Source organism: Callithrix jacchus, chromosome 10, assembly GCF_049354715.1.
Source record: "Callithrix jacchus isolate 240 chromosome 10, calJac240_pri, whole genome shotgun sequence".
Lineage (NCBI taxonomy): Eukaryota > Metazoa > Chordata > Mammalia > Primates > Cebidae > Callithrix > Callithrix jacchus.
The window spans coordinates 125,555,809-125,697,675 of NC_133511.1; the positions used below are offsets into that span (position 1 = coordinate 125,555,809).

A 141,867-nucleotide genomic window follows, 5' to 3' on the forward strand; every position below is an offset into this window, starting at 1 on the left:
AATCTCTCCCGCAGGGTGAGAGGGGCTCTGTCTTTCCGGGGGGTCTCTCCGCGGATTAGGGGGAGCCTCCCGCGGGATGAGGGGACTTCGCCGCCGCCCCCGCCTGTGATGGCCCAGAGGACCCGGGCTCCGGTCGCTCCCGCCCCCCGCCGCGGCTGGGCGAGGGCGGGGGGGGCGGACGGGTGCTGAGTCCGTGACGCGGCTCCAGGCGGCTGCGGGGCGAGCCGCATAAATAGCAGCCGCGGCGGTGCCGGTGGCCACTCGGAGCCGCGGACACGTCGAGGGACCCGCCCGCGCCTCCCGCCCCCGCCGCCGGCCGTGCCATGCAGTGAGCGCCCCGGAGGAGCCAGAGATCGCCCGCCCCGGCCCGCCGTCCGGACCCGCCGCCGTCCCCGGACCCCGACGCCCGGCCCCGGGCGCAGCTGCAGCTCAAGGTACCCGCGCCCCAGGAGGCCTCCCCTAGGCTCTCCTCGGCCCGGGACGATCCCGCCAGGGGCCCGGGACCGGCCGCCGCCGCTGCTCTTCCCCGCAGCCCCGGGCACCCACGCCTCGGGCGCAACCCACGCCGAGGTCCCACCCGCCAGCCCTGCCCTTCCCTTCCAGATGGCCCGAGGCAGCGCCCTCCTGCTCGCCTCCCTCCTCCTCGCCGTCGCCTTTTCTGCCTCTGCGGGGTTCTGGTCGCCGGTAAGTGCGGGGCGGGCGCGGAGGGCTTTCTGGAGGAGGTGACCTCCGCCCTGCCCGCAGGGACGGCGGTGGAAAGGCTCGTGCGGGCGCTGTTCTGGCGGCGGGCGTCTCGGGAAGGGTCCGGGACTCCCTGGGAATCCCCCGCGTGCTTCTCCGAGCGCATCAGCAGCCCCGGGCTAGAACCAGTCGTCGGGAGAGCGCCGCGCTTCGGGTCAGCGCCTCGGGAAAGCGAGCGGTTCCTCCTTTCCGCAGCGCTCCGTTAGAACAGAGGGCGAGGAGCCACCGGCAGGGCCTCAGCGTCACTTAGAGCAGGTGCAACGCGCTGAGAGCGCACGGGCTCCGGCCCAGAAGTGCAGTCGTTTGGAAATCAAGTGGGCCCATGTTCATGTCAAATATAGCCCACTTAGGGGCAAACCCGGAATTCCGAGAGGCTTCCGAAAGGACCTGCATTGCTCTAAGTCCTATGTCCTGCCGGGAAAGCCTGGGGGTACCCATTTAGTACCGGCTCCAGGCACAGCCCTGGCATCTGACCCCCTTTTCTCCCGCTCAAGGCCAAAGAAAAACGAGGCTGGACCCTGAACAGCGCGGGCTACCTGCTGGGCCCACGTAAGTGACTGAGAGCATGGCCTCCTGTACTCTGGACCCCACCTGCCCCCTCGCTTTGAACCCTGGCTCCTGTCCCTCCCCCTGCAGCGGGGCAGACCCTCCAGCCTCCCTCTTGACCTCACCGCCCGTCTCTCTTGTTCTGCACACTTGATCTGTGCACCGTTCTTTCCAGAAGCTTCTCCTGCCCCAGCTCTGCGCCCTGCCCGAGCTGAGATCCCCACTCTGGCCTTTGCTCAAGCTCTCCTGGGCTTTCCTGCCTTGCAGCCCTCAAAGACCCCGTCCTGCGCCTCTCCGCAGGCCCCGGGTATCCCCGAGCACTCAGCTCCGCGGCTTACAGAGCACCCTTTCCGACCCCGAGTTCTGTCTCCTTCTTCTCTTTCTCCAAGCTCCACAGGGAATTCCCAGACGGCCTGAGGGTAACCCAGACAGGCTCTCCTCAAAACCAGGTTCAGGTGGCCCCTGGGTCTCTCCCTGTCCCTCCTCCCCTCTCCCTGTCCTGTTGGCATCACCCGTGTCAGCTGCGGCCCCTGCTGCCTGAGGGGAGCCCTAGCCCTAGACGGGATGCTGCAGGCTGACCCCTCCCGTGTCTGCCCCACCCCAGGCCTCTGCTTCCTCCTTCTGTGTGGCAATGCCTCCAGGCTTTCCTCTAAAGGCGGGGATGAGAGGGCACCTTGGCTCCCTCCTCTAACCCACCTTCCCCTCCACACCTCATCATCCACCTTAGAAACCTCCCAGACGACTGCCTTCTGCCCATTGAAGAAGGTGAACAGCCCACAGGGCCTGTTCCAGCCCCGCGGGAGCAGCAACTGGGGACAGTGGTGCTCTTGGAAATGCCCAGGAAAGCTGCCTTAGTTCTCAGCCCCAGAGTCTGACACAGCTTCCTCCTCCTGCAGACGCTTATTCATTGGGGTCACTCGGAGGACCCCCGAGTCGGGCTTTAAGAAACAGACACAGGAGGCTGGGCACGGTGGCTCACACATGTAATCCCAGCACTTTGGGAGGCTGAGGCGGGGGGATCACGAGGTCAGGAGTTCGAGACCAGCTGACCAACATGGTGAAATCCTGTCTGTACTAAAAATACAAAAATTAGCTGGGCATAGTGGTGGGCACCTGTAATCACAGCGATTCAGGAGGCTGAGGCAGTAGAACTGCTTGAACCGGGGGGCAGAGATTGCAGTGAGCCAAGATAGCGCCACCGCACTCCAGCCTGGGCGACAGAGCAAGACTCCATCTTAAAAGACAAGAAACAGACACGGGGATGACAGAGCCGCCTAATGCCGCGTGTGGGGCCGACCAGGTGGTCCCCCGCAGGGCCTGCTGCTCTCTCTGCGTCCTCTCGCGTCCTCTCCCTGCCCCTGGAGTGGCCTGACCTGCCTGAGGGCCGGCTGGTCTCAGCCCTTTGCAACCCTGAGCTCTGCCACTCAGAGGGCACCTCATCGTTGTGTGCTGTGCGCCCAGAACAGGAACTAGCAGCTGGAACGTGGACGCGTGTTGCTTTGGAATATTGAAAACCTATTTGTCAGGGAGTTTGAGCCCTAATCAGAAAACAAACTCATTTTCGCCCCAAGTTTCCGTCCCTGTTCAGCTGTAGCTAGACGAGCATGTTTGTCAGACGACTGTTTGTCACCAGTGTGCCTTGGTTTCTAGGGTCAGCTAGAAAATGCCACAGAAACAGGGTGTTTGCACCAGCTCCTGCTGAATGCAGTGTGGCCGTGGCTGAGGGCACAGCAGCGAGATGAGACGAGCTGTGATTCATCCATAAATGTAGCGCTGAGGGCGGGGTCTTTGGAAATAGAAATAAATTTTCTTTGGCCTGGCCTTGTAGATGGCACAGTCCACCCAGGCCGACCAGCTGGAGACGCAGAGGCGTCCTCACCCTCGCCCGTACCGCCCCTCTCCATCTCCTTTCCTGCACCCCAAATCCAGCCCTCTCACCCCATGCCTCTGGGTTTACGGGCCTTGTGGATTCTTTCCTGGACTTCCGGGATCTCTTTGCTTGCAGTCACAGTACCCCATTTCACACCACACACACACACACACACACACACGAACACACAGTCCCATGGCTCCTCTGCCTCCCTCTCGTCCTCCCTCTCTCCCTCTGTGACTGTCTTGCCCCCTCTGTCTCTCTGTCTCTTCCTCTGTGACCGTCTCGCCCCCTCTGTCTCTCCCTCTCTTCCTGTGTGACCCTCTCGTCCCCTCTGTCTCTCCATCTCTCTCCCTGGCTCCCATCCATCTTGCACACAGCTGTCAGAGTGAAAATAAAATCGGATTCAGTCACAGCTTAAACTCTTCAGTTGGCCCCCATGCTTTCTGAGACATGAGGACGCAGCCCCTGTTGCCTGCTGGCTACAGGCATCCCTGTGTCTTCTTTGGGTGTGGGGAGGGCGTGTGCGACAGTCACACCCAGAGGCTTCCCTCTCTGATCTGTAAACAGATGCCGTTGGCAACCACAGGTCATTCAGCGACAAGCTGGGCCTCACCAGCAAGCGGGAGATGCAGCCTGAAGATGAGGTGAAACCAGGTGAGACGACTCTCATCCCGGGCCTGGGGTCGCCTCATTCACCAACTCCCAGGTGTGTACAGGGGGTAGCAGAGGGTGCGGGGGCACCTGCCTCCCACCTGTCCACAGCTGCAGCCCAAACCTGGCCATGACTTAACTAAGATGATGTGGCCTCATCACACCTGCCAGCAGCTGCAAACAGAACCTGCAAACCTGACACTGCAAGGCGTCCTTCTAGACCGGGAGGCGGTCCAGGCACCAGGGCCTCCAGGAGCAGGGTCTTAGGGCGCGGTGGCTCACACCTGTAATGCCAGCACTTTGGGAGGCCGAGGCGGGTGGATCACCTGAGGTTGGGAGTTCAAGACCAGCCTGGCCAAGACAGCAAAACCCTGACTCTACTAAAAATATAAAAATGAACTGGGTGTGGTGGTGGGTGCCTGTAATCCCAGCTACTCAGGAGGCTGAGGCACGAGAATCACTTGAACCGGGAGGTGGAGGTTGTAGTGAGCCGAGATTGCAACACTGAACTCCAGGCTGGGCGACAGAGCGAGACTCTGTCTCAACAACAGGAGAAGGAAGAGCAAGGCCTTGAACTGGCTCTCTCTCCTCTTCCTCAGATTGATCAAGGGCTTTGGAAAGCACAGCCGGGCCTCGGGCTGTTGGGATCACAGCATTGACCTTGGGCCCCCAGCTCCTCTGTAGCGAGGGGACGTCCTGAGGCACAGAAGACCCCGAACGAGTCGTGAGCGTCGGTCTTTTCTCTTTTCTAGGCAGCTTTGATTGGTCCACGGCTGAGAGCAACGTTGTGCGCACGATCGTTGAGTTCCTGTCTTTCCTGCATCTCAAAGGTATGTGAAATATCAGGGACATTCACCTCTCAGCACGCTGGGGGCATAAAAGGCCCCTCCAGAAGCCAGCCATGGAGTCCCACCGGCAAGTAGCCAATGACCCATCTAGAATCCACGTCTTGTCTGGCTGTGTGTCAGGATGACAGAGCGTGTGACACTAGAGCTAGCTCCAGGGGCCTGCGAGGGCGGCACAGGCGTGTCACCGTCCCTGAGGGCCATCAGGCCAGTGAAGAGAGTGGGCCTTAGGATGCAGCTCCCTCTGCTGGAACCGTATCTATTCACATGGTGACAAACCTGTTAGGGCACAGGTGTACTACAGGGCAGGCTCTTTGTGAGCCATTTTAAACCTTTCTTTTTCTCTTTTCTTTTCCTTTCTTTCCTCCCTTCCTCTCTCTCTCTCCTTTTTCTCTTTCTCTCTTTTGTTCTTTCTTTCATTCCCTCTCTCCTCTCCTTCCTCCTTCCTCCTTCCTTCCTCCTTCCTTCCTTCCTTTCTCCTTCCTTCCTTCCTCCTTCCTTCCTTCTTTCCTTCCTTCCTTCTTTGTTTTTTTTCCTTTCCTTTTTTAGTCCCACTCTGTGGCCCAGGCTGGAGTGTGGAGGTTCCATCTCGGCTCACTGCAACCTCTGCCTCCTGGGCGCCAGTGATTCTCCTGCCTCAGTCTCCTGAGTAGCTGGGACAACAGGCACGCACCGCCATGCCCGGCTAATTTTTGTATTTTTAGTAGGGGTGGGGTTTCATCATGTTGGCCAGGCTGATCTTGAACTCCTGGCCTCAAGTGATCTGCCATCCTCAGCCTCCCAAAGTGCTGGGATTACAGGCCTGAGCCACTGTGCCCGTCCCTAAACCATATTTTGTAAGCACGGGAAATTACTGGGAGCCCGTATCTTAGACTGCAGTGTTTCTCTATGCAGCCCTCCTGCCAGCAGGCTGCCTTGAAATCTGACTGGAAAGGCTCTGATCCTGGCTTCCAGTGTCTTTGGCAAACCCTGGGGATGAGGAGGCCTCGTACACACTGTGCTTGGCATTCATTCCATGGTGGGCATCTGGCCTTGATCAGATATTGCACTGCAGCAGAGGGAGCCAGGAGCGGCCGGTGCTCTGAGAGTTAACAGGGAGGCGGGGGTGGGGAGGAGGGGTGGACTGCTCTGCTTTTTCTCTCCAGCTGAGACCTGCTGGAGCTCTGAGTGTTGTTGGAGAGGCGGGTGGGAAGGAGGGGTGGACCACTCTTTCTCTCCATTGGAAACCTTCCGCTGAACAATACAGCTTTGTCCAGTTTGGAAAATCAGGGCTGATTCTTGGGTTCGTTTTGGATCAGGATGCTTTTCATTCGCAGTGTTATGGGCTCCATAGGTGGTGATGGGACGAGCGGGGGAGATGGGAGAGGCGTGAGGCGAGGGCAGGGAGACTCACAGAGAAGGTCTTAGAAAAGTCAGTGTTCATTAGAAATCCCAAAACTGGGTCGCCAGGTCCCCTCTGTTGGAGCCTCCGGGAGAAAGCTGGGATGACTTCCTGCAAGCGGCAGGCAGACTCTGCCAGATTTTTGTTTGCTTTTAGTTTTGTAACATGGAAATTATTACCTTAGGAGACACCAACTTTCATTATTCAGATGGGAATTATACCTCTTTAAAGCCTGAATGTAAACGTCTGACAGGTTTAGCTGCTTGCTAAGTGTGGGAGTTAAATCATCACAGAGTGGGAAGTGCAGAACGCCGTCCCCAGTTCTGGGTTTGATCCCGCAGTATGCGTCATGGCCGTCATTCTCTCGCGTGCGCATTCACAACTGGCTGCTCAAGGGTGGCTCTTTCCTTTGCAGAGGCCGGGGCCCTCGACGGCCTCCCGGATGTCCGCGCCGCAGCCTCCCTGGATGACACCGAGCGTTCCTGAGAGCCTCCTGGGCGTGTCTGTGGGTTGTAATCTCAAGTCAAACCTTAAGATGATGGATGATAATCTTAGCCCAATTTATGCAGAGTCAGCTCTTCTGTTCTCTTTCCCCTGATGCTGGGTTGTTATCACTTAAGATTTTCTTTTGGTGTTGTTTTGAGTGGCAAAATAAAGCATAGCAATTACTTGCCCTTGTCTTCTTCCTCCTGCGCCACCCACACTCTGTCTCTTCACCTGCGCCACTCACGGGTTTTACAAGATAAAGCTTGATCATAAGGGCCGGGCGCGGTGGCTCACGCCTGTAATCCCAGGACTCTGGGAGGCTGAGGCAGGTGGATCACGAGGTCAAGAGATCGAGACCATCCTGGTCAACATGGTGAAACCCCATCTCTACTAAAAATACAAAAATTAGCTGGACATGGTGGTGCGTGCCTGTAATCCCAGCTACTCAGGAGGCTGAGGCAGGAGAATTGCCTGAACCCAGGAGGCGGAGGTTGCGGTGAGCCGAGATGGCACCATTGCACTCCAGCCTGGGTAACAAGGGCGAAACTCCGTCTCAAAAAAAAAAAAAAAAAAAAAAAAAAGCATGTGGATTAGACATGAATTTTAAACCCAAATTCTACCATCAGGACTGTCCAAGACACCACCTCTCATTGCATGTCCAGGGGCATAAAGTTATCTCAATGTTAGGTCAAGTCCAATGTCATGATGAAGGGAAGTGTGTTACTGAGAGGAGCAAAACCACGAAACAGACAGAACTGAGCTCGTGGCGCTGATCTTTCAGGGAGATGAGAACGAAACATGACGACCGCCTTAAGCAGATGGGCGGGTTTTGTGGAGCTCGTGGAGGTGATCAGCGCTGAGAACAGACGTGTCGGCAGGGAGGGAGGGCCAGGATCAAGGGCCAGGAGCGAGGTAGGAGAGGAGAGACGGGCAAGCAGGTGAAGAGACAAGGGCAGGAGGTGTGCGCCAAGACAGCGCTGAGTGAAGGAGGGCGTGCGGGAACCATCTCCTGATGTGACACAGACTGCGTCTTTTTTTTTTTTTTATTGGATTTTAGGTTTTGGGGTACATGAGCAGAGCATGCAAGACAGTTGCGTAGGTACACACATGGCAGTGTGCTTTGCTTTTCTTCTCCCCTTCACCCAGATTGCGTCTTTTGAGCAGAAATAAAAAGATCACTCCAGAAGATCCAGAAAGAAGGCAGGCGGCCAGGCGCGCCATGGCTCACACCTGTGATCCCAGTGGATGGATCACTGGAGGTCAGGAGTTCGAGACCAGCCTGGGCAACATGGTGAAACCCCATCTCTATTAAAAATGCAAAAATCTTCTGGGGGTGGTGGTGCATGCCTGTAATCCCTCATCAGCGTGCCTGTCACTCTGGAGGCTGAGGTAGGAGAATTGTTTGATTCTGGGAAGTGGAGGTTGCGGGGAGCAGAGATCGCACTGCTGTACTCCGGCCTGAGAAACAGAGTGAGATTCTGTCTCAAAAAAAAAGAAAAGAAAAAAAAAGAGACATTTGTGTTAACATAAGAGGTGGTGTGCAGACCTTTTGGATTCACCGGGGCCAGCTGTGCATTGGGGGTGGGAGCTGGCTTCCCAGTTTCCCCCATTGGCAGTTTGCTACCTAAGACCTGTTTCAAGGGGCACAGAGCCCTGGTGGCCCTCTCCTGCTCGGTGACCACCCCCCTTGGCTGTGCCTCAGCTTGGCCCCCCAGCTCCACCCAGCTCCACCCAGCTTCCCCCTGCACCTGCAGGCTCCACTCTAGCACTCAGTGGCTGTGGGTCTCCTATGCTTCAGACTGCTCCCAGCCCGGAGGTAGAGACGCCACCCACCTGGTGGGTGAAATGCCTGGGCCCACCCTCACTCCCTGTTCACCATCCGTGTTTATCCTCTTCCATGTTTTAAAAAATCTCTTTAGGTCCAGGCACAGTGGCTCACACCTGTAATCCCAGCATTTTGGGAGGCCAAGGCAGGCAGATCACCTGAGATCAGGAGTTTGAGACCAGCCTGGCCAATATGGAGAAACCCCATCTCTACTAAAAATACAAATTAGCCAGGTGTGGTAGCGCACGCTTGTAACCACAGCTCTTCAGGAGGCTGAGGCAGGAGAATCACTTGAGCCTGGGAGGCGGAGTTTGCGGTGAGCCAAGATTGAGCCATTGCATAAAACTGGGTCATAAAAAAAAAAAAAAAAAAATCTTTAGTTCTCCAACTTGAGCAGGCATCAGGATTCCCGAGGCCCTGTCAGAAGGCGGTGGCCAGGCCCCTCCCCAGGGCATCGGAGCGGGAAGGGCTGGGGGTGCTGGAGCTGGGCCCCCAGTGAGCTTCCTGCCGCTGCGCTGCTCGCTGGAGGCCTGTGCACACATCCCTCCCAAGGCGGAGGGAGCTCCTGGCACGGAGGAGGCAGGCGAGTGGGTGTGCCTGGGGACCACACCTCGCAGGTGTGCCTGCACACCACCTTGTACGTTAACAGAAATGTCTGGGCTCCAGCCCCACGTGGGCAGCCTGTTCTGTCTGGTCTTCCTGCAGCCTTTGCCTGCAAATCCAGCAGCCATGGACACCTCTGCCTCAGCCCACCCCATAGCCTCCTGCACCCAGTCCTGGAGACCCCACAATTGCAGCCCGGTCTGGCTCACCTAAGGCCTTCGCACGGGTCCCTCCCCAGGCCTGGGGAACCCCTACACATCCCACAGGGTCCGCTCCAGGGTCACCTTGCCCAGAGTGCCCTTCCTGCTCCTTCGCCCCAGCATGTGCGGTGCCGCCCTCATCAGCGTGCCTGTCACTCTAATCCTGGTTTCAGACGTGTCTCTCCCCAATGCACCATGACAAAGAAGTGCCTGAAGGAACAGAGATTAGTGATGCTGTGCTGAAGGCTGGGCTCTCCACACCACACGTGGCTTGCAGGAGTCACCTGAACAAGGTTTACCAACGGCCAAGGAGCCCAGACTTTGTGCAGGGGTGTGGCCTTAGTGTAGGGGTGTGGCCTCTGTGCAGGGATTCAGCCTCCATGTGTAGGTGTGCAGCCCGCCCTGCAGGGGTGTGGCCTGGGTGTGGGGATTCAGCCTCCATGTGTAGGTGTGCAGCCCGCCCTGCAGGGGTGTGGCCTCTGTGGGGGGATTCAGCCTCCATGTGTAGGTGTGCAGCCCGCCCTGCAGGGGTGTGACCTAGGTGTGGGGATTCGGCCTCCATGAGTAGGTGTGCAGCCCGCCCTGCAGGGGTATGACCTGGGTGTGGGGATTCAGCCTCCATGAGTAGGTGTGCAGCCCGCCCTGCAGGGGTGAGGCCTGAGTGTGGGGATTCAGCCTCCATGTGTAGGTGTGCAGCCCACCCTGCAGGGGTGTGGCCTCTGTGGGGGGATTCAGCCTCCATGTGTAGGTGTGCAGCCCGCCCTGCAGGGGTGTGGCCTCTGTGGGGGGATTCAGCCTCCATGTGTAGGTGTGCAGCCCGCCCTGCAGGGGTGTGACCTAGGTGTGGGGATTCGGCCTCCATGAGTAGGTGTGCAGCCCGCCCTGCAGGGGTGTGACCTGGGTGTGGGGATTCAGCCTCCATGAGTAGGTGTGCAGCCCGCCCTGCAGGGGTGTGGCCTCTGTGGGGGGATTCAGCCTCCATGTGTAGGTGTGCAGCCCGCCCTGCAGGGGTGTGGCCTCTGTGGGGGGATTCAGCCTCCACGTGTAGGTGTGCAGCCTGCCCTGCAGGGGTGCGGCCTGAGTGTGGGGATTCAGCCTCCATGTGTAGGTGTGCAGCCCGCCCTGCAGGGGTGTGGCCTCTGTGGGGGGATTCAGCCTCCATGTGTAGGTGTGCAGCCCGCCCTGCAGGGGTGTGACCTAGGTGTGGGGATTCGGCCTCCATGAGTAGGTGTGCAGCCCGCCCTGCAGGGGTATGACCTGGGTGTGGGGATTCAGCCTCCATGAGTAGGTGTGCAGCCCGCCCTGCAGGGGTGCAGCCTGAGTGTGGGGATTCAGCCTCCATGTGTAGGTGTGCAGCCCGCCCTGCAGGGGTGTGGCCTCTGTGGGGGGATTCAGCCTCCATGTGTAGGTGTGCAGCCCGCCCTGCAGGGGTGTGGCCTCTGTGGGGGGATTCAGCCTCCATGTGTAGGTGTGCAGCCCGCCCTGCAGGGGTGTGGCCTCTGTGGGGGGATTCAGCCTCCATGTGTAGGTGTGCAGCCCGCCCTGCAGGGGTATGACCTGGGTGTGGGGATTCAGCCTCCATGTGTAGGTGTGCAGCCCGCCCTGCAGGGGTATGACCTGGGTGTGGGGATTCAGCCTCCATGAGTAGGTGTGCCCGCCCTGCAGGGGTGCGGCCTCGGTGCAGGGCTGCTGGCCCCAGGGTCAGCAATACACAGCTGTCAGACTCGCCCCCTGCGGCATCACCCGCCTCCTTCTCTAAACCTTGTCTTCTTTTTAGCTATAAATGGTGTGGGGCAGGTGGCAGCTGGAAGATGAGGGAAAGGAAGTGAGGGGCCGGGAGGAGCTGCGGTGCCGTTTGCTGTGATGGACAAGGCTACAGAGGTGATGTCTTTACTTCCCGGAGAGAACGTGGTTGGAGCTGGCTGCAGCAGTCTTTTCAAGGGTAAGTCTTCTTCAGCCACCTGGGGAAGTGCAGAGTTTTCGGCCAGGCTTGAGAACCACCGAGATGCCTGACGGAGAGGTGGAGAGTGTGGAGGTTGAGCATGTTGGGGGAGGTGGCTGTCTCCATCACCAAAACTGGTCAACATGAAAGCCCGTCCACCTCTCACTCGCCCTGTCTCACCAAGAGCAGAGCAGATGCCAGGGTGACGCTGCCTGAGGGCCTGGCATGGTGGAGGCAGGTGAGTGGTAGGCCAGTCTGAGGAAGAGGCCTGCACTCAGGAGGTCCCTGGAGGAAGGAGGAAAGTGCTGTTTAAGAAGACGGGAGACGGGTGGGTGCGTGTCTCACGCCTGTAATCCCAGCACTTTGGGAAGCCAGCCTGGGCAACATGGTGAGACCCTGTCTATACAAAAAGTAATTTAAAACATTTTTTTTAAATTAAAAAAAAGGCTGGGTGCAGTGTCTCACACCTGTAATCCCAGCACTTTGAGAGGCTGAGGTGGGCAGATCACCAGGTCAGGAGATCAATATCATCCTGGCCAATATGGTGAAACCCCATCTCTACTAAAAATACAAAAATTAGCTGGGCATGGTGGCGCGTGCCTGTAATCCCAGCTACTTGTGAGGCTGAGGCAGGAGAATCGCTTGAACCTGGGAGGCGGAGGTTGCGGTGAGCCCAGATTGCTCCACTGCACTCCAGCCTAGCAACCGAGCAAGACTCCACATCAAAAAAAAAAAAAAAAAAAAAAATGAGAAGAGAGAGAGTCTTGCGGGCATAAGGAGATCCTAAGAGCAAAGATACAAAGAATTTATAGCTGATCATCTGTCATATGGCCTGGGAAACTCTTCTTTCAATGCAAGAAAAGGGATTCTTACACATTTTGGGGTCAGGATTGTAAACCTACAATGAAATTCTAAGCTCCCTGACCAACTAAGCGATCCCTCTCATGGGCAAAGGGACCCCAAAGAAGCCTCAAAACCTAGGTTGGGTCACGACGGGAAGGGAGGGGTCAGACACGCTCATTACGCCTCTTCCTTTGGGGTTTGGACACAGCTGACCAGGGACCAGCATTCACATGACAACAGCTCTCAAGATGGACAGATCAGCCTCTCTTTGGTAATAAGGTACAGAATTGCAGCCTGACTCCGGCATAGCCTCACACGGCAGATAACAAGCCCGAAGGAAATGAAAGCTTTTTGTCCCTACGTTTATTTCCTTGACATATTCTTAAATGGCTCTGCAAAGCTGGCTCTTGTGGGGGAAATTGCATCCTGTGGAGAATCTCCTTCCCTTACTAGTCTGACACCTTTCTAAAGTCTGCTAAGAGACATTCTATTCTTAATGTCTGTTCTCTGAATCCTGCTACCTGGAGGCTTGCCTTCCACAGCCGCCTGCACCCACCTCCGTCTACCTTACCTTCATTCAAGCCAACTTCAACTCTTCAGAAGGGCTTAACTCTTTCAACCAATCGCCAATCAGGACACCTTTGAATCCACCTGTGACCTATAAGCTCCCCACCCTACCCCACTCATTGAGATGTTCCCCCTTTCTGGGCCAAACCAATGTATACCTTACGTGTATTGATTTGTGTCTCTTTCTGTAACTTCTGTCTCCACAGAATGTGTAAAACCAAGCTGTAACTCGGCCACCTTGGGCAGATATTCTTAGGACCTCCTGAGGCTGGGTCACAAGCATCGTGCTTCACTTTAGCAAAATAAACCTCTAACTTGGGGGAGATCTCTCCCGAGACTTTCTGATTTAGAGGATTTTATCCTGTTTTATCCATGATAAAAACTAAGAAGTCTCCAGAAACCAGAAAGCTTGACAGTCTCTGATACAACTTTTAAAAAAAGGGTCAGTGATTTCTGCTTCCAGGAGACGGAGCAGAGGTAGAATTTTCCTTTGTTCTTTTGCTAAGTACTTAAAAATCCTGGACATCACATGTAAAGGAGACATAAGAAGACTCTGAAAGCCGAAGCAGTGGACAGACCAGCTGGGGGCTTCAGCCGGTGAGGGAGAACTGTGGGGATCGCTCCCATGTGAGGCCCCTGGGAAATGGGCCTCGCCATACGGTGAGCTTGAGCCCGGACACAGATCCCCGGTTAGGGGAGTCGAGCTGAGGGAAAGCAGGAACTGAGAGAGGGACTATGTTATTCAAAATAATTAACAGACATTACTATATGGATATGAGGACTTGGGAGGAGTTGTGTCCACTTTGGGTTCCTTATGGTTTATTGCTTCATTGTGTTCATTTTTGGATCCTTGCTACATTCGTTGCAAAATATTAACTTCAGTATTTACAATTGTTAAGTATTTACGGGGAGTAACTTACTTACCTTGTGACTTAAGTATTTACAATTGTTAAGTATTTACTGGGCGTAACTTACTTACCTCGTGCTGTTCCTTTTACTAGTTCCCCAGAATTGTTTTCTGTTTCTTTTGTTATTTGAGAAATGCTTTGATCTGACGTAAACAACATTAAGTAGAAAAGGATATAATGGAACCTGCTGCACAAATAAAATTGCTGCTTGGGCATAGCTCATCCAGTCCTCCAGACCCCGCTCTTTTCCTTCTCCTTTTTTTCCCGCGCACGCTCTCTTCCAGGTTTGGGACCCTCTCGCTGGACGAGATTCCCGGGCTCGCGTTCAGTTCACAACAAGCCGGTGGTGAGCTCCCTGGGTTTTCTTTCTGCCTCACACGTCCTTGACCGGGGCAGAAGGAGCCGGCGTCCTAGAAATGCCAGCAGGCAGAGACCACAAAAGCCCCAACCAAAGCTGCCCCCTCTAGATGAAGGAGCAGGAAAGGGAAGCCCTTCTGCAGACACTGACCTCTCTACTCCAGCAAAACCGCAGCAAACGCAGTGGCTTCACCAGGCCAGCCAACGCTCGGGGGAGCCCAGACTTCCTCTTTTTTTTTTTTTTTTTGAGACGGAGTTTCGCTCTTGTTACCCAGGCTGGAGTGCAATGGTGCGATCTCGGCTCACCGCAACCTCCACCTCCTGGGTTCAGGCAGTTCTCCTGCCTCAGCCTCCCATGTAGCTGGGAGTACAGGCACACGCCACCACGCCCAGCTAATTTTTTTGTATTTTTAGTAGAGACGGGGTTTCACCATGTTGACCAGGATGGTCTCGATCTCTTGACCTCGTGATCCACCCGCCTTGGCCTCCCAAAGTGCTGGGATTACAGGCTTGAGCCACCACACCCGGCCCAGACTTCCTCTTAAGGCTGCAACGAGGTGGCCCAAACCCCAACCAGGGGAGGCTGTAGAGTGCCAGGTAAAGAACCAAAGCAGGAGTGGCCACGAGAAACACACCTCTCGGACACCGAACTAGGAAGGGGGAGGTGATTTATTTGGCCGGGAGGGAGGCGACATGTTTATCTAACAGCCAAGCTCGTCTGACTAAGAGAACCTCCTTTATACAGGCTTACAGCTCTAGATATTGCACATGAAAAGGTCTTGGGTTTACAGCCTTAGAAATTACATGTGAAAGGGGCTTGGCTGATGGAGGAGGAGTGGGGTGGGGGTTTGATCTTGTTTAAGTGAAAACGGTGCCTTCTGCTGAGGCTCCCCATCCCGTGCGTGCCATCGACAGGAAGGCGATTTAGGCGGTGCCAGTCGGCCAGCCTTTTCTTCCGTCGCAATGCAGCGTGGAAGGGGGAGGCGATCTTAGCTGCTTGGGTCTCTTTGTCAGAACCAGGACTTCATCCCCGACAACCACCCACTCCTTCTAGTAACAAGACCCCCCACTACAATGTCAGCAGAGACCACCTGGGAGCCTGGACTTCCGTGCCCCTCCTCCCCCATAGAAAAGGCGTACCTCTCTCCCTGCATTTGGGTGGTGTCAGAGGAAGGCTAGTGGAGAATCAGGACTCTCACCACCTCCCAGTAGTGACAAGGCCACCCCCTTCTGTGGTGTCAGTAAAGACCATGTGGGGTGCAGCAAGAAGGTACTCCTACCCCTCCCAGCCGGGAGGTATAGTCCAGAGCCGAACTCCCGCCCACTCCCACCCAGCAGTAATGAGGAGCAGCCTATTCATGCCCATGGGTCAGTGGAAACTGAGTGGGAAGCCTGGACTTCTGTCCCCATCTGGCAGAAGAAATGAGGTGGCAACTGTTAAAATGGCGCTTTGAATGAAGAGACCCCCCCCAAACAGGCTTTGTGTGAGCAACATGGATGTTAATTCACCTGGGTGTAGGTGGGCTGAGGCTGAAAAGGGTGTCAGTGAAGGGCGGTGGGATAGGAGTTGGTTTTACAGGCTTGGGGCAAATCTTTTGGGGAGGGGGAAGTGGAAAGTTACAGAGTAAGATCAGTTACAGTGGTGGGGGTAGGGGCAAGGAGTATCATTACCATAAGTTCAGTTACAATGGCAGGTGGGGTGAGGCGTAAGAGCAGTTAATATGGCAGGTGAGGTGAGGCGTAAGAGCAGTTAATATGGCAGGTGAGGTGGAGGCACACTCACAGAGCAAGAACAGTTAAGATGGCAGGTGGGGTGAGAGGCTTAACGTCCAGGGGAAGCGCCGCTGGGCCATCAGGGATAATGGGGAACGCAAGCAGGGGTGGGGGGTGATCAGCAGAAGCAGGCAGGACTTCAGACTTTCTGGATCCGAGCTTGCACATGGAGGACTGACAGCAACCCCAACCTTTTCCCTGCTAGGGCAACGTCAAAGCTGGGTACAACACAAGGTTCAGACAGAACCCAGAGTTTCGTACCATGGTATCCAAAAAGTCAGGTTTCAGTTAAAGATCACTTGTACCGAGAATCAAGGTCTCAAACCGGGTGACAGCAGACCATGGATAGAGGTCAACAGTGATCTGCCGGGTACTAGAGTTGTCTGATAAAGATTTTAAAGTAGCCATTATAAAAAATGCTTCAACGAACTATTTCAAACATACTTTAAACAAATAGAAATACAAAGTTTCAGCAAAGAAACTATAAAAAAGAATCAAATGGAACTTTTCGAACTAAAAAATACAATAACCAAAATAAAAATTCCAGCGGATGAAAAAGCAGAATGTAGACGGCAGAGGAAAAAACCCATGCCCTTGACTTTTTTTTTGCTTTGAGATAGAGTCTTGCTCCACTGCCCAGGCTGGAGTGCACTGGCGTGATCTCGGCTCACTGCAACCTCTGCCACCCGGGTTCAAGTGATTCTCAGCCTCAGCCTCCTGAGTAGCTGGGATTACAGGCAACCACCACCATGCCTGGTTAATTTTTTCAATTTTTAGTAGAGATGGGTTTTCACCATTTTGGCTAGCCTGGTCTCAAACTCCTGACTTCAGGTGATCCACCTGCCTCGGCCTCCCAAAGTGCTGGGATTACAGGCGTGAGGCACTGCGCCCAGCTGTGAACTTGGAATAGAATAAAAATTACCCAATCTGGGCTGCCTGCAGTGGCTCATGCCTGTAATCCCAGCACTTTGGGAGGCTTAGGCAAGAGGACTGCTAGAACCCAGCAGAAGCTAGAGATCAGCCTGAGCAACACAGTGAGATTTTTGTCTCTACAAAATATTTAAAACTTATCTGAGTGTTGTGGCATGTGCCTGCAGTGTTAGCTACTCAGAAGGCTGAGGCGGTAGGATCACTTGAGCCTAGGAGATGGAGATTGCAGTGAGCTGAGATCACACTGAGGAAGGAGACCCTTAATCACCCCTAAGCATCTAAGTACACCTCCCCCTTGACGTCCACGCTGCATTTCAATAGGAGAAATAAAGTCTGGCAGACCGGGCGCCACCTTTAATCCCCTCCCATGGATCGCAGTCATGGAGTGGAGGAGTCTTTCTGGAAGGCATTGCTTTTACTTAAACACGTTCAGACCCCCACCTAAGTCCCCACCACGCCTACTCCATGGACCCTTTCCCATGTAATTTCTAGAGCTATAAGCCCAAGACCCTTTCATATGTAATTTCTAGAGTTGTAAGCCTTTATAAGGGCAGGGATTTTCTTTGTTGGTGGGGGGGCTCGGCTATTTGGGGCATTCAGACCCGCCAAAGCTCCTGGCCGAATAAAGCACCACTTCCTTCCCGGTTCGGTGTTGGAGAGGTTTGTTTCTCAGCATTTCCTGCTTCAACACCACTGTACTCCAGCGTGGGTGACAGAGTGAGACCCTGTCTCGAAAAAATAAAAACAAAAAAAAGGAGGGAGCCTCAGAAATCTGTGGGGCTAGAAAGAAGATGGCATTTATGACATCAGGATCCTGGAAGGGAGAAAGATGACAGAGCTGAAAGAGGCCTAGAAGAAGCAAAGACTGAAAACTTCCCAAATTTGGCAAAAGGCATAAACTTACAGAATCAAGAAGCGGAGTGAACCCCAAACAGGATAGACCTAAAGGAATCTAAGACATATAGGCCAGGCGCGGTGGCTCAGGCCTGTAATCCCAGCACTTCGGGAGGCCGAGGCTGGCGGATCACGAGGTCAAGAGATCGAGACCATCCTGGTTAACAAGGTGAAACCCCGTCTCTACTAAAAATACAAAAATGGGCGTGGTGGCGCGTGCCTGTAATCCCAGCTACTCAGGAGGCTGAGGCAGGAGAATTGCCTGAACCCAGGAGGCGGAGGAGGTTGTGGTGAGCCGAGATCGCGCCATTGCACTCCAGCCTGGGTAACAAGAGCGAAACTCCGTCTCAAAAAAAAAAAAAAAAAGAAATCTAAGACACATCATAACCAAACTTCTGAAAGCTACAGACACAGAAACTCTTGAAAGCAGCAAAATGAAAGCAACATTTTATTTACAGAGAAAAAGCATTTCACCTCCTGGAACTAATAAGCAATTATAGCAAAGTTGCAGGATGCAAGGTTAATAAACAAAAGTCAATAGCTTTCCTATATACCAGCGACGAACAAGTAAAATTTGAAATTAAAATTACAATGCTGGCCGGGCACGGTGGCTCACGCCTGTAATCCCAGCACTTTGGGAGGCAAAGGCAGGAGGATCACTTGAGCCTGGGAGGTCAGTGCTGCAGTGAGCCATGATCACACACCACAGCACTGCAACCTGGGCAACATAATGAGAGCTTGTCTCCAGAAAAAAACCAAAAAACCAAAAAAACCTGAAGCAAAAGACCCAGAATAGACACACACACACACACACAAAGAACAAAGTTGGAAGCCTACCGTAAAACTACAGCAATCAAGATGGTGTGTCATTAGTAAAAGATCAGTGGAACGGAACAGAGGGCCCAGACTCACACACATAGAGCCAACTGATCTCTGACAAAGGGATGAAGGCAGCACCATGGAGAAAAGACAGCCTTTTTGACAGATGGTGCTGGAACAACTGGACGTTCACATGCAAAAAAAAAAAAAAAAAAAAATGACTCTAGATAAAGCCTCTTATCCCTCTCACAAAAATTAACTCGAAGTAGATCATAGACCTAAATATAAATGGTAAACTATAAAATTTCTAGAAGATTGGCCAGGTGCTGTGGCTCACCCATGTAATCCTAGCACACTGGGGGACCAAGATGGGAGGATCGCTTGAGGTCAGGAGTTTGAGACCAGCCTGGTCAACATGGTGAAACCCCATCTCTACTAAAAATAAAAAAATTAGCCGGGCGTGGTAGCAGGTGCCTCTCATCCCAGCTGCTTGGGAAGCTGAGGTAGGAGAGTCACTTTAACCCAGGAGGCGAGGGTTGCAGTGAGCTGAGATTGCCCCACTGCACTCCAGCCTGGGGGACAGAGTGAGACTCCATCACAAAAATAAAATAAAATGAAATCCCTAGAAGTTGACACAGGAGAAAATATGGATGGTCTGGATATGGGGATGACTTTTTAGACACTACGACAAAGGCATGATCCACACACACAAAAATAACTGATGAGCTGGACTTGATTAAAAACTTCTGCTCTGCAAAATACACTGTCGGGAATGAGAAGACAAGTTACAGACTGGAAGAAAGTATTTGCAAAGGATGAATCTATTAAAAGACTGTTATCCGGCCGGGCGTGGTGGCTCACGCCTGTATTCCTAGCACTTTGGGAGGCCAAGGTGGGTGGATCACCTGAGGTCAGGAGTTCAAGATCAGCCTGGCCATCATGGTGAAACCCCAACTTAAAAAAACAAATTAGGGCCGGGCGCGGTGGCTCAAGCCTGTAATCCCAGCACTTTGGGAGGCCGAGGCGGGTGGATCACGAGGTCAACAGATCGAGACCATCCTGGTCAACATGGTGAAACCCCGTCTCTACTAAAAATTACAAAAAATTAGCTGGGCACGGTGGTGCGTGCCTGTAATCCCAGCTACTCAGGAGGCTGAGGCAGGAGAATTGCCTGAACCCAGGGGGCGGAGGTTGCGGTGAGCCGAGATTGCGCCATTGCACTCCAGCCTGGGTAACAAGAGCGAAACTCCGTCTCAAAAAAAAAAAAAAAAAACAAATTAAAAAGACTGTTATCCAAAATATACAAAAAATTCTTAAAACCCAACAATAGAAACAACGCAATTAAACAATAAGCAAAAGACCTCAAGTGACATCTCACCCAAGAAGAAATGCAGATGGCAAGTAGGCATATGGAAATAAGTTCTGCATCGCCTGTCACTGGGGAAGTGCAGATTAAAATAGCAATGAGATACCACTACATACCTGTTAGAACGGGCAACATCCCAAACCCGACAACACTAAGTGCTGGCGAGGGGTGGAACCATGGGAACTCTCATTCACTGCTGGTGGGAATGCTGAATGATGTAGCGACTTTGGCAGACAGCTGGGTGGTTTCGTGCAAAACTAAATACATTCTTATTATGTGATCCAGAAGTCATGCTCTTTGCCATTTACCCAAGCGAGATAAAAACTTGTGTCCATACAGAAACCTGTGCACGGATGTTTACGGCAGCTGTATTCGGAGTTGCCCAAACTTGGACGCAACTCGGACACTCTCCAGGAGGTGAAGGGATGACCTGCGGTGCCCACGGACAATGGAGTATGATTCAGAGCGAAAACGAGATGAGCTATCAAGCCATGAAAAGGTACAGGGGACAGAGATGCAGATCACTAAGTGAAAGAAGCCAGGCTGAAGAGGCTGCTGACGGTATGACCCCACCCAGCTGACGTTCTGGGAAAAGTGAAACTGTGGAGGGAGGAAAAATGGCTGCCGGGGTTGTGGGGAGGGATGAACAGGCAGAGCACACGGGTGTGTAGGGCGGTGAGACTGTTCTGTGTGCTGTAATCTTGGGTAGGTGCCACTGTACCCATGGTGTGTGGAATAATACCAAGAGGGAATCTTAGCGTCACTGTGGGCTTTGGGTGATGATGGTGTGTCACTGTGGGTTCATCAGCTCCAACAAAGGGACAGCTCTGGTGAGGAATGTTGGTAGCGGGGAGGCTGCCGTGTTGGGGGGCATGGATTATATGGGAAATTTCTGCACTTTCTGCTCAATTTTGCCCTGAACTCAAAACTACTCTAAAAACTACTCTAGTAAAAAAAGAGAGAGAAGGAGAGAGACCCAGCATGGTGGCTCACGCCTGTAATCTTGGTGCTTCAGGAGGTCAGGGAGAGAAGATCATTTGAGGCTAGGAGTTTGAGGCCTGGGCAACATAGCAAGACCCTGTTCATTAAAAAAAAACAAAAACAAAAACAAAAATGTAGCTGAGTATGGTGGTGTGAGGCTGTAGTCCTAACTCCCTGGGAGGATTGCCTGAGACCAGGAGTTTGAGGCTGCAGTGATTTATGATCGCACCGCAGCACTCCAGCATAGGCAACGAGTGAGACTCTGCCTCTATTAAAATACGTATATTTCTAGGGAATCATCAACAAAGGTTGTCACTGCAGAATGTGTCTTCGTAATACGGTAAAATGTTTCTATAGTCTATTTCCAACAAAGATATGACATAGTTTACAGTAAAAGATACATATAATAGTATGAATAAAAAGCATATTTTAAAAAGTAAAACTATATGGAAAAAAGAGACGGTTAATCCTAAATCTGGGCTAACGTAATTTCTGGTATTGAATAGATCGACTTCTCAATTTCCTGAAAGTCAAGGCAACACCTAAAATATCAAACATTAAAGTTTTTATTAAAGTTTGTTGTTGAAAAAAACAAAGCAAACCCACTACCATTTGTAGGAGACTCAAACGTTTTCCTGATAACCATTTTTAAATATCTGAAGAACATCCACGCAATCACAGTCTTCAATTCCAGTTTTATCGGTGGCTGCGGCCGGGCGGTGCTCCCGGCTTGCTCTCCAGCCTCTGCTGGGGGCGGGGTTGGGCGCAGGATGGAGGCAGGGCTGGGGGGAAGATGCCGCTCGCTCCTGACGCCCTCCTCCGGTGCTTGCTCCCCCCTGAGGCTAAGGACTCCCGGGAAGAGTGCAGCAGGGAGAGCGCACAGTCCGCCCCTGGCGCGAAGCTCAGCTAGCTCAGCTGCACTGGGGCCGGCCGTGCCCGGGCGCCTTCCCAAAGAGCGCGCCGCCTGCAGAAGGGGCTGCTTCCTCCCTGCTTCATCTTCTGCCCCCACCTGCTCTCTGGATCCTCTGACTGTTCTATCGTTTTATCTTGGATGAGGGTTCGACCTTCCATTCTCTAAGACAGTATTTTAACGGACTCCAGACGATAACTGCGCCCCCACTGAAAGGCGACCAGTACTGGCAGAGTACTGGCGAGAGGTCTGTAAAGGGACAATAGGAGCATCCAAGCAGGGAGGGTAAACACCGAGGCTTCCGCCGACGTTCCGCCGCCGACAGCGCCTTCTCTCCTAAGGGTGCTCCCGGGCCGCCAGGCTTCCTGTGCCGGGTGCAGCCTGTGTTCACTGCGAGGAAAGAGCGATGTCTAAACAAGGATTTATTCTCCATGTCTATGAAAAATCGGAGGGTTTTTTTTTTCCTGGATAAACAAAAAACCGAAACGTAACCTTCATCACAAAGGTGGCCCGAGTTATTTAATAGGTACAGAAGAGAAAGCTGTGGTTAAATTTGCACAGCTACACTCTCAGATGAGAACCTCACATGCTAATCTGGGTACCGTTGTAAAATAGCGCGGGCTCTCCGCGGGACACAGAAGAGATGTGACTCTGTCTTCTCGGTCACCCTCCATGCCGCCTCTGGTCAGCACAGTGGCTTTAGCCACGCCTGTACCTGGGCTTTCACTTCTCAGGTGGGCTCCTCTGCGAGCGGCACTGACTTAGCCAGCTTCTCTCTGCTGCTGGGAGACCCTGCAGCGCTCACGCCTGCCCGGTGGCGCTTCCTTCACCTCCAGGCATTAGTTAGCTCAGTACACCTGGCCACCATCAGCGCATCCTCGGCTGGCTCACACTTCCTCAGGGCTCCCGGGTGGGCCAACCTGGTTCAGGACCTCCCTAGGCAGCCCTTCCTCAGAAGAATGCTTCAGGCTCCTGTTCCCCATTCCTCCCTCCACTCCGTGTCCCAGGGCTGTGCTGAGGCGCCCCACCCTTAAGGTGTGGCTGGGGCCAGCTGAGACCTGCTGTGAGAAGACATTGCATTTCAAACACTGGGTACACACAGAGGAATGTGAAATCTCTCCATCGTTTTCATTTTGATTACACATTGAAATGATAGTGTTTTGGATATATTGGGATAAATAAAAGGTTACTAAAACAAATTTTACGTGTTCGTTTTCATGTTTTTACACGTAGCTACTAGAAACCTGAAAATTACCCATGTGGCCAGCAGATCTTGCTGTTGGCAGTGCTGCCAAGAGGGATGGCAGGAGGGAGGCAGCCCCCCAGGAGGCAGCTTCCAAAGCCCCCATTTCCAGGTCACCTTCCAGCCCCCACGGGTGAGAGGGGCCAGGTGGCTCCTGCAACAGTGTGCATCCCTGCTCGCCCGATGCTGACAGGACCAAAAGCACACACAGCAGGTGGGGCGTGCCACCAGCTGAGGGTTCCCCGCCTCACAATGCGTGTCTTTACCTCTGGCTTTCTGCTACAGACTCTGGACCCCAAGGGTCCAAAGGGAATTGCAAAGGGGAAGAATTCGTTCTTCCTTTTCTCCTCCGTGGCTGCCTGTCGCTGTGTTTGCAACTAGACTATTCCAGACTCAGCTCCAGAAAAGACTGCTTCCTCCCTGGATGCTTGCTCACCGACTGCCCGGTGCCTGGTCCTGGCGGCCAGACTCTGCCTCGGCTGCACGTGTCCTTGAGGTCCCTAAACACCCTCTGAATAACCAGCACTGTTCATGAAGCAGAAACATGAAAGTACATTCCCGAAATATATTTCAGGGTGGGTACTCAGCAGATGAACGCAGTTTCAGTTGCTAATTAATGACAACAATTGAAGACATCGAAAATTTTTATTCAACTTTGCTTTATAACAGAACCAAAAGCATCAACTTACTAATTCATTTTACCTGCTGGTTTCTGCAAGCTAGTTATGTGAACCATATTTTACAAACAATAATATTACAACAATAATTATGGAGAAGTTAATTGGATAATAGAGCTTTTTCACAATTCAAGTCGAAACACAGAAGAAACTAGATAATTTTAAGCCCCTTAAACCAAGACAGGCTGACGCAAGCCGGGCCCCATGGCCCCATGGCCTGCGTCTCCCGGGGCCATGGGAAAGACTGACAGTTTGTGTGCCTCTGGGGGAATGTCTACACTACAGACAATCTTTGGGTGTTCAGTAGTTCTCTAGAGATTTTAAGTGGTAGCATAACAGCCCATCTGGAGAATTTATTTCTAAATAATTTGAAAAGCAAACAAGACACCATTAGGGTTTTTATGCAGAGCAGCCTCAGGAGGAACATTCTCCAAGAGGATGTGTCAACAGGAGTGAGCTCTCCCAGGGCGGGCCCTGCCCTCCCCTGCCCTGTAGACACTTTCCCAGGACTAGGGGAACCCAAGTGCTCCCTCTGGGCTAGACCTCCTCAGAAAAGGGGGCGTGGGTTGCCACATCTTCAGAGAGCTCTGAGTAAGCTCCCGGGCCCAGGGGTGCAGGGTAGTCAGGCTGTTGCTGTAGAGCCGGCCTCCTGTTCCCCGAAACAACGTTTCTAAACTAGCCATTTCTAGACTAAGACAGACTCAACATGCATTCACCCGTTACTCTACTCCATTTTCAACCCCTTGGATTTAAACTCAACGTGGAGAATCTGGGATAAGCACCTTCCAAATTCCTCTAGGATCATCTGCTCCGCCAGGCACTGGGAGTAGTGCTCTTTCTCAGCCTCTTCGCCCTGAGCCAGCAGGCAGGCACACGTGGCCTCCACCACCTCCCAGGAGATGCACGAGGAAGGCCGCCTGTCAGAAACATCAGGTAAAGTCCACTCAGCTGCCACTGTTTCCACATACAGTACCATTCACATTGAACAGAACACTGCTTGTCCCTGCTGTTTTGAACAACATTGTCTTCCTCATACAGGAAACTACTAGGCCATGCCCAGTGGCCTGTAATCCCAGCACCTTGGGAGGCCAAGGCAGGAGGATGGTCTGAAGCTGGGAGTTTAAGACTAGCTTGGGCAACAAATCAAGACCCTGTCTCGGAAAGGAAAGGAAAGGGAAGGGAAGGAAAGGAAAGGAAAGGAAAGAAGGGAAGGGGAGGGGAGGGGAGGGGAGGGGAGGGGAGGGGAGAGGGGGAGGGGAGGGGAGAGGGGGATGGGAGGGGAAGGGGGGAAGGGGAGGGAAGGGAAGGATTAACTGCTTTTAGAAGAATAACACGGAAGACAAGTAAATCTGTCTTTTGACATCCATCTCATGGCAGTTTCAAATTTTCCTCAAAATTGGATCCACTGACAAACCCAGAGGATCCTGGGCTACGGGGTCAAGCACGTGGGCCAGGCAGGGAACTGCAGAAGCAGGACTCTTAGCTGAGGCAGGGCATAGGGGACAAGCCAGGCAGCTTTGCTCTGAGTCCTGTGCCACACTGGGTGTCTCCTCTCCTCCCCACAGGGCCATGTGCAGCTAGAGAAGGCTGAGCGTTCTGAGACTCGCCCGTCAAGCCTTCAGGTGGCACAGTCAGGATGGCCCTTTCCTTTTATGCCCCCTGGAGCTGTGAAAGAGGTTCTGAGAGGCAAGTTGTACTGTATCACATAGGACCAGCCATTCTCCCCACTGAGCTCAGGGAGCAACTGTGGCTTAGCTAGATAGTGGCCCAAGTAGTACTAAGCTGAAACAATTTCAGGAAACCTTTATAAACGATTAAAAAGTGTTGGTTTATAAACGTAGAGAAAAATGTTGGGTTAAAGTCTCTCTATGAAGACAGTACACGATGACTTTGCTTAAAGAGGAAAAGACAGGGCTGCCCTTGGGAAAAGAAGGGCCGTAACACCGTAAGACCAGGCTCCAGTGTACAGGCCCTGCTGGACTCCAGGGAACACACATCCTGCTGCAGACCATGACATTTTCACACAACACTTCACAGCCAATGAGGCCAGGTTTTGGTAAATTTTTACTGATAAAGACCTCTGTGAGTCAGCTGGGTGTGCTGCCTCACGCCTGTAATCTCAGCACTTTGGGAGGCAGAGGTGGGAGGATCACAGTTCAGGAGTTCGAGACCAACATGGCGAGACCCCATCTCTACAAAAAGTAGAAAAATCAGCCGCATATGGTGGCACGTGCCTGTAGTCACAGCTACTTGAGAGGCTGAGGTGGGAGGATCACCTGAACCTGGGGATGTTGAGGCTGCATGAGCTGTGATCACACCATTGCATTCCAGCCGGGGCCACTGAATGAAAACCCTGGTCTCAAAAGAAAAAGACCTCTGCAGGTCACAGTCATGAGTATTTCTGATATCTCTCTAACCAAATAAGCACGAGTTTGGCTCTGCAAAAATGATACTAACTAACGACATATGGTACTTTATCTTGATATGACCATGACATGGAACTCAAAGTTTTTTGAAATGAATGAATGGAATCTAATAGTAAAATTGTGACTCAACCTTTGAGACCTACTAGGGTTACAATGCGGCTTCGAAACTGATAAATGCGAAATTATCCAACGAGGCTGGATCCACAATCACTTAGGAAGGAGAGCAGTGTGGACCCAGCACAGCTCTTTGCTGCCACTTCCCGAGATAAAGGACTGGGAGGTGCACACTGTCTTTGCTGCCCGGGGCCAGCGTGGCTCTGTTAACGCAAAGGCAGCGTCAGAACTCTGCTGGCCCTGCTGGTGATGCTGGCAGTGGGGCCCTTTTGTCTGGTACAAAATGAGAGTAACTCAGTGAGGATGAAAAGAGGACAAAACAGGTTTCGGCAGCAGGGCATCTAAGGAAACACGGCCACCACCCAGGATTACCCATGGAGGGAGGAACGCTTCCCTCCCGGCCACCTCCTCCCACACGCCGGCCCCTGCAGGCTCCCACGTTTTTCCAGTGTATAAATTGCCCTTTATTCTCCTCTCAAATTACCCTCTACTCCCTCTATTAGCGGAGGTTAATTCAAAGTACGTACCTATCTTTACTGGATTTTGGAAGTCCGGGAAATTTAGTTGGTGACAAATGATGGCTGCCTTCCAAACCAGTCTGCGCACAGTTTGGCATGCTCATTAGTGTCTTTCGTTCTGGGCTTTCTTCATAATTTTTGCAACCAATGCATTTACAAATAGAAGAACACATAATTTTGGCCTGGTAATATAAAATTCTTCAATAAAATTAGGTTGTCCCACAAGTCATCAAAAACAGACAGATTTTATTTGGACCTTAAATAATTATTTGCATATATTTGCCTATATGAGTGACAGAGAGTGTGTGTGTGTGTTGTGTGAATGTGTAGGTGAGTGTGTGTTGAGCACTGAGTGTATGTGTGTTGAGTATGTGTGTGTATGAGTGTATATAGGCTGTGGGTATGAGTGTAAGTGTGCACATGTGTGTGAATGTGGGACTGTGCCTGTTTGAGTGTATTTCAGTGTGAGTGTATATGATTGTATGTGGGGGGTGAGTGTGTGCGTGTATATGGGGTGTGTGTGCATGTGTGAGTGTGAATGTGTGTGTATGATTGTATGTGTGTGGGGTGAGTGTGAGTATATGGGGTGAGTGTGCATGTGTGAATGTGACTGCATGTGTATGTGTGTGGGGTGTGTGAGTATATGGGGTGTGTGAGTGTGCATGTGTGTGAGTGTGAATGTGTGACTGTGTGTGTATAATTGTAAGTATGTGGGGTGTGTATATGGGGTGTGTGTATATATGTGTGAGTGTGAATGTGTGTGACTGTATGATTGTGTGTGTGTGGGGTGTGTGAGTATATGGTGTATGTGAGTGTGCATATGTATGAGTGAATGTGTGTGACTGTGGTATGATTGTGAGGATGTGTGGGGTGTGTGTGTATATGGGGTGAGTGTGCATGTGTGTGAGTGTGAATGTGTGTGACTATATGTATGTGTGTGAGGTGTGTGAGTATATGGGGTGTGTGAGTGTGCATATGTGTGAGTGAATGTGTGTGACTGTGGTATGATTGTGAGGATGTGTGGGGTGTGTGTGTATATGGGGTGAGTGTGCATGTGTGTAAATGTGTGTGACTAGTATGATTGTATGTGTGCGGAGTGTGTGTCTATGGGGTGAGTGTGTGACTGTGTGTGTGATCTGCAGTTTTCATCACGCACTGCTGTTACGGAGGCGCAGTGGTCCTGCTGCTGATGGAGCAGAGGCCGGGCGTGTGGGTGAGTGCCAAGCAGAGAGAGGGTGTTGCTCTCCCTTCACCAGGGAGCCAGCAGGCTGCTTCGTGTGACTCTTATTTAAAAGAAAGCCTGCTTTAGCTGATTATTAAACTGTACCTTATGGTTCTCTTTCAGCACGCGAGGCTATTAAGCCGGTTCTATGGGTGCAGAGAATGCACAGTGAGTAGAACCTGAAGCTGTCCAAGAGCAGGCCTGTGGTTGGGAGCTTCAGGGGAGCCTCTCCTGCTGCCTTGGGGATGGATTCTGTTTCAAGTCTTTCCTTGCAATATGGTGCTCAGGGGGCTGGCGTGTTCCAGCTGTACCCAGCAAGCCCCGCCTTTCCCCCTCATGCCAAATTCTTGTTCGTGCGGGCCCCAGGGGCTGACCGAGAACTGACAGTGTCAATCACTATGGATTTTGAATTTCTCTTTCCTTCAGCCCCCCAGGGAGTTCCCTGTGTTCTTTCCAGCTGGGAGACGCATCTTCAGGGGTTTGCATTCTGCTTCATCTGCACCTCTGGGTGTTTTGAAGCAGGAGGCTTTCCACTTTCTAGTCTACACTAACGCCACAGACTAAACAACAGTGCTGTCCCTTTCTTCTGAACCTGCACATTCTGTGGGCTGTGCCTGGCATAGGCCTGGCCTTGGGAAAGTAGGCTGAGCCACTGTTTTGTGGCAGCTGGTGAGGGCACTTTACGGGACAGAGAGGAGATGCCGTGAGTCCGGCTGGAAGTGGTTCCACTGGGGGGTGTCGCTCACGTGTGCACTGCGCGTCCCTGTCTCTGTTGTGTTCTGACTGCACTTTCCAAATCCTAGCTGGGGATTGCGGGGTCTGCCTTCTCAGGTCTTTCCATGCATGTCTCCAGAGTCAGGAGCACTGTTCTCAAGCCTGACCCACTATGACAGACAGCCTTTTAAAAGTATAATTCACAGGACCCCCAAAAGACCTCAGGTAAACCAAAACAGAGGTTTGTAAGGAGGGTGTGCTCGGCTGCTCCCGATAGGGCCTAAGCTCAGCTGATATTTGGGAAATCAATTCAGATTAGTATGAGTGCCCTTCTAGAAACTCTGGAAGAAAAAAATAATGATATTTATCTTTTTTAATTACTGTGAAGTTTTTTAACCACAAGAGTTACTCAAAATATGTAACTGTCCTTTGTGTGAGTGGCTTAGCTCGGGAGATGCACCCACCTCCTGGCACTCACAGTAGTTCCTCAGGCAGCCCAACCTCCTGCAGTTGCACCCTTTGCTGTGCCGGGGTCTGACTTCACCCAATTGGCCCTTCCCAATTTGGGGCTGGAAAGCTTCTGGATCTCTACCGAGACATGCCTAGGGTGGAACAGGAAGCTCCGTCAGGATGGATCTTATCACTCAAAAACTCAGGGTCAGTGAAGGGCGCCTCATTTGGTTGTTGTGAAAGGTGCCACAGGAAGCAGTGAGTCTCTTTACAGAGTTCAGAAGGTGAAGCCCCTTCTTGTTTCATTTTAATTAGTTTCCACACAAAAAAGGTGATATTATAGCTATGGTTTCTTCATGTTTTATTTTTTGAGTTTCCAAGTCATACATATTTACTGCAAAAAATAATGGATGGTAAAGATGCAAAGAAAATCATTGTTTCCGTGTGGACACATTTCCATCCAGCATTTCTGGGGCCCTCTTTCCTAAGATGGTTGAGGTTGTGGACTATCCTAACCGCTCACACTGCCTGAACACGACTCAACAGACCACGTGCCAGGCGCCTTTCCATGGGATTCATATACACGCCCTCTCATTTAATCCTTGGCGACCTTGGGAAGTAAAATCTACTACTGTATGATTGCTTCATATATGGAGAAACTGAGGCACCGAGAGGTTAAATAACAGCTGGTGAGTGGCGGGATCCTGATTCAAGGTCCCCATGCCAACTTCAGCGCCGGTCTCAACCGCTGGGCCATACCTTTCTCACACTTGTTATCAGGGTCTGTGTGTTGTCACCTTTTAATCTCTCTACACACACATACATACATATCTTTACATACAAAATGATTCAGTGCTCTTTGTAAAGATTCAAATAATACAGCAACCACAGTGGAAGTCCGCGGCCTCCCTTCCCCTTCCTGGGGTTGACATTGGAATCGGTGCTGCCCAGCAGCACAGCCCCAAGCACAAGGCCATCAGTGAGAACGTGCTGCGGGACAGCCCCAGCCTGAAGTGTGCGGCTTTAGGTGTTTTCACAGATCATTGAAGTGTGACAGGCAGCGGATGCACACATCTGCAGCTGTGGTATGATGATCTTGTGCACGTGTGCACACCCGTGTACCTGTGCACAACGGGGAGCCACTATTCTGACTTAGAGAGCTTTAGGTTTGCCTGTGCTGGTGCTTCAGGTAAGTGGAAGCCCACAGCTTGCACTCCCGCGTCTGCTGCTTCCCTCAGGTAACGTCTGAGAGATCCATCCGTACTGCTGCGCTTAGCTGCAGCTCCTGCTTTTCAACGATGTGTGGACGCATCCATTCTACCACGGATGGACATTTGGGCTGCTCTGCATGGAGCTGCTACCACGTTCCCGTGCAAGTCTTCTGGCAGACATCTGCCCTCGTTTCTGCTGGCTGTACTTTTAGGAATGAAGCGGCTGGACCGTGGCATACACAAAAGTTTCGTTTTAGTAGCTGTTATCAAACCGCTTCCCAAAGTGGTTGTGCCAATTTATATTCCTATCAGCAATGTATAAGGATTCCAAGACTTTCTGTTTTTACAGTTTTAATTGTAGATAGTACTCTTCATCCCTAAATAAAATGTGGCTGAAGTTTAGATCCATGACAATATTCTTCTGTCCTATGGATGTGGCTATATCAAAATTGGTAAGATATTTCAAGTCGCTCATCCATAATTCAAGAGGGGAATGAAATTATTTCAGAAAACAATGCAGAGAGCAGCCATGCCCTTATAATTGTGTTGTATTTGCACAGGACAGTCTCGGGTCCACGGTCGATGGCTCTCGACTTCCCTTCATGAATGAGTGGGCACCGGAAGTGTCTCCCTGGAGCAGGTTGACAGCCCTGAGCCTAACTGTCCCTCCCTTCTCCCTGATTATCTTTTGTGCCCACAGGAAGGGATCAAAGCTGCAAGCTCCTGTGTTTAGCCTTCAGCAGAGTGGCCATCGGGGCCATCGAAGTCACCTTTTGCGTCTCTGGGAAAACCTAGATTCTTCTTCTCTTCTTCTAGAAGCCAAGAGGTCAATTTTATAATTTAAAATATAGGATGCCCGAGCACTTTCACCCAGCCTCCTCAGGCAGCGGACTGTCTACGCCTTTGCAGACTACAGGGCTCCAGCTCATGCTTATCTGCTATAGAAGATGACCCCAAATGTCCAAACTCCAAGACAAAGCAGATGTTCACATGTTCCTGAATCGGAACCTTCCTAGGCTGCTGCACCTCTGAAGCCTTCCCACATCATAAAGAGAAAAAGGCCTTTCTCTGCCTACCACTTTTACAAGAGCCCCTTGTCATGGCTCAATACCCCCACCAGCAGGAATCAAGTCATATTCAATGTATATATTCTTCAAAACTGTGGGGGTTTTCCAATGAGGAATCTCACTGGAGATCATTTTATGAGCATCTCAAATAGTTTGAAGTGTTTTTAAAATGCATGCATTTAATGAACATCTATTACCTTAATGGCTTTAAACCGTTCAATTTCATGATGCAAGTTGTTGCAACAATTATTACAATTGCAGTTGTTGCCAAAGTCCCCACTGGCGAAGCAGTCACAGTGCCTGTGAAGGAAAGGACAGAGTGAGTGGCAGGCACAGATGGCACAGTCAGTAGTGAAAAGAGCACACGCGTGTAAGAAAGGAGCCGTAACGTGCTGCAGTCAGAACGTTGGACACCAGAACACTAAACACTAGAAACTAGACTTCTAGACGACTGAGCCCTTTTTTTACAAGAGCTAGATCAGCTAGGATGATGCTCCCCAGTGACTAACACAGAAGAGAATAAAACTAGTTACAACCATTTGTTTCATCAAAAAGGATTTTGCAAAGCAAAACAATTTCCTGGCAAACCCATTGCCATCCATCAGTCCTCCCTGGCCCCTAATTGCCCTCTGCCATTTTCCCAGGAGCACAGTAAGTTTGGTGGGCAAAAACATCGAGAAATGAAGAAGTGTCTTCCCTCAACTGCTCCAATCCATCCACCATGACTGAAGGTGTGTTCACTTCTTCCCCCGACCTTGACTTTGAGTGAAAATTAATGGGACCCAGAGGTGGAACCTGGCCTAGGCCATATCTCACTTTCATTCTGTGAGGGGAAGTGAAAGGAGAGGAAGTGAATGGATGAGGCAGCTGCCGTCACACCTCTTGGTTGTAAGGCGAGGGTTGCTCAGGAATCCCGAGTCTAGAGAAGCCCTTGGAGTGCCCTGTGACTACTGGGCCACACAGGTGGATGGCAGTGCTGCGGACTGGCTCTGAGGGTGCCCTGGGAGAGCCACTGGTGCTGGCAGCCAGTCCTCTTCCCCACACTCTTGAAAGTCACCTGCTCCTGCACTGTAAGGCAGAGAGGTATTTACAGACCTGCCCTTTACCCTTCCCAGGAGGGGCAGGAACGATGCTTCCTTAACTCATGTGAGAATGTAGCATCAAGGCTGGGATCCTCCTGTGCCGCCTACGACCCACTCCCAGAGAGCCTGTGAGGAGCTTGTCAGCCACTCCATGGCTTCCACCTGTGAGCAGAGAAGACCCCCGTTGCTCTCTTCTGTGAGCATGGTTCTCTTCCTCGAAAAGAACTTCCAACTCATTTTCTACATTGGCTCTGCTGCCTTCTCCCATGCACCAGTCAGCTTTGCAAGCTGTGGAGTGGGAATTGTGGTGCTCAGCCTCCCAGTCCCAAAGTGCTGCTGAGGGAAACTTCCCGTGGTGCTGCAGGAATGTGGCGAAGGCCATGCAGTGGACCAGATGTCTGCAGAAACCTCTCTGGGACAGAATTCCCAAACACAATTCTTTTAATAAGTATTATTTTCATATTTTAAAATAATATTTTTAAATGCATGTCAAGTCATCAGGAGAGTGAAAAGGATCACCAGAGGCCAAAAAGCCAAGAAATTGTGAAACCAGAGAGGTGAGTTCTGTAGCAGCTAAGTGTTGTCCTGGGGCATCTGCCAGTCCCTGGGGACCTGGAGTTTGGGTTCCAATGTGCTGCTCATGCAGGAGACAGGAGACAAAGTCTGGGCTACAAAAGTGAGCATGAGACCAGAGCATGAGGAGACCCCTGAAAGGTGAACTCCTCAAAGAGTGAATTATTAAATAGACACAACTCCACTCCACAACAGGGGAGAGGAGAGACGCATCCCCTCTGGGAGAAAGGGGAACTGTAAAGGTCTCTCCTGAGCCTACAAGCCATGAGGATGGAGAGAAGGGAAAGGGGACAGCAACAGAAGGTTTGGACACCCAATAGCAGAGGGTCGAGAGAACTGGCGTGGCAGACTCAAGAACACTGACCCTGAAGCCAGCAGGAAAGAGCTGGGAGGAGCTGTGGAAGCCTCTGGAATCAGCAGCACCAGGTTCTTCCAAGGGAGACAAAGCCAGGTGAGATCAGAGAAAGGGGGCTGTGAGGTGGTTTCTCTGCAGGAAGGCACGAGTCCCCAGGCTCCTCCTCTGTCCTAGCAGCTGGGACCCCCCCGCCCCCCCGCTGGCCCACCACCACCATGGCAGAGTTTAGAAGTAACTCTCCTGGAGCAAAACCATTGAGGCATGGATATGATGATAATGAACAAATGCAAGAAAAGTGAGCGTTGAGAGAGACCCCCTAAATTTCTTCTACTCAGCTTCTAGCAAGCATTCTAGCCGGAGACTGGAAAAGCCTTTGCTGAGGACTCTGACCAGCCCAGGAGAAAATATCTAGTCTGACATTGAGTTTTCCCAATAAAATAGCCGAGTGACCACCCTGCAGTGAAGCTACAGTGAGCAAGCCCTCAGCAGTGCACCTGCAGCCCCCGTCACCCCACTCCTCTGCTACAGCCTCCTGGTCAGCCCACTGTTGCTTTCTCCTATGATTAGTTCTAGTTTTTGTAACTTCTAGGTCTTTATAACTGTGATTACTTTTTTGCTTCCTAAAATATCTTTTTTCATATCCTGAGGTTTTTTATAAGAATCATCTTCCTGTTTCATAGATCAATAACTTTTCTTAGTCTTTCTAAGACTGACGATACCACCTTCCTCCTGGTTTTCTTTTCCATGCACGGCCCATTTCTGTGGGCCTCTGTCTTTCATACTCTGGAAGATTTCCTAACGCATCTGCGGATCCCTGGGTGTCACTCTGCTCATACTTAAGAGTGAGATGTGGGCTGACCGGAAGCTGTAGTGGAGGAGTGGGGTGATGGGGGCTGCAGGTGAGGCATGGGCTGACCAGGGGCCTACAGGTAAGGCGTGGGCTGACTGGGGGCTGCAGGTGAGGCGTGGGCTGACTGGGGGCTGAGATGGAGTTTCACTGTTGTTATCCAGACTGGAGTGCAATGGCACGATCTCGGCTCACCACAACCTCCACCTTCTGGGTTCAGGCAGTTCTTCTGCCTCAGCCTCCCGAGTAGCTGGGATTACAGGCACATGCCACCATGCCCAGCTGATTTTTGTATTTTTAGTAGAGACGGGGTTTCACTTCGTTGACCAGGATGGTCTCCATCTCTTGACCTCGTGATCCACCCACCTCGGCCTCCCAAAGTGCTGAGATTATAGGCGTGAGCCACTGTGCCCGGCCTATTTATTTACTTTTAAGATGGGGTTTCATCATGTTGGTCAGGCTAGTCTTGAACTCCACCCACCTTGATCTCCAAAGTGCTTGGATTACAGGTCTGAGCCACCACGCCCGGCCCAGCCTCCAAAATTTGAAGAAAAACTATTTCCAACCTGAAGTTCTCCTCCCAATCTGAATTATCATCTAAGCATGAGGATAGACTAAGACATTTTTAGACACGTAAGGTCTGAAAAAATTACATTCCATGTACTGTTCCTCATGGAAGCTACTGAAGAAGGCACTGTGCCAAAATAAGGCCGTGAATATCACAAGGAAGTTGCAGGCTCCAGGAGCCAGGGGCCCAAACATGAGAAAGAAGCCAGTGAACCCCCTGGCATCATGGTAGAGGGGAGTCCAAGACAGGAGTTGCATGCAGGCCTGGAACCAGACCCTCCAGAGCAGGCCAGGCCAGGCAGCTTGGGAAAAGCCTTCATGACAGGACTGACAGTGCCCCATGTCTGGCATGCTGAGAAGACCTTTATACAACCAGAGGAGAGGTTAGGGTTACCTTAGTGTTGTATGCACAGAAGACTAAGTACTGGGTATGAACAGGAAGGGAAAGGTACAGAAGTTCAGGAAAGAATAATTCATGAAGGCTCAGCAGGGACTAGAGTTTTCATAGTCATAAAATGTAAAGACTCAATGCTAATATAACCAAGTATATCTGACATCTGGATGTGGGAAATGTGCGTGTTGGGAGCAGTTGTTGTGTGAGTGGGAGAGGAAACAAAGCTAAATCCACATTTCCCATGGTACAAAAACAATAAATCACATCAAACTGAAAAGCCAAGAAGGACTAATCCATACGTTATTTAGACGTACGGATACAAATATTAAAAGATTCAATTAAAACAGTTGAAGTTTCCTGGGAGACATAAAATAAGGAACAATTGTCAGGGGAATACTATTTTTTTGTCATGAGCCTGGTATAATTATGTGGCTGTCTACACTATATGTGTGTGTGATTTGGATAAAAATAATAAACTGAGAGAAAGAATGAAAGATAAATTAGTCCAGATGCAGCACAAAAAGACAGATTACAAATATACAAGAGAGGTTAAGAGAAACAGTCAAGAGTTAGAGGGGCTAACATGTCTGGTGAGCATTACGGAAGGAGAGAGGAGAGAAAATGGGGGAGGGGCATCTTTGGAGTGAGGATATCCACGAGTTTTCCAGAACTGACGAAAGCTGGGGATGCTCAGATTTAAGAAACATAATGAACTCTAAGAAAGACAAACAAAAAGAAAAACCAAAGACAAAAAGAAAATCTCAAATGCACCAGAGAAGAAAGATACATTACCTAGACTCACAGTCGACTTATTGTTAGAAATAACGGAAAACAGCAGACTATCTTCAAAGCATTAGCAGAAAAAAACTGACAACCTAGAATTTTATACCCAGCAAAAGTGTGTTAACTCACCAAAGTCCAGGCTAGGCACATTTTTTTTTTCACTGTACAGTCTTTTGTTGAGTCATTTTATTAACTCTTTCCCTTTTAATCTTTTGAAGATTTTTAAATCTGTTTTCATCACACCCATTCTCTCTCCCACACTCCAGACCCTAAAATCCTTATTTTCTTCTTTCCCAAACATCATGAAAGGGTGGACTGTCCACATGTGCTATCATTCCTTAGCTCCCATTCATTCTTTAACCTACTGCATTTGGATTTCCTCCTCCTGCCCACAAACTCTCAAAGGCAATCAACCAGCGCCTTATTGGAAAGCCCAGGCCTCTCTCCTTGAGTGCTTTGGACCCTTCTGTGTTCCAGAACCATATCCCAGCTTCTGATCAGAAATCTGTATCTTCAGTTCAGCATGTCAACCCCTCCACCCATGGTCTTCATCTGCACCCCTCCCGCTGTTCCAGCCACTCTCTCCTCCTATGCCTATTCTCCATCCATGGTGTCGCCCAGTAACACAGCCCCTGTGTCAGTACTGACAACTACCTTGCTCTCTTTCCCCACATCCAAGGGTTGCAAAATTTACTGATTCTGGCTCAGAAATGTCTTTTATTAATTTTATTTTTCATAAATGTAAATAATACTTATTGTAGAATTTTTTAAAATATAAAGAAGTAAAAAGAAACAAATTACATCTAATATGAATCTCATTTCCTAGCGATGATCATTTGGTGAATATATTTCCGATTTTTCTGTAAAACTAAACATACTGAAATAAGTATATGTTGTTTGGTTATAGATTATATGTAAATAAAAATAAGATCATACTCTACAGACTGTTTCAGTGTGCTTTTATTACTTATCAACATAAGTAATAAAGATAACATTTTGCTTTTATTACTCATCAGTATGTTATGTGCTTTATTACTTATCAATTATGTTATGAAGGGGAGCCTTCCCTGACTGCCATGCTTGCTCAACATGTCGCATCCCCTCAGCCCATTACTGCCTCCTTTGCCACATTTTCTATGGTTCCACTCCGACCTTTAATTATGTGATGATTCATACAAGAATAATCACTTTAGACCTTGAGTGCTGGGAGGGCAGGGACCATAACTCTCTTGCTCACTGCTGTCTTCCCTGCTCCTGAGATCATAGGCATTTGAAAATATTTATGGAATGAATGAATAAATGAGTGAAAAATGATACAATGCATATGTTGGAAATGACCCTGGAACCTGTGTTTTATCCTTCATTGTTACCACCCCTGCCTCCTACAATGGCCTCCTAATTAACTTCACTTTCAACTTCCTCTACTTTGCCATTAGTATTAATTTTCCAAAACCATAAATCAGGCAAAAAGAATCAGAGAAAGGCCGGGTACAGTGGCTCAAGCCTGTAATCCCAGCACTTTGGGAGGCTGAGGCGGGCGGATCACGAGGTCAAGAGATCAAGATCATCCTGGCCAACATAGTGAAACCCCATCTCTACCAAAAACATTCTTTAAAAAATAGCTGGGCGTGGTGGCGTGCACCTGTAGTCCCAGCTACCCTGGAGGCTGAGGCAGGAGAATTGCTTGAACCTGGGGGGTAGAGGTTGCAGTGAGCTGAGATCGCCCCACTGCATTCCAGCCTGGCACCTGGCGACAGAGTAAGACTCTGTCTCAAAAAAAAAAAGAATCAGAGAAAAAGCAGCAATCAGAAAACACAAAATAAGGAAAGAAATGGCGGTTCCTCAGAAAGTAACTATATGATCCAACAATTCCACTTCTGGGTATGTACACAAAGGAAGTGAAAGCAGGGACTCAACCAGATACTTGCTACATCAATGTCCATTGCAGCACTAGGGTGAACAAAACGTGGTCCATCCATACAATGGAATATTACGCAGTCTTAGGAGGAGAGGACGTTCTGACACATGCTACATACACGCGCGGCACTGCAGAAACAGTATGCTAAGTGAACTAAGCCAGACACAAAGGGACAAATATTGCATGAGTCCATTTATGTGAAGGACTTAGAATAGTCCAAAGAAGGAAAGTAAAATAGGGGTTACCAGAGACTGGGGACAGAGGGTGACGGAGAGTTTAATGGGTGCAGAATTCCTGTTAGGGATGATGAAAAGGTTCTGGGAAAAGACAGTGGTGGTGGTTGTACAACACTGAATGTACTTCATGCCACTGAATTGTATTCTTTAAAAGCTTTAAAACAGTAAATTTTATGTTATGCATATTTTGTCACAATTGTAAAAGACGAGGCACAGAGCAGAGTATGGAATGCTGCCATCTGAATGGGAAAACGAAACTGAAATAAAATTTAAAACTTAAAAAAAATAAGGTGGTACAAATAAGTCCCTGTGTGTCAATAATCAGACAAACAATGCAAATGGATAAAAGAATGCTATTGAACATAGATTATTAGAGTTGCTTTTTGAAAGATTCAGTTATATTTAGCTTACAGAAGACACATCTAAAACAAAACTGCCACACAGGAAGTGCAAAAACAAAGGAATAGTATAAAGCATGCCTTGCTAGTACTGTACTAGTCAGAGAAGACATGGCGCAGCATTACTGTCAGACGGAAAAGGAATTTAAGGCACAGAGGTCTAATCATTAACAACTGATGGAATAATTAACCAAAAAGATGTAACAATCATGAGTTCATATGACCTTCATACTATAGATTTGAAATATATAAACCAAAATAAAATTATAAGGAAAAAAGAGACAAATTCACAATCTTAAGTGAGGGATCTCAACACATTTGTATCAAAAATATAAAAAGCACACAAAATTGAATCAGCAATTAGCAGATTTAAACAACAAAATAAGCCAATGCATGGATGTATAACTGCCCCAACAAACAGAGAATATCCATGTTTTTCAAATTAATATCGAATATTTTCAAAATTGATGGCATTAGGTCATAAAGGAAGTCTTCATTCATTTCAAAGAATTGATACACAGACTACATTATCTGACTACAGAGTAATTAAATGAAAAAATTTAACAATTAAAATATGATTTAAAACATATACACATACACACAGACATATATATATATATACCTACAATACAGACATCGACGCTATGAAATGTGCATCTAAATAACTCATGAGGTAAAGAGAGTATCACAATAAAAATGACAAGATATTTTAAGTGGATGACAGTGAAAGTACCGCCTATCAGTTCTTATAGGATGCAGTAAAGTAGTACATATGAGTAATTTATAGCTTTAAATACATTTCCTAAAAATTTTTTTAAGATTGAAAATAATAAGGTAAGCAGTTAATACAAAAAGCTAGCAAAACTAGGAACAAACAATAAAGTCAGCAGTAAAGAGCAGAAATTAATGTATTTCCTGAAACAGGAAACAGAACCACAACCAAGAAATAACAGAGGATTGGGTGAATTTTATTGAGTGCCTTTTTATGCATTTGTTGAAATGACCAGATTGTTTTCCTCCTTTAATCTCATAATATATCTATGGCAACAACCTTTCCGACGTGAATCCGCCCTTGCACCCCAGGGATTAAACCCGATTTCGTTGTGATGTGCTAATATTATCTTTTGCACGCACTGCAAGATTTAGCTCACTGGGATTTTTGCATCTTTGTTCACGAGTGAGATAGAGCCGTAATTTTTCTTCCTCATATATTCTTTCACTTTGGTATCAGTATTGTATTACCTAATAAAATGCGTTAGTTCAGCTTCCCCATCCCCACTCCACTGGCTTCCTGCTTTTTCTCTGGCCTCTAGAAAAGTTTGAGTAAGGTAGGATGTATTTGTTCATTGAACATTTGATAAAACCTGTCTGAAAACTGTCTTGGTCTGGTGTCTATCAGGGTTGAGGTGGCAAAGGTGATATTCAGTCACTTTCTTTTGTAGTTGATGTTTTCTTTTTTATGTTTCTTCTTGAGTCAATTTTGGTGTTTTATTTTTCTTAAAAGGTATTAAATCTCAAAAGTTTCAAATGTGTTCATATATTCCTATTCATATATTCCAGTTTTTTGGGAGACGAGGTCTCACTACGTTGCCCGGGCTGGTCTCGAACTCCTTGGTTCAAACAATCCTCCTGCTTCAGCCTCCCAAAGTGCTGGGACTACAGGTGTGAGCTACCATGAGCAGCTCAATGACATATATTCTAAACTCATTCTCAATTCATTGACCATCCTGACAAACTGCTTGCTATAAAACACTCAATAATATTGAATTAAATATTTAAAACCTTTTAGATGACTATTTGAGCTGGTAAAAATTAAGGAAACCCAACAGAGGCCAAAAATGAAAAGGGAAGCAAAATTCAGAGGACCGAGTTAAAACTGCAGCCTGAAGGGAACTTTTGGCATCTGCTGATTCCAGTAACCAAAGGCATTGGTTTTAACCGCTCCGCAGAGGAGAAAAGGGGGACTACAACAGCCCTAACAATGGCTAACACTTGGAAGGACCTGTGCCATCTGCCTGCTGGGCTGTGCTTTAGGTGCTTTACGTATATGAACCCCAGTCGAAGCCGCGCTTGGGGAGGTCTGCTGCAGGATCCACACACACATGGACAGAACAGCCAAGGGCTCTACCCTGGAAACAAATGCCCTGAAAACAAATGGCAGGGAAATGTGTGTGTGGTGCTAGCTGGTGGGAGGGGAGGAGGCTCACTTCAGGTTGAAATCTGAATTTATACTGTGCAGCCTGAAAAAAAACAATTAGCCAAAAATTGTAGGTCATCCAAGTTGGAAGTGCCACTGAGCTCCAGGCGGAAGCAAACAAACCTTCTCTGAGGGAGCGCTTTCTCCAGGTTTAGCATATGTGTTGCCAAAGTGAGCACAATCTCAAAACAAGCCTTGAAGACCTACCACACGGAAAGCCCCAGTGATTATAACTCGCAGTTAAAAAAAGTCACAAAATACATGAGATCCCCAACCATAAGGAGAAAAATTCAAGAGACAAACACAGTATCAGAGACTTTATAGCTATGAGCTACAGAGAAGATACTTATTTCATATTTTTAAATATAAAAGAAGAAATCAAAAGGGTAAGCAACAAGAGACTGCCAAGAAAATGACCCTCCAGATTGGACCTTCTATTCCAGAAAATTCTGGTGGCAATATTTAATCTAGTTAATCAGAGACAAAGGCCATGTGAAGAAACAGTATCACAGACTGCACAATCTGTGACTGAAATCTTAGGGTTTGGGCTGGGCACAGTGACTCACACCTGTAATCCCAGCACTTTGGGATGCTGAGGTGGGAGGATCCCTTGAGCTCAGGAATTTGAGACCAGCCTGGGCAACACAATGAGAACCCAATTCTAAAAGAAAAAAAAAAATTAGCTGGCCCGTGATCTCAGGGGGATTGCTGGAGTCCAGGAGGTCAACGGTGCAGTGAGCTATGATCACACCACCCATGCACTCCAGCCGGGGTAACAGAGTGAGATCCTGTCTCAAAAAAAACAAAATGAAACTGGGTCTAGATTTTCTTAGTCAATCAATCTGCTCCTGGGGAAGATGCTGTGAACACTGCTGAAATGACAACACAGGATTTAGAATATTCCATAAACGGAGTGGACAAAGCAGTGCAGGGCTTGAGAGGACTGACTCCAGTTTTGAAAGAAGTTCTACTGCGGGTAAAATGCTATCAAACGGCATCACATATTACAGAGAAATCTTTCCTGAAAGGGAGATTCAACTGATGTGCCAGACTGCATTGTTGTCTTATTTTCAGAAACTTCGGCCCCCACCACCCTCCTCAGTCAATAGCCATGACATTAAGGCAAGATCCTCCACCAGCTAGATGACAACTCGCTCAAGGTTCAGGAGATTGTTAGCATTTTCTAGAAACAAAGTGGCTTTTTGTTGTTGTTGTTGTTGTTGTTTTTTGAGATAGAGTTTTGCTCTTGCCCAGGCTGGAGTGCAGTGGTACAATCTCAGCTCACTGCAACCTCTGCCTCCCTGGTTCAAGTGATTCTTCTGCCTCAGCTTCCCAGGTAGCTGGGATTACAGGTGAGCACCACCACACCCAGCTAATTTTTGTATTTTTAGTAGAGACGCTTTCACCATGTTGGCCAGGCTGGTCTGGAACTCCTGACCTCAAATGATCCACTGGCCTCCGCCTCCCAAAGTGGAAGTAAAGTGTTTTTAAATTAAGGTGTATACTTTCTAGATAGAATGCTATTGCACATTGAATCAACTACAGTATGTTTATAGTTATATAAGCATAACTTCTGTATGCATTGGGAAATCAAAAAACTCATGTGACTTCCTTTATTGTGATTTGCTCTGTTGTAGCTGTGGAACTGAAGCTGTAGTAACTCCAAGGTGTGCCTGTATGTTGCTGCCTATATTGAAAAAGGCTTTTAAAAATGTTTTCATATTTTATATTTTACATTTATTTTTTATGTTAAATGTTTAAATTTTGTATTTTACAGTTGCTTTAAAAACTATTTATGTAGCAAATCAATGTTTAAAATATATAAAAATGAGGCCAGGCACAGTGGCTCATGCCTGTAATCCCAGCACTTTTGGAGGCCAAGGCAGGAGGATCACCTGAGGTTGGGAGTTCAAGACCAGCCTGACCAACATGGAAAAACCATATCTACTAAAAATACAAAATTAGCTGGGCATGGTGGCACATGCCTGTAGCTAGCACATCCTAGCTACTTGGGAGGCTGAGGCAGAGAATCTCTTGAATTCGGGAGGCAGGCGTTGCAGTGAGCCGGGATTGTGCCATTGATTCTAGCCTGGGCAACCAGGGTGAAAATCTGTCTCAAAAAAAAAGTGTATAAACACACACACACACACACACACACACACACACACACACACACACACAAATAGTTAAGAAAGATATTCGTAACAGTGATGGAAAGGCAAATGTTAACTACTTAAAAAATCTTCAAATTATTTTAGTAATCAGTAAGTTCCCAATAAAATAATCAGAAAAGATTTAACTACCTCTTCAGTTTGCATCAACTCCATTTTAATCATGCAGATTAATTTATCATTTAAGAGTAATTCCCAACTTTTTATGGCTAATGAAAGAACAACAAAAGGTTGAAGTATATTGTTTCAAGTTTTAAGGGTAAGGAACTAAGAGAGGAACTAAGAAGGGTAGCTGCGCTCTATTTGGAGCAGGAAAGAGGAAGATGAGTGAGTAAACCCTTTGTCTGCCTCAGCAAGAGGGCAGGAGACAATCTTCACAGGCGGAGGTTCCCCAGGAAACCTGAAAGCAGAAGTTGCTAACAGTGAAAGCTTCTAGGAGGGAGACAGACTCTGGGGAGAAGTTGAGCAGGGTACTATCCCTTTCTTCTGGAGCCTTGACTGTGGTAATCGATTTTTACTCATGCCATCTCTAGAAAAAAAAAATACAAAAAATAGCTAGGCATGGGGGCACATGCCTGTAGGTCCAGCTACTTTGGAGGCTGAGGAGGGAGGATCACCTGAGTCCAGGGGGTTGAGGCTATAGTAAGCCATGAGTGTGCCACTGCACACCAGCCTGGGCAACACAGTGAGACCCTGTCTGAAAAGAAATTATAAAATAAAATAAAAAATAAGATAGTGTGTTTTTCTCTCTATTGAAGGGCTATTATAATAGTAATAATCCCTCGTGACCTGTACACAGCAGAGACTGCCATGAGAGTAGGACTAACATGCTCTAGGAAAATTACGCTCCTTGCCTTGTGTTCATGACTTAGCTGTGGGGAGCAAAAAGGTAAAGGAAATGGAAAGCTGTCGATGGTAACTATGCCACGAGTGCAAGTGAAGCAAGTGACGGAGAATCCCTCCTTAGGTTCCTTCACCTGAGCCGAGTGTCTCCACACTGGGACAGGTGGCATGCATGGAGAGATACCAGCATGAGGTCAGAGGTCTGCCACCAAGAGACCTCACTGCTTGGGTGAATTTACCTATTCCTTCCTTTGCCAAAAACAGAACACAGTCTTGATGAGTATTTCCAGAGATAACTAGTTTCTCAGTGATGGATTGATTCCATCCAAACCACAATGCATGATCAGAATGCCATGTGTCAATTTATGATGGAAACAACATCCTTTTCCAGTGCCAAAAATGTTCACGTTCTCCATCAAAGGCCTCTCATTTCTCAGTATGAAACCACTAGGAAGCTAAGTCAATGGCCAGACAGTTGCATGCTGAGCACAGAATTCGAGGTATGTAGTCATCGAGTAGATTGGGAGGGCTCTAAGTCTTTTGCCCACCGCACACAGCACTTCCCTGGAGAAGGCAGCACTGCGTCCTTTACAGACAGTGCCTCTGTCGCCTGCCAGCACTGGACATACTCTGGGCCTCCCTTCCTCTGTTCCAGTGCTGACCGGGCCCCTAATGATGGTAAGTTCTTTCTTACGTGTGTCGGTCACCGATTAGGCCAGGAAGCTGCTTCTAGACAAGAAGCTGTTTCTTTGGCCTTCCATTCTGACATAATTCAAGTGAATTCTTAGTCATCTCTTTTCCAAGTCCTTAGGAGTTATCTCACTTTGTCTCCAGTTATAGTCTGCATCCTGCTGCAGGCTTCATAGTCATTTCACCTGCTTGGTCTCCACACCCAGCCAGCAGCTGAGCAGCCCCCGTCCTCAGGAGCCCACCACCCTGCACAGCTCTGTCCTCTAGACACCACCACCTGGTCCTCCTCTGCATCCAACATCTCCATTGGGGCAGGTTGCTCTGGCTTGACAGGTGTCACAGAGTCCAGGTTTTCTCCCTCTGTCCTTCTTCCTCCTTACCCAGAGCTGAATCTCTAGGTTCCTCATCAGTCGTCTCATGACATTTCCAATGTTCAGAGAAGTATATGTCCTCATAGACTAAACCAATGATAGCTCAGATATTTTCAGTCAACCCTAGATTGCCTGAAATTACTTGTTTTTTTTTCCTTGAGACAAAGTCTCACTCTGTCACCCAGGCTGGAGTACAGCGGCGTGATCTTGGCTCACTGTAACCTCCACCTCCTGGGTTCAAGTGATTCTCCTGCCTCCACCTGCTGAGTAGCTGGGATTACAGACATGTACCACCATGTCCAGCTACATTTATATTTTTAGTAGAGATGGGGTTTCACCATGTTGGCCAAGCTGGTCTTGAACTCCTGACCTTGTGATCCACCTGCCTTGGCCTCCCAAAGTGCCGGGATTACAGGCATGTAATCCCATGCCTGGCCTTGAAATTACTTTTTAAAAATCAATTTGTTTTTCCACTTTGGTTTTGTGAACTATGTTTCAGGAACTTCTGGATTTCTACCCACTGGTGCACCCCCACATCATTGCCCCATCACTGGGGCTCTCAGTGACTTCAGCAGGAGCTCTGCAATGGAAACATCAGGTGGAGACTGTGGTTAGGGTTGGTAGACATTGGGACTAGGACGTGTTCTCCCTTTTTAGCATGTAACTTAAGGCTGGACAGACATAAGAGCAGAAAGCAAGTAGGGCAGACAGCACAAACACCAGACACTAACCTCAGCAGGGTGGCCGAGGAAACCGATGCTCGCTGTGCTGCCAAGCATGGCATGAGGTCCGCCTCCTACCTCAGCCACATTGTCTACGTCCAGCCCCCGACTCCATGTGACCATGTGACAATCGGCCCTACTGCCCCTTGACCATGCCTTCTGGCTGGGGGAGAACTTTTCTGAGGAAATTCCAATGTAGAATAAAGCAATCCATCAAACTTTTTAAGAATAGGATGTGGAGATGTTACCGTTAATACTCAAAAATGACATGGTTAGCACTTGTCTGAGGGGCTGGAGGATGCAGACCAAAACCCAAGAAAAATCGCGCCCCTTCAAGTGTGAGCCACCAGTGTCTTGACTAACTTAGTTGACCAAGATAATACCAAAAAATCCACACCAGGTTCATGCAAAAGTGGCTGCTTCTTGCTGCTCTGGTTGACAACGAGCGTTAGGACAAGGTTGTTGAGAAGGAACTGTAACATGTGCGCTGCTAGCCATTCTGGTTTGTCCAGACTATTCTCCACTCGCTGACTTCTAAGCAACCTTATTTCATATTTAAGAATGAAGGATTTGTGATTACTCACAATTTCAGACACTGGGATTTGATACAGTTACATGGCTTTTTAGACTTTGTGTCCCATGAACTAAGAGCTACTCTATAAAGATTAAAAAAGAAAGTGTATTCAGATGGTTACTCCTTATGCAGAGAATCAGCTAAGTATCTGGTGTTTTTCAACAAATACTGAGACTCTCAACACCAGAGAGTTATAGGTATTATTGCTAGATGTCTAGTCGTGAACTGGGAGTTTCCAGTGTGATGGAACTAGCACCACCAAATGCAGCCAGACCTGCCCAGGGAGTCAGTGGTATGGGCGGAGCAGGGCTGTTCACAGTTTCCAAGGCGTCTTCCTGGAGTTCTTCTCCCCCTGATCTGTTTAAACCTCTGTTTTCTGTGCTCCTCTCCCCACCAAACCGCTCTTTCCCCCCAAAACTCTGAGTGCTAGTGGGAAGCATAAATGAAAGAACAATGGATAAAGCATCGTTCGTCCTCGGATATGCCAGTGCTAAAGCACTACATGCTGTAACGTTACTAAGAATATGAAAGCATGTTTGTAATCACTGAAGTGTGCCGCGTACTTCTGGGGACTTTCCTCATTTTAGGAAGGGATTATTACAACTCCCTCCTAATTCCATGTGGGGATTAGCTCAGAAGTCTTCTTCAGGCCGGGCGCGGTGGCTCAAGCCTGTAATCCCAGCACTTTGGGAGGCCGAGGTGGGTGGATCATGAGGTCAAGAGATCGAGACCATCTTGGTCAACATGGTGAAACCCTGTCTCTACTAAAAATACAAAAAATTAGCTGGGCACGGTGGTGCGCGCCTGTAATCCCAGCTACGCAGGAGGCTGAGGCAGGAGAATTGCCTGAGCCCAGGAGGCGGAGGTTGCCGTGAGCCGAGATCGCGCCATTGCACTCCAGCCTAGGTAACAAGAGCGAAACTCCGTCTCAAAAAAAAAAAAAAAAAAGAAGTCTTCTTCAGGGGCATTAGAGAAGAAACAATCTCCACCTCTATTGTGTCTCTGGAGTTGCTAAAGGTGAGGGTGGCTGCACATTAAGCCATTGGGAGAAGTTCCCAAGCATTGCTCAGAAGAGACACTCACTGAGGAGCTCAGAACATTTGTAATGGAAGAGGTTCAATAGGCTGTGATGACAAGAAGGGGCACGTGCACAAAACACCGTGTGACCAAAAAAATAATCTAGATGAGTTCTACATGAATATAGCATTTAATTTAGAATTCTATGACAGGGCTGTCCCTGTGCCTGGTGCAGACGTGTGTCTGTCTCAGTGTGGCCTCCAGGTCACACACATAGGCCTCATCTCTGCAATGCACTAGCCACTTCTGAGCAAGGTCGCATCTTAGTCTTGGGTTTCCTACAGGAGCTAGAAGAGCACCTGGCACACAGTCCATGCTTGCTGACAGCCTCGCGCCATCACACGGAGCATAGGGGTTGGTAACTAATATGAACACCTTAAAGAGGGGCAAAGCCTTTGCCCCGTCCTCTGTGCTCCAAGCACCTGCACGCTTAGCTCTCTAGGCTGGTTGTCAGTGGCGAGGTCAAATCCCACTCCCTCAGCTGCCCTCGCCTTGCTGCTCTGGGGTGCGTGATTGGCTGGTCATCTGCCCCCATTCTCACCACCCCTATCTCTGCTTAGTGATCCATCTGCCCCTCAGTGAGAAATAGCTCATGGCACCTGACATGGGGGCAAGCTGCTAACTGTGGCTTCTTCTGGAGAGAGCTCCCATTTTAAAGGCGATGTCCCCAGATGACGTTGCTGAATGCTGTATTAATTGAGAATTCATCTAGTTTGGTTTTTCCTTTAGAGATAGAAGAATTACAGCTTTCCGCCCTCGTGGGTGCCTGGAGGTGGCAGGTCTAGTTATCCTGCTGCTGGCCTGTCCTCCTGTGGGTCAGACCTGGGCCTGTTCAGAGTGGGGCTCTAACATCGACTTCATTGCTCTTGCCCTTGGCCCTCTCAGACCTGACCTGAGCTGGGGCACAGGGTGACCTGGCACTCCCTGTCCAGAGAAACCAAAATTCTTCCCTTGAGTAAGCGGGATGGGGCTCATGGGGGCAGTCCAGTGGGGATGGTAACTGTGGAGGGAGGGTGACGGGCCCACGAGTATCTATGGAGCCAGGAGGAGGCCAGCAGGCATTTACTATGAATCATTGCGTGGCCAGGACTGTGGTCAGTGCTTCAGGGGACACCAAGAATAACTATCTGTTTAAAATACAGTGCCTGTCCTAGAGGATCCACCAGGTAAGCAGGGACGTGAGACATAGACATTGGAAACATTAGCGCACAAAAGAGAATAATCAGCCAGCAACTGTGTGATCCTAATGGTAAACACCGCAGAAGCTCAGAACAGTCAACCAGCACGCTCTTACACTGACTCTAAATGCCACAGAAACTCAGAGACAGCAGAGTTAAATATAGATGGAAGAAGTTAAAACCAAATGCTCTCGAAGGAGCTAGAACTCGACATCAACTTTTAAGGTTGTGAGGTTTCTTCAGTATTGCTCAACAGGACATCTCAGCTGAAATAACAGCAAAGACACGCATCAGGAATGAGCGTGGAGGGCAGGGGCAGTGAGGGCCACTGACTGCTGTGGACATCAAGTGGAAAATCACTTTCACGTCCAAATGGACTACTCTCTCAGTGCCAATCTAAAAGTTAAAGAGTTAGAAGAGATCCAGACAACTCTGCCTCAGAAAAGCATTAAAAACAGACTACGCCGCAATAAGATAACCTCATCTTTAGGAAAAACATTCCCAGAGAAGCAGACTCTGGAATATTCTTCATTAATATGTTCATTATGTTACTAAAAACAGTGGCATCAACAATGTGTCAGAATTCACATTTGTTACCAGATTGATTATGTGATCATTAAACCTACAGAGTGTCAGGACATGGATTTTTATTAAAGGGGTTTCGTTAATATGGTAAGCTAGTTAATAAGCTAGCCAGTTCACCCCTCACTAACCCTAACGAATGACCAGCGGGTCAGTTCGCACACTCAGCCTGCTGGCCTCCAGCCTGAGCTGAACTGCTTCAGTGGCATCTACTAGGTTGGATATGTTCGAATCACATTGGGCTGACAGAGTTTCTTCTATGATAAGAAAAGGGAAAAGTCTTGGTTGGGAACTTATATAGAATGAAACAATCAGCAAACAATTCTCTGACTGCTTCCTTACCAACAATAAACTGGTAGAGATTCCAGTATATCATCAGTACTGTGGATGTTGAGATAAAAATCGTCAGGGCTGATTGAGTGGAGAGGCATCGGATCTAGTAATTATGTGCATAAAAAATTCAAACACAAAACTTAGGTTGCTCCTGGCACATTGTTTACAATAGAGAAATATTTCGTAACCTGCATAATCACTTCAAAATAAAGAAAAACGTGACTAATTGAAAAAAGTCTAGTATAGACAGGAAAGGAGGAAAAGGAGAGAGGAAGAAGAGCAGGGGGAGGAGAAAAAAGAGGAGAAGGAGGGGAAGAGAGGAGGAAGGAAGAGAAGGAGAATGGGGAGCAGGGGGAGTGGGAAAGGGGCAAAAAGAGAAACAGCTGCAATGAAAACTCTCATAACTGCTCCGCTGTGCCGATGGCCAATGGCTGTACCACGTGGAAGCTCAGATAGCACTGCAACTGGGAGAGCATGCTATTAAAGTGTGAGAAGTATCAAATGTCCTTGAATGTTCTAGACCCAAAAAAGTGCAGAGTGAGTCAATACTATTGACCAGATGCCCCCAGGTTACAAGAAAGGTAGAGTGAGGATCTTCAGGACCGTACAGCCTTTTAGATCGTCCTGTGTAACGAAGATGAAACGCTGTCAGCAGAATCTGGAAGTTGTTTAAGTAGTTTTTGTTTGGTCCCGAAATGTTAACAGCTGTGATGAGGTGACCAGTAATGATCATACCAGCTGAACCCTCCCCGATCCATCACACCCAGGAAGTGAATCAAGGAGCATGGCCCACAGTCTTACTCCATCCAACTCAGTGAAAGTTGGCAACAGCCTGGGCATAGAATTACAGCAGCTGAAAGAGCCACTGCAGAAACTGAAGCAGCAATGCCCTGGAGCAACCAACGCCCTTCAGCAACCATGAGAACTGAATGTTGATCAGTTCCAGTGTGTCTCCAGATTCACAGCCTTTCATTCCAGCCCCAAACCACTCTCCTCACACTTACCAAGGCCATCACAAAGTGGTGCCTGATGGCAGAACTCTGCAGGAGCCTGGAAAGCACTAGAGGCTGTGGGCTATATCCTGTAAGGTGTTTGACTGCTGTCTCTCAGGCCCCAGGCTGTGTGCTTGCCTTAGACCATGGGTCAGAAGAACTCCTGCAAGCAGGCCAGGCGCGGTGGCTCACACTTGTAATCCCAGCACTTTGGGAGGCCGAAGCAGGTGGATCACCTGAGGTCAGGAGTTCAAGACCAGCCTGGCCAACATGGCGAAACCCTGTCTCTACTAAAAAACACAAAAATTTGCCAGGCGTGGTGGCATGTGCCTGGGGTCCCAGCTACTCAGAAAGCTGAGTCAGGAGAATTGCTTCAACCCAGGAGACAAAGGTTGCAGTGTGTGGAGATCAAGCCACCTTACTCCAGCCTGGGTGACAGAGTGAGAGTCTGTCTCAAAAAAAAAAAAACACTCCTGGAGGCATGAATATGCTGATCTCCATAATCAACTACAGGACTCAATGAAACGTGAGGGTTGCCCAAACCATTGTTAATACATAAATGTTAACCTGACGAAGAATATCAACCAGCTGGTTAGTTTAATTAGTAACATTATAAACACAAGACAAGGCAAGAAATAACAAGGTGAGGTCCCAGATGAGTGCAGCCTGTGACCACCTGGAGATGTGAAGACAGATCATGCATTAGCACCTGCGGTAGAGCTCAAGCCAACTCCAAGTAGAAGGCCGCGGGCAGAGGCAGCGGGTGGAGGCAGCCAGAGGGCACTCTGCAGCCACCACCACCCACACTCATGCTACATGGCTGCCATGTCATTACTTGTGCAGATGACAGCAAACAAGAGAACAGCACAGTCTGAATCAATGTGGACTCAAGACAGAGCTCTAAATGGCAATAAGCCTCAAGAAATGCTGACACAGGACAACCGACGGGAGGACAGGGACAGATGCAGGTTATGAGCCAGCCTTTCTAGCAGCAACGAAACCAGGCACAGACAGCAACATTGCTTACGGTCAAAAACGTTTTTCAGAAGTCATGAAGGTGTGCAGTATAGCTCATTTTATAGTATAGAAGAAAATTGTAAATGTATCCAAAAGTCTCTTAAATTCTTACATTGGAGTAAGTGACAATTTATTGCTTCTAATCCTTACCCAGCCAAAGTTGTTTTTGGTGGTCCTGGAAGAGCTGATCCCAAGGGGAAAGCAGACCCGTTGGCTACCGATGATAAGGCTCCCTTATCAAGCTGTTCAAAGTCAAAGGCAAGGATATTTTGAATTAGTAAGGATTTTAAAAGTTCTGGTCAGCCAGCCCCTAGATAAAAATGCCTCTTTTTTGTTCTAAAGGTTTACATCACGATCCCTTTATAACCATGCCTGGGCCTTATTACCACAAGGAGTCCGCTGTCATTGGGCAGGCTCTTGCGCCGAGGGTGTGTCACAGGCCTGCCTGGAAGTCTGCAAGGATGCAGGGCTGGCCTCCAGGGGCCCGGAGAGGCTGCCCAAAGCTGTCACTTGGATGGCCAGGGGTACTGTCAGATAACTCCTCTTCATTTTTATAAACTCTCAATTGTGAAATAAATTTAATGATCAATTTTCATAAACTAGAAAGGTTCTTACATTATGATTATATTCTTAGTATAACATAAGAGGTCTTGACATTTGAAGTTTTGTGGGCAACCATGATTTTTCATGTATTCAAAAAAAATATTTTGTAACCAGTTTTAACAAATTCAAAAGCCATGCTACCATCTCTGCATCATCTGTGTTCTTTGCTTTCCCAGGCCTCATCTTTCTTTTTATTACTCATTAGCATGGCCTGCGGAGGCTGTCCACAGGGCAGGAACAGTCAGCGAAGCCATCACTAGCTTACTTCTCTTCTAAACAGTAGCTTGAAAACATTTAAAGTATTAGATACAATTAGGTTTTCAGATTATCTGCATATATCACAGTTAAACACATATCCTTGTCCCCTCCCCTCTCCAAAAAATGGAAATTGTCTTTAAGTAAATTTATTTTTAAAGCTTTAGGAAGTATAGTCTTTTTTTTTTTTTGAGTCAGAGTCTCACTCTACCGCCAGGCGTCAGGCTGGAGTGCAGTGGTGCAATCTCGGCTCACAGCAACCTCTGCCTCCTGGGTTCAAGCAATTCTTCTGCCTCAGCCTCCCGAGTAGCTAGGACTACAGGCACACACCACCATGCCCAGCTAATTTTTGTATTTTAGTGGAGATGGTGTTTCACTATGTTGGCCAGGATGGTCTCAATCTCTTGACCTTGTGATCCACCTGCCTCAGCCTCCCGAAGTGCTGGGATTACAGGCATGAGCCACCCCTCCCAGCCTAGTAAGTGCAATCTTAGAAAAAAACACACATTGTATTCATCCTCTGCACTTCCTCTCGTCTATGCCCTATTTCACCTGTGTGTAATCACCATCCGTCAGGGCTGGAAGACACTGAGAAAGCCCCCTGAGTCCGACTGCCTAATTTACAGTCAGTCTTGAGTCCCCTGGGCTTCTCCCCACAGGACCCCCCTTACTGCTCTCCTCTTACTGGTGCACTGAAGAGAGTGCTCACAAGGCCCTGAGACTAGTGTCTCTTTTGCCCTCACCTGGACACCTAATTGTGAGGCCCATGCCTTCAAATGCCAGTCTGAAGAGTTTTGCATTCTTTTGGAGAAGGATGTCATAATTCTCAGGATTGAGGCAATTACTCCCATAAACTGGGTAAAATTACTTTTTTCTCCCTTTGCTTATTTAGCCCAAAGTAAAGCAGAGACATCTCTTAGGTACTCCATAGATTGTCAGTCAAGGGCAACTTAATGCTGGAATCCATGAGTTTCTTCAGCAATGTTTGGTCCCCTTGGAATGAAGGAAGTCAACCAGAGGCAGAGCTTCTCAGACTCTGCTGTGTGCACAAGAGTCTTATGAACGACTCTGGGGCCCTTATGAAAATGCAAATCTGATTCAGGGGGTCTGAATCTCAGGTCTGGGGTGGAACCTGAGGTTCTGCACTTCTTAACAAGCTCCCAGGTGATGCCAACAATTCTGGCCCACACACCACACTTCAGGTGGTAACACTCCAAAGAATATACAGAACTGAGGTCTGTCGAGGAAGCAAAGGATTCTAGGGAAGCAGCAAAGTCATTGCTAAAAGAAATGTCCCTGAGGTCCATGCCGGATAAGAGGACAAAATGGGGATGATAATAAACACAGTCAAGGAAAGATGGGGGAGGGGAAGGTGGGGAGACTGCAAGTGGTGGTGAAACAGGTGTTTCTCATGCAAAACCTTAGAGGTGAAAGAGCAAGTGCAGTCTGCCTCCTGGGCTGGTGGCTGAAACAGCAGAGAAAGGAAGGCCAGCAGTGTGGAGGGGCCTGAAAGTAGGAGGGTTCTATGCAGTTCCAGCACAGACTCCACCTGCGTGCTTGCCAGATCCCAGCTTACACTCACCTGCTGCACTGATAACACTCTCTTTACTCTTGACCAATATATCACTGGAGAAGTATTTACTCACTCATTCAACAAATATCTAACTCAACTTATACCCATTCCCTTTGAGATCTCATCTATTCACATGGCTTTCAACACCATCTACACACTAGGACTCCCAATCTCACCCCTTCCTCACTCTAACTCCTACGCAACATCTTCTGAGGCATCCCAATTTTAATATGTCCAGATAGAACTCCTAGACTGCCCTGAGAAACTTGTACCATCTCATCTCTGTTGATGGAAATGCCAACTCTCCATTCATCCAGGCTGAAAATCTTGGGGCATCCTTGACTCCTCTCTCTCACATCCCACACCCAATCCATCAGCAAATCCTGTTGGCTCAACCTTCAAAGTATCCCTAGAAGCTATTTCTTGCCACCTCCCCTGCCACCACCTGATCTGAGCCATCGTCTCTCCCCGAGATTATTGCCATAACAGGTTCACCTTTCTCCTTAACCCCTCCTCCCCTCCTTCCCCTCTTTAGAGTGGAAGCCACAATTCTTCCAATGTCTTGACTTCCTCCCTGACCCCTCCCCTAGCTCGCACTGTCCCAGCCCCAGTGGCCTCCCTATCCAAGGCCCCCCTGCGATGTTCCACAGCTTGCTTCACACGGCTCATTCCCTCATCTCTTTAAAGACTGCGCAAATGTCACCTTCAAAACGGAGGCATGATCACTCTTTTTAAACCTGTAACTGGTTTTTTTCTCCATCAAACCCCCATCCCCCAATCTCCTTTCTCTGTTCTCCTACCATACAATGTAATTGGCTTCTTGACTAGATTTGCTAATTGTCTCTCTCCTGCACTAAAAGGTAAGCTGCAGGAGGGCAGAGTTGTGTGTTTTGTTTCCTGGGGTTCACTTAGCTCAGAGATCAGTGCCCACCCTTATTGAAGGGTGAGTGGGTGCCCTACATGGGCCAGGCTTCGTTCTGATTCTCAGTTTACAGCGATGGATGAGACATACATGGCCTCTGGCCTCATGGAGCCTGCGTTCTCATGGCTGGATGCAGACAGACCAAGCAACCACAAAGCGCAAGACAGCGAGAGTGCCGTGCAGAGCAGGAGACAGCGAGAGTGCCGTGCAGAGCAGGAGACAGTGCTGTGACCGTGATTGGTGGTAGGGAGTTAGGGATGGTTCTTCCGGGGAGGTGATGCTTCATAGCAAGACTGGAGAAAAAGAGCATATTTGACCTCTACTTATCTGTAATACACGCATATCATGGTGTAGTCATAAAAGCAAACTTTAGAAAAGTATTTCCATAGCACTGAGGAAGGTGAGGAGTGTTCTGGACCGAGGAGGTGGTGTATGCTGCTGGCGGGACCACAGAGGGCAAGTTACAAGTATGGCGGGATGCCAGTCTGGAGGCTGTAGGAAAGGGCAAAAGGGCTTCATCAAGTTGGTGAAGAATCATTGTGTTGAGACTGTCTCCAGCCCAATGTCTGATGCAGGAGCAGAGACTGAATACTTGGTGTTTCACTGTTGATTTTAAAACGGAAAATAAATTCTATTTCCTGAGTAATTCCAACTGTAACAATCAAAATTTTAAGAGACAATAATGCCCAATTGTATTTTTTAAATTAAAATAATGACTCACTTGTTGTGTAATGAGATTTAATTTTGCTGGTACTGGCAAAAATCTTCCCACTAAAGCAGTCATTGTTTTCGGGGCATCTGTAAGGGAGACAATGAAAAATTAATTGTAGTATATATCGTTCCTCTTCCACTTACACAGGGAAAGGGAAGAAAGTACCGACGTCTATTATGAACGTATCCTGTGCAAAGTTATTTAAACTTATCTTTTTTTTTTTTTTTTTTGAGACGGAGCTTCACTCTCGTTACCCGGGCTGGAGTGCAATGGCGCGATCTCGGCTCACCGCAACCTCTGCCTCCTGGGTTCAGGTAATTCTCCTGCCTCAGCCTCCCGAGTAGCTGGGATTACAGGCATGCGCCACCGCGCCCGGCTATTTAAACTTATCTTGATCCTAGTTATGTTTTTATTCTCTGAAACCTTTTGAGTCAGTGAATTTTTATTTTACTTAATACACCCATGTTTCTTTTCTTTTTTTGTGGAGGAGGGTCATAAAGCTACTTGATCTGAGCGTCCATGGATAGTCCTACTGTACTAAAACAATGTTGTTAGTGCTGTGGTTCCCAGGCCGTGTGCCAAAGTGCCCCAGATGCCACAGCAAACTCACAAGGGCAGCACTGGATTAAACATTTTTTTTGATACAGGGTCTTGCTATGTTGTCCAGGCTGTCTTCATATTCCTAGGCTCAAGCAGTCCTGCTGCCTCAGCCTCCCAAGTAGCTGGGCCAATAGCCACACCCAGCTTCTACTGGATGTTTTGTTTTTGCTTTTTTGAGATAGGGTCTTGCTCTGTTGCCCAGGCTGGAGTATAGTGGCACTACCACGACTCCCTGCAGCCTTGACCTCCTAGGCTCAAGTATCCTCCTTCCTCAGTCTTCCAAGTAGCTGAGACCACAGGCATGTGCCACAATGCCTGGCTAATTTTATCATTTTTTATAGAGACAGGGTCTCACCTTGTTGATCCGGCTGGTCTTAAAACTCCTGGGCTCAAGCTATCCTCCTGCGTGGCCTTGCAAAGTGCTGAGATTACAGACGTGAGTCACCACTCCAGGCCAGTATTTTATGTTTTCAAAGGAAGCCCAAAACATCTATTGGATACCATATGAACTACATTTTTTTTTAGATAGGGTCTCACTTAATCACCCAGGCTGAAATGCAGTGACATAGTGGCATGATCTCGGCTCACTGCAGCCTTGACCTCCTGGGCTCAAACGATTCTCTCACCTCAGCCCCCCAAGTAGCTGGAACTACAGGTGCACACCACCACACCCAGCTGATTTTTTTCTGGTTTTCGTAGACACAGGGTTTCACCATGGGGCCCAGGCTGGTCTTAAACTCCTGAGCTCAAGTGATCCACTTGTGCCAAAGTGCTGGGATTACAGGCGTGAGCCACTGCGTCTGATACTGCTTTCAATTTATGTGTATTCCTTTTTTCCACATGGTTACTAAGTTGTTTGGATACAAATACTTACTAAGCTATTTAGAACAAGCTACGTAATACTGGAACTGACAGGTACTTCTTTGGTTTCCAAGTGCCATGAAAAGCATTCTTGAAACACTAAGGGTATGTAAGCCTCTGTGCTCCTGAGTTCAAGCAGGAGGAGAAATGTGTCTTACTCTCCGGAAGCACCTGAACACATTTCCTTCTCAGGCCTAGGCATCCTTTGAGTGAGGAAACAGACGCAGGCAACAGGGTGCATGTATTTTATGGTGATGTTTAATATGGCGCACAGCATAATAAAGGAGATGCAGGTGGTGGGGATGATAATATGATAAGGAAATTGAACTGGAAAACATTATATAAACCTCTTCCTGCAGACTTTAAGGCACCAGGATTTTGTCATCTGCCAGGAGAAAGGGGAGCAGGAAAGACCTTCTTGCTACCTGTAGCCATCATAGATGCAGCACTGAGCTAAACAAAATGAGGCCAAAGCCCCAACCTCCACTTCTTCACCGTGAAAAAGTAAATGTCTTGAGCATATTTATTCTGTCCCCAGATAGGGAGACAATCAGGATGCAATGGAGAGATAAGGAGTCACGTTGTCTTTTTGCCCTGGACCTCAAAGGCCAATGAAACTATATCTGGATTTGCTATTGGTTTCAAGCTGTAGGAAAGGTCAGCGAATCATCTGACCATGCGCACCCTCGTTAACACAAGATCTAGACTAATGTGATCAGCGTAGTCCACATAGAGAGGCCTAGTTTTCAAGAACTAGCATCTCACTTTTGTTAAACACAATCCTAAAATATGTCATTGACTCTTCCTCTAATCATCCATAAGGCATTTCAGAACAATCAAGTACTTACAGGTCATTTCTTACTACTGTGCCAGGTTAAGAAAATTTCTTAGTGAATGAATGTCAGGTAAATCATTTGACAGTTATTTCAGAACCCATGGTGATTAAAGCAGAATGATAGTTCTCATTGATTACACTGAAATGTTTATATTAAAATGTAGGCGTTTTATAGCACACCTCAAGTCAACCCATCAAGTCAATGTGGGAAAGGCTGATGTTTCAATCTAGGCACACAGACTTGTGGAACTCTTAACAACGCAGTGTTGGTCTGAGTCGTCACCTGTTAGGATCACAAAACTCTCAGCAGCTAGGGGACATGAAGGACAACTATCCAAGAATTTGAGACAGTCAGTACAGGGTATAAAAATTAGTCTATAGTATACAGTTGTCTATTCTTAGCTTACTAATATGGACTACAAGGTTTGCCAAACTGCCTGTTTAATAGCCTGGTGGCCCATTTCACTTTCTACACAAAGCCAAACATATTCACTTACCAACTTACATATATGATATAATTTTTAATTAATTAACTTTGTACCTGACTGTAGATAGCTATTTTGATCTTGATACTGAGGAACCAAGTGGAGTGCTTTTAGTTCTCTTGTTCCAGAATTGTCTATACATAGCATTTGTGTGCCCCCTTTCAACTGGCATATTACCTAAAATGAAAAAGAATGAACAGGTTTCAGTTTTGAAACATAACTCCAGTAATAGTGATCCTAAATAAACTTAAATCTGAGAAAACAGCTTTAATCCCGAAGTTATATTTTAATAGAAGATGGAAAACTATGCATCTGTTTTTGATTTCTTACTCTACACTAACGTGCTCTTTGGAGACACTGAAGGGCAAAAGAAACTCCCAGAAACGGTTCCTGAGACGCGTTCGTGTGCTCCTGCGCCTGTCTTTCTCCACAGCTGTCTGACCATTGAGAGGTAATCTGGGAATCAGGTAGCCGTGCCCCAGAGCTTCCTTTGCCCTGTCCTCACTCCACCACTGACATGAGCGGAAGGGAGTGCTGCTCTGCCAAGCCCTGGCCCATCTGGACCTGGTGGGCACGCACTTAGAGTCCTCTGTAATTTTACTCCAGCTGCTCTTTCCTGCCACACACATGACGTTATTTAATACATGGGATTTTTAAAACATCGGTTTTATTTCCTATAAGTATAGCTAAAAAGGTTAATTTAATCCAATAATAGTAGAGTTCTTTTTTTTTTTTTTTTTTTCGAGAGAAGGAAAGAAAAAAAAAAATAAGTAAAGGAGAGGAAGAAAGAGGAAGAAAAAGAGGGAGAGTAGATGGAAATATTGCTTTATTTTGAAAAAAATTGGGTATTAATAATGGCCAATCAATGTTTCATTTAAACTTATGGGTAGGTGTGATGTGGTATTGACAAGAATGTATATTTTGTGTATTCGAAGTGGAGAGCTCTATAAATATTTATTAAGTTTACTTGTTCCAGATCTGAGTTCGAGTCCTTGATATCCTTATTAATTTTCTGTCTCATTGAATCTAAGTCTCATATCTGGGTGTTAGGATCGTTAGCTCTTGTTGTTGCATTGATCCTTTTACCACTGTATCTTTGTTGCTTTAAAATCTATTTTATCCGATACGAGAATTGCAACTCCTGCTTTTTATTTATTTATTATTTATTTTTGCTCTCCATTTGGTTGGTAAATCTTTCTCCATCCCTTTGTTTTGAGTCTTTGTGTATCCTTGCATGTGAAACAGGTCTGGATGTAACATGCCATTGGGTTTTGGCTGTGTCTTTTGATTGGGGTATTTAGTCAATTTATATTTAGGGTTACTGCCATTTGATGCTGACCGGCTGTTTTATCCATTCGTTGGTGTAAATTCTTCTTTATGTTGGTGTTCTTTACTTTTTGGTTTATTTTTAGAAAGGCTAATACTGGTTGTTTCTTTCTGTGTGTAATGCTTCTTTCAGAAGCTCTTGTAAAGCAGGCCTGGTGGTAATAAAATCTCTGAGTTCTTGCTTGTTCATAAAAGATTTTATTTTTCCTTCAGTTGTGAAGCTTAGTTTGGCTGGATATGAAATTCTGGGCTGAAGCTTCTGTTCTTTGTGGATGTTGAATGTTGGCCCCCACTCTCTTCTGGCTTGTAGAGTTTCTGCTGAGAGATCTGCTTTAAGTCTGATAGGCTTGCCTTTGTGGGTAACATGACCTTTCTCTCTGGCTGCCCTTAGTATTTTCTCCTTCGTTTCAACCCTGGTGAATCTAACGATTATGTGCCTTGGGGTTGCTCTTCTTGAGGAATATCTTTGTGGTGTTCTCTGTATTACCTGGAGTTGAATATTGACCTGCTTTGCTAGTTTAGGAAAATTTTCCTGAATAATATCCTGAAGGGTATTTTGCAGCTTGGATTCATTCTCTCCGTCGCATTCAGGTACACCTATCAAATGTAAATTTGGTCTTTTCACATAGTCCCACATTTCTTGGAGACTTTGCTCATTCCTTTTTATCCTTTTTTCTCTAATCTTTTCTTCACGTTTTATTTCATTAAGTTGGACTTTGACCTCTGATATCTCTTCTTCTGCTTGAACAATTCGAGTGTTTAAACCTGTGCATACTTCTCGGAGTTCCTGTATTGTATTCTTCAGTTCCATTAATTCACTCATACTCCTCTCTAAGTTGTCTATTCTCAATAGGATTTCATCAAACCTTTTTTCAAAGTTCCTAGTTTCTTTGCGTTGGACTACAACATGTTCTTTTAACTCACCAAAGTTTGTTATTATCCATTCCTTGAAGAGTGATTCTGTCATCAGGAGGCGCTCATTCTCCATCAAGCCTTGTTCCATTGTTGATGTGGAACTGTGATCATCTTTAGAGGGAGAGGCGTTCTGACTTTGAGTATTCTCAGCTTTTTTACGCTGGTTTCTTCCCGTCATTGTAAATTTATCCTCCTGTCGTCTTTGAAATTACCAACTTTCAGATTAGGTCTCTTGAGTGGACGTCCAGGTTGTTAGTTTCCAAGGCCAGAGCAGCGGCATTAAAACTGATGGTGCTTTTCTGCCCAGGATTCTCCTGTCTGGCTTCCTTCTTGTGTCCGTAGTAGGCGACTTTGCCTTCCCGGGGCTCCAAACTGCGGTCAGAAGGGGAACCGGTCCCGTTTACTCTGCGCCCAGCGCTGCCGCGCCTAGGTGCCGTCACTGCCGCTGCGCCGGGCTCTGGTGTTGTGCTGGGGGCCCGTGCAGGTCCTCCAAATGTGTTTACTCTGCTCCGAGAGCTGCCACGCCGAGGTGCGGGCGGAACCGCTGCGCCAGCCACGAGAGTCACGCTGGCGACCCCTGTGTTTCCTCCACTGGGGGATCTTCTGCTCCGTGAGCGACCAGAATTTGTCTGAAAGTGTGGCGTCCTCTAGTTCTCCGCGCCTTCCCTGAGAGCTGCAATCTCGGGATGTTAGCGATTGGCCATCTTGGATCATTCCGCCAATAATAGTAGAGTTCTAAGAAGCCACATTGATCTGCTTGGGCCTGAGCAGCACTGTCAGGCCCCCTTTGGATACTGACTGTAAATTAATGCTCGTGAGCTGGTGAGTCCGCCAGGCCATCCCCTCAGTCAGGCAAAAGCACCGAGGAAACTCACTGTGTGCCCAGCCCTGCTCCAGGCCTTGGTGCATGGGGGTACAAAGGCAAGAGATGCCGTGGTTTCTTCCTGCACACAGCTTCCAGTTCTGCTGGCAGACCACAACTATACAGAGAAGCTGCACTTTATATAATTACGTTGCTTATAATCCAGAGAGGAGAACCCAAATAATCATAAAAGGCCAATGTTATCAAAGTAATACACATAGGGCCTACTATGGTAGCCAGGTGAAAGTCACTGGGTCAAAACTCCATGTCATTTTGACATTTGATGACATTCTTACTATTGTGCCAGGTTAAGAAAGTTTCTTAGTGAATGAATGTCAGGTAAATCATTTGACAGTTATTTCAGAACTCATGGTGATTAAAGCAGAATGATAGTTCTCATTGATTACACTGAAGTGTTTATATTGAAATGTAATTCATGTTCAGCATTCATGTTCAACTGGAGTTTTATTTGATTTTGGAGCATAAGGTTAGAGCTACACACACACACACACACACACACACACACACACACAGAGGAAAGGCTTGGTGAACTCTGCAGACCTGCCTTTACTGCACACTTCTGGGCCTCATTTCTAGGAATAAAAAATTGCTGGGGGAAAGGCAATTATCGGTTCTTTGGACTCTTGGCACTTTGCTAAGGGAATGCATGGGGAGGCTCCTCCCATACCTAGTCCTTGCCACAATGAGATATGGAGTCCTAGATGCACCACTTAACTATGAAGACCCATGTAGATGATGTGATATCTCTGTTTTCCTACCAATAAAGTGGGGATAAAAATAATACGTATCCTAGAGTTGTTAGGAGGGTTAGATAAAGGTGCAAAAATATTACATAAACTACAGCTGTGACTGATGACGGATCCTATGCAAGCGCTACCTGCTCTCATGAGAGATTGGGAGGCACAAAGGACGCAGCCTCTGAAGCCACAGAACTGCACTGCCCCCACCAGTACTCCAAACTACGAGGCTCAGCTGAGTCACTGGCCCCAGCACTGCACTGACTGATGTGATTTGTGCTTCCTCTCCCTAAGGAATACAGCAGTGTCCTCATCATTGTTCCATCTGCTAAGACGGAGTAAAAATGAGAATCTTAGAGGGGAGATGGGAAAGGTTCTAGATGCTGTCCCTGTTCTGCTAATGAGACAACCAAAAATGCTGGTCCAACACATACACAAAATGAAAATCGATGGAAACCGTCTGTCAACTGAGTAATGATGGGGTCCGACATTTAATATGTTAGTCCTACATATCTTCTTTGGCATAATTACCATTGGGTTGGAATCTTTCTTATGAGAACAGCAGGAGGTATCCTCTGGTTCTTGGGACAATGGGAACTTGCAACAGGATTCCTGAGCAAGAAGATTCTGGAAAGTTGCTTCTTCTGGATTATTACTTGTAATAGTACCACCTGCTTCCTTGATTTCAACCTAAAAAAAAGCAGTCATTATTTTAGAGAACACATGGTGGTCCCTGGCTCCTCCAGTTGCATTATCTAGAAGACTGAAACTCAGTTGTAAGTAAAAGTTACATTTTAAAGAAAAGAGCACCCTTACTTTGTGCCTCTTCCTCACTGGTGCTTATAAAACTATTAATTTCTCCCTGTGGGGGGGCAACAAGAAGGGTTGACAAATCATCTAACCCACCTCCCCGGGGGCTTAGGACTCCAGGAAACCAAAACCACCTGCCCATGAGGGGTGAGGATGTGATTTTCATGTGGCACTTGTGTTGTTTCCAAAATACACCTAAGTAACTGAGAAGAGTCTCCTGCTGGTCTCTGCCTCTCGTGCTGCTTAACAGTGCCCCACTCTAATGAGCTGAAGCCCTGCTCTTCCTTCAAGTCACCTAAAATGCTGACCCTGCATCACACCTTTTTTTTTTTTGAGATGGAGTTTTGTTGCCGCCCAGGCTGGAGTGCAGTGGCGCCATCTCAGCTCACTGCAACCTCCACCTCCCAGGTTCAAGCAATTCTCCTGCCTCAGCCATCCAACTGGAATTACAGGCTCACACCACCACGCCCAGCTAATTTTTGTATTTTTAATAAAGATAGACTTTCACCATGTTGTCCAGGCTGGTCTTGAACTCCTGACCTCAGGTGATCCACCTGCCTTAGCCTCCCAAGGTGCCAAGATTACAGGCATGAGCCACCTCACCCAGCTCCATCATACTTTCTTCCACCATGCTCAGTAGTTCAAATTAAATGTTCTAGTTGTTTTTTCCTCAAAAAGTCCAAAATCCTTGGTACTGTTTTTATATTATTTATTATGTGCTTATAATAAGATTTGTAGCTAGGTAGCAGCCCTTTCCTGCCTTAAAAATAGGACAATAACAAATACGTAACAGTGGAAAGTAGGGAGTGGCTTCCAGCTTTGTTTTCAAGCTATCTTCTGTAACAACTGTCAATTTAATGACAAAATTACCAAAAATATGGAGATATACATGGTTAATACTGAAAATCAATAGAATTCTTAAAAGAAGTCCTCATGGTTAAAAAAATAATTACCAGCTGGATTGTTCCTCTCCCCACCCCTCCTCCTCCACCTGCATGCGCCCAAGCTGCGGGGATCAGACCACAGTGAGTCTCCCCAAAGGCCAGGAGGTAGGCCATAGAGTCCTTCCAAAGAGACAGTGGCTCTCAGGTAACATACTAAAATATATATATATATATATATATATATTAGATTTATAACTTAAAAAAATTTTTAAACACTATTTTAATTAATTAAAAAAATTCCCGACTTGGCCTCCCAAAGTGCTGGGATTACAGGGGCGAGCCACGGCGCCTGGTCGCAGGTATCTTCCAAATGCAGCTCTTAACTCAAATTGGAGATTGTCTAGCCCAAAAAATCAGAGGCCCAAACAAACCATAATCCCCATGTATGGGCAAATTAGTCAGCACAGCAGACTAGCATCTAGGTATAAATCTTAATAGAAATAAAGTTTAGCTATATTTTAAGTAGCTTTAAATTTCATAGAAATATAGACAATTTAACATTTTCTTCTACGGGCTGCTTTGGGGATGTGCCATGCACATCATCCCAGTTTAGATTTAACTTATCTCCTTGTAATCAGCAAAAACTGCTATAATAAATACATCGTTTCCTCAGTCCTATCAACTAATATCTGAACTACTTACAGTAAAATTCCATTTCTGACCTTTCAAAACTAAGGTCAATACGTGGGAATGAATTTCTAGAAAAGAGAAATTAGCAATTTACCCTGAATATTTACTGGAAATAATTCCATTCTCTTTAACAATAAACATGTCCGTGCTGTATCTGTTTCATTTTATTCATGAATCAGAAAACAGTCAATAAAAATTTAAAAAGCAAAGTCTCTCCTTTAGTTTGTTAAACCAGCAATCTCTTAAAATTGGATTACATTAAAAAGAATTTTACTATCTTTAAATTAGCAAATTCTCTTTTTTGTTTTTGTGAGACGGAGTCTTGCTTTGTTGCCCAGGCTGGAGAGCAGTGGTGCGATGTTGGCTCACTGCAGCCTCCTCCTCCTGGGTTCAAGCGATTCTCCTGCCTCAGCCTCCTGAGTAGCTGGCATTACAGGTGCCTGCCACCACGCCCAACTAATTTTTGTATTCTCTTCCTTGTTCTGATTAATGCTTGCCAACTCCACCCGGTGAGGAAGAGCCGAGCTAGGACATACCGGTAGGAGGCGCTAAACACGAGTCCGGATGGGCAGCGAAACGCAGTTCCTAACATTTCAAGCCATCAGAGAAAGGCTCTGAGGAAGACCTCTGTCCCTGGAGAAGGCTGGGGGGACTGGTGAGCTCTATAGCTCCTCGGAGGACAGTGGAGGCCCCACCCTCTTCCCCTCCTTTTCCTGTACACGAAGGAGTGGCAATTACCCTAACAGAAAACCAGAAGGGCAGAAAGCCAAGCTCCTGCTGCTCTGGCTTATGATACACGGTCAGGCTCCAGCCGTCTCAACACTGACTCCAACGCGTCCCACAAAGGCTTCCTCTCCAGCTTGCTAAAATGACTTAATGGATGAGTGGTCTAGTTTTCCAAGCTGGGTCCTTTTTAAGGGGTCAAGAACACTTACTGGGACCTTTTGTTTCCTTTGAAAATGGATCGGTTTTAGCAAGAACAAGGCGGAAAAAGATCGGTGGTCATCTGTAGCTAGAGAGGGCAGTGGGCTGAGCGTTGGCAAGCTTTTCTTTAGGCCCTGATTTACATCACATATGCTTGGAGAACCATTACTTATTAGCAAAGGGAAGAGCTCACATCTTGCCTTCAAGGCTCAGCAAATCCAAGTATTAACTCTGAGTTCTTGCTGTGGATTCCAAGCCTGATAAAGTGCAAGATGCGAACACGCGGACAGCCCACCACATCGCGTTTGTTTACACACACTAGTCACCAGCGGAAAGCGGGTCTCTCTCCTTAAGCCAAGGATGGCAACAGCCCGAGGGAACACGTCCTAGCGGTCTCCCTCTTTGGTGCCCGCCCTCTGCATGGTTAGGGCAGCTTTGGACGACTGGCGCAGGGCAGAATCCCATCCAGGGGGAAGGGCTTGGCTGGGCCGATACATGTTGGATTAGGAAGAGGACAGAGTATACGGACTCGGGTGGGCTGTGCGCGGCGTCACCAGGGAAAATGCTTGGAGGGAGAAATGCTGGGGCAGACCCGCAGCCTCAGATAGGTTGGGGAAGGGATGGGGGGAGAGCTGTGCCCATACCCCAGGCGAGTCTTACTGGGAACACCCGGACGCCAGGGTGGGCGGCTCCTTCCCGGACCCAGGCGCCCAGGGGCAGCACCGCGGAGCTGCGGTGCGGGGGCAGCAGCGAGGACAGGAAGTGCACGTTGCAGGTGGGCGGCGGCGGGGCAGGCAGGAGCGCGACGTCCTCCAGCGGGCTGAGCTCGGGGATCCCGGCGTACTCCCCGAGGAGCTCCCCGCCGTCGCCGTCGGCCCCCGGGAGCTCTGCCTTGACCTGGCCCTGGCAGTCGGCTCCCAGCGCGGCGTTGAACGCGTGCAGGAGGGGCTCCTTGGGGTCCGCCGGGCCCAGGTACGCGTCTTTGAAGACGTGGAACTCGTCCTCCTGGTGCTTCACGGGGACCTTCAGGCCGATGTTCTCCGAAACGAACGGACTCTCGGCGTTGAAGAGCTCGGTCACCATCACATCCACCGGGCTGGGCAGCCCGCCCACCAGAGGGCCCTCCTCCATGGCGCGGCGCAGCGGGGCAGGATGGCGAGGGCCGCGCTCCTGTAACACGCCACCAGGTGAGAGGCGGCCAGGTGAGGGGACCAGGGAAGGGGGCGGTCAAGTGAGGGGTGGCAAGAGGAGAGGAGGGGTAGCCAGGGGAGGGGGCCAGATGAGAGGCGACCAGGTGGGAGGGCCAGGGGAGAGGACCAGGGGAGGAGGCCAGGTGAGGCGGGGCCAGGTGGGGGGGCCAGGGGAGGGGACCAGGGGAGGGGCGACTAGAGGAGGGGGACAGAGGGGGGGCAGGTGAGGGGCAGCCACGGAAGGGGGCCAGGGGAGGGGTGGCCAGGTGAGGGGGCCAGGGAAGGGGGCGGTCAAATGAGGGGTGGCAAGAGGAGAGGAGGGGTAGCCAGGGGAGGGGGCCAGATGAGGGGCGACCAGGTGGGAGGACCAGGGGAGAGGACCAGGGGAGGAGGCCAGGTGGGGGGGGCCAGGGGAGGGGACCAGGGGAGGGGCGACTAGAGGAGGGGGACAGCGGGGGGGCAGGTGAGGGGCAGCCACGGAAGGGGGCCAGGGGAGGGGCGGCCAGGTGAGGGGTGGCAAGAGGAGAGGAGGGGTAGCCAGGGGAGGGGGCCAGATGAGAGGCGACCAGGTGGGAGGGCCAGGGGAGAGGACCAGGGGAGGAGGCCAGGTGAGGGGGGGCCAGGGGAGGGGCGACTAGAGGAGGGGGACAGCGGGGGGGGCAGGTGAGGGGCAGCCACGGAAGGGGGCCAGGGGAGGGGCGGCCAGGTGAGGGGGGGCCAGGGGAGGGGACCAGGGGAGGAGGGTCAGGAGAGGGGGGGCCAGGGGAGGGGCGACTAGAGGAGGGGGACAGAGGAGGGGGGGCAGGTGAGGGGGCAGCCACGGAAGGGGGCCAGGGGAGGGGCGGCCAGGTGAGGGGCGGCCAGGGAAGGGGCGACCAGGTAGGGGCGGGTCAGGGGAGGGGCGAGCAGGGTAGGAGGGACCAGGGGAGGGGCGGCCAGGTGAGGAGGCCAGGGGAGGGGCGACTAGAGGAGGGGGACAGAGGAGGGGGGGCAGGTGAGGGGGCAGCCACGGAAGGCGGCCAGGTGAGGGGCGGCCAGGGAAGGGGCGACCAGGTGGGGGCGGGTTAGGGGACGGGTGACCAGGTGAGGGGCGACCAGGTGAGGGGGCCAGGTGACGGGCGGCCAGGGAAGGGGCGACCAGGTAGGGGCGGGTCAGGGGAGGGGCGAGCAGGGTAGGAGGGACCAGGGGAGGGGCGGCCAGGTGAGGAGGGACCAGGGGAGGGGCGGCCAGGTGAGGAGGCCAGGGGAGGGGCGACTAGAGGAGGGGGACAGAGGAGGGGGGGCAGGTGAGGGGGCAGCCACGGAAGGCGGCCAGGTGAGGGGCGGCCAGGGAAGGGGCGACCAGGTAGGGGCGGGTCAGGGGAGGGGCGAGCAGGGTAGGAGGGACCAGGGGAGGGGCGGCCAGGTGAGGAGGGACCAGGGGAGGGGCGGCCAGGTGAGGAGGGACCAGGGGAGGGGGGAGCCGGTGAGGGGAGAGCGGCTGAGGGGCGGCCGGGGAGGGGCGACCAAGTGAGGGGCGGCCTCGCCCACCGCCCACCGCCCACCCGCAGGGGCCTGGCCCGGTCCGGCCGCCCCCTCCCGCCTGCAGAGCCGAGGCCAGACCCGGGGGCCGCTCCGTCAGGCTTCCTGGGAGGGATGCACCTGGGGCCGCCGGGGCTGCTGCGGCGCGGAGGGGCGAGCAGGATGAGGCGCGGGCCGGGCCTCAGGCGCCGGCGGCCGTTGGCGGTTGGGGAAGGGGCGGGGCCTGGGCGTGGGGCGGAGTCGAGGTGGGGGCGGTAAAGGCGGGGCGGGGGAGCTGGGTGGTGGGCGGGGCCTGCGGGTGGGCGGTGACAGAGTGGCGAGGGGCGGGGCCTGAACTGCGGCGGTGGCCGGGGGGGCGGGGATCCCGGAAGGCGCTCCCAGGGCTCCGCTGCTCCAAGCTCAGGTGGGGAAACTGAGGGCCTCATCGACTCGGGCAGCGCTAAGTGGGACTGCCTAGCTTGACTTCTGACCGTGGGTTACAAAATATATTTTTCTGGCTGGGCGCGGTGGCTCACGCCTGAAATCTCAGCACTTTGGGAGGCTGAGGCGGTCAGATCACTTGAGATCAGGAGTTCAGAACCAGCCTGGACGACATGGGGAAACCCCGTCTCTACTAAAGACACAAAAATTAGCCGGGCGTGGTGGCGGGGTCCTGTAATCCCAGCTACTCAGGAGAGAGGCAGGAGAACCGCTTGAACCGGGAGGTGGAGGTTGCAGTGAGCAGAGATCGCGCCACTGCACTCCAGCCTGTGTCGCAGAGCGAGACTTTGTCTCAAAAATAAAATAAAAAGAAGCTACTCGAGAGGCTGAGGCTTGAACCTGGGAGATGGAGGTTGTGAGCTGAGGTCGTGCCACTGCACTCCCGCCTGGGCGACAGAGAAAAAAACAAAGTCGCAAGTACAGTGAAAGTCTTAAATTTTGGGTGGGGAATGTACTATTTCATCTTTAAGGAGTCAATAGGAATCACCGCTTCATCAAGAAAAGAGGCGAAAGTTTAGTTCAAGTGATGGTGGAACCTGCCAAAGGGTTAAGATGGGCTGGCAGGAGTGGGTGCTGGCGACACAGCCTCAGGTGCTGTTTACCAGAGCAGCGTAAGTACTGTTTTGGTAAAAATAAAAAACGTAAAACATCAGCTTTCTAATCTCACTTTTAAAAATGAAACACTTTTCTAAATTTTTTTTTTGAGACGGAATTTCACTCTTGTTACCCAGGCTGGAGTGCAATGGCGCAATCTCAGCTCACCGCAACCTCCGCCTCCTGGTTTCAGGCAGTTCTCCTGCCTCAGCCTCCTGAGTAGCTGGGATTACAGGCACGCGCCACCATGCCCAGCTAATTTTTTGTATTTTTAGTAGAGACGGGGTTTAACCATGTTGACCAGGATGGTCTCGATCTCTTGACCTCGTGATCCACCCACCTCGGCCTCCCAAAGTGCTGGGATTACAGGCTTGAGCCACCGCGCCCGGCTTCTTTTCTAAATTTTTAAAGGGTAGTACCCAAGGTACAGCAACACCATGTACTATTTTTTTTTTTTGAGACGGAGTTTCGCTCTTGTTACCCAGGCTGGAGTGCAATGGCGCAATCTCGGCTCACCGCAACCTCCGCCTTCTGGGTTCAAGCAATTCTCCTGCCTCAGCCTCCCGAGTAGCTGGGATTACAGGCACGCGCCACCACGCCCAGCTAATTTTTTGTATTTTTAGTAGAGACGGGGTTTCACCATGTTGACCGGGATGGTCTCGATCTCTTGACCTCGTGATCCACCCGCCTCGGCCTCCCAAAGTGCTGGGATTACAGGCTTGAGCCACCGCGCCCGGCCCACCATGTACTATTTAATTGTGCACTTAACATTCAAAAATCAAGAAAATTTTGACCGGGGCTTGGGCGTGGTGGCTCACACCGGTAATCCAAGCATTCTGGGAGGCCGAGGTGGGCAGATCACAAGGTTAGGAGTTTGAGACCAGCCTGGCTAACGTGGTGAAACCCCATCTCTACTAAAAATACAAAAATTAGCTGGGCGTGGTGGCACACATCTGTAATTCCAGGTACTCGGGAGGCTGAGGCAGGAGAATCACTTGAATCCGGGAGGCGGAGGCTACAATAAGCCTAGATCACACTGCTGTACTCCAGCCTGGGCAACAGAGCAAGACGCCCTCTCAACAAAACAAAACAAAACAAAATTTTTCCTGGTTTAGAATTCTTAAATTTGGGCCGCCCGGTTGAAGGCATTCAGAAAGAGCGTAGCCAGGACTTCATGTGAAAAATTAATTTTGGACATTAAATTCTCAGTTGGAAAATTCCTGCCATGTGAATGACCTGAAATATATTCCAGGCAACATATGGACTTGACAAACACAATTGAAGTCCACTCTTTGGCCGTGTCACAGCGACGAGCAGTGAGATTCGGCAGCACCACATCCCGTGTGTCCTGGCATTTCACGTTTTGGAGGATTCCACAGAAGGCAAGCCCTAGTGGCTTCTTCAGATTAAAGTTTGGATAGGTTTTTCTTAGTAAACTCTCCTACTAAGACCTTTCAATGTTAAAATCAAGCTTGAGCACCACACCATCCCCATCACACCTGAATTTGTTATGTATCTCTCCAGCCCCCTCTCTGGGTATTTACATACAGATGTGTGTGTAGGTCTTACTCTCATTTTATGGCTGGAATAATCACATCATCTTGAGTAGAGTTTAAGGGCAGGACTTCGGATCCAACTTGGTCTTTCCAAATTGCAGGGATCTAGAAGGCAGCTGATATAAATCGAAGAGCCAGGGCTGGGCACAGTGACTCATGCTTGTAATCCCAGCACTTTGGGAGGCTGAGGTGGGTAGATCACTTGAGGTCAGGAGGTCAAGAACAGCCTGACCAACATGGTGAAACTGTGTCTCTACTAAAAATTCAAAATTAGCCAGGCGTGGTGGCACACACCTCTAATCCCAGCTACTTGTGAGGCTGATGCAAGAGAATTGCTTGAACCTAGGAGGCAGAGGTTGCAGTGAGCTGAGATCGCACCATTGCACTCCAGCCTGGGCAACAAGAGCAAAACTCCATCTCAAAAAAGAAAAAAAAAAAAAACCTCACCAAAACAAAGGTAAATAAATAAAAAGAAGAAGAAAAATAATAAAAATAATAAATTGAAGAGCCCAAGAATCATGCATCACTTGAGTGGCCCGAGCAAGACCACAACCCACAAGATTGCACCATTCATGTATTTATTAATCAGAATCAGACATCTACTGAGCAGCATCATGCCAGCTGTACACAGCCACCTGTGGGGGCCGCCCACAGGGTGCCGTCGAGCCTGGAGGCTCTGCACCTGCTGCTTCTAGACACTCGCTGCCTTGCTGCACTGACCAGGCTGGCTCTGTCGGGTTTCTCAGCTCTCAGCTCAACCCACTCTAAGTGGGTCACTCTCCTTGCCAGCCACCACCCTCTCCCAATGATCCTCTTAGTCGCCTCCAGACACTTAAGACCCTTGAACTGGTTGGCTTGTTCTCTTTTTCCTTTGTAGTATGGTTTGGCTCATCTGGAACTGTAATCCCTGTGTCAAGGGAAGAACCTAGTGGGAGGTGATTGGGTCATGGAGGCGGTTTCCCCCTTGCTGTCCTTGTAATAGTGAGTGTTGGCAAGATCTGATGGTTTAAAAGTGTCTGGCACTTCCCCCTTGCTCTCTCCTCTGCCACATGTAAGATTGGTTCCTTTCCCCCTTGCTCTCCCCTCTGCCCCCTGTAAGATTGGAAGCTTTCCCCCTTGCTCTCTCCTCTGCCGCCTGTAAGATTGGTTCCTTTCCCCCTTGCTCTCTCCTCTGCCCCCTGTAAGATTGGTTCCTTTCCCCCTTGCTCTCTCCTCTGCCACCTGTAAGATTGGTTCCTTGCTTCCCCTTACCTTCTGCCAGATTGTAGGTTCCCTGAGGCCACCCCAGCCATGCAGAACGGGGTCAATTGACCGACTTTCCTTTATACTTACCCAGTCTCAAGTAGCTCTTTACAGCAATGTGAAAAGGCACTGATGTGACAGCCAGAACCTGGCTGGGTCACTGCTGTCTCCCAAGTGCCTAGAATGGGCCCTGATATGGTTAGCTTCTGTATACCCACCCAAATCTCTTGTTCACTTGTAATCCCTCATGTTGGAGGTGGGGCCTGGCGGGAAGTGACTGGATTATGGGTGTGCATTTCTCATGAACTAACCCTCTTGCTACTGTCCTCACCATAGAGTGCAAGTGTTCCTGTGAGATCGGGCCGTTGGCAAGTGTATAGCTCCCGTCCCCTCCCCTCGCCTCTCCTCTCCCTCCTCTCTGCCCTGCTTTTGCCATATGGAATGCCTGCTCCCCCTTGTCTTCCACTATGAGTGAAAATCTCCTCGAGGCCTCCCAGAAGCAGATGCCTCCATGCTTCCTGTGCAGCCTGCAGAACTGAGAGCCAATGAAACCTCTTATAAATTACCCAGTCTCAGCTATTTCTTTACAGCAACGTGAGAATGGCCTAATACAAGTACTCAAGAAAAAACAGGAAAATGGAATCCGTGCATTCCTTTGACATATTTATTGAGCATCTGCTATATGCCAGGCACTGTTCTCAGCACGGAGGCAAAGGAATGGATGAATCAATGCACATCAAGTGAAAATCAACAGGCTTTTCTTTCCAGCCCAGTACATGGACTTGGCAATGGCCACTGTCTGCTCCGAGGCCTTGTTTCCATCTGCTCAGACTTTCCACTTTGTCTCAAGTATCTGAACTGTCCTTGACTTATAATTCCCTTAATTAACATAACAAAAGAGACATGCAAATTGTAGTAGACTGGGGTTAATGTTTTATTAATGATCACCTCCATTCACACTGCATTTCTAAGATTTACATCCAAAGTGCATGTCGCATTTACATGCACCGGTCAGCCCAAGATAACAAATTCAAACCATGGCTGCGTTAAGGCAATGATTTGTTCCAAATTAAATTAAATACATAATACTCTCACCACCCCGCTTCGACAAGTACAATAAAACCCCACTCCTCCTCCCCTCAAGGAATAGACAATTGCATTGATAACTGCACTGATGAGCAACAATTACATTTGAAACATTTAAAACCTGAGAGAAACCCGACTGTGTGTAAGCACTCACATGTCTACACTCAAGTTCCTGTGTGAACCCCGCGGTAACACACATTGCTCAGTGGTCAACAGTGCATGATCTAGCTGGCTCTGATAGGGACTGACACCGGCTGCCGGCTACTGACAGGAAGCGCGATACTTGCCCCAGGCAGAAGGAGCTACGTCCCCGCAGCCTGCTTGACTTGTACACCTCAGACAATCAGGGGCTTTTGTTGTTTTGTTTTTGCTGTTGTTTTTATTTCTTCTTGCTTTCAGGAGAAAAAAAATCTTTGGCCCATGTAGGTGGTGTTTTTAACATCACGAAGTATACATACATAAAACATGCATGTGGGCCAGGTGCAGTGGCTCACGCCTGTAATCCCAGCACTTTGGGAGTTTGAGGTGGCTGGATCACCTGAGGTCAGGAGTTTGAGGCACCAGCCTGACCAGTATGATGAAAACCCGTCTCTACTAAAAATACAGAAATTGGCTGGGCGTGGTGGCAGGCACCTGTAATCCCAGCTACTCGGGAGGCTGAGACAGGAGAATTGCTGAACCCGGGAGTTGGAGGTTGCAGTGAGCCGAGATCGCACCACTGCTCTCCAGCCTGGGCAACAAGAGGGAAAGTCCGTCTCAAAAACAAACGCACATGCATGTGCTCTCCAGCAAGCACCTTCCACCCCCTCCTGCAGTTCAGCTCGCACTGTTGTACTGTCACGTGCAGGACTCTGAAGGAGGCAGGCCCAACTAGAACCAAGTGGTCAGAAAAATAAATATACAATTTAAAACAATGGACAGCTAAGCTTGTCACGACAGCCAGTGGGAATTTCATTCCAGATGCTTCGTTTTTGCATCAAATACTGAAGATGACTAGTGGATAATTGCTTTGTGATCAATGAGATGCTTTCGTGAAGGCACTCCTGTCTGAAGGACAGGCTGAGCCAACCTAGCACCCTCACTCGAGACACCTTGGCCGGTCACCAAGGTAAGCCAGCAGACTGTCTCCACCACCCTCCAGTGAGTCCTCCCCTTGGCAGGGTGGCTGGAGACAATCCCCCAGGTCGTGGAGCCACTCTCTCCTCACCACGGGGGGCTGCCCTCCCCTTCCTCACATGCTGGTCCCTGCTCAGTGGCCAGTGCCCTACCCTGCTTGCTGTCACTTTGGGAAAGGGATCATCCTGAGGCACGTCTCACAGTTTATTCTTGAGTGGATTACCTGAATGCCCTTTTTCTGACACGTGCCTGTTATTTCTTTTGTTGCTTATGATGACAACGTCGGGGAGGGGAGTCCAGCTCAGCTGCCCTACGAAGCAATGGGTCTTTCTGAGGGGGAGGGGCTGTAATGCTTACTGAGGGTTAGCCATACTTGGTCCATTGTGAAGGGAACAGTATACCCACAATTCCACCCAAAGACTCCACAAAATACATCTTTCACTCCGTCTCCTTTACATTCAGGGCCTTTCATTTTTAAGGCACTGGGCTGTGAAGACATGAAGACATACGAGGTCGGTGAGACTACAGGCGTTGCTTCCTGCTTGCTTCGAATGTGCAGAGGCAAGCACAGGCTACTGGACCGACGGGAACAGTCACCCACGGGGACAAGAGCAGCTCTCCAAAGCATGTCATTTCGGTTAGTGCATCCCAGATGTGTTAGCTACGACTGCAGACACCACCAACTTGACAACACATTTGTCTTTTAACAGAACAAAAGTTTACACTTCCTGGATGACGCTAAATGCCCTTCCGTCGTAGGTTGTCAGCGGCCGCTGAGAAAGCGCACCGCTTCCATTTCCAAGTGTGTGAAGCCACGACCCTACTAATTCCTCAATTAACCCGACAAGATTTAATCTCTTTATAAATACCAGCGCCGTGAAGCCCTCGGGGAGCCTTTATCAAACGTCCCCCAAGGGAGGGCGATCTGGAAGTAGTGGGGTTGCGCTTCACAGGGTCGAGACGCTGTTCTAGGAAAACAAAAACCACCTTTTCTGGAAGGAAAGCTTCTGAGTTCTCTTAAGAGCAATTTCTCATCCCGAACTAAGATCGGGATTAATGCCTACTTTTCATTTGGTTTGTATCAGGAGCTCGTCTTCCTTCACAGGAGCTCCAGTGGAATTACTTTTTGGAATTAGAACTGAGCCCGAACAAAGTGATGATGTCAATCATTGCTTCTCTCAGGTGCTTTCCAAAGCGATGAGAATCCTTTAATTTAAAAAAAAAAAAGTATGAACACATGGACATCCCCACGTTCCAACCTTTGCATCTGCAATCTGACCCAAAGTTTAATTACAGCCCCTTCTGCCAGTGCTCTAAGATCTGACCTAGTGTCTTCAAGCCTGACTCGTACATTCCGGAGAAACGCTGAGAGTACAGAGATGACAGCTGACATGTTTGTGCAAGTGTGATTTTGATCTATGCCTTCTCCAAATGCCAATGCATTTACCTCACAGAAAACACAATAACCAGCCCAAGCATGTGGCTCATGCCTATAATCCCAGCACTCTGGAAAGCAGACCTGGGAGGATTGCTTGAGCCCAGGAGTTCAAAGACCAGCCTGGGCAACATAGTGAAACCCCGTTTCTACAAAAAATGCAAAAACACTAGCCAGGCATGGTGGTACTCGCCTGTCATCCCAGCTACTCAGGAGGCTGAGGCAGGAGGATCCCCTGAGCCCAGGAGGCTGATGCTGCAGTGAGCCGAGATTGCACCATTGCACTCTAGCCTGAGTGACAGAGTGACACTCTAAAACATACAACAAAAAACCACAACAAACAAATGAACCCCAACTTCCTGTGAACAGTGACAGTGGCATGGCTCGCCGGGCTATGTACAAGGAGGAAAGCAGAATATAAATAAGGGCAATGTGCCACACGAGGGAGGGGGTCCCTTGTTCCACAGAGGAAGCCGGGGTCCCCTGCTCCGCTGAGCATGCAGGTTTCTTAGTGTGCCCCCATTATTCTTAGTTCACCTTCCAAGTGTTAGGAGTCTGAAAGATACAGCAGCACTCCAACGTTAAGCTTCAAAACCTCTGCTGCCAACACAGGTAAGTAAACATGTTAAACCATGAGATACATTTCCTTTTTATTTTCCTGAGATGGAGTCTCGCTCTGTCACCCAGGCTGGAGTGCAGTGGCACAATCCTGGCTCACTGCAACCTCTGCCTCCTGAGTTCAAGCGATTCTCCTGCCTCGGCCTCCCCAGTAGCTAGGATTACAGGCGTGTGCCACCATACCAGCTAATTTTTGTATTTTTAGTAGGGACGGGGTTTTACCATGTTGGCCAGGCTGGTCTCGAACGACTCACCTGAAATGATTAGACTGCCTTGGCCTCCCAAAGTGCTGGGATTACAGGCGTGAGCCACCATGCCTGGCCAAGATATATTTCTTTAAAACTAGGTAAAGAGAATTTTGAAATTCATTTATGGTGGGGCATAGTGGCTGAAGCCTGTAATCCCAACAGTTTGGGAGGCTGAGGTAAAAGGATCATGTGAGCCCAGGAGTTTGAGACTAGCCTGGGAAATGTGGGGAGACCCTGCCTGTACAAAAAATATTTTTTATTAAAAATTTTTTTAAAGTCCATTTACGTGAAACTGCCCAAACCAAGCAAACATACACAGTTGAATTGAAATTTTCTGTAAAATTAGAGATGTATTCCCTTAAAAAGTAAAAATAGCCCATCTTCAGAAAAAGAAACTTCTTTTGATATGTACCGTCTCAGGGCAAGAGAACTTGGAGGAAATGTGGAAATTGATGAGGTTCTCTCCCACGAGGATGTATGACACGCCATAGCCATCGTCAGCAACCTGGAAGACAAAGCAGTTCGAATTTGTTGCTGGGAAATGAGATGACCTGAAAAAGGGACTCTCTAATGTTTCTCTCTTTTTCTTTTTTTTTCTCCCTGCAACAGAGTTTCACTCTTGTTGCCCAGGCAGCCCAATGGCATAATCTCGGCTCACTGCAACCTCTGCCTCCTGGGTTCAGGCAATCCTCCTGCCTCAGCCTCCTGAGTACAGGCATGCACACCATACCTGGCTAATTTTTGTATTTTTAGTAGAGACGGGGTTTCTCCATGTTGGTCTGGCTGGTCTCGAACTCCCAACCTCAGGTGATCTGCCCACCTCGGCCTCCCAAAGTGCTGGGATTATAGGCATGAGTCACTGCGCCTGGCCAGAACTTTCTCGTGTTCTAAATGCAATAATGGCCAGGCTTGGTGGTTCCTCCTCATAATCCCAGCATGTTGGGAGGCTGAGGCAGGCAGGTCACTAGAGCCCAGACATTTGAGACCAGACTGGGCAACATGGCAAAACCCTGTCTCTACAAAAAAATAGAAAAAAATAAAAAATTGGCCGGGCATGTTGGCATGCACTTGTAATCCCAGCTACTCAGGAGGCCAAGGTGGGAGGATCACCTGAGATGGGGAATGCTGAGGCTGCCATGAGCTGTGATCATGCTACTGCACTCCAGGCTGGGTGACAGAGCCAGACCTTGTCTCAAAAAAAAAAAAAAAAAGTGCGAGACTCTTAAGGACATCCATAGCAGTGATCAGCAGCCATTCCTGTACAGCAGTAGAGCCACAAGGTAACGGGGCACCCAGAATAGAGACAGGCCCATCCCTCGCCATCACCCATGCCACTGCCACACCCCACCGCACCTTGCCCAGCCCACGGCACTCACCGGTCCAAAGCCCCCTCCACTAGACACATACTCCGGGTTCCTCTCCAAGTCAAACAGCTCCACTTGCTGCTGAGGGGTCTGGCTTGTTGATAATCTCCAAGGCTCAGATAAAACCTGTTGAGTCCAACAGGGAAATGTTCCAACGACACTTTTCCTAATCCCCTCCTCTCCCGTCCCTCAGGAGTCGTCTTGGGAAGACAAGAAAAGCCTGGCTTGGTCTTTTGATTGTTCCAGACACCTTAAGTCTATTGGGCAGCGCATCTGTAGAGAGGATGCGGAGTGGGCATGGCCCTCAGACTGGGGCAGGAAGTGCGGGCGGGGGTGTGCATATATGCGTGTGTGTGTGTGGTGTGTGTGTGTCTGTGTGTCTGCGTGCACGCATACCACAGCAAATAGTGTCTCAGACTGTGAAGGTAACAGATACAGCGACTAAGATTCAGAACAGGGGCAGACATGTCAGACTGTACCAACTCCCATGAGCCAACTGCCAAATTTTCAGAGAATTTTCAAGCTGCCTGTGAAATACAGCCACTATTAAAAATTAAATTTGCCGGCCGGGCGCAGTGGCTCACGCCTGTAATCCCAGCACTTTGGGAGGCCGAGGCGGGTGGATCACGAGGTCAAGAGATCGAGACCATCCTGGTCAATAAGGTGAAACCCCGTCTCTACTAAATATACAAAAATTAGCTGGGCATGGTGGTGCGTGCCTGTAATCCCAGCTACTCGGGAGGCTGAGGCAGGAGAATTGCCTGAACCCAGGAGGCGGAGGATGTGGTGAGCCGAGATCGTGCCATCGCACTCCAGCCTGGATAACAAGAGCGAAACTCCATCTCAAAAAAAAAAAAAAATTAAATTTGCCAGTGGCTTATGTCTGGAATCCCAGCACTTTGGGAGGCCGAGGCGGGTGAATTGCCTGAGCTCAGGAGTTTGAGACCTGCCCGGGCAACACGGCAAAACCTGTCTCTACTAAAATACACACAAACACACACACACAAATTAGCCAGGAGTGGTGGTGTGTGCCTGTAGCCCCAGCTACGTGGGAGGCTGAGGCAGGAGAATTGCTTGAACCTGGGAGGCAGAGGTTGCAGTGAGTGGAGATCCACCGCACTCCAGCCTGGCCAACAGAGTGACACTCCGTCTCCAGAAAAGGAAATAATAAATAAAAATTAAATTAAATTTGAGCTGGGTGCAGTGGCACGCATCAGCTACTCAGAAGGCTAAGGAGGAAGAACTGTTTGCACCTAGGAGTTTGAAACCAGCCTAGGGGACACTGCGAGACTACATATCAAAAAATAATAATAATACATTTCCTAAACTTACAATAAAATCAATGATTTTTAAAAACAAAGCTGGTAAGTACTCACAGCTCATCACTCCCTGGTTACTTCCGGTGCATTTCACTCTGACCTAAGCTCTCAAGGTCTTCAGGTCTATCAAGGCAGGGGCTACATCTGACAGCCAAGTTATTGAAGAGACGCAGTACGAACACCGCTGCTCAAATGTCCTATTTTACGACAGCTGCGCCCACAGACCCGTTTCTTTAAAAAATGCCCATTCCGCCATTAAAACTGATGAGTGTAAGACTGTACGAATTTACTAAGTTTTGGTCTAGCCAATAGAACTGACTGAAGAGGAGGAAGAGTCTTACTTCCTTGAGGAAAGGGGACTCCACAGCGAGATATTTAGACACCACGTAAAGGCAGAAGAGGTGACGATCGATCCCAGAGCCGGTCATGGCGAGGCGATACATCAGCTGATGCTTCTCAGACGCCAACTTGAACAATTTCAGCTTCTGTTCCACCTGAGTGAGAAGGCAGGAAGGACATACGTTGCTTGTCTCAAGTTGACCAGTTACGGACCTAAGTTTCAAAATGAAGGGAGCCTGGGCCCAGTGGTTCACATCTGTAATCCCAGCACTTTGGGAGGCTGAGGTGGGTGGATCACCTGAGGTCAGAAGTTCAAGACCAGCCTTGCCAACATGGCAAAACCCTGTCTCTACTAAAAACACAAAAATTATCTGAGTGTGGTGGCAGGCGCCTGTAATCCCAGCTACTTGGGAGGCTGAGGCAGGAGAAGGCACTGCAAACTCCGCCTCCTGGGTTCAAGCAATTCTCCCACCTCAGCCTCCCGAGTAGTTGGGACTACAGGTGCCCGCCATGACACCCGGCTAATTTTTTTCTATATTTTTGGCAGAGACAGGGTTTCACCATGTTGCCCAGGGTGGTTTCAAACTCCTGAGCTCAGGCAATCCGCCTGCCTAGACCTCCCAAAGTGCTGGGATTACAGGCGTGAGCCACCATGCCCAGGCTGACAGCCTTTCCAGAATGAAGTTTGTCTCGGAAAAGAGAACCCTGGTCTGTGTGTTTCTGGGGGTCGGCAGGAAGCACCAGCACGCTGGGGTAAGGTGGACCCAGTGGCCTGGGTCTGACCTCCGCCACTTATGAGCTGAGTGGCCCAGCAGCTGCCGAATTTATCTAGGCCTCTGTTTCTTTGTCTATGGAAATGAACGATGACTCTTCTCAGGACCACCGCTAAGAACTTAAAGGATGGTATACAGAAAGCCCGCAGGCCGCAGCCTGGCACTTGGGGCCCAGCATGGCAATGGCTCTAATAATCAATGCAAGGTTTCCATGCGACAGTCACTGCTCTCCCACCCTGATGCCCATTACCTGTCTAGTTCTGAAGCAGCCACCTGCTACCCTTCCTCATTGCTATGTCCTGGTCTCATTTAAAGGCTCTCAGGAAGTAGATGATTTGGAGAAGTATCATTTGTAACATGTGTCTCTGAACCTGTCCCTACCTATACGTTTTAATACTTTTTGTTCCCTTGAAAGGGGCAGAGGGAAGAAGCTGAAATGAGCATCCGTGAAGAAGAAGGTACAGGAATGATGAGATCAGAGAAGCTGGAGTGACAGCCTCCAGATGTGTTTTAGGGAAGTGTGACAAGCACGCTGTGCCCACAGCCTGATGCGCAGTACCGTCTGGGCCGGGTCCATCATGGCCCGCACGAAATCACACGACTCAGTGGTGCAGGAGCGCACTGTCTCCGTCCTCCCCTCTCGGAAGAGCCGGGTCATGGAGGCCTCGTATGTGAGGCAAAACTTGCCCCTGTCCTGGGGAGAGAGAAGTACTTTAGCACATGGCAGGGCAGGCTATTATGTCTGAAACGGAAGGAAGGACTGGGGAGGTCAGCGAGGAGAGTGGATTTTATCTTCAGTTTTTTTTTGAGATGGGTCTTGCTGTTGCCTAGGCTGGAGGGCAGGAGCATGATCACAGTTCACTGCAGCCTCGACCTCCCCCAGCTCAGGTGATCCTCCCACCTTGGCCTCCTGAGTAGGTGGGACTAAATTGTTTTTATTTTGTGTAGAGATGCGGTTTTGCCATGTTGCCCAGGTTGGTCTTGAACTCCTGGCTCAAGTGATCCACCTGCCTTGGCCTCCCAAAGTCCTGGGATTACAGGCGTGAGCCACTGTGCCCAGCCTATTGTCAATTTACGTTTTCAGTCTCCAGCCACTTTTACATGTGAGCAGTTACATGGCAGCAGACAGAGGTGTCACTGGCTTCAGGAAGCGCTTGGTGGAGGTGGGGGTCAGTTTCTAGGTTAACCAGGTTTCTGTTTCAAGATGCAACTGATACCATGACATCCCCCGCAGTCCCACACACCTCTGCTGCATTCCCTCCACGATAAGGGTGCAGCCTGAAGCCATGTAAAGGAGGAATGCTGTGCACAGCAGGGGATCTGCCTTTGAAATGATTTAAAGACACAACGTATTGCCTGGAGCAATTCCACCATGTCTGGAAGATGAGACTGCTTGGGTGCAGGAGGAATGTCCTTTAGCAGGAAGGCAGGAAGTGGGCGGGGGCTGGAGGCGGAAGCACAGCCACTGCCCCTGTTAGCCGGGAAGCCTCGGGTCTCTTTGGAAAGCTCCTAATTTCTGGGTGAAACAGAAGAAAGGGGGCCTGTTGAGAGTTGAGCTGGGGAGGTGAGCAGTGTGATGTGGCATGTAGGGGTGTGGAAACGCGGTGCCTAGGCCCACTGTGGTCTGTGCTCATTCATGGGGAAAGGAGGCAAGCCGCTGTTGAATCTTTTCTCCAGCTGGGCCAGCTCCTTGCAAGCAGAATCACAGCAGCTGGGGAGCTGGGCTGAACCTGGGAGGCGCTGCAGGCTCCCCAGGCAATTTCAGGGGATGAGGGAGTCGAGGTAAGGGATGATCCCAATGGGCCATGGAACCACAGCCAGGGAGGAGGAAAGGGAGGGCGGGGTGGGGTCCAGGAACGTGGCCATCTGGGCCTGGAGAAGACGGCGTGGCAGGAGGGGCTGGTGGCCCCTGAGGCTGAGCTTTGGCAGAGATGCCGGGACAGTGCAGCAAGGGCCCCTGATGAGAACAGCAGATGTTGGAGAAGACAGCGACCAAGTCCAAGGGAACACTCGGCCGTGGGAGGAACAGCACATGCAGGATGCCCCAGGAGGGGGCCTGGGGCCACCAGGTCAGCTCAAAGAGGACCAGGTTCCAAGCAGAGATGGGAAAGTAGTAAGCAGCAGTTTGTGGACCCAAGTGATTCCTGACCAGACATATCCCTGTGCACCCTGGCACAGGCCCTGGTAGCCCCGGGGTGGCAGACCGGCCAATCTGCAGAGGACACCATGTGGCGAGCCAATACTGTCAAATGAACCCAGAAGATGGTGCCACAGTCAAGGCTGGGCTTCCCAGGCTGCCATCCAGACCCAGAAGTAGTGCCTGGGCCTGGCCACTGCCGAGCTGGCAGGGAGTTTGTGCTGGATCCTGGAACCCTGCGAGGCCTGGAACCAGGAGCCAGAAGGAGCACAGGGCCCGCTCAGCCAGGGAAGGCCTGGCACCTACACACAAGCCCTGCTAAAGTCAGGTTCCTCAGCGCAGTGGAGAGGAGGACCCTGCAGAAGGAAGTGTCTTCCTCGTCAAGACCAGGGCTCCGTGAAATGAGAGCGTGTCAGCCAGCAGAAAAAGGAAACCGAGGCCGTTGGCAAGAGCAGCGGCTCCGCAGAGGGAAGCATCTGGAGACCACGAGAGCACATCGGAAGCAAACTCTGAGCAGCGCATGCAGTGAGGATCTGGCTGAGCCCCTAGGATGCCCCCGGCACAGCAGGCCGCCTCAGGGAGCTCTCTCCCCCACCCCACAGATGCCACCGACCCCGGTGGCATGACAAGACACTCAAGATTCCCTCGGGGATGGGGGACACAGGCCTGGGGCCTGCCATGAGGACGAGGGGCCTCCTGCTTCCCATGCTGACAGTCAATGTGCCTTTCAGAGTGCTTCCTGTGTCTCCCTAATTCAGGGTGCTTCGTGGGGGCTCATAATGGAGAAGTCAGGAGTGGGAAAGGGAGAGAAGCAGATATAAGGGGAAGCAGAAAGGTGGCGTTTCAGTGATTTAATGAAGGTAAACTCGAACTGTATGATGCAGTGACTCATTTGAAGTCTGCGTTCCAATATCAGACTTCATGTAAGTTATGAGAATAGTCACGCCTCGTGCCCGGTTTAAAACACAGTCATCTAAAAAACCTCTTGGCAAACATGTTGAATACTGGTGTGCAAGCCCCATGATCTCAGATGCCATCAAAGAGCCAAACCAGGTTATAACTGTGGCACTCCTGACCCACTGTGACCAGCCACCATCAGGAGGGTGGCCCTTCGCTGCCACCAAAACATCTGCAGTTTCTAAGGAGCAGGATCCAAGGACAGTCTAGAGATACACTGACACAGACGGCGCCCCACACTAGCACGGCCACTACGGGGCTAATGCTTCAGCTTGGTAGGGCTGGGAGGTTTTCATCTCTAGTCTCCCCCTCACCCAAAAAAAATTCCAAAGCCAAAACAAAAAAACAAAAAAAAAAAAAAAAAGGGAAGCAAATAACTGCAGACTAGAATTAAAACCGCCGCCCAGTGTCAGCATTCAATCCACATTCAATACTCAATACTGCTTTACTGCCCCCCGCACGGGGACAGTGTTGTGAGACCGATCACACCCCTGCCTCCCGTGAGCACACGTTCTAGCAGGAGAGACGGATGATGAACAAAAAGCACACAGCGCATCAAGTCAGGTACACAGCGCATCAAGTCAGGTACACAGCGCATCAAGTCAGGTACACAGTGCATCAAGTCAGGTGCACAGCGCATCAAGTCAGGTACACAGCGCATCAAGTCAGGTACACAGCGCATCAAGTCAGGTGCACAGCGCATCAAGTCAGGTACACAGCGCATCAAGTCAGGTGCACAGCGCATCAAGTCAGGTGCACAGCGCATCAAGTCAGGTGCACAGCGCATCAAGTCAGGTGCACAGCGCATCAAGTCAGGTGCACAGCGCATCAAGTCAGGTACACAGCGCATCAAGTCAGGTGCACTGAACAGAAATAGCACAGGAACAGGAAACAGAGCAATGCGGGTGGGGCTACTTTTTTTTTTTTTTTTTTTTTTGGAGACAGTCTTGCTCTGTAGCCCCGGCTGGAGTGCAGTGGAGTGATCTCAGCTCACTGCAACCTCTGCCTCCCGGGTTCAACCAATTCTCATGCCTCAGCCTCCTGGGTAGCTGGGATTACAGGCACGCGCCATCACACCTGGCTAATTTTTGTATTTTTAGTAGATACAGGGTTCCACCATGTTGGTCAGGCTGGTCTTGAACTCCTGAACTCAAATGGTGTGCCTGCCTTGGCCTCCCTAAGTGCTGAGATCACAGGCATGAGCCACTGCGCCCAGCACAGGTAGGGGCTACTTTGAAAAGGAGGTGGTAACATCGCTGCTCTAACCAACTACATCTCCTTGGGGAGATGTGAACTTGGTTGGGAAATATATAATTATTTTAAGTTCCTTTAAGCTCCAACCGGAAGACAGCATTTGGAAACACAGGCAATAAACCACAGTATTCACTGGCAGTGCCTGTGACCGTGAAGAGAAAATCACAGGCGTTTTCACGTCAAATGATGGTTGGTGCAGTATCTATCCCAACATTTGATATATACTCAACACTACTTCAGTATTACGGCAGTTATCAGACCCACCGCCCGGTCTTATCATTTAATGCATCAATGAAGAATTATACGGCTGGGTGCAGTGGTTCACGCCTGTAATCCCAGCACTTTGGGAGGCTGAGGTGGGCAGATCTTGAAGGCTGGGCGACAGAGCGAGACTCCGTCTCAAAAAAAAAAAAAAAAAAAGAATTATACTTACTGTGCCACAAATATATGTTTAATATTTTGACATATGCACTTTAACTGATTACTCTTGTAACCTTGTGTATTTCATTTTATGCTTTTTAAACATGAGTCTGAGAGGGGGTCCCCAGCCTCTCCCAGGCTGGCCAAGGGGTCAGGGCAGAAAGAAGGTTCAGACGCCTGGAGGAGACCCTCCGGGCCACAGAAGAACCGCCGGGACGCCCTGCAGCTCCCAGCTGGGTGGACATGGGTCTGAATGTTCATTTTTGAATGAGCAAATCTGATGTATAATTTTAATAGATTACTTTAATGGATCCATCATTTTTATTTTATTTTTCATTTTTTTTGAGACAGAGTCTCACTCTTGTCACCCACGCTGGAGTGCAATGGCGTGACCTCGGCTCACTGTAACCTCCGCCTCCCAGGTTCAAGGGATCCTCTGGTCTCAGCCTCCCAAGCAGCTGAGATTACAGGCACCTGCCACCATGCCCAGCTAATTGTTTTGCATTTTCTGGTAAAGATGGGGTTTCACCATGTTGGCCAGGCTGGTCTCGAACTCCTGACCTCAGGTGATCCACCCACCTTGGCCTCCCAAAGTGCTGGGATCATAGGCATCAGCCACCAGGCCCAGCCAAGGATCCATCATTTTTAATAGCTGGAGTCCTATGTGGCTTTGGAGAAGAGGGCCTGGGTGTTTCTAACCAGAGGGCAAGGAATAGACATAAGCACTTGGTTATTACAACAAATGATCCTTAACTTTAAAAACATAGCTTGATTTCTTTGAGGGTGACTGTAATACATGTTTGTGCAAAAACTCAGAAAAATACAAGAAAGTAAGAGCAACCTTCACGATACCATCTGTTAATATTTTGCATCTATCCTTTCTAGACTTTGCATATAATGAAGCAAGAGTCAGGAAACTTATGTAAAACGTGGACCAGGCTGTGCAGGCCAGGCGTTCTCTGTGGTGACCACTCCACCCTCCCACCGGCGTGCAAAGAGCCACAGACAACACGTGAAAGCCGGACATGGCTGTGCCCAGAAAGCTTCATCGATGAACACTGAGACTTCACGTAATTTTCACACATGACAAAGTACTGGTCGCCTTTGGATTTCTTTTCAACTGTTAAATATATTAAACCATTCTTAGTTTTAAAGCCATTTAAAAAAAAAAAAAAAGTGAAGGGCCAGGTTTGGCCTGTGAGTCAGAGTCTGTAGATCACTGTAAGAAACAAGCGGCTTTCACTTTTATGACTATTTTTCTGTATACTATGCCATAGATGGCTGAACACGGTGGCTCACCCCTGCAATCCCAGCCGTTTGGGAGACCTAGGCAGTGGATTGCTTGGGCCTTAGGAGTTTGAGACCAGCCCCATGATGAAACATGGTGAAACAAACCCATGTCTACAAAAAATACAAAAATTAGCCAGGCCTGGTGGTACATGCCTATAGTCCCAGCCTCACAGGAGACTGAGGTGGGAGGACGCCTGCACCCAGGGAGGTGGAGGATGCAGTGGGCCGTGAGGGTGCCACAGCACTCCAGCCTGGGCAAGGGTGAGACCCTATCTCCAAAAATATATATACATATATATGCCATAGACATCACATAATAGCTATATAATATTGCGCCATATGAAAATACCATATTTTAATTTAGTATCATGAAAGGATGATTCACTTTGCTGAAAGGAAAGGCTTAGGCTGAGAGCTGAGCTGTGCAAGAGGCTGCTTTGCACAGAGTGCAGAGAGTGACGGATAAAAGGTGAAACGTCTCCACTCTGTTCACTGGACCTTGTGTAACGAATACGTAATTGACTATTCCCCTGCTGCTGCTTTTCTCTTGCAACATGTGAATTCCCTAATGTGACCATGCCTCCCTCCTTCCCCTCCAGCCTGCTTTCCCCCTTTAAATACTGAAGCTGCAAAGTCACCTTTACAGAAAGGCACAGGGCTGTCTCCCGGACACGCATCCTTAACCTTGGCAAAAGGAACTTCTCGACAGACGGAGACCTGTCTCAGACACTTTCTGGTTTCCAGCATTTCTTCCTTTTTTTTTTTTTTTTGAGACGGAGCTTCATTCTTGTTGCTCAGGCTGGAGTGTAGTGGCATGGTCTCAGCAGCTCACTGCAACCTCTGACTCCTGAGTTCAAGCGATTCTCCTGCCCCCCAAGTAGCTGGGATTACAGGTGTGTGCCACCATGCCCAGCTAATTTTAGCAGAGATGGGGTTTCACCGTGTTGTCCAGGCTGGTCTTGAACTCCTGACCTCAAGTGATCCATCTGCCTCAGCCTCCCAAAGTGCTGGGATTACAGGCGTGAGCCACAGCACCCGGCCAAATTTCTTCGAATTTTTACAGTGAGCTTGCTCATGCGTGTGTTTTGTGTACTTGCCCTTTTTCATGGATCATCTGCAGGGTCAAAGTTATTCTTCCCTGACGCATGTTTCCAGCTTTGTGGTCTGTGCTGCTCACATGCCTGCCGTGGGGCCCCTAAATTTATTAAAACTATTGCTGCTGCTATGAACATCCCTGCCTCAGTCCACCCTTACCATCACGAAAAAAAAGCCTTTACTAATCCCATAGGCAAAAATGGAGTCTTGTTTAAGTTGCACTTGTTAGATTCTTGCTAAGATTCAGCTTATTACCTACACTCACTGACTGTATCTTTTTTCTCTTGTGAACCACAGTTTCTGCTTTGACTCTTTATTTTTCTTGGACCGTTTTTTTTTTTCCCAAAGGCCAGATTTCCCCGTTCCATTTACTCATCAGTTCCCCCACCCCCAGTGATGCCAAATGCTCCCTTCATTACGTTATTTCCTATATGAGGACTGCAGCATTTTACTTTTATTAAAAAAATATTTTTTGAAGATAGAATCTTGCTTTCATCCACGCTGTAGTGCAGTGGTGTGACCACGGCTCATGACAGCCTCCACCTCCTGGGCTCAAGTGATCCTCTCGCCTTAGCCTCCCGAGTACCTTAGACTACAGGTGTGCGCCACCATGCTGGGCTAATTTTTTTTGTATTTTTTGTACAGAAAGAGTCTCGCCATATTGTCCAGTCTGGTCTCAAGCTCCTGGGTTCAAGTGACCCACCTGCCTCAGCCTCCCAAAGTGCTGGAATTATAGAAGTGAGACCACTTTAAATTAATCTCCACAATCTTCTAAGTCCTACACTTCGAGTTTTAGGCTGTGAAAAGTACATGTCCACCTCCTCCTGTCCCGCCTCCACCTGATTGCTTTACTTTTCAAGAATGTTATGGGTGACTCTCAAATGTGAACCTTTTCAGACAAGCTTCAAGATCAATGGGGCAAGCTCCTGTCCTGAAGCCCCTGCCTGACCTTTCACTGTTCACGTTAAATGTGTGAACTGGGCCGGCGCGGTGGCTCATGCCTGTAATCTCAGCACTTTGGGAGGCAGGTGGATCACTTGAGGTCTGGAGTTCAAGACCAGCTTGGCCAACATGGCGAAACTGTCTTTACTAAAAATACAAAAAATTAGCCGGGCGTGGTGGCAGGCACCTGTAGTTCCAGCTACTCAGGAGGCTGAGGCAAGAGAATCACTTGAACCCGGTAGGTGGAGGTTGCAGTAAGCTGAGATCATGCCATTGTACTCGTCTTAAAAAAAGACAAAAACAAAGGTGTGAACTGGAAACATCCCTGCCTCTATGGTGCTAGCGTTTTCTCCGTCTCCCTGGGGAAGAGTCGGGGGTGGGTGGTCCTCAGCCTTCTTCCCAGAATCCAGTCTGCTTTATACACATATGCCTGGGGGGTGGGGGCCCCAGATTCTAGTTTCTATTACATTCTCTAATTTCCCACTTGGCCATTGTCCTTATGCAAGAAAGCTGCTGGTCTGTGTGCCACTCTGCGCCAAGCCTGCTCACTGAGCGTACCTCTTAATCCTAAACGCCTTTCTGCTGTTCCGTCTCCTGAGCAGACATAAATGTTCCTCCTGCCTGATTACCCTGTCAGCTGCTGGCGGCATCCTCGTCTTTCTTCTTTTAATGGAGCCGCCTCCCACACTTTTACCTTGAAGCAATAGCTAGCTATTAATACACAATGCCATTTATCCCGGTAAGGAAAGAGCCCTATTACTAAGGCCCTTGGCCACCAGTTGTTATCAGGAATGGATGTTAAATGTGAAACGTCTCCTTAGGATCTCACGTTCTAGGCTCTTCTCTGAGCCAGGAGTACAGTTCAGTGTACGACTGGGTTTACTGACACAAAGCCAGTCTCTCGCCGCTGCTGTGGCCACTGTCGGTGACTATTCTTTTTCTACAGTGCTAGATTCTATTTGCTAAGATTTTTTACTTTTAAAATTAAAAAAAAATTTTTTTTTTGAGATGGAGTCTCGCTCTGTGGCCCAGGCTGGAGTGCAGTGGCATGATCTCGGCCCACTGAAACCTCCACCTCCCAGGTTCGAGCGATTCTCCTGCCTCAGCCTCCTGAATAGCTGGGATTACAGGCGTGCGCCACCACACCTGGCTAATTTTTGTATTTTTAGTAGAGACGGGGTTTTACCATGTTGGTCAGGCTAGTCTTGATCTCTTGGCCTTGTGATCTGCTCACCTCGGCCTTCCAAAGTGCTGGGACTGCAGGCGTGAGCCACCGCGCCTGGCCCTATTTGCTGATTTCACTGGGGGTCTCTGCATTTCCATTCATGAGGGGAGCTGGTCTGTGCTTCCTTTCTCTGTCTAGCTGCTGCACAGTGGTGAAAGCCACAGGTTCTGGAACGAACCTTCCTGGATCCGATCTCAGTCCCACTGCATGTGAGCTGCAGACCTCAGGCAAGATGCTTCACCTCTGAGTGTGTAAGGTGGAGAGGAAGATGCCCTCCTCGGGACTGTCCTGATGTTTCTCTCGCTCCTGCAAAGTACTTGGCACAGTGGCTGGTGCCCCTTCTAGCTCATTCCCACACTCGGGCCACGTGGGTTCCAGGGAATGAATGGGGTGGCTTCCTTTCTTTGTGGCGTCTCTGAGCTGCAAGCTCTTTGGAGCCACTCGTGGTGCCTTGACAACCTGTCACTTTGCTCCATGTACCAGAGACTCTTCAGGCTTTCTACCTTGAGTGGGCATCACTGATTTCTACGGCCTGCAGAACAGTCATTTCTTCAAGTTTTAAAATGTACTAAAAGGCCGGGCATGGTGGCTCACACCTGTCATCCCAGCACTTTGGGAAGCTGAGGTGGGCGGATCATGAGGCCAAGAGATTGAGACCATCCCAGCCAACAGGGTGAAACCCTATCTCTACTAAAAAATACAAAAATTAGCTGGGTATGGTGGCGTGCGCCTGTAGTCCCAGCTACTCAGGAGGCTGAGGCAGGAAAATTGCTTGAACCCAGGAGGTAGACATTGCAGTGAGCCGAGATTGTGCCACTGTACTCCAGCCTGGCACCTGGCGACAGAGCGAGACTCCGTCTCAAAAAAACAAAAAAGAAAAGAAAAGAAAAGAAAATGTACTAAAATGGAACACAGCACTCCCTTACTAAACTCCTCTCTGTCAGCTGCATGTACTTGCAGGGAATTCTTTTAAAAAAGAAAAAATGTAAAAGCTAAACTAACACCCTTTCTGTATCTGTGGTGTGCCCTGCTTGTGCGTCCTCATACTGCACATTTATCGGCAAAGTCTGCTCATCAATTCTCAAAATCCAGCTCACTGACTCTGAGATGAGATACCCCTATTCCATGTCGCCTTTCAGTCACATGATCTGTAGGCACATCATCTGTCACAGACAGGAGCTGGTCGCTGCATTCCTGGTGCTCTGCCCAGCTGCTTTTGGTTCATGCATAGCAAGCACGTCCCTTGAGAAAGCAAAGCTTCATGACCGTTACAGTCCCTACAGAACTGCATGAGATGCATTTTACAGACGATTTCAGCCCATTCATTCCATGAACACTGCCTCTTACTTCTCGGTAATTGTTTTCTTAACTTTAGGTGGAGAGGGTATAGACTCTGGAGCCACCGGCCGGCTTTATCCCTGCCTAGTGCCATCCTGGCAAACACCTGGCCTCTCTGCACCTCAGTTTCCTCACCTGTAAAATGAGATAACAAGAGTTTCTGGGGCATAGTGGGGACTTGTAAGTTTCTTTAAATGGGATAATGAGAGTGCCTTCCAGGTGGAGAGACGGTGAAGCCTGATGTACGTGAACCACCCAGCAAAGCTCAACAATGGTACAACCACTACCATGGTTGGGGGGCAGTGTCACACGCTGCATATGTGCACAGCACTCAAGTTTTGAAATAAGGCCAGGTGTGGTGGCTCACACCTGTAACCCTAGCAGTTCAGAAGGCCGAGGCAGGTGGATCACCTGAGGCCAGGAGTTCAAGACCAAACTGCTCAACATGGAGAAACTCCATCTCTACTAAAAGTACAAAAAAGTAGCCAGTCAAGGTGGCAGGCACCTGTAATCACAGCTACTTGGGAGGCCAAGGCAGGAGAATCACTTGAACCCGGGAGGTGGAGATTGTAATGAGCTAAGATCACACCACTGCACTCCAGACTGTGGGTCAAGATGGCCAGGGGGAGACCTATGTTAATTCTAGCTAAATAATTAGCTTACTTAGCTCACAGTGCACTGAAGTTTACACACCAAACTAAGCTTTATTAGTGCCGTTAATCAGAAATCAAGCAGCAACAGGAGGCCTAAGGTAAAGAGCATCCGAGAAGCAGGAACACAGGGAACACCGCGGGGTGGCTGCAGAGCACGGAATACTGCTCTGGTCCCGCAAATGCGTTCTCAACATGGAGACTGTGTAAGCGCCTTGTAAAGAAGGCTTATGCAAAGATGTCTGAGAAGGGAGGCGGCCTCTGCTCACAGGATCCAGGAGGGTCTTTGCAGATGGGAACTGGCAAGGAGGAGAAAAGCCTTGCAGGGCAGAGATCACAGAACGCCTCAGGCTCTGCCTGGGTTCTCAGAATATGGAGTGATTTCAGTTGCTCTATGTCCTCAATGCTAGGGAGGTAAAAGCCCCTTGATGCACTGGGTGCGGTCAGACTGGGTGGCTCCTCACCCTGATAACAATGGGTGGTGAACTCAGAGTTCTAGTGTAGCATGTCTTAGAAGGATCTCAAGTGCTGTTAAACGCTCAGAGCACAGTGTAGCATGTCTTAGAAGGATCTCAAGTGCCCTCCACCCCGCTATCTTACCCACTCCTTCACCCTCCCCTTCCACGCCCGTAAGATCAGTGAGATTGTGCACGTAGTAAAAGTGTTTGGAGCCCAGAGCTCGGGGCCAACGCGGTTCCCACGCTTGCGACGGTCCCCTGGACCCATGCTGTAAATTCTACTCTTGTGTCTCTGTCTTTATTTCCTTTTCTCAATCCCTCATCACCGCCGGGACTAAGGGTACCCACGTATGGGGTGGGGCTGGGACCCAACACGGCCTGGGCGACAGGAGTGAAACTCAGTCTCAAAAAAAAAAAAGTTCAGACTATCTCAAGCCAATGCCACAATGACTTCTGCTGCCCCTGGGAACCAAGGGCCCCCCTGCTCTGGGATGGAATGCCCCCTCCAAGGGACAACGAGACCCATTTACATCCCCATTTCCGCCCCTGCTAGGGGTGCAGGCTGCTCCTCCAACAGGGGTTGTCAGGTGCAAGCCAAAAATGGCCAGCGCTCAGAAGGAGATGGAAATATCACGTCCTTCTGCCTGTGTACAGGGGATCCGGCCCATGGCATCTCCAAGTGGCTGGAATTTTCCCCTTTCACAGAAGGGGATACCAGAGGCCAGAGACAGCACTTAATGTGTAATACTCCACTGTATGAAGACACCACGATTTAATTTAGTATCATGAAAGGAAGATTTACTCTGCCAAAAGGAAAGGATTAAGCTGAAAGCTGAGTCATGCAAGAAGCTGCTTTCCGTTTTGTTCCCAAGCAGAGAGTGAGGATGAAAGGTGAAAATTTCCACTCTGTGCTCACCTGACCTTTGTAAAGTGCAGATTTACCGAGCGCCAGAGGGATACATAACTGACTGTTCCCGTACCTGCCAGGAGTAGTTCCACTTTCACAAATGCTGGCAAATGCTAGGATTCCAGGCTTATTTTCAGGCTTAACTCTCCCTCTGTAGGGTGATGAGGTCTCACTTTGTCCCCATCCCCCAGACTCTCCCTCTCCCGTGCGCGTCAGATGGGCGTCTACACCTGCTGGAGGGGGTTTGCGAACTTCGCGCCTGTCCACGGTGGAACACCCCACACCACCCAGCCCCGGAGACCCGCAGGGCGCCGTGATGCGGTTTCGGGCCTTCCCTCCCCACTAGGTGAACATCTTGGGCAGGTGTAGGAACCTCCGAAGGGCTCACGAGAAAACCCGAGGCGGGCGGTTCTCACCTTGTAGTGCGCCAGCTGCAGGGCCAGCTGCACAAAGGCGTCCGGGCTGGTGCGACATTTCTTGATGATTCCTTTACCAAAGCCTTCAAATGGGAAGGAATGGAAATCCACATCGTTTGCCAGAAGATTTGCGGTGTTCAGGGAGGTCTCTATAACCTCTTGACACTTGAGAGAAAGAAGAAAAAGGTTTCACGGGACGAGCGGAGAAAGTACTGGCACAGACGCGGAAGGAAATGGGGGCTGGCGTGTCGCGCAGCTACACACTCGGTACTGGGAGGTACAGCGACGTTTTCTTGACCCAGAGGCCCCAGTCAGTTAGGAGCACGGCTCCCTGACCTCCGAGGAGCAGCGGGGGCGTTATGGCAGGTGGCGGGCCCGACAGGAGCAGGGCAGGAGAGGGCTTCCTCCGACACACACCGGGATGTCCCGGGACCATGAGTGACGTCACGTGGTGGTTAACCGTCTCTCTCTAAAGTCACGATTTGTCACAGCTGGTGCCAGGGAATGAATGGCAGTCTCCCAACAGACAGAAACACCCGGAGCTGACCGGCCGTAGGTGGCCGACGCCTGTAATCCCAGCACTTTGGGAGGCCCAAGCAGGTGGATCACAAGGTCAAGAGTTGGAGACCAGCCTGGCCAATATAGTAATACCCCGTTCTCTACCAAAAATACCAAAAAAAAGTTAGCCGGGCGTGGTGGCGGGCGCCTGTAATTCCAGCTACTCGGGAGGCTGAGGCAGGAGAATCACTTGAACCCAAGAGGCGGAGGTTGCAGTGAGCCGAGATCACGCCACTGCACTCCAGCCTGGGTGACAGAGGAAGACTCCAACTCAAAAAAAAAAAAAAAAAAAAAAAAAAGAAAAGAAAAAGAAACACCTGGAGCTGGTGACCAGCAGCTTCCCGATAAAAAAAAAAAATCTCAGGCCTTGGGCGACTGGGCTCAAGCATGCGCATTGAAGGGCAAAATGGCGGCGTCTAACTGGCGTAGGACCTTCCTCTAGGAATGCTAAACCACCGCCGCAAGTGAGCATGCGCACAACTCCTGTAACCACATCGCGCATGCTCCTCTCCCCAGCGCGGGCAGCCAGACAGCCCACCCCAAGGGAGGAATCGGGAGAGTAACACAAGACCCTGGAAGCATGCCAGTGTATAAAACCTCAAGTCGGCCCGGCGCGGTGGCTCAAGCCTGTAATCCCAGCACTTTGGGAGGCCGAGGCGGGTGGATCACGAGGTCAAGAGATCGAGACCATCCTGGTCAACATGGTGAAACCCTGTCTCTACTAAAAATATTAAAAAATTGGCTGGGCATGGTGGTGCGTGCCTGTAATCCCAGCTACTCGGGAGGCTGAGGCGGGAGAATTGCCTGAACCCAGGAGGCGGAGGTTGCGGTGAGCCGAGATTGCGCCATTGCACTCCAGCCTGGGAAACAAGAGCGAAACTCCGTCTCAAAAAAAAAAAAAAAAAAAAGCCTCAAGTCAAAAGGTCAGACCGCGCTCCTGATGGCTCAGCTTGGCCGCTGCTTGGCCCTCTTCCAAATGTGCTTTCCTTCTCTGATTCCTGCTCTCAGGTTTTTTAATAAACGTTCTCTCCAGATCTGAAACTTGCTTTGCTCTCTCCTGCCTTCTGCCCCACAGTCAAATTCGTTCTGAGAAGGCCAGAATTGAGGTTGCTGGGGACCGGCATGGATACGTTCCACCGCTAACAGGAACACAGGTAGGGATGGGGGCACCCTGGCTTCCAGTGACACCCCAAAGGGTGTTTCAAATAGTCACACATCATCTCATTAAGCCCACTGCCCTCACACAGTGGCAATCGAGAAACACATTTTTTACTTTTTATTTTTTATTTATTTGAGACAGGGTCTCGCTCTGTTGCCCAGGCTGGAGTGCAGTGGTGCCATCTCTGCTCACTGCAACCTCCACCTCCCAGGTTCAAGTGATTCTCCTGCCTCAGCCTCCCAAGTAGCTGAGACTACAGGTGCCCACCACTACCCCCGCTAACTTTTGTATTTTTAGTAGAGATGGGATTTCACCGTGTTGTCCAGGCTAATCTTGAACTCCTGACCTCAGGTGATCCACCCGCCTTGGCTTCTGAAAGTGCTAGGATTACAGGCGTGAGTCACTGTGCCCAGCCGAGAAACACATTTTTAAAAACAAATCTTTGAATGTATTTTGCATGTGAGAAGGAAAAAAGAGAAAAAAAAATCTTAAAAAATAAATGGACAACCATACAACAAAATTTTATGCAGCACTAGGAATAAATGAGCCGTACAACTACGAAAAAACTTGGACGAAATTTAAATGGTTATTTTAAATTTAAATGGTTATTTTAAGTGAAAGAAACCAATCTGAAAAGGCTACACTTGGATGATTCCAATGACAGCAGCACTTTATCCATGTGGATCCATTGTAAGACCCTCAGTGGACGTCTGAAAGCTCAGATAGTACGGAACACTAGGGATGGCGTTTCCTCCAGCTCTTAACCAAGACAGCCACTAAGTGGATAGCATCTGCAGCATGAGCACACTGGACGAAGGAATGACTCCAGCCTGGGTGGGACCGCACAGGGCAGCAGGAGGTTTCATCACCCTACTCAGAATAGCATGCAACTTAAAACTTGTGAATTGTTTGCTTCTGGAATTTAATACTTTTGGACCTTGGAATTGAAATCTCAGAAGGTGGCACCTCAGCTAATGGGGGGAACTACTGTATCTGACATTCTGGAAAAGGGAAAACTATGGGGAGAGTGACTATGATTCACGGTTGCCAGGGGCTAGCAGGAAGAAGAATCCATAGGTGAAGCACCGAAGATTTTTTTGCAGTGAAACGATTCTGTATGACACTGTAATGGCAGACACAGGGCACTGTCCATGTGTCCAAACCCAGACAATGTGCAACACCAAGGGTAAATCACTTTGGGTGATAGTGACGTGTCGGTGCAGGTGTGCCAGCTGTAACAAATGCATCACTCTGTTGGGGATGTGGATAGGTGGGAAGGCTGTGTATGTGTGGGGAGAGGGGTGTATGGGAACTCAGTTTTGCTGTGAACCCAAAACTGCTCTAAATAATAAAGTCCGTTAAAAGAAATTTAAAAAGGAATAAATGGTAAGTGACTTGGTCAGATACCACGTCCCTAATCCCAAGTGCTCTGCGGAGGTTATGGCTCTCTGCAGAACCCGAACCAGCCCTGGGGCTGCAGGGCAAGCAGAAGCAATGGGCTAAGACCACAGCAGTAGACACAGTACCTCACTATGTGGAAAATTATTTCTGGCTGGGTGCAGTGGTTCATGCCTGTAGTCCCAGCACTGTGTGAGGCCAGATGGGTGGCTTGCTTGAGTTCAGGAGTTTGAGACCAGCCTGGCAACGCGGCAAAATCCCATCTCTACCAAAAACATAAAAATTAGCTAGGCGTGATGGCACACACCTGTGGTCCCAGGTACTTGGGAGGCTGGGGTGGGAGGATTGCTGGTCCCAGGGAAGTTGAGGCTGCAGTGAGCTGTTACTGCACCACTGCACTCCTGCCTGAATGATAGAGCAAGACACTGTTTCAAATAAAAAAACAAAAATTTTAAAAAAGAAAATGGTATCCTGGACTCCAGGAATTTCTCCTTGGATTAAGTGAACTAGGATTTGGTATTTGCAACCCTAAAATTCCTTCCTAAGTGCTCCTGTGAGTGGGCTGCCTCTGAGAGTGTTTAAGAGGTACAAAATGAATTAAACTTGGAGAATTATAAATCAGCAATTTAGAGGCATTCAGCTCTAACCTATGAGATTTTGGCTTTCATTTTTGTTTGTGAGCATTTTACAGACGTCTGGTTAAGTTTGAGCTGAAAATCCCACTGACAATCTTAGCCAAAAACTTCAAACAGAAGAAGAAATATTTACCGAGGTTTCCAAGGCAACAGGAGCTGTGACAGCCCCGCAGACCTCACGAAACTCCCTGAGCAAACAACTTTCAGCCTCAGTGGTCTTCAACTGAGCTCATGATTGGGCAGGAACTACAGTTGGAAAATTCGTTTGTGAGAGTTCAAATATGTTTCCCATCCCAGGTACGTAACAATGGTTGGCTAATCTGGACTTACTTCCCCCGGGATGTCCCACTGCAGCCTGGTGGGGTATGGAATGTTCGGACTGGCGTCGCCTTTGCAGTGTCCATCCTCCGCATAGCCCAGCTGGAGGCTGTCAGTGGACATGACGTACTGTCAAAAAGAAAACAACATTATGAAAACCGACGGTGGTACATGAAACACATTCAGTCTCCAACACGGACAGAGCCCTGTTCTTCGCAGAGATGTCACAAAGATTGAAGCACAGCTGCGAATACTTCCTGTGTGCTCAGCACTGGGTGGAGCTGATCTCCACATCAGCTGGGAAACTCTCTGAGCATGTGACAGGGAGAGGACAGGAGAGGGCTAACAGCTTGTTCAGGTTCATGGTGCTCTTTTCACCGGCAGGTAAACCTAAGCCAGTTTATTTCCTGGGCACCTACTGGGGGTCGGAACCACTGTAGCACTGTCACCATCCAGGCACTGGTGACAGAGCAGACGAGAAGTGTGTTCTGTGAACACAACAGACAAGAATTCTAGCCCTTCCTTAGAAAGTGAAATATACCTATATGACCCATTAATTTCGCTCCTAGGCATATACTCAATGAAATGAAATGAAAAGAGATATTCACACAAAAACGTGCACAGAATGTTCACAGCAGCATTATTCATAATAGCCAAAGAGTATAAGCAACCTAAATGCCCATCAGCTGATGAAGAGGCAAGCCAAGTGTGATCGATCCGTACAATGGGCTAGTATCCAGCCCTAAAAAACAATGAAGCCCAGATACGTGGTACAATATGATGAACCTTGAAAGCATCGTGCTGAGTGAAAAGAAGCAGGCGGGCGCGGTGCCTCACTTCTGTAATCCCAGCACTTTGGGAGGCCAAGGTGGGAGGATCACTGGAGGCCAGGAATTCCCGACCAGCTAGGCAACATAGTGAGACCTCATCTCTATATAAAGTTTAAAAAATCAGGCGGAGTGTGGTGGCACATGGCTGTAGTCCCAGTTACTGAGGGGGCTGAGGTGGGAGGATCACTTGAGCCCAGGAGGTCAAGGTTACAGTGAGCCATGACTGTGCCACTGCACTCCAGCCTGGACAATGGAGCAAGACCCTGTCTCTAAAAAAGAAAGAAAAGAAAGCAAAAGAAAAGAAAAAATAAGCCAGACACAGAAGACCACATACTGTATGATTCCATCTATATAAGATGTCCAAAATAGGCAAATACAGACAGAAAATAGATTAGTGCTCATCAGGAACGCGGGGGAGAATGGAATGAGGGGTTTCTTTTGGAGGTGATAAAAATATTACAGAATTAGGATGGGTGCGTGGCTCATGCCTATAATCCTTAACACTTTGGGAGGCCAAGGTGGGTAGATCACTTTAGGTCAGAAGTTCAAGACCAACCTGGCCAACAAGGGGAAACCCTGCCTCCACCAAAAATACAAAAATTGGCTGGGTGTGGTTACCCGTGCCTGCAGTCCTGGCTACTCTGGAGGCTGAGCAGTGGTGACTGTGGCACAATCACCCTGTGAATATACTAAAACGCACTGAATTGTATACTTTTAAAGGGCAGATTTTAAGGCATGTGAATTATATCTCAACTAAAAAAATTAAATTTTTCTAAAAAAGGAATCCCTGTGCTCAGGAAGCTTGCATTCGAGTGAGGGAGAAATAACACAGGGTCAGGGGGTAAGTGTCAGCTGGTGAGGGGGTGGGGCAGGTGGAGGGCGCCACTAACACGTGGGGGTCACGATCCAGGCCGACCTGAGCCAGTGAAGGAATAGCCTTGATAGGTGCCAGCTGCTCTGAGTTACAGCTCCAGAAGAGCCTGACGCAGAAACATCAGAAATAAATCAAGAGCAAGGCTGGGTGCGGTGGCTCAAGTTTGTAATCTCAGCACTTTGGGAGGCTGAGGCAGGCAGATTGTTTGAGCCCAGGAGTTCAAGACCAGCCTGGGTAACATGGCAAAACCCTGTCTCTACAAAAAAATACAAATATTAGCCAGGTGTGGTGGCGCACACCTGTGGTCCCAGCTGCCAGGGAGGCTGAGGTGGGAGAATTGCTTGAACCCAGGAGTTGGAGGCAATGAAGACAAGGATGCCTTTAATTTAGTGATTTAACTTCATGTGTGTTACTAGTATGAGTGAAAAATACATATTCTATAATCACAGAAATATTATGAAACTAAATTCAGTGTGGGGTTTGGATTTCTTTTTTGTTTTTAATTTTTGAGACAGTCTCGCTCTGTTGCCCAGGCTGGAGTACAGTGGTATGATCTTGGCTCATTGTAACTTCTGTCCCCAGGTTCAAGTGATTCTGCTGCCTCAGCCTCCCAAGTAGCTGGGACTACAGGTGTGCACCACCACACCTGGCTAATTTTTGTATTTTTAGTAGAGACAGGTTTCACCATGTTGGTCAGGCTGGACTCGAACTCCTGACCTCTCAGGTGATCTGCCTGCCTCGGCCTCCCAAAGTGCTGGGATGATAAGCGTGAACCACCGCGTCCTGCCAGGTTTGGATTTTCAAAAGCAACTTCCATATTCAAGTGAAAAGTACAGAAACGCACCTCCCAAAGGTGGCCGACGATGGGCGCGTCTGCCCAGGAGTGCTCTGCATTCATGCCCATCTTCCCGTTTTTGAAGACAACAAACGTGATCGACTTGTCAAACCACCTGCGTAACACACACACACATATGGAACTTCAATGTTGGAAGAGGGAAAATGAACAGACGTTACTCCTCTCTGCTTCATCCTGGGTGGACGAATTTACTGTGCACCTGCCCCTCTAACAGCGACTGGATGCTCAATCTCTGTAGAGTGAAGATGAAAGCACGAATGGGACACTGAACTACTAACCTCTTCCCTGTCCCAGACACAGAGATGAGCACTTTATGTCCTGGAGAGCTGAGGACAGGACCCCTTATTATCACAAGGCAACTGGGGAGAGGTCCGAGGCTCTTCCCGTGAGCACATGACCCCTTCATCAGCCAATCCTTGTCCCCACCCTGCAGGGAGGCTGGCCAACACTTTACAGAGAAGGAAAAGAGGACTGGAGGTAGCCCCGGGCGGACACCCTGTGCCCAGCCCTGTCCGCCACTCTCCCCTGCCTGAGTCCAGGGACCTGGCAGCCCTGCAGCTCACAAGCATCTCCAAACAAAGGTGGTCATGCGCTGAGAAGGGAAGAATCGCAGATGTGCAGCTCAGGCTGTGTACGTGTGACAGGTTTGGCACAGGGAAGAAAATTGAAGGTTGGCGGGGCGCGGTGGCTCACGCCTGTAACCCCAGCACTTTGGGAGGCCGAGGTGGGCGGATCACTTGGGATCAGGAGTTCATAACCAGCCTGGGTAACATGGTGAAACCCTGTCTCTATGAATAATATAAAAATTAGCCAAGTGTGGTGGCATGTGCCTGTAATCCCAGCTACTCCAGAGGCTGAGGCAGGAGAATTCCTTTAACCTGGGAGGCAAAGGTTGCAGTGAGCCGAGATCACACCACTGCACTCCAGCCTGGGCAGCAGAGAGAGACTCTGTCTCAGAAAAAAAAAAAGAAAACTGAAGACTGTATTTTTATGCCACCTTCTTCCTTAGCAGTATAGATGCTCCGGGGGGAGTGCCAGCCACTCAAGGGTATTTATTTCAAGCTTGTGGGCACACTCCCATGTCTCCAAAGATATGGACGATACCTGTCATAACACCGGCCGTGCAGTAGAGACTTGGCGTAGCTGTCCATTGACGTATCTGGGTCTTCCCTTCTGTATCCTTGTTCAGTTTCATCTAATGTCACGAAGAACGCTGCTTTCTCCACGGCATCAAGAGACTGCTTATTTTTCCCATGCCCAAAATAGGCCTGGCGACACCTGGCCCAGGGAACTCTGTGGTGAAGATGAAATCCAATTAAAGCAGCCAGACCTGCAGCGATGGGGCGGCGTCGCCTGCCACATGATGTTTGCAATGACCCAATCAAACCTTTGTGGGTTTTCAGAATTTCTCGAAGGAAAACTCCATGTTGGTGATTTTCCCCCTCTGAGACTGTTTGCTGGAAGGAATCTCACCTTCTCCTCGTCTCCAGAGCAGAGCACAGGTAATTTTTGTTCAGTAAGTGCTGACTGAATGGATGACCAGAATGAGGCTGGGCCTGTGGGCAAAGCCGCCAGGAAGCAGCAGGCGCAGAGCACCGTGCTCCATGCTCCCCGACGCGCCCTCGCTGCCCTCCACAGGAGCCACCCCAGGTAAGTTCCCGCAGCCAGGTCACACTAAACAAGTAACAGTGCGTCGCTCATGCCAGGCTCTGCCTCCAAACCTTCTCTGTGTGCCAATTCACCGATCTTCTCAGTGCTATGGTACCCAGTTTCCAGATGACAAAACTGAAGCACAGAAAGATTAGGTAACAGCTATTTTGGGGCAGAGGTGGAACCCAGACCATCAGCCCCCAAGGGCATGCCATGAATGACCATGTGACCCCTAAACAAGGAGACTCCGTGGCTGTTTATTTGGAATACACAGACAGATGTGACACCTACTGCTTTCTTAGAAGACGCACCGGCTGGGCTTCCTCTGACGCTCCTGGGCCCCTCTCACTCCAGCTTCTCTACAGCCCTCTGCCCCTGCCCACCCTTCCAGATCACGGCCATCTGGCTCTCTTCCCACCTTCTTCTCTCTTCAAGTGCTTGGCAATGGTGGCCCGCAGGGCCAATAAACCTAGAGACACACGCCAGGCCCCAGTGCATACCCCACCCAGGGGACAAAGGTGACAGTGATGGTGGCCAGCATGTACGGAGCCTTTCGCATGAAAGACTCCCATGGGTAAGATGCTGGTGTGGCCCTATCCAGAGGGGGCATCAGGACTGAGGCACCTGCAGACCCACAGGAAGCCTGGGCCCCACAGCACCTCCTTAGGCTCCCCACACCTCCTCCGCTGGGGATTCCAGGCTCTCAGAAGCGCCCATTGCAAGAGCACATCTTCACTACAGATGCATCCCTTACGGCTGCTCTTTCCAGCCTTGTCAACGCCACGGCGGACACTGAACAATGCCGGCTTTCCTGCACACATCCTCCCCCATCCTGCTCCTGCTTCCAGCCCTGGCCCTCTTTCAGGCCTTCGGGCCACCAAAAAGCATCCCTGTGTCCAGGGCCCCTCCTTCCTGCCCAACCAGAAGAATCTCCTGCATAAACCTACTCCTGCACCCCCCACCCCACCCCACCCCGCACCGCCTGAAGCAGACGCAGTTACAGAATCAAGCTCAAATACGCTTGGGTGCCCAGGACCCTCCCCAGCCTGGCACGGTGGCCCAGCCACCCAGCCCGCTCCACAGCTCCCGCCTGCTCTGCTGCCCCAGGGCACGTGGCTCCACCTGCTGGACACCCATCATCCTCCTCACCTGCTCCCACCCTCTGCGAGATACAGCCTACCTTCGGCCCCTCCACACAGCACAGAGCTTCTCCTGATCTTTGCAGAAGGGGCCCCACCACCTGCTCCTCCTGCCTCACTCCCAGCGCTAGCGTAGCAGTTGTCACACGGCTGGAACCCAGCAGCTCTCAGCCGGGGATGACAGTGTCCTCCAGACGCTGGGCAATGTCTGAGACACTTCTGGTTGTCACACAGGTTGTTATTGGCATCCGGCAGGCAGAGGCCGGGGCTGCTCAGCATCCACCACTGTACAGGGCAGTGCCTGCCCCGCCCCCGCAAAGAACTCCCCAGCCCTGCGTGTGCACAGCACCGACCGAGGTGAAAAACCCTGCTACACAACACACACCACCTCCTCCAGAAAACAAAGCTCAGGCCGATCCTGTTTTTTATTTTTTGAGACAGGGTCTACTGTCATGCAGGCTGGAGTGCAATGGCTCGGTCATGGCTTACTCCTGCCTCAGCCTCCCAAATAGCCGGAACTACAGTCACGCACCTCCACGCCTGGTTATTTTTTATTTTTTTGGTAGAAATGGGGTCTCACTCTGTTACCCAGGGTGGTCTCAAACTCCTAGGCTCAAGTGACCTCCTGTCTTGGTCTCCAAAAGCATTGGAATTATAGATGTGAGCCACTGTACCTGGCCTGATTCTTTTTCACTGAGGCAAGGAAATGTAACTGTAACACAGGAGCCTTGGTTTCAATTTGTTCTTTTTCCTAAGTTAATAAATATGCCCACAGCCCCGTAAGAAAGCATAACCCTGGCTGAGCATGGCGGCTCACGCCTGTAACCCCAGCACTTTGGGAGGCCGAGGCGGGTGGATCACTTGAGGTTAGGAGTTCGAGACCAGCCTGTACAAAACGGTGAAACCCTGTCTCTACTAAAAATACAACAGTTAGCTGGGTGTGGTGGCCCATGCCTATAATCCCAGCTACTTGGGAAGCTGGGGCAGGAGAATCGCTTGAACCTGGGAGGCGGAGGTTGCAGTGAGCCGAGATGGCACCAGTACACTCCAGCCTGGGTGACAGAGTGAGACTCCATCTCAAAAAAAAAAAAAAAAAAAAAAGAAAGCCTAATGTCCTGGACTCTGCAGTGTCTTCACACACATCTGCCCAACACACACAGGGGTGACCATATCCCCACTGCTCTTGAGATCCACTGGGCGGGGACTGGGACCCAAGACCCCAGAGCAAAACAAAGCCAAAGTGGGGAGACCCGTGCCAGTGTTCCCACAGGCCCCGACAGGGGTGGGCCCCGGTGAGGAGGAGCGCCTCCCCCACCCCTCACCACAGGACAAGGGACCCTGGGCCACGCACCTGTCTCCTGCGGTGAGAGCCGCCAGCCTGGCCTCCCCGGGCTGAGGCTCCGAGGTGTCGTCCAAGATCCTCTGCATCTGCTGCTCCATCTCCCGGGGCTTCAGCAGCCGCCCGTCGTGGTAGAGCCAGACCTTGAAGTAGCGCCCTCGATGGTACACAACGATGTGCTTGCTGTCTCTCATGTGCTGGATGGTATCTGAGCCCACCACGGGTCAGAGACACAACAAGAGTCACAAGTTCAGCCCGGGCTGAGACCACCGTACTCTGACCGTTTAAAGGGCACTGGGTCGGCCGGGCGCAGTGGCTCAAGCCTGTAATCCCAGCACTTTGGGAGGCCGAGGTGGGTGGATCACGAGGTCAACAGATCGAGACCATCCTGGTCAACATGGTGAAACCCCATCTCTACTAAAAATTACAAAAAATTAGCTGGGCATGGTGGCACGTGCCTGTAATCCCAGCTACTCAGGAGGCTGAGGCAGGAGAATTGCCTGAACCCAGGGGGCGGAGGTTGCGGTGAGCCGAGATTGCGCCATTGCACTCCAGCCTGGGTAACAAGAGCGAAACTCCGTCTCAAAAAAAATAAATAAATAAATTTAAAAAAATAAATAAATAAAAATAAAGGGCACGGGGTCCCATTCTGTGTCCCTCCAGGCAGCCTCAGGAGCCTATTCCTCAAGATATTTTAAATGATGAAGGCCAGCACGGAGCCAAGGCTCTGGATCAGACAGGCCTGACTTCTTTGCTCAGCTTGGTCACTCATTAGGTTACAACCTCAAACACATCACCCGAGGCCGGGCACGATGGCTCACGCTTGTAGTCCCAGCACTTTGGGAGGCCCAGGTGAGCAGATCATTTGAGCTCAGGAGTTCGAGACCAGCCTGGCCAACATGATGAAACCTCGCCTCTACTAAAAATACAAAATTTAGCTGGGTGTGGTGGCAGGTGCCTGTAGTCCCAGCTACTCGGGTGGAACACAAATCTGCCTTCCCGAGCATGTGCCCAGTGTGCTCCACCACAAACCCTGCCTGTGAGCAAATGCCCCTGAAGAATCAGATGAAGAAACAGGTATATTTAAGCAGACCCAGAAAAAAAACCTCTCAGCTGGGCATGACTCACGCCTGTAATCCCAGCACTCCTGGAGGCTGAAGCGGGCGGATCACTTGAGTCCAGGAGTTTGAGAGCAGCCTGGGCAAGACTCACGCCTGTAATCCCAGCACTCCTGGAGGCTGAAGCGGGCGGATCACTTGAGTCCAGGAGTTTGAGAGCAGCCTGGGCAACACGACAAAACCTCATCGTTATAAAAAATGCAAAAATTAGCCGGGTATTGTGGCATGTGCCTGTGGTCACAGCTACTGGGGAGGCTAAGATGGGAGGATCCCTTGAGTTCAGGAGGTGGAGGCTGAAGTGAGCTGTGATCATGTCACTGCACTCCAGCCTGGGTAGCAGAGAGAGACCTCATCTCAAAAAAGGTAAAACGCTATATAGGACAATCGATGGTCTTCAGCCAAAGAGAAATTAAGACCTGGAAGTAAGAGTCCAGGCCTAATAAAGACGAAGGAAATTCAGCAGAAGGAATCTGCTATTACAGCCTATAGTCTCAGGAAAGCAGCAAAACACAATGTGGCCCCTCTGACGCTCCCTTTGACAGCTCCCAATTCCGAGCACAGGGATGGGAAGTGCCCAGTCCCCAGGGAGCCCGGCGAAGCCTCACTCACCTGTCTCCTCTCCTGGGATCCGGGAGGTATTAAACATCCGCTCCCACTGAGCCGAGCAGAGGGGAATCGTGGACCCCAAAAGGCGAATCTGTAACAGAAACGTATTTCAAGCCAACAGCGAACGTCCCACAGAACGAAAGCAGCAAGACCACGGATGGAAACGCCGAGTGCATTTTCCACACAAGTGGCTTGTTTTGACTTCATCTTTCCCAGTGGCTCCCTGGAATGGCTTCTTGGGGGGCTTGTTAAACCATGCCGGGGTGCAACTTCCTGTGTGGCTCAATACTAAGTAACACAGCCCAATCGATTATTTATTTATTTTATTTTTTTGGGATGGAGTCTCGCTCTGATGCCTAGCCTGGAGTGCACTGGCGCGACCTCGGCTCACTGCAACCTCTGCCTCCTGGGTTCAAGTGATTCTCCTGCCTCAGCCTCCTGAGTAGCTGGGAATACAGATGCGTGCCACCATGCCCAGCTAATTTTTGTATTTTTAGTAGAGACAGGGTTCTACCATGTTAGCCAGGATGGTCTCAATCTCCTGACCTTGTGATCTGCCTGCCTCGGCCTCCCAAAGTGCTGGGATTACAGGTGTGAGCCACCGCGCCCGGCCTAATCGATGATTTAACTGACACTTAAAACCAAAGAACTATTTAAGGAAGAAATGTTTTGTTTCTCACAAGCAACTCACCAGCCTTGTGAGAACTAATTATTAGTTCAAAAACAACCAGGGCTTCTCTGAAGGGCAGATTACAGAACTAAAGTACCACAGACATATATTCATTTAGGAGACACAAGGAGAATTACATCTCAAAATAATTAGGCTGGGTGAAAGAAGCCAGAATTCAGAAAAAACAGTGTATACCGTAAAATTCCACTTACATAAAGCTTTGGAAATTTCAAACTAATCTAGAGTGACGGATAGTAGACCGGGGCTCCAGGACCAGGTGGGAGGGAGAAGTGACAAAGGGCGGAGGGGAATTTGAGGGTGACCGATGTGTTTGCCGTCCTAGCCGCGGTGATGACGGTTTCCTAAGTCCATCCATATATACGCATCAGAAGTTATCAAACTGTACACTTTATTTTATAACTTTTTTTTTGAGATGGAGTTTTGCTCTTGTCACCAAGGCTGGGGTGCAATGGCATGATCTTGGCTCACTGTAATCTCTGCCTCTTGGGTTCATGCGATTCTCCTGCCTCAGCCTCCCAAGTAGCAGGGATTACAGGCGCGTGCTACCGTGGCCGGCTAATTTTTTTATTTTAATAGAGATGGGGTTTCACCATGTTGGCCAGGCTGGTGTTGAACTCCTGACCACAGCTGATCCACCGGACTCGGCCTCCCAAAGTGCTGGGATTACAGGCATGAGCCACTGTGCTCAGCCACAAACAGTATACTTTCAACATGTGCAATATGTCAACATGTACAGCTATACCTCTGTAAAGCTGTTTTACAAGAATTTTTTAAAGCAGTGTGTTTGCCTACTGGTTTGATTTCCTCCCGGTCCAGTTTGCGCCTGTACAGCAGGATGGCGTGGATGGCATTGCCCGCTCTTGCTGCCTGAATGTGAGTCGGAAGAACATACAGCAGATCCTGAAAAGTGAAAAGAATGACATGGAGAGAATCTGCACAGGGACTAAGCAAAGTTAAATCATCACAGCACACCCTGCCCACTGCAAAATGTTTCTAGATGTATCCAGTTACACCTGCAGTGCTACAAATATACTTTGTTAATGTTTGAGGAGAACATATGTCTGCCCAAATTCTTGGGCTATTAAAGATAAGTATTTGCACGAAATAGTTTCACATAACAGAGTAAAGAAAGCAAAAATTAGTCAGGGAGCAATGAGACGATGAAGAGGTTTTCTGAACTAGACAGAACGAAATAATTGTTTCTTTTTTTTTTTTTTTTTTTGAGACAGAGTTTCGCTCTTGTTACCCAGGCTGGAGTACAATGGTGCGAACTCCGCTCACTGCAACCTCTGCCTCCTGGGTTCAGGCAATTCTCCCGCCTCAGCCTCCTGAGTAGCTGGGATTACAGGCACACGCCACCATGCCCAGCTAATTTTTTGTATTTTTAGTAGAGACGGGGTTTCACCATGTTGACCAGGATGGTCTCGATCTCTTGACCTCGTGATCCACCGGCCTCGGCCTCCCAAAAGAAATAACTGTTTCTGTAGAGCCGGGCCTGCAACTTTCTAAGTTCTCAGACACTGCTCCAAACGTCTACGTTTTCCACAACTGGAGGAAGGGCCAAGGGAGACAGGCCGACCCTGCGATTGGAAGTCTGTGTGCATCCCCCGTCCCCAGTGATGCAGAAAGTGCCTGTTTGTAGGAAATGAACAAGGCCTCCCAGCGGGAAGGGCGTCCGATAAACAGCTCACTTCAAATAGAGCAGGAAAAGACGTTCTACAGACTAGCATGACAGTTTTTCTTTCAGTTTGAGATATTTCAGATGGGAAAAAAAAAGTTAAGAGAAAAAGGGAAATTCTGAAACAAAGAAAAACAAAAAAAGCAAATGATAGGCCGGGTGTGGTGGCTCACCACACCAGAAATCCCAGCACTTTGGGAGGCCAAGGCGCACGGATCACCTGAGGTGGGGAGTTTGAGACCAGCCTGACCAATATGGCAAAACCCCGTCTCTACTAAAAACTACAATAATTAGGCGGGCATGGTGGCAATTGCCTGTAATCCTAGGTACTTGGGAGGCTGAGGCAGGGGAATTGCTGGAACGGGAGGCTGCAGTGAGCGGAATCATGCCACTGCACTCTAGACTTGGCAACAGAGCGAGACTCCATCTCAAAAAAAGAAAAAAGTAAATGATGAAGACAAAATAAACGAGGGGAAAAACAGAAAGTGTTCAAGTCCTTGATGGTGGCATAAAAAAAAAAAAAAGAAAGGGGCCGGGCGCAGTGGCTCACACGTGTAATCCCATCACTTTGGGAGGCCGAGGCAGGTGGATCACGAGGTCAAGAGATCGAGATCATCCTGGTCAACATGGTGAAACCCCGTCTCTACTAAAAATACAAAAAATTAGCTGGGCATGGTGGCGCGTGCCTGTAATCCCAGCTACTCAGGAGGCTGAGGCGGGAGAATTGCCTGAACCCAGGAGGCGGAGGTTGCGGTGAGCCGAGATCGAGCCATTGCACTTCAGCCTGGGTAATGAGCGAAACTTCATCTCAAAAAAAAAAAAAAAAAGAAAGAAAGAAGTGAAGGAATAGAAGGAAAAGGAAAGAGAATTCTATTTGCCACTTAATAAACCAGTGGTTGAGAACCCAGAGTGAGGGGTCTTCTAACCATCCATGCTTTCAAAGACAAAGCCCAGGAAACGTGAAACTACCCTGGATGCACACCCCTCTGGCGTCTCGGGAAACAGAAGGGGGCAGCACAGTGCGTCGGTGGCAGGGTCTTTGCTGAACCACTGTCCCTGAGCCCTAGGGTTCTGCAGGGATCTTAAGGCCACTGTGACACTAAGTTCCAGTGTTAAGTCATAAAAACAGCAGGACAGTCTGGGCAATGGCAGCTCACGCCTGTAATTCCAGCACTCAGGGAGGCTGAGGCAGGCAGATCACCTGAGGTCAGGAGTTTGAGACCAGCCTGGCCAACAACATGGTGAAACCCCGTCTCTATTAAAAATACAAACATCAGCCAGGCGTGGTGGCGGGCACCTGTAATCCCAGCTACTTGGGAGGCTGAGGCAGGAGAATCACTTGAACGCAGGAGGCGGAGGCTGCAGTGAGCCGTGATGGTGCCATTGCACTCCAGCCTGGGTGATAAGAGAAAAGCTCTGTCTCAAAAACAAAACACAACAAAAACAAAAAAACAGCGGGACAGGTACAGCGCAGTGAGGAATTACTGCTTGCCACAAACTTACTTTTGCAAGCCAAACCCCTCTGCAGAAGCAGAGCACCCTGGGCTGCTAGACTGATACTGAAGGGCACTCACAGGCTTCTCCACCCTGGAAGCAGGACAGGGAGGAGCAGGAGCCAATCCCCGGAGCTTTCCGAGGCCACCCACAGGCCTGTGAAGATGCCACTTCTGTGGACAGACGCAGCACCCCACCGCCCCCCCGCAAACAGCCGGCCGGGCTGGGGGACTCACCATGGCGTAGTAGTTGCTGTTCACCATGAGCGGCCCTCGTCCCCGGAGGTAGATGTACTCCTCCCACCAGTCACTCACCTAGTGGGCACAAACACCAGACAAACCCGCAGGCTCAGTGGGCCAGGCAGGCCCCCCGGCAGCTGCCCAGAGCCACGGGAAGGGCAGGCAGTGCTTTTGGCAGACATTTCCGCGTCTGACGGGTCCCATTCCAGAACAGGGAATGCAGTCCTAATGAGATGGAATGCGACACCATGGGAAACGCAAAGTGTTCCTTTAAGTTGAGACAGGCAGAAAGAAGGTAGTCACCTTCATTTTGTAGATGGTCAAAAGGGAAAAAAAAAAAAGGCCGAAGTGGGAGGATTGCTTGAGGCCAGGAGTTTGAGACCAGGCTAGGCAACATAGCAAGGCTCTAGCTCTATGTTAAAAATAATAAAATTAAAATAAAAATAGTTTTTAAACACTAATTGGAAAGTCAATCATAAATGTTTGACTGCTAACAAGTTTTAAAAACCAATACTGTGGGCTGGGCACGGTGACTCACAGCTGTAATCTCAGTACTTTGGGAGGCTGAGGCAGGAGGGTCACTTGATGCCAGGAGTTTGAAGCCAGCCTGGGCAACGGAGCAAGGTTCCACCTCTACAAAACAATTTAAGAAATCAGCCAGGTGTGGTGGCTCATGCCTGTAGACTCAGCTACTTGGGAGGATGAGGCAGGAGGGTCACTTGAGCCCAGGAGTTCAAGGCGACAGTGAGCTACGATCCTGCCACTGCATTCCAGCCTGGGCAACAGAGCAAGACCCCTTCTCAAACCAAACAGAGACAAAGGCCAGGTGCAGCGACTCATGCCTGTAATCCCAGCACTTTGGGAGACCGAGGCAGGCTGAGCACTTCAGCTCAGGAGTTCCAGACCTGCCTGGCCAAAATGATGAAATCCCACTTCTATTAAAAATACAAAGATTAGCTGGGCATGGTGGCAGGCGCCTGTAATCCCAGCTACACAGGAGGTTGAGACAGGAAAGTTGCTTGAACTCGGGAGGTGGAGATTGCAGCCTGGGTGACAGAGCGAGACTCCCTCTCAAACAAAACACAACAACAAAACACAACAAAACAAAACAAAACAAAACAAAACGTTATGTGAAATTGCTCCAGAGACTGCTTCTCATCTTCCTGCTTCCCAGGTCTCCTGAAGAAGCCACCCTCTCAGTCCACGGCACTAACCTGGCATTCCGCGGGTGTTATCTCTGTTCCTTGGCCCCTGCGTCCTAAGGCCACCCAAAGCCAGTCCCCCCAACCACCTCCCAGCTGCTGTGGACCCAGGGATCGCTTCCTTTCCAGCTTTGTGCTGAAACACATGTACGTACAGAACAGTGCCCATGCAAGCGTGTCGTGTGCAGCAGAGAACTGCTATTTACAAATCCAGCATACCTGTGCGACCAGCACAGAAGGAAAACAGAACATGCCCAGCCCCCCTCGAGAGACCCCTCCAGGCCCTGCCCATCCACCCACAATGCGACTTCTAGCACCACCTACTGGTTCTGTCAGGGTCACTTTGGACACCTTCTCTCCCGTGTTAGCTGTTCCTCAAAGCTAGACTCCTTCCCTTGCTTCATCTGCCAGAGGCCTGCTCTTGCCCTCCCAGCACGTGGAAGCCCACCTGTCTCTTGGCACCCAGGGCGACTGCTAAGACGCTTCGTTGGAGGGGATGCTCCTGGGACCACCGAGCCGCCCTCAACCCCAGGGAGGGGCGATCAGCACTACCCTATCCCACACCATCCCTGCATCCACCAGCAAGCTCGGGAAGGATGCCCTTGGAGCCAAGAGAAGCCAAAGAGAAGGACAGGAACGGGTCTCTGGGGCAGCCCGGCACCACTGCAGGAGAAACAGCTCACAGGAGGACTCCCGGGGAAGAGGGAGAGGGCTCCCGTGTGCAAAACACAGCATCGTGCCGGTGCACCTGCACTCACGGTAAACTGTTCCTGTATGCTGTGCGCGGTGGCTCATGCTTGTAATCCCAGCACTTTGGGAGGCCAGGTGAGAGGATCACATGAGCCCAGGAGTTTGACCAGTCTAGGCAACACAGTGACACCCTGTCTCTACAAAAAAAATCCCCAAACCAAGAAACTGTCACTGTCACTATACATCAGTCCTAACACACACACACCCCACTCTGCACGCAGGTAAAACCATCGCCGAAACTTCCTAAGGTGTGATTCTGGCTAATCAAAACTGTTATCCCCGCCCCTCAGAATTAGCATCTTCATACAGGAAAATTTCATCGAGAACAACTGTGTATACAGACTTACGTAATTTGTAGCCCACCAGGATTTCAACTTCAGATACCACTGTAATTTTGGTCCAAGACTGACAGCAAAATCTTGAGCAAGTGCCGTCATCCGTTTGAAGTCCTCTTCCTTCATGAGAGGCCTCACAGATTCTAGATACTGAGATTGTCAGAGGAAAAAAATCACCCAAGTTAAAACACATTAATCAACGTCTACGGTTGCCTCACCTGAGCCTTAGGAAAAGTTCTAACACATTGAAAGGGTTTTAGGCTGGGCATGGTGGCTCATGCTTATAACCCCTGAACTTTGGGAGGCTGAGGCCAGTGGATCGCTTGAGCTCAGGAGTTCAAGACCAGCCTGGGCAACAGAGTGGAACCCCATCTCTGCAAAAAATTACAAAAATTAGCTGGGGGCAGTGGCACACGTCTGTGGTCCCAGCTACTTGGAAGGTTGAGGTGGGAGGATCACTTGGGCCCAGGAGTTTGAAAGTGCAGTGAGCCAGGATCACACCACTGCACGCCAGCCTGGGCGAGATGCTGTCTCCCCCCCGCAACGCACAAAACTTAACACTGTTGCCAACCCCACAATTTGTCATGGAATATTTTAATCCGACAAGTTGTCAGCAGTAAAAAATGAAGGCTTGGTGCAACAGTAATCTCGCTAGGGCCCCTCCCTGTATGTTGAAAGGTAAGATCCCACTCCCTTAAAAGGACCAGTTGTGGCTGGGCATGGTGGCTCACACCTGTAACCTCAGTAGTTTGGGAGGACTGCTTGGGCCCAGGAGTTCAAGACCAGCCTGGACAACATGGCAAGACCCCCGTCTCTCCAAAAAACTAGTTGCAGGCATACTGGTCCCAGCTATTTGGAAGGCTAAGGCAGGAGGATCACTCGGGCCCAGGAATTCGAGACTGCAGTGAGCTAGACAGCGCCACTGCCTTCCAGCCTGGGTGAGAGAGTGAGACTGTCTCCACAGAAAAGTGGGGGGGGGAGGGCGCAGCTGTCAAGTATCTTGAGGCCTATTCAAAGTAAATGCCCGTGAATGAGACAGAAAATCATTTTCTGAGTGTGCTGAAGTGGAACCCTCGGATACACAACACAGATGGAGGTCACTGAAGGTCGAGTGTCTCACCCTCCCCACATCCTGCCAGCGGAACAGGGGCCGCCATCAGCCCTGACTGGCAAGCCTGGGCACAGAAGAGCAGAGATGGGGAGGGCCAGGCGCAGCGGCTCACGTCTGTAATCCTAGCACTTTGGGAGGCCAAGGTGGGTGGATCATTTGAGATCAGGAGTTCAAGACCAGCCTGGCCAATATAGTGAAATCCCGTCTCTACTAAAAATACAAAAATTAGCCAGGCATGGTGGCATGTACCTGTAATCCCAGCTACTCGGGAGGCTGAGGCAGAACGCTTGAACCAGGGAGGTGGAGGTTGCAGTGAGCTGAGATTGCGCCACTGCACTCCAGCCTGGGTGACAGAGGGAGAGTCCCTCTCAAAAAATAAAATAAAATGAAATAAGGCCAGGCACGGTGGCTCACGCCCGTAATCTCAGCACTTTGGGAGGCTGAGGCGGGTGGATCATAAGGTCAGGAGATGGAGACCATCCCGACCAACATGGTGAAACCCTATCTTTAAAATAATAATAAATAAAATAAAATAAAACTTTAAAAAATGCACTGAGCAGTTTCTCTATGAAACACAATACTTTTTAAAAAACATCTAAGATGCAGCAGTGATGTGTTGGAAGAAAAAAAGAAACACTTCCTATGAGAACGCTACCAGGCGCCCAGCTGAAGGCTCCTATAGCCCAATGGTGGAGGCCTAGTTCATCATAACTAAGACCTAAGGCTTCATCCACAGACGCCTGGCGTTTCCGCGTGAGGCCTAAGCCATGCCTACCCTGTTCACAGTGTCTTCGACAGCCGGGACCGGCAGGCGGGGCAGCGACGTCTGGAAGCTGTACAACATGGGCTTTTGGCCTGAAAAGAGCTTGACCATACCCTGAAGAGAGAGAATGCTACTGTCAGCCTATCACCACACCCCCCTGAACGCACCTGTTCTGGTCTGAGCTTGGAAGCTAAGCAGGGTCGGGCCTGGTTAGTACTTGGATGGGAGCATTCCATTTTCAAAGACAAGGCTATGTTAAAGGGGTCTGAAGCCACTTTTCCAGGGCGCACACGTGCCAACCACTTATGGATTTTCTGTGTTGATTTATTTTTCATCTGATCTGTCTTCTACCCGCCACCATGCCTACAGATTCTAGCAAACAAGCATGTAACCCTCCCCCCACTGCCAATAAAAACCTGGGCAATATGGCAAAACCCCAACTCTACAAAAAATGCAAAAACTTAGCCAGGCGTGGTGCCATGTGCTTGATGTTCCAGCTGCTTGGGAGGCTGAGATAAAAGGATTGATTGAGCCTGGGAGGTGGATGCTGCAGTGAGCCGTGATCACACCACTGTACTCCAGCCTGGGCGACATAGTGAGACCCTATCTCAAAAAGCAAAACAAAAGCAAACAAACAGAAAAACCGGGTGGAATCACAGCCAAGCCTGATGGAGGCTGTGGGATGCCGCTGCCAGCGTCGTGGCTGGCCAGGCCCCTGACTGTGTGCTTCTGCCGCTAAGGTAAGTCTCACCCCACCTCCTTTTGCAAGGTGCTTCATTTCAGGACTGGTTCCAGGAACAGGGAGCTGGGTCTAAGTGCGTGTCCCTGAGCCAAGCCAGGAAAGTAGTGTCTTTCCTCCAGTCCCTGCCAAGCCTCCCGGAGGGCACATTTGTGGCCCTTGGTTTTAGCCTGGATGATCAAGCCTGATAATAACCAGTCACCTCAATGTCAACCAAAACAAAGGAAGTCCTCGACCCTGGCGACGAGTCTGGTGCCGAAGGGTGTTGGGACTCAGCTGAACCTCGGCTTTGAACCCACAGGAGGGAGCGCCCTTTGGCCAGCTTCGCCAAGCGTGGAAGCCACCCGAGTCTTCTAGGTGCTAAATTCTGCTTCTCTACAAATCAGACATTTTACATCCAAATGGTAGAAAATTGATTTGGGAGAAAAAATTTTTTTGGCCAGACGTGGTGGCTGGCACCTGTAATCCCAGCACTTTGGGAGGCCGACTCAGGTAGATCATTCAGTCAGAAGATCGAGACCATCCTGGCCAGCATGGCAAAACCTCGTCTCTATTAAAAATACAAAAAATTAGCCAGGCGTGGTGCTGTGTGCCTGTGGTCCCAGCTATTCAGGAAGCTGAGGCGGGAGAATCACTTGAACCCAGGAGGTGGAGGAGCTGAAATCGCACCACTGCACCCCAGCCTGGGCAACAGAGCGAGACTCTATCTAAAAAAAAAAAAACAAAAAAAACGTGTTTGGGAAAGAGCAGAGCCTGGGTGTATGGTGGGCACTGCAGTGACTCCCTCACTTCCCTTACAAGCAGGCTCCCCAAGGTTGGGAAAGCAGCCCAGCCCAGGCAGGTACCACTGCGGGGCCACCTCGAGGCAACTGAGCAGAAGAGCCCCGGAGCCAAGTCGGGGCAGACGAGAAAGCAAAGCAGACACAAGGCTTCATACACACTGGCGGAGCCATGAAGCAGCCCCATTCAAGAAAGATTCTGCAGAAAATTTTCTCCTGATCACTTGGTCCATTAGAACCATTTAGACCACTTGGCAAGACAGGGGTGAAAAAAGCAGATGCTTCTTTACACATGTCCAGCCCCAAAGACCCAGGTTGGGCTTGAGGTGCTGAGCGAAGCCCAAGGCCCAGGGCCACGACTACACTGGGCAGATAGCACATGGGGCACACGCCAGTTCGGGGGCCTGAAGGGGTCACAAGGGTCTGAGACCCTGGGGGGGGTCCCCAAAAGTTCAGAGATGATGCCCACCTTGGAGGGCTTATTATCAGAACACCTAAGCCCATAAATATATGTGTGTGTGTATATATATGTGTACATACACATATATGCGTGTATATATACATATATACACATATACGTGCATGTATATACATACATACACATAAACATGTGTGCGTATATATACATACACACATATACACATACGTGTGTATATACACATAAACATGTGTGTATATATACGTACACACACATAAACATACGTGTGTATATATACGTACACACATAAACATATACTTGTATATATACACGTACATACACATATACACGCATATACACATACGTATGTGTAAGTATACATACACATAAACATATACGTGTGTGTATATATATGTACTACACATAAACATATACGCGTGTGTGTATATATACGTACATACACATAAATATAGACGTGTGTGTATATATGTACTACACATAAACATAGACGTGTGTGTATATATGTACTACACATAAACAGACGTGTGTGTGTATATATATACGTACACACACATAAACATATACGTGTATATATACACGTACATACACATAAACATAGACATGTGTGTATATATATGTACTACACATAAACACAGACGTGTGTGTGTATATATGTACTACACATAAACATATACGCGTGTGTATATATATGTACTACACATAAACATAGATGTGTGTGTGTATATATGTACTACACATAAACATATACGTGTGTATATATACGTACATACACATAAACATATACGCGTGTGTGTATATATACATACATACACATAAACATAGACGTGTGTGTATATATATACATATATATACATAAACATAGATGTGTGTGTATATATAGGTACATACACATAAACATATACACATGTGTGTATATATACATACATACACATAAACATAGACGTGTGTGTATATATATACATATATATACATAAACATAGACGTGTGTGTGTATATACGTACATACACATAAACATAGACGTGTGTGTAAATATGTACATACACTGGCCATCTGCCCAGTGTAGTTGTGGCCCTGGGCCTTGGGCTTTGCTCAGCACTTCAAGTCCAACCTGGGTCTCTGGGGCCAGACATGTGTAAAGAAATATACATGTACACACATATATTTATGGGCTTAGATATATACATATATATATATTTTGAAACTGTGTCTAGCCCTGTTGCCCAGGTTGGAGTGCAGTGGCGTAATCACAGCTCACTGCAGCCTTGACCTCCTGGGCTCAAGCGATCCTCCCACCTCAGCCTCTCGAGCAGCTAAGATTACAGGCATGCATCACCATGCCTGGCTAATTTGCCTGGCTAATTTTTGTATTTTTAGTAGAGATGGGGCTTCGCCATGTTGCCTAGGCTGGTCTCTAGCTCCTGAGCTCAAGTGGTTCACCCAGCTTCGCCTCCAAAAGTACTAGGATTATAGGCAGGAGCCACTGTGCCTGGCTCCCATAAAAACATTGAAATGGAGGCCAGGTGTGATGGCTCACACCTGTAATCCCAGTACTTTGGAAGGCTGAGGTGGGCAGATCTCTTGAGCTCAGGAGTTTGAGACCAGCGTGGCCAACATGGTGAAACTCCGTCTCTATTGAAAAATGCAAAAATTGGCCGGGCGCGGTGGCTCACGCCTGTAATCCTAGCACTTTGGGAGGCCGAGGTGAGTGGATCACCTGAGGTCAGGAATTCAAGACCAGCCTGGCCATGTTGGTGAAACCCCATCTTTAAAAAAAAAATTTTTTTTTAAGTGCAAAAATTAGCCAGACGTGGTGTGTGCTGATAGTCCCAGCTACTTGGGAGTCTGAGGTGGCAAAAATCACTTGAGCCCAGGAGGTCGAGGCTGCAGTGAGCTATGATTGTGCCCCTGCACTCCAGCCTGGGCAACAGAGAAAGACCCTGTTTCAAAAAGAAAAAAAAAAGCCATTCGGGGTGGCTCATGCCTGTAATCCCAGCACTTTGGGAGGCCGATGTGCGTGGATCACCTGATGTCAGGCATGCAAGACCAGCCTGACCAACACGGTGAAACCCCGTCTCTACTAAAAATACAGAATTAGCTGAGCGTGGTGCGTGCCTATAGTCCCAGCAACTTGGGAGGCAGAGGCAGAATTGCTTGAACCTGGGAAATGGAGGTTACAGTGAGCTGAGATCATGCCATTGCACTTCAGCCTGGACAACAAGAGCAAAACTCTGTCTCAAAAAATAAATAAAACAAAAGAAAAAGAAAAAAAACCATTGAAATCATGAAATTTGGACTAGCATCCACATACATGTCAAAGCCATTACCTTAAATAAGGAACCCTTGGTTAAGGGCCAAAGCAAGCCGAGGGAACATTCCGGAAGCTAAGTCTGAGTCATGGGAGCCTGCCAGAGGGGTGAGCTAAGGTAACCATTTAATGCCTGACAACAGGTGAGTCAAGAACACTCCAAGGAACCGGACAGACAGCACTTCTATCTGATCAATGACCTGATTACAACCCCGGGAGGCCTCAGTATAAAGCGCCGTAGGTCTCACTAATGTCACAAAAGGCCCCCACTTTTGCATCATGGTGACTCAAACCTCTCTAGCCATTAGAGGCTGAGGTCCACGTCACCAACCAACCATCGAGGGAGAAAAGGTCCCCAAGGGCGTGCTTCATCGCAAAGCCCAAACCGTCCACCCCACCCCACAGCCAGAGGGACGTGCAATTACCATCCAGATCTTGGTGGCGCGACTCATTTTGCCATGCTCAGCGAACATCCACCCGTGGTATGAGAGCAGCACTTTCAGGGAGAAGCGCATGGTGACGATGAGGGCCACCCACAGCCCGGTGCCAAACAGCACGCCGCTGACCACGTTCTTCGTCTGGCTGGACATGCAGTCGCTGTGAAGGGAGACCGAGACAAGGGAGGCTGTACACGTGGCCACATGGTGCCACCCACGCCACTGATACCACCGACAGACACCGCGTGCTGCAGGGCCCAGCAGCCTGCCCCAGGTAGAGCCAGGAAAGTCAGAGGGAGAGCACCCGCATGAACCGAGCTCTCAAAACACTCACAGGACTCTCCTCCTTGCCCCAAAACCAATCATGCTGAAAAGTAGCTGGCAGACCTGAATGCTGGGGGCAGGCCTGTCTGCTCTCTTCCTGGAGTCCCTTCGGCCTCCTGGCCAGGCACGGTGGCACAAGTCTATAATCCTAGCACTTTGGGAGGCCGAGATGGGTGGATCGCTCGAGTCCAGGAGTTCGAGACCAGCCTGGGCTACATGGGCCAAACCCCATCAATACAAAAATAAAATTCGAAAAAGAAAACAAAGCTCGATGTGCTTTGTTGACCTCGAAACCAACCAGGGCTACTTTGTGTCATCTGGGAAGAGATACAGCTTCCTCCAGGAACCTCAGAACTGACAGCAGAGGGGATGGTGAGGCCAGGACCCAGCCACTGTGCGCACCACGCCCTGCCGACCTGTGCCTCCCCAGCAGGTGCGAAGGAAATGCTGCGCCACTTTCTTCCGCACTTTGTGATTTTTTTTCTCTCAAACTTACTTTAGATGTAATCGCCATCTCGGATCATTTGTTACAACTATTAGCTCCAGTATTTACCTCAGAAGAGCTTGTTTGTGACTTGTGCATATCTAACACAAGTAAAGAAACAGACCATGTAAACTGGTCATGTAAATAGTCCACTTAGATACAGGAAATGTTTTTATTTGTGAAGGAAAGCAGTATATTTAATGGTAGAGATGGGACTTTAAAAATGAGACGAAATGCAGCTTTTTCTCTCTTTTTTTTTTTTGAGATGGAGTCTCATTCTGTTGCCCAGGCTGGAGTGCAGTGGCGCAATCTCGGCTCACTGCAACCTCCGCCTTCCGGGTTCAAGCAATTCTTCCGCTTCGGCCTCCCAAGTAGCTGGGATTGCAGGTGCGTGCCACCACATCCAGCTAATTTTTGTATTTTTTGTACAGACGAGGTCTCACCATATTGCCCAGGCTGGTCTCAAACTCCTGACCTCAGGTGATCTACCCGCCGCGGCCTCCCAAAGTGCTGGGATTACAGGCGTCAGCACCGCACCTGGCTAGAAATGCAGCTACTTTGTGGTTTGTTTTAGTTTTGGTTGTTTGGGGAACTGCAAAATATTTTTAAAATAAAAACTATTTATGCATGCTTCGAATGATTAAAACACCTATATATATAACCTAAAGGTATCTCCAATATTTGAAAAGCACTAATTTAGCCAGGTACAGTGGCGCAAATATATAATCCTAGCACTTTAGGAGGCCATGATGGGTGGATCACTTGAGTCCATGAGTTCAAGACCAGCCTGGGCAACATGGCCAAACCCCATCAGTACAAAAATAAGATTTAAAAAAGAAAACAAAATAATTCAAAATAAGAAATAAAAAAAAAGAAAACCAATAATTTAAGATTGCCCAGTATTTAAGTGACACAAACAAATTATCTTCAAGGTTAAGTACTCTTGCTTCAAAACGTGTTGTCTTTCTATAACCCATCAAATCTAGCACTCGAGTTTAACGGGAGTCTCTACTTGAAACCTGTCTGCTTTTTTCTGGTCATCTAACCTACAAGCGAACTTGGGTTTAGGGATTTAAGGAGCTATCTTTTAGATAATCTGCATTTTAGATTACCAAAGGACAAAGATCTATATACTTACTTGATTTACAAAAATAAAAAAATATTTTAGTATAAACAAATAAATGACACATTCGAGATTTTTAAAATATAGACATGTAGGCACTTAGATAAAAAACATCAGCAAAAAGCTTTCTTTTTTTTCTTTTGTAAGGAGAATGAAAGAACATGCTCCTTACCAGTCTGTTGGGGACAGACTTAGGGACAACACATGACATGTCTGACTCCACTTTTCTTCTTTTCTTTTGTTTTTTTTAAGAGATGGGGGTCTCACTATGTTGCTTAGGCTGATCTTGAACTCCTGGGCTCAAGCAATCCTCTTGCCTTGGCCTCCCAAAGACAGGCCACCATGCCCAGCCTGACTCCACAATTGAAGGCAGCAGCCCAGGGACACTGCAGTCCCCTCCAGGATGGCAGCTCTGGATCGGCCCATGAAGCTTGAAGACATTGGCCTTTAACCCCGCCCTTCTAAATTTAGGCCAGGCATGGCCCAGTTTACCAAAATAGGTTTAAGAGGGACAAAGAAACAAATCTTACAGAGACTCAGATTATTAAAGGCTTTAAATAGTCAACCCTTCTAAATATAATCCATTTTAAGAGGGAGCCTACACTAGAGAGTACATGAAAGATCTGGGCCAGGCACAGTGGCTCATGCCTGTAATCCCAGCACTCTGGGAGGATGAAGTGGGTGGATCACTTGAGGTCAGGAGTTCAAGACCAGCCTGGCCAACATGGTGAAACCGTGTCTCTACCAAAACTACAAAAATTGGTTGGCCATGGTGGTGCATGCCTGTAGTCCTAGGTACGCAAGAGGCTCAGGCAAGAAAATCACTTGACCCTGGGAGGAGGAGGTTGCAGTGAGCCGAGATCGCGCCACAGCACTCCAGCCTGGGCCACAGAGTGAGACTCTATCTCAATAAGAAAAAAAAGAGTCCTAGCATTCAGGAGCCTGAGGCAGGCAGACTGCCTGAGCTCAGGAGTTCGAGACCAGCCTGGGCAACATGATGAAACCCCGTCTCTACTAAAAATACAAAATATGGTAGCCAGGCGTGGTGGCATGTGCCGGCAATCCTAGCTACTTGGGAGGCTGAGGCAGGAGAATTGCTTGAACCTGGGAGGCAGAGGTGGCAGTGAGCTGAGATAGTGCCATTACACTCCAGCCTGGGTAACAAGAGCGAGACTCAGCTCAAAAAAAAAAAAAAAATCTTCACTGGGCCAGGCGTGGTGGCTCACGCCTATAATCCCAGCACTTTGGGAGGCTGAGGCGGTGGATCGCAAGGTCAAGAGATCGAGACCATCCTGGTCAACCAGGTGAAACGCCGTCTCTACTAAAAATACAAAAATTAGCTGGACATGGTGGCGCGTGCCTGTAATCCCAGCTACTCAGGAGGCTGAGGCAGGAGAATTGCCTGAACCCAGGAGGCGGAGGTTGCGGTGAGCCGAGATCGCGCCATCGCAGTCCAGCCCAGGTAACAAGAGTGAAACTTCGTCTCAAAAAAAAAAAAAAAAAAAAAAAAACAAACTTCATTATTCATTAACTCCACGAGAGAACAAAAAGTCCGTCGGAAGAGCTGCATACACAGGCTTGAAGGCAGCTGTCCACTGTGACCTCAAGGAAGGGAGCAGCCAGGACTGCTGGGAGCGCCCAGCTCTGCCAACTGCGTTCTAAGTGACAACGATGACGGCAGTTCCCAGGCAGATAAGAAACCTGGCAGGCATCCTGGCCAGGCATGCCTATAACATGACTGGGAGCTTTCATTCTGCCTCTTGCAGACACTTACAGAGGCCTGAGCCACCTCAAGGTTTCGAGCATTCGGCTGTACTCTCAATGACTCTGGAGGGTCCGGGGGCTTCCTGGAGAAGGAACAGGGTGTGGAGGGGTCCTAGGCAGACTCTGCAAAAAGGGGTTCAGGAATCAGGGCACCTGCTCAAGCTGCCCTCGGAAGAGTCAGACCATTAATCTGCTTAATCTTTTATTTCTAGTCATCCGAATCAAGGCCGGGCACGGTGGCTCGCATCTATTAATCCTAGCACTTCAGGAGGCTGAGGTGGGTGGATCACCGGAGGTCAATAGTTTGAGACCAACCTGGTCAACATGGTGAAACCTCATCTCTATGAAAAATACTAAAATTAGCCGGGCATGGTAGTGGGTACCTGTAGTCCCAGCTACTTGGGAGGCTGAGGCAGGAGAATCGCTTGAACCCAGGAGGCGGAGGTTGCAGTGAGCTAAGATCGCGCCACTGCACTCCAGCCTGGGCAACAGAGCAAAAACTCCATCCACCCCCCACCCAAAAACATCAAAGTCAGCCATTAACTGAGTGAGTTTTCGTTTATGTCACTTTTTCTGCCAGTTTATTTTCTTATTTCTTTCTGATCAAACAATATTTGCATGCAAACAACCTGGAGGCTGCGATTCTAAAGATCCAGAGCTTCGTTTTTCTAGCTGAGCCCTGACCCCAACATTGTGCCTTCCACCTGCAACTCCTGGCCCCCAAAACAAAGCCCAAATAGGAGGTGTTGGGGGTTATGATTCCTCTAGACCAAAAATGCCATTGGGGCAAACAAGCAGCATAGAAATCGAGCCAAACGCCTGGCATGGGCAGCAGGGATCCTTCCAAGACACCGTGGGGCTTTCAGACCAGAAAGTAAAATGTGTGTCCAGGTGCAAGGGTCACAGCTGCACAGGGAAACTGAGTCTCCCCGCGTTCCACCGTCTGGAGGCTCGTGGCGATAAAACAGCAGCGTTCACTTGCATTTGTCTCACGGAAGCTTCTGGGGCAGGGGATGGGGGACCTCAGGGGCACAGATTTCAGAGCTGGGCAGAGCTTTCCCGCTCCCTATTCCTGTGACTCGGGCAGATACTTGCACCTGTCTGAATGCTTCCTCACTGGTAAAAAGGACCCTAATGAGAGGTCACTGCAGTGCAGGGTCTGACTTTCCTGGATGGGAGTCTGGGCCATCTCCAGAACTAGATGGAATAACGGGCATCGCGGGTATGCAATACATATGTGCTATCAACAGCCAGCAGGTATTTGGAAAAAAAAATAGCGGGGCCCAGTGGCTCACGCCTGTAATCCCAACATTTTGGGAGGCCAAGGTGGTCAGATCATGAGGTCAGCAGATCGAGACCATCCTGGCCAACATGGCGAAACCCCATCTCTACTAAAAATACAAAAATTAGCTGGGCATGGTGGTGCGTGCCTGTAATTCCAGCTACTCGGGAGGCTGAGGCAGGAAGAACCACTTGAACCCAGGAGGCGGAGGTTGCGGTGAGCCAAGACTGCACCACTGCACATCAGCCTGGCGACAGAACAAGACTCCATCTCAAAAAAAGAAAAAAAAGGTTAGCCAGGCATGGTGGCCTGTAATCCCAGGAAGCTAAGGCAGGAGAATCGCTTGAATCTAGCAGGCAGAGGTTGCAGTGAGCCAAGACTGTGCCACTGCACTTCAACCTGACAACAGAATGAGACTCCGTCTCAAAAAAAAAAAAAAAAAGAAAGAAAGAAAGAAAAAGAACATGTGTTGCATGTTACCTCAGGTGTCTCTGGGCCTTATGTCTTTCTTGGTAGCAAGAGAGCCTGCTTTCAAACCTCCAGGAAAATCTAAACCCCTAGGGGTGGGAGTGATGGTGGAGGTCCCTTGGAGATTTCTAAACCAGCCTGACAGAGAGCTAAGTGGGGGAGGTCCCTGCAGAGGACCCTACAGCAGTCCGTTCAAGGGTCGCAGAACTCTGGGATGAACTGACTCCAAGTACAAAGAAATGACCACATTGGGGATTTTCTGTGCCAGAGCCCTACCGTCCAGGCTAAGGGCGCTGTCACTGTTGGCTATCCCCCGAGCCCTGACACCTTCTGAGGGGTGCCCCAGCACCACGACCACTCTTCTCGCCCTGATCTTCAGAGGAAGGGCTGCAGGGGACCGCAAACTCCTAGGGGACCTTAACGCCACCCAGGAAAACGGGAAGAAAGCTGACTTGAGAACAGCCTGGGGGCTTCACATCAAATCCAGAACAGTGACAATCACCACAATTGAAGAGACATAAAAACAGCAATAAAATCAGTAACTTCCGGGCGGGCGTGGTGGCTCACATCTGTAATCCCAGCACTTTGGGAGGATGAGGTGGGCAGATCACAAGGTCAGGAGTTCAAGACCAGGCTGCCCAGATGGTGAAACCCTGTCTCTACTAAAAATATAAAAATTAGCCTGGTGTGGTGGGTGGGGGGGGGCACCTGTAACCCCAGCTACTCAGGAGGCTGAAGCCGGGAACTGCTTGAACCCAGGAGGCAGAGGTTGCAATGAGCCGAGATTGCGTCACTACCGTCCAGCTTGGGCGACAGAGAAAGACTCTGTCTCAAAACAAAAAACAAAAAAAAACAAAATTGGTAACTTCCCAGACAACTGGAGATTTCACAGGATTACTTACGTCCTTTCCAGGGTCCGACTGATTTTTGCAATTATCCCTAATGAGGGGTCGATCTTGGCATACATCGTCGTCATCACGCCCACCACCACGATAAGCCAGCTGGAGGGGCTCGCCGGATACACGCCGGTGATGATGCCATTCTAAAGACAGACACACAGGCCGTGAGCGGCATCCCCGCACAGCCCCCGGGCAACGACACTCCATGGCCCCCGGCAGCAGGGATGCTGAACCGCCAGGCAGTGAGGACAGTGTGTCTGCAGCATGTGTGCTGAGACACCACGCCCCACGCGCTGGGACGCTACCCAGAGTTTACAACCTGCGGCTGTTCCAGGTTCCTCCCTTCCTCTGCTTCTGAGCCAAGACCCACCCTGAAACCTTCCCCGAGTGGACACCCTTGGCCATGAGAATCAGCTCAGGCACGAGTTTAGCTGGTGAAGGACGCCACTGAGCCACCATGAAGTCCCCTGCCCAGCCTGCTACTGTCTAGAATGTGCTGAGACCCCAGCTCCAAAACTGCTCCTCCTGCCGTCCCGTGTCAGAGGCTGCTGCACCCTGAAGATTTCACGGGAGACCTCACTCCATGTCTTTTGTTTGTTTGTTTTTTAGAGATGAGGTTTCACCATTTGATCAGGCTGGTCTCGATCTCCTGACCGCAGATGATCCGCCCACCTTAGCCTCCCAAAGTGCTAGGATTACAGGCATGAGCCACCGTGCCTACCCAGCACTCCGTGTCAAGAATTTGCTGTAAAATACTCCAGCCGGAAAAAAAAAAAAAGGATTACGTCGAACAAAATTGGTTGAAATGAGGAAGGGAATGGTGGGGTCATTAATTGATCTTCTTCACTCTTGAGTATGCTTGACGACTCCACTTTTAAAAAATTCTTACTAAAGCATCCTAATAAGATATTGATTTGGCCAAGATAATGGATTAAAAATGACTACAGCAGGCCGGGCGCGGTGGCTCACACCTGTAACTCCAGCACTTTGGGAGGCCGAGGCTGGTGGATCACTTGAGGTGAGGAGTTTGAAACCAGCCTGGCCAACACGGTGAAATCCTGTCTCCACTAAAAATACAAAAAAATAGCTGGGCTTGGTGGTAGTCCCAGCTACTCGGAAGCTGAGGCAGAAGAATCACTTGACCCCGGGAGGCAGAGGTCGCAGTGAGCTGAGATCACGCCACTGCACTCCAACCTGGGTGACAGAGTGAGGCTCTGTCTCAAAAAAAAAAATTAGCCAGGCATGGTGGTGTGCACCTGTGGTCCCAGCTGCTTGGGAGGATGAGACAGGAGGATCGCCTGAGCCCAAGAGATTGAGGCTATAGTGAGTGAGGACCGTACCACTGCACTCTGCCCTGAGCAACCCTGTCCCCTGTCTCAAAAAAGGAAGGGGAGGGAAGGGGAGGGGAGGGGAGGATATTCGCATTGGGTTGAATATGATAGCCAAGCCTCTGCATCCATGTTTCTATTTTCCCAGATTCCAGGTGGAAAAATGCAGCTCTCAGCAAGTCCAGCTGTTCAGCTCAGCTCTCCCCGTAGTGGTGCCTTCTCCACCACGGTGGACCACACCGGTGACCAGGCCAGGGAGACTAGATGTCACCCTAGTCTTATTTATCTGGGCCCAAGAACCCACCGGCTAAGCCCCAGGGACCCCTGTGCAGCTGTGCTGGCTGCCAGGGACCCGCCTGCCTCTCTGCTGTCCCTGCTGCCACCTGCTCTGGAGGGCCGGGGGGTGGACGGGGCTGGGGGGCGGGGATTGGGGGGGCTGAGTGGCGGGTGGGCCTGGGGGCGGGGGGCTGGGGGGCGGAGTGGCGGGGGGCTGGGGGCGGGGGTTGGGGGGGCTGGGGGGCGGGGGTTGGGGGGGCTGGGGGGCGGGGGTTGGGGGGGCTGGGGGGCGGAGCGGCAGGGGGGCCTGGGGGCAGGGGGCTGGGGGGGTTGGGGGCGGAGTGGCGGGGGGGGCCTGGGGGCGGGGGGCTGGGGGGCATCTACTTTCAACTTGATGACATTTCATCTAGTTCGCATGTTTTCAAATATGCATCTATTCCTTCTTTAATGTTTAAAATAAATTACAATACATGGAAAAAGAAAACACTTATTTTAAAAAAAGAACAAAGTTCTACTTCTTTAGACAAACAGAGTTGAGAACATGCAGACTCAGCTGAGTCTGAACTTACGTGGAGCGTCTCTAATGTGTGGACGCTTTACCAACAAAGTACTTACTACATCAACTTGCTGAAGTTTGGAAAAACTCCCTTTTTTTTTATTGGAGACAAAGTCTTGCTCTGTTGCCCAGGCTGGAATGCGGTGGCTCAGTCATGGCTCACTGCAGTCTCTGCCTCCCAAACTCAAGTGATCCTCCCACCTCAGCCTCCTGAGTAGCTGGGACTACAGATGCATGCCACCATGCTGGCCTAATTTTTCTTTTTCTTTTTTCTTTTTTGTAGAGACAGGGTTTCACCGTGTTGCCCAGGCTGGTCTTAAACTCCTGAACTCAAGTGATCCGCCCACCTCGGCCTCCTAAAGTACAGGGATTACAGGTGTGAGCCACCGCACCCTGCCTGAAAAAAAATCTTTTTGAACAAGGTGCAAAGGATTCTGACTCAGAGGAGAAGACGTGAATTCTAGTCTTTACTCCGCCTTCTATTAAGTAGGTTGCTGGCCCTTTGAGTGTCCACTTCCAGGCCTGCTTTAGAGCGTGCCAACTCACTCCACCTGCCTTACGGAACTGTTTCAGGCACCCAGTGAGCTAAAGTCTACCTGAAGGAGTCCCCCAGCCTTAAGCACCGTGGAAACAGGTAAGTCACATGGAATGAGCAGTCTGGAACACTCAGACCGCAACAGCTGCGGGAGCCCCGTTCTCAGGTATTAGGAGGCACACTGTGCAGGTTCCAGCACACGTCAGCAAACCTTGAATCTGATGAACCTCTTCTTCCAGGAGTGAAGTCCAGAGAGATAGATCTGCTTGAGGGCTTCATGGCTCAGCCGCAGGTCAATCCCGTCTGGAGTGACCGTGAACTGGAAGGCCACAGCTTGGTGAGCTTCTGCCATCTTCTGGGGTCACCTGGAAGCAGAAGGAGAAAATGTAACACAGTGGCACGTGTGACCAGACACTAAAAAAAAAAGCTCCTCATACAGAAGTGCCATTCCTTCTGAATTTCAGTTTTTCCTCCCCACTTAACAGACTTAATAACTCTCGTCAACAGATCCAAGTCCATCACAGAGGGCACCCCCTCACCTGTCCACCGCTACACAGAAAATCACTGCTTCTGCTTCGGGGCCCAAGATGATCATCAGAAGCCAGGCCCAGGGCACTCCAACTCCTGCCCCTGGAAGTCCCCTGGACCCCGCCTCCAAGCCAGCATCCAGGCCACAACTGCCGTCGCAAAGCCCACGGCACTTCGGCAACTCGCACAGCACAGACAAATCTCAATCTTGCAGCCAGGCCCCTGGAGGCTGCCGTTAAAAGCCCAGAGTGTCCAGGAAGGAGCCGCCGACAGCCCTGGGCCCTGAACTTCAGTGGGGAGTGCACATCGAGCCCAAATGCCTATGCCTCTGGTGTCTGTGTAGCTGCTCTTTTTTTTTTTTTGAGATGAAGTTTCATTCTTGTTGCCCAAGCTGGAGTGCAATGGCCTGATCTCAGCTCACTGCAACCTCCATCTCCTGGGTTCAAGCAATTCTCCTACCTTGGCCTCCTGAGTAGCTGGGATTACAGGCATGCACCAACATGCCTGGCTAATTTTTTTCTATATATATTTTTTTTTTTTAGTAGAGACAGGGTTTCTCCATGTTGGTCAGGCTGGTCTTGAACCTCCAACCTCAGGTGATCCTCCCACCTGGGCCTCCCAAAGTGCTGGCATTACAAGCGTGAGCCACTGCACCCGGCCTGCATGGCTGCTCTTTTGAGAAACTGTTCTAGGGTTTCAGAAAGACCCACAAGGACTCCACAAGTCAGATGCACAGATGCCTCAAGAATGGCTGCTCGCAGACAAAGTGGGCCTCCTTCCTCGGGGGCAGCAGCTGAAGCAGAACATGCCCGGGCAGCCACAGGCTGGACGGATACCAGAGCCTGCATCCCAGACCCAAGCACAGCCCCTTGGGACAGCATCCCCTGCCCATTGCAGAAAACTGCTCTGGGAAATCTGGTCCATTCTTCCTGTCCCCTTCACCCTGGCTCTGCTGCCTTCCTTCAGGCTCCTTGGCACAGCCACTCAGCATGGCATCGCCCCCCATCCCCTCCTGGACCCCTGGGGCGGTGGCTCCTGCCCTTCTCACGGTGCCACCTCCACCTCCTCCCAGGCTGTCTGCCACAAAGCACTAAATAAATAAGAGAAGCTAAGAGGAAAAACTGTCAAGTACCACAATAAAAATTTAAAAACTCACGTGTCTGTGTGTGAGTGTGTGTGCGTGTATGTGGTGTGTGTGTGGTGTATATGCGTGGTGTGTGTGCATATGTGTGTGCAGTGTGTGGTGTGTGTGCTTGTGTGTGCCTGTATGTGGTGTGTGTGTGCATGTGGTGTGTGTGTAGGTGTATATGCATGGTGTGTGTGTGGTGTGTGTATGTGCATATGGGTGTGTGTATGTGTAGTGTGCAATGTGTGTATGTGCGTATATTTGCATGTGTGGTGTGTGTGTATATTTGTATATGTGTGTATATTTGTGTGCGTGGTGTGTGTATGTGTGTGTGTATGGGGGGTGGAGGTGTGTGTGTGTATTTGCATGTGTGTTGTGTATGTGGGTGTGCATGTATGTGTGTGGTGTGGGGGGGTGGATGTGGGTGTGTGTGGGGGTGTGGTGTGTGTGGGTTGTGTGTGTATGTGTGTGTGTATGGGGGTGGAGGTGTGTGTGTGTATTTGCATGTGTGTTGTGTATGTGGGTGTGCATGTATGTGTGTGGTGTCGGGGGTGGATGTGGGTGTGTGTGGGTGTGTGTGGGGGTGTGGTGTGTGTGGGTGTGTGTGTGTATGTGTGTGTGTGTTCTCACCACAGGATGATTCTCCTGTTTTCACCCACTGATGGCGAGGTCAAAATCAGTGACTATCACAGTTTCAAAGATTCCCCTGTTACAGAAATCAGCCTGGCTCAGTCCTCCACTAACCAGAAGCAGAACACAGAACCACCTGCTTCCAGGCCCTGGGAGGCACCCATCTGTCCATGCAACAAGTGTTTGCTGACTGCCTCCAACGTGCCAGCCAAGGAGAAGAGCTGGACACTGGCAGAAAAGGTCCCTCTGCCCTCCCACAACTTAGACGGGGCTAACAAGCAACACATAAGCAGCGCTGGGTGCTAGAAGTGGAGATGCTGAGGGGACCTCCCAGGAGACAGTGAGGCCAAGAGCAGGATACAGCTGGAGGAGGGAAGGGCAGGTGGCTGGGGTCTGGGGCAGGTGGCTGGGGTCCAGGGCAGGTGGCTGGAGTCAAGGACAGGGTGTCTGGGGTCAGTGGCAGGACAGCTAAGGCCAAGGGCAGAACAGCCGGGGTCAAGGGCATTGTGCTGGGTCAAAGGCAGGGCAGCTGGGATCAAGGGCAGGGGACCAAGTTTGGAGAGGAAGGCAGAGGGAGCCGGTGAGAGGTGGCAAGGTTTTGTGCTAGCAGTGGAGAAGCATCCAAGGGCCTAGAAGAAGGGGAACCTGTCACTATTTCTGTTCTAAAGACCACTCTGAGGCCGGGTGTGGTGGCTCAAGCCTGTAATCCCAGCACTTTGGGAGGCCGAGGCAGGTGGATCATGAGGTCAAGAGATCGTGACCATCCTGGTCAACTTGGTGAAACCCCGTCTCTACTAAAAATACAAAAAATTATCTGGGCATGGTGGCGCGTGCCTGTAATCCCAGCTACTCAGGAGGCTGAGGCAGGAGAATTGCCTGAACCCAGGAGGCGGAGGTTGTGGTGAGCCGAGATCGCGCCATTGCACTCCAGCCTGGGTAACAAGAGCGAAACTCCGTCTCAAAAAAAAAAAAAAAAAAAAAAAAGACCACTCTGGCTGCTGTATGGAGCATGGATGGGGACGTGGAAGCAGGACCAGTAAGAAGCTGAGGCTGTCTTCCAGGAAAGTCCATGGGGCTGGCCCAGTCTGTCAGTGACAGGGACAGTGACAGTGTGGAAAATGACCCACATGGGACAGGCTGCAGAGGCACCTTGAGCTGCATGTGCTGATGAAATGGGCCCTCAGCCTCCTGGCTTAAGCCACCCACTCAGTGGAGCCAGGTACTGACACAGGACAGTCTCAGGGAGGGAAGGAGGCAGGCTGGGGGCAGAAGCTGAGAATTCATGCCTGGACCTGCCGCAGGTGAAATGTCGCCCGGACATCTGGGTGGAGAAGCCAGAGTGAGGGAGGGGCTGGGCTGGATGACACACCCAGGAGGTATCAGCACAGAACCTGAATGCAGTGGCAAAAAGACATACCACAGCTATAACCTTCGCTTACAGCAATTTGCAAAGCAACTGACAATATGTTTGGGCCAGGCACGGTGGCTCACACCTGTAATTCCAACACTTTGGGAGGCTGAGGTGGGAGGATCGCTTGAGGCCAGGAATTCAAGACCAGCCTGGCCAACATGGTGAAAACCCATCTCTACTAAAATACATAAAATTAGCTGGGTGTGGTGGCGCATGCCTGTTAGTTCCAGCTACTCAGGAGGCTGAGGCAGGGGACAGAGGTTGCAGTGAGCTGAAATCACGCCACTGTACTCCAATCTAGTGACAGAGTAAGACTCCATCTCAAAAAAACAAAAACAAAAACAAAAAAACTCCCCTGGAGTCTCAAGGTTAACTCTTTTTGTTTGTTTGGTTTTTTTTTTTTTTTTGAGACAGTCTCACTCTGTCGCCCAGCCTGGAATCCAATAGCGCCATCTCAGCTCACTGCAACCTCCACCTCCCAGGTTCAAGCAATTCTCATGCCTCAGCCTCCCGAGTAGCTGGGATTACAAGCACCTGCCACCATGCCTGGTTAATTTTTGGTATTTTTTTTAGTAGAGACGGGGTTTTACCATGTTGGTCAGGCTGGTCTCGAGCTGCTGAGCTCAAATGATCTGCCCAGCTTCCCAAAGTGCTGGGATTACTGCTGTGAGCCACCTAGCCCAGCCACAAGGTTAACTCTCAGCCCCCTTCCCCATCAAAGCCTTCACAGTAACCAGGAGGCAGGCATCCAGGAAGAAGCCTCCGCAGAGCACGCACTTTGGCTCATAGAGTCACACGGTGGACGGGCCGGGCCACTGCTGCACGACTGATAAGATCTCCTGGGATTCACACAGAACACAAAGGGATTATTCATCACAGTGGATTAAATATAGTGTCTGCAGCCAAGTCTCCAAAGGTATGTATCCCACGCTTGCTCAGAAATCTAACCTCTGATAGGAAGAGACTGGCAGTAATTACAGTGTCCTTTCCGGAGTGAAACGCCCTTGCAGAGCCATCTGAATTTCATGAAGGAGATGTTTATTTTGACCGGTTCAGGGTGATCCTAAGAGTCCTAAATGCCCCTGAGATGCACTATTTGTTTTTCTACTTCTGCAGGAGCTGAGATGGGCTGTCCTGACCCAGCCTCTCCCTCTTTGAGCCATGAGCAGAAATTAGTGAACCCAACAAGGGCTGGAGGAGCTCCCTGTGCAGCTGGAATGGGCACAAATCCCTGGGTTCCGGCCTGGATCAGTGGCCTTATGCTTAAACACCCCAGTACAGCCGCGCCTGCAGAGGTCCCCACTCAGCTGCGGTTTGTACCATTTTTTGTTGCGGTTTGTTTTTTTGAGACAGAGTCTTGCACTAACCCCAGGCTAGAGTGTAGCGGCACAGCCATGGCTCACTGCAACCTCTACCCCCAAGCTCAGCTGATCTTCCCACCTCAGCATCCCAAGTAGCTGGGACTACAGGCATGCACTACCATGTTCAGCTAATTCATGTATTTTTTTTGTAGAGACAGGGTTTCACCACCTGCCCAGACTGGTCTCGAACTCCTGGACTCAAGCGATCCGCCCGTCTCAGCCTCCCAAAGTACTGGGATCTTAGGCGTGAGCCCCCAAGCCTGGTGATTTTTGCTTTGCTAGGCAACCAGGCTGGTTTCAAACTCCTGACCTCACGTGTTCTGCCTCGACCTCCCAAAGTGCTGGGATTACAAGCATGAGCCACCGCACCCAGCCTTAATTTTTGTATTTTCAGTAGAGACGTGGTTTCACCATGTTGGCCAGGCTGGTCTCAAACTCCTCACCTCAGGTTACCCACCCACCTCGGCCTCCCAAAGTGCTGGGTGGGATTACAGGTGTGAGCCACCGAGCCCAACCCTCCTGCATACTTTAAAGCATGTCTAAATTACTTACAATAACGAATATGATGTAAATGCTGTGTAAATAGTGATGCTGTATTTTTCAATTTTGTATTATTTTTTCTTACTGTCTTGTCCCCTCCCCGGCCCCCGCCAAATATTTTCAATTCTTGGTTGGCTAAATCCACAGAAGCAGAACCTGAGGATACCAAGCTGACTGTATAGGTCTGGTAGTGTCCACAGATTCAGGCATCGACATGGGGTCTTGGAATGTATCCCCCAAGGATAAGGGGGAACCACCGTAAGTGTGAGACTGCCTCTTGTGGCTAATAGGGAGTGCCAATCTAAACCACAGGAAAACACCCCTTCACCCAGGATGACTGGTATGCCAAAAATGGATGACACAAGTGTTGGCAAGGACGTGGAGAAATCAGTGTTCTCAGCACGGCTGCTCAAATGGTGCAGCCACATTGGCAAATGTCTGTCCATTCCTCAAAAGGTTAAATACAGAGTTACTGGCCTGGCACCGTGGTCCACACCTGTAATCCCAGCACTTTGGGAGGCCAAGGCAGAAAGAGTGCTTTAGGCCAGGAGTTCCAGACCAGCCTGGGCAATGTAGCAAGACCCTGTCTCTATATAATAAGCAAAAATAAAAAATAAAAAATTGGGCCAGGTGCCGTAGCTTACACTTGTAATCCCAGCACTTAGCTGGGAGGATTGCTTTGGCTTAGGAGTTCGAGACCAGGTTGGGGAACATGGCAAGACCTCATCTCTACTAAAAATCAAGAAATTACCCAGGCATGGTGGTGCATCCCTGTAACTCTAGCAAGTTGGGAGGCTGAGGCAGGAGGATTGCTTAAGCCTAGGATGTGGAGGCTGCAGTGAGCCGTGATTGCACCTGCACTCCAGCTGGGCAACAGAGGAGACCCTGTCTTTAAAAAAAAAAAAACTGTATAAACATAGACTTACCAGCCAGGCGGGTGGCTCACGCCTGTAATCCTAGCACTTTGGGAGGACAAGGTGGGCAGATTACCTGAGGTTGGGAGTTCAAGACCAGCATGACCAACATGGAGAAACCCTGTCTCTACTAAAAAATACAAAATTAGCTGGGTGTGGTGGCACGTGCCTGTAATTCCAGCTACTGAGGAGGCTAAGACACGAGAATCACTTGAAACCGGGAGGCTGAGGCTGTGGTGAGTGGAGATTGCACCATTGCACTCCAGCCTGGGAAACAAGAGTGAAACCCTCTCTCAAAAAAAAAAAAAGGCTTACCATAGGACCCAGCAATTCCATTCTTACGTATATACCCAAGAGAACTGAAAAAATGTCCATTCAAAAGCGTGCACAGGAACATTCGCGATACTATTCATGATAACCAAAAAGTGGGAACACGTTCTGCTGATGAACGAATGAACACAGTGTGGCCCATCCACACCACGGAGTGGTATTCAGCAGTGACAAGGGGTGGACCTCCGACACCTGCTGCAGCACGGATGGCCTTGAAGATGTGATGCTGAGTGAAAGAAGCCACACAGAGGTCGTATATTGCTGATTCTGTTTTTTTTTTTTTTTTTTGAGACGGAGTTTCGCTCTTGTTACCCAGGCTGGAGTGCAATGGCGCGATCACGGCTCACCGCAACCTCCGCCTCGTGGGTTCAGGCAATTCTCCTGCCTCAGCCTCCTGAGTAGCTGGGATTACAGGCACGCACCACCATGCCCAGCTAATTTTTTGTATTTTTAGTAGAGATGGGGTTTCACCGTGTTGACCAGGATGGTCTCGATCTCTTGACCTCGTGATCCGCCTGCCTTGGCCTCCCGAAGTGCTGGGATTACAGGCGTGAGCCACCATGCCTGCCCACTGATTCTGTTTATTCCAAATGTCCAGAACAGGCAAATCTACAGAGACAGGAAGTACACTCGTGGTCACCAGGTCTTGGGGCAGATGGGAAGATCGGGAGGTGTGGGTAAGGAGTGGGGCATCTTCTTAGGGCAATGAAGACATTCCAAAATTGATTGTGGTGGTAGTTGCCCAACTCGGTGAATATACTAAAAACCACGGACAGGCTGGGCAACATAGCAAAACTGTCTGCAAAAAATACAAAAATTAGCTGAGTGCAGTGATGTGTGCCTGTAGTCCCAGCTACTAGGGAGGCTGAGGAGGTGGGAGGATCACCTGAGCCTGGGAGGTCGAAGCTGCAGTGAGCTGTGACTGCACCGCTGCATTCCAGCCTGGGCAACAGAGCAAGACCCTGTTTCAAAACCCAAACAAACTCACTGAAGTGTACACTTTAGATGGGTAAATTTCATGGTATATGAAAGTCTTAAGCTGTTACCAAAATATACTATCTCAAGAAGTGTTTTCTATTTAATGTCTATGCATACAACCATTCTCTCCTCAAATATATAATGGTAGGGGTGGATTTCTCATTCTTTTCTTCCATATCCTGTCCACCATAGTGCTCTGGTCACATCAAGGACTCATTCGGCAGCTGTAAAAAAGAGAAATCAGGCCAGGCACGATGGCTCATGTCTGTGATCCCAGCACTTTGGGAGGCTGAAGTGGGCAGATCACCTGAGGTCGGGAGTTCCAGACCAGCCTGACCAACATGGAGAAATCCCATCTCTACTAAAAATACAAAATTAGCTGGGCCTGGTGGTGCATGCCTGTAATCCCAGCTACTTGGGAGGCTGAGGCAGGAGAATTGCCTGAACCCAGGAAGCAGAGGTTGCGGTGAGCCGAGATCACACCATTGCACTCCAGCCTGGGCAACATGAGTAAAACTGCATCTCAAAAAAAAAAAAAAAAAAAAATGAAATCATGTCCCTTGCAGTGACATGGATGCAACTGGAGGCCTTTATCCTAAGTGAACTCAGAAACAGAAAACCGAATACCACATGTTCTCACTCATAAGTGGAGCTAAACAATGGGTACCCATGGACACGAAGATGGAAATAACAGGCCGGGAGGGGCGGCTCACACCTGTAATCCCAGCACTTTAAGAGGCTGAGGCAGGTGGATCACAGGTCAGGAGTTTGAGACCAGCCTGGCCAACATGGTGAAGCCCCGTCTCAACTAAAAATACCAAGAATTAGCTGGGTGTGGTGGTGGACGCCTGTAATCCCAGCTACTCAGGAGGCTGAGGCAGGAGAACCCATGAATCAGGAGGCGGAGGTTGCGGTGAGCTGACATTGGGCCACTGCATTCCAGCCTGGGAGACTCGGTCTCAAAAGAAAAAAAAAAAAAAGATCAAAATAACAGACACTGGGGACTCCAAAAGAGAGGAGAGGAAGTGGGGCAAGGGCTGAAGAATTACCTGTCAGGTACAATGTTCACTCTCTCCCCTTTCGTCAGGGGCACTCTGGGTGCACTAGAAGTCGGCCCCCACCAGCATGCAAAATACCCAGGTAACAAACAGGCACTTGTACCCCCGAGTCTAAAATTAAATTAAAAATTTTAAAAGCCTCATTCAAAACAACTGTTAGCTCATGGCATTAAGGAATTTCTGTTAATTATCTTTTAGGCATTACAAGATATTATGGTTACGTTTTTTAAGAGACAGAGTCTCTTAAAACTCACAGCTCACTGCAGCTCTGGGCTCAAGCGATCCTCCTGCCTTGGCCTCCTGAGTAGTTGGGACCAGGGGTGGGAGCCATGGCTTTCAGGCAGAGGTGATTTTTAAAAAGGTTTCCCATCTTTTATCAATATGTACTGAAATACTGATACATGCAATTTTATTCAGTTTTTTTTTTTGAGGCCCAGTCTTGCTCTGTCATCCAAGCTGGAACGCAGTATCATGACCTCAGCTCCCATAACCTCCACCTCCCAGGTGCAAGCGATTCTCCTGCCTCAGCCTCCCAAGTAGCTGAGACTACAGGTGCCCAACACCACACCTGGCTAACTTTTGTATTTTTAGTAGAGCCTGGGTTTCACCATGTAGGCCAGGCTGGTCTCGAACTCCTGACCTCAGGCGATCCACCCACCTCGGCCTCCCAAAGTGCTGTGAGCCACTGTGCCCAGCCTAATTTTATCTTTCATCATGTATGGGACTTGCTTCAAAATCCCTCAGGGTGGGGCAAATGGACGGATGGGTATGAAGGAGTCATGCGTGAGAACCGGTAAAGGGCCGGGCCGCACGAGCCGGGAGGGTCTCTCTTCTACACACGTTCAAGATCTCCTGAGGTTCTAGAATGTGTTTAATGAAATGAAACATTCATCCACTGCAATCGGAGCTCAAAATGTTATGTTTGGAGAGCTCCTCAGATACTCCAAGCACCCCAAGTGCCCACCTCCCAGGGAGAGAAGCACACACTCTTCACCCCATAGCCCACCCTGGCAGCAGAGAAATGGCACTACCCATCTGAGGCCAGGGAAGATACAATCAGGAGGGGCAAAGGTTTCTGGGGCCAGAGCATGTGGAAAGGTGGACATGCCCATGCTCAAGCCCCCTTGCCCAGTCCCCACTCCCCACAACCTGGAAATATCTTTTTTTTTTTTTTTTGAGACAGAATTTTGCTGTTGTCACCCAGGCTGGAGTGCAATGGCACAATCTCGGCTCACCACAACCTCCGCCTCCTGGGTTCAAGCAATTCTCCTGCCTCAGCGTCCCAAGTAATTGGGACTACAGGCACACGCCACCATCCCCAGCTAACTTTTGTATTTTTAGTAGAGACGGGGTTTCACCTTGTTGACCAGGATGGTCTCGATCTCTTGACCTCGCGATCCACCCGCCTCGGCCTCCCAAAGTGCTGGGATTATAGCTGTGAGCCACTGCGCCTGGCCTCTTTTTTTTTTTTTAAGAGATGGATTGCAATGGCTCAATATTGGCTCACCGCAACCTGTGCCTCCCAGGTTCCAGCGACTCTCCTGCCTCAGCCTTCCGAGTAGCAGGGATTACAGGCATGCACCACCACACTCGGCTAATTCTCCATGTTGGTCAGTCTGGTCTCGGACTCCTGACCTTGGGTGATCTGCCCCCCCTCAGCCTCCCAAACTGCTGGATTACAGGCATGAGCCGCCTCGCCTGTCACGACCTGGAAATATCTGAACAGTCACCACCCGCTTGCCCAACCCAACAAGGCTTTTATGAGCCCAGTATAAAAAGGATGAAAAAGGAAAAGCTGGCCCCCCCTCAACCAGGGCCCACCCCCACCACCAGGGCCCACCCCCACCACCAGGGCCCGCACCCACCAGTGCCCGCCCCTGCTGCCTCACCCACCCAGCCTCTTCCAGGTGCTTCCTCTCCAGGCAGGAGACCACACTCCTGGCCCATGCAGGGACTTCACCTCTCTCCAGCCAGAGGGCACACCTGCTCCCTACCTTTCACCCAGCTGGGAGTGGATGCAGCCTGGCGGCTTCTCCCATCTCTGAGTCACCAGAAACAAAGCTGGAGGACTGCAGGAGACTTGGCTGCCATGGCTTCATGGAGGCCAACCAACCCCAGTGACTGGCACCCAGCTCCTGGGCCAGCCTCACTCCAGACCCGGGGCAGAGGGTACCTACTGTCTCTAAAACCGAGGCACTCATAAGAATGGAAACCAGATGGGCTGGGCGTGGTTGCTCACGCCTATAATCCCAGCACTTTGGGAGGCCGAGGCGGGTGGATCACGAGGTCAAGAGATCGAGATCATATAGGTCAACATGGTGAAACCCTGTCTCTACTAAAAATACAAAAATTAGCTGGGCATGGTGGCGCATGCCTGTAATCCTAGCTACTCAGGAGGCTGAGGCAGGAGAATCACTTGAACCCAGGAGGCAGAGGTTGCAGTGAGCTGAGATCGCGCCATTGCACTCCAGCCTGGGTGACAAGAGCAAAACTTCGTCTCAAAAAAAAAAAAAAAGAATGGAAATCAGATAAAGCCATTTGCACCACTCCCCTGCTCCTTCCCTCCCTGGGCCTAGAGGGTAGAGGTTCCCAGACCAGAGTCTGAAAACCACCGATAGTGGTCAGAACGGTTCCTGCCTTGATATACCCCTGCATCGAAAGCCAACCTGAGGCCGGGTGTGGTGGCTCATGCCTGTAATCCCAGCACTTTGGGAGGCCGAGGAGGGAGGATCACTGGAAGTCAGGAGTTCAAGACCAGCCTGATCAACATGATGAAACCTCGTCTCTACTAAAAACACAAAAATTAGCTGGATGGAGTGGTGGGCGCCTGTATTCCCAGCTACTTGGGAGGCTGAGGCAGGAGAATTGCGAGAATTGCTTGAACCCAGGAGGCAGGGGTTGCAGTGAGCTGAGATCATGCCATGGCATTCCTGGGTGAGAGGGTGAGACTCCCTCTGGAAAGGAAAGGAAATTAAAGGAATGGAAAAAGGGAAGGAGGGGAGGGGAGGGGAGGGAGAAGGCCCTCAGCATGCCTTTCTGTAACATACTTAGCACAAATGGAATCCCTCAAAGTAAATTGGGTCTGCGGCCTCACCTCACTGGCATAAACAGGACTGGGGCCACAGATGGCTAACCTCACCTTCCTGCAAACAGACAACGGCCAGGTGAGGCAGGTGAGCAGCTGAGACTGGGGCGGACAAGACCAGGGCCACGGGCACAGAGCTCTTCTGAGGACCTGGAGCTCAGGGAGGAGTGGGTTAGGTCCAGATGGAAGGCCAGTCACTAACAAATTCCTGGACCTCAGATAAGCCTCATGAAAACTTTGGGAGGCCAAGACGGGCAGATTGCTTGAGCCCAGGAGTTTGAAACCAGCCTGAGCAGCCTCATCTCCACTAATACAAAAATAAGCCAGGGGTGGTGGTGCACACCTGTAGTCCCAGCTACTTGGGAGACAGAGGGGTGAGGCTCACCTGAGCCCGGGAGGTCGAGGCTGCAGTGAGCCGTGATCATGCCAGTGCACTTCAGCCTGGGTGACGGAACGAGATCTTGTCTCTCTCTGTCTCTCTCTCTCTCTCTCTCTCTCTCACACACACACACACACACACACACACACACACACACACACCAGTGAACTTTACTATATTATACAGCGAGACTATCTTCTGTCTTAAATGCTCTAAATCGCAGCAGAGAGTCACACCTACGCACCCTCCTGCAAGGAACAAATTCAACGTTTCGCTGTATTGGTTAGAATGTCCACCCTCCCTCCCCCGCAACCTGGCAAGTTTTTTGTTTATCTTTGTTTTTGTAGAGATGGGATCTCACTATGTTGCCCAGGCTGATCTCGAATGCCTGGACTCAAGCAATCCTCCTTCCTTGGCCTCCCAAACTGCTGAGGTTATAGGTGCCCAGCCATGCATAAATGTCTAAGGTGCAATAGATACAACCTCTTCTCCCCGTCCCCAGAATGCAGGGCTCATCTTCCCCATCCGGATTTGAGCATCTACAAATGCACACAGTGCTACCACGCACATGCGAGGCACACCCGAATGCCGCCACACTCTGCACATGCTCCTGCAACTTGCCTCTCATCCACACTGAGTTCCGAGCTGCCCCACGCCCACCCACGTGGCGCTGGCCCTGCTGTCCTGCACCTCCCTGCTGGCAGGGTCCAGTCTGCCCCCGTGTCCCTGCTGGCTCAGGGGGCTTCTGTGTTCACTTCTTCACTGTTGCAAACCAAGAAGCAGAGAGTGGCCTTGTCCGTGTTGCAGTGCCCTATGTTAATGCGGGTAGAAAAAGACCGAGTGGTGTTCGTGGGCACCCAGCCTCTGGGGCAGCCTTCCTCATGCCTGCCCTGCCCTGCCCGCTCTACCAAAGGTCCAGGTCCCTCTCGACATGGCCATCCTGTCCTCTTTGCCCTCGCTGAAGTCCTGCCTGCTGCCTGACACCCATCTCCCTGTGTCTCCCAAGTCAGCTTTCCCAGGGCATCGGACTGCCCTGCCCACCTCACCACCGCCACCACGTTGGCCCTGGCCAGGGGCTTCTTGAAGAGCGGGCACACTCCACCACTTTGCAGCCTGTGTTCCTTTCACTTCTGTGTGTCCAGAATGAGCCACCTATCCACTGCAGCCAGGCCTGGGTTTCAGGGCCCTCCACCCGCCACCATTGTGGCAGTCCATGGTCAGGCTCACTGCCTCCTCTCCTCCCCAGCACCTTTCATAAAGGTCAGGAGACCAGGGCACCTGTGTGCTCCAACTCCCCTTCCCAGAAGCCTTCCCTAGAGTCCAGGGCATGCCCTGCCAGGCTGAGCACGGTGGCAGGGAGCCCAGGCACAGTGGCACAGAGGAAGGGCCCTCAGGCCAGCTGGCAGCCAGGCCTGCGTCTGGATCCTGGCCACCGACACTGGCAGCCTCTCTGCTCACCCCTTCGGCCTTCCTGAGGCTGTAGTGAGGAGGGTGGCAGGGGCACCGCATGGCCCGAGGCTTGGGCAAGCAGGCATCCGCCTCCTTGGGCTGGTGGGGGCTCTGCCACATCCCACTCATGGTATACAAAGAAACCGTTAGTCTCCATGGACCAGCCCCACTTCCTGTTCCTGCTTCCTCCTGGGAGAGGCCACCAGGCACTCAAACTGGCAGTCCCTCTGCTGTTGCCTTGGGCCTCTCTGGCTTCTGAGCTAGCAGGTGGCTCCCCGGCGCCCCAGAAGTCAGACAGTCCCCAGAGCATACTGCACCTGACCTTCCTGCTCTACCACGAGTGAATGACAGAGGGGAGAGGTTAAGTTCTCTTTTCACCCATCTGTATTTTTCTGTATTTTCTCATTTCTTTGAAGATGTCTTCTTTAAAGACGAGGTCAAGCACATCTTCACCCAGCCAAAACTTCATCAGCTGACAATGAATCTTACCTGCTCATGTGCCCACATCCTCCCCAGGGTTTCTCTTACTGAGAGTGCCGGCGCCTGCCCTGCCTGGGGAGGAGCAGGGATGGTCTAGGGCTGTTCACTTCAGTCCCCAAAACCTGCTGATGTGACGGTCCCTGGGCCC

The 141,867-nt window shown here is 49.8% G+C and overlaps 3 protein-coding genes across 15 annotated transcripts in view; 1 reads left to right on the plus strand and 2 right to left on the minus strand.

Moving 5' to 3' along the window:
* Window positions 1-259: 259 nt before the first annotated feature.
* GAL (galanin and GMAP prepropeptide) lies at window positions 260-6,705 on the plus strand. The gene is made up of 6 exons (XM_003734321.6): window positions 260-434; window positions 604-684; window positions 1,236-1,290; window positions 3,728-3,814; window positions 4,564-4,641; window positions 6,453-6,705. Exons 2-6 carry the CDS (start codon window positions 604-606, stop codon window positions 6,521-6,523), a joined length of 372 nt encoding a protein of 123 aa, XP_003734369.1. The 5' UTR covers window positions 260-434; the 3' UTR covers window positions 6,524-6,705.
* A 16,607-nt stretch (window positions 6,706-23,312) lies between these two features.
* Window positions 23,313-67,892, minus strand: TESMIN (testis expressed metallothionein like protein). 5 transcript variants are annotated; one of them, XR_004730789.3, is made up of 10 exons: window positions 67,830-67,892; window positions 65,659-66,168; window positions 62,222-62,380; window positions 57,886-58,006; window positions 55,058-55,134; window positions 51,134-51,225; window positions 31,281-31,383; window positions 28,820-28,957; window positions 26,429-26,546; window positions 23,313-24,278 (listed from the first exon to the last, which is right to left on the minus strand). XR_004730789.3 is itself a non-coding variant. In XM_035263603.3 (10 exons), exons 2-10 carry the CDS (start codon window positions 66,127-66,129, stop codon window positions 24,086-24,088), a joined length of 1,527 nt encoding a protein of 508 aa, XP_035119494.3. In that variant the 5' UTR covers window positions 66,130-66,168; window positions 67,830-67,892; the 3' UTR covers window positions 23,313-24,085. The 5 variants fall into 5 exon arrangements, 4 of the variants coding, with proteins under 4 accessions (XP_035119494.3, XP_035119496.3, XP_035119495.3 ...); XM_035263603.3 differs by having other exon boundaries at window positions 26,429-26,601; XM_035263605.3 differs by having other exon boundaries at window positions 26,429-26,601; window positions 67,791-67,892.
* A 4,605-nt stretch (window positions 67,893-72,497) lies between these two features.
* The window catches only part of CPT1A (carnitine palmitoyltransferase 1A), a 79,908-nt gene continuing 10,538 nt past the window's right edge, over window positions 72,498-141,867 (minus strand). For 2 of the 9 annotated variants that reach the window (XM_017978349.4, XM_035263608.3), the window contains 18 exons: window positions 127,662-127,815; window positions 124,759-124,898; window positions 118,400-118,571; window positions 113,724-113,825; window positions 111,850-111,987; window positions 109,548-109,625; window positions 106,932-107,039; window positions 105,452-105,539; window positions 103,737-103,932; window positions 100,701-100,889; window positions 99,585-99,690; window positions 97,049-97,165; window positions 92,969-93,133; window positions 80,439-80,573; window positions 79,109-79,261; window positions 77,461-77,574; window positions 76,497-76,589; window positions 72,498-74,989 (listed from right to left, as the gene is read on the minus strand). In XM_017978349.4, coding sequence (XP_017833838.3) covers window positions 74,903-74,989; window positions 76,497-76,589; window positions 77,461-77,574; window positions 79,109-79,261; window positions 80,439-80,573; window positions 92,969-93,133; window positions 97,049-97,165; window positions 99,585-99,690; window positions 100,701-100,889; window positions 103,737-103,932; window positions 105,452-105,539; window positions 106,932-107,039; window positions 109,548-109,625; window positions 111,850-111,987; window positions 113,724-113,825; window positions 118,400-118,571; window positions 124,759-124,898; window positions 127,662-127,802 — 2,322 coding nt within the window. In that variant the 5' untranslated portion in view covers window positions 127,803-127,815 and the 3' untranslated portion in view covers window positions 72,498-74,902. Of the gene's footprint in view, window positions 74,990-76,496; window positions 76,590-77,460; window positions 77,649-79,108; window positions 79,262-80,438; window positions 80,574-92,968; window positions 93,134-97,048; window positions 97,166-99,584; window positions 99,691-100,700; window positions 100,890-103,736; window positions 103,933-104,848; window positions 105,006-105,451; window positions 105,540-106,931; window positions 107,040-109,547; window positions 109,626-111,849; window positions 111,988-113,723; window positions 113,826-118,399; window positions 118,572-124,758; window positions 124,899-127,661; window positions 127,816-141,867 lie in introns of those variants that run through there. The other 7 variants (XM_017978346.4, XM_054241171.2, XM_078341657.1 and 4 more) reach the window with 6 other exon arrangements.

What these genes read in the sequence shown, in the direction of transcription:
- TESMIN (XM_035263603.3), bottom strand. Translation starts at nt 66,129, where the DNA reads ATGGAGGAGGGCCCTCTGGTGGGCGGGCTGCCCAGCCCGGTGGATGTG. An exon ending in AGAAAGATTCCAACCCAATG is followed by an intron (nt 58,007 to 62,221) that starts GTAATTATGCCA and finishes TTTTCATTTTAG; the next exon opens with GTAATATGCCAGTTGAAAGG. An exon ending in AACGGTTTAAAGCCATTAAG is followed by an intron (nt 28,958 to 31,280) that starts GTAATAGATGTT and finishes GTTCCACCCTAG; the next exon opens with GCATGTCTCGGTAGAGATCC.
- GAL (XM_003734321.6), top strand. Translation starts at nt 604, where the DNA reads ATGGCCCGAGGCAGCGCCCTCCTGCTCGCCTCCCTCCTCCTCGCCGTC. An exon ending in CTGCGGGGTTCTGGTCGCCG is followed by an intron (nt 685 to 1,235) that starts GTAAGTGCGGGG and finishes CTCCCGCTCAAG; the next exon opens with GCCAAAGAAAAACGAGGCTG. An exon ending in GGGCTACCTGCTGGGCCCAC is followed by an intron (nt 1,291 to 3,727) that starts GTAAGTGACTGA and finishes ATCTGTAAACAG; the next exon opens with ATGCCGTTGGCAACCACAGG.